The sequence below is a fragment of the Oncorhynchus kisutch genome, linkage group LG12 (genome assembly GCF_002021735.2).
Source record: "Oncorhynchus kisutch isolate 150728-3 linkage group LG12, Okis_V2, whole genome shotgun sequence".
NCBI lineage: Eukaryota > Metazoa > Chordata > Actinopteri > Salmoniformes > Salmonidae > Oncorhynchus > Oncorhynchus kisutch.
The window spans coordinates 13,925,461-14,063,306 of record NC_034185.2 but is presented as its reverse complement, the minus strand read 5'-3'; the positions used below and the strand labels follow the sequence as shown (position 1 = coordinate 14,063,306).

Genomic DNA, 137,846 nt, shown 5'->3' with positions numbered 1-137,846 from the left:
GCCAGTGGGCCCAGAGTTGTAAAACAGGGGAAGGCAGTCCACCCACTTGTCCCACACTGACCTGATTGCAGCTAGCTTGTCTCTCTGCCGCTGAGCTGGTCTGGTGTCTCGGTTAGAGAAGCAGATAATCCTGGAAATTATGTGGAAGTTTTCCTGAGATATTGTTGCACTGGAAAGTTTTCTGACAGTTTCTGCATCCCACAGGGATTTTGTAGATTTCCCATTGGATCTGAAAACCCCAGCAAGGATAAGAACCCCAAAGTATGCATGTAAATGCGTTTGGTCCATCTCCTTCCATCTCTCTCCAAACACACCAATGACTCTGAGGTATTATTTTAGTAAACATTGAAAATGGGTCCCACAGACCCGGACACCAAACAAGGGTTAAATAAAGGTTCAGTAAAGACACTGGGTAATAGCCTAACGCAGATAAATTAATCAGGGGGCACCCATTGAAAGTGTCAGCAAAAATGTTAATTGTCATGAGTCTAGCCCATTCTTTGACAATCAAAAACAGCCAATTTGCTTAGTAACAGGTGTTGGCCTAGAGCAACAGTGACGCACTCACTATGGTATTAATTATTTATTTAAAGTGCTGACATGTACACCACCCTCTTTACAACGTCAGGTCTCCAGCACACTGAGGTCTTGGGTACAACATTGTGACATGGATATTCTGACTAGCAACTGACCAACCTTGACGTCTTTTACTCTGTGCTGTAAAGGTGAGGATCCAAGCAATGTACATTTACTGGGTAGAGCTCAAGTTTAAGTCTGTTTTTTCTTTTTTCTCTGTGCTTTGTACAAGAGATAAGCTATTGAATTTGGTTGGCATGCAAAAACATGAGAGTGGTGAGTGTGCATCAAAGCTCTACAAACAGAGCGAAGCTCAAATATTAAAACAGGAGCTATGATTTCATGTGCTTGCCAAATTCATTTAATGCCTCTGGTCTGATTTTTGGATTTCCTCGATGGTTGATTTTGACTATGATATGTGATGGACTAAGTTTGAACCTGTGTTGTTTGCGTGCCAAAACATTTTGTTAGCCCTATGAGCTAAAGACAAGCCTCTTACTTTACTTGGTAAGTTGACTGAGAACACATTCTCATTTTCAGCAACAACCTGGGGAATAGTTACAGGGGAGATGAATGAGCCAATTGGAAGCTGGGGATGATATGAGGGCCAGATTGGGAATGTATCTAGGACATTAGGGTTAACCCCCTTACTCTTACAGTAAGTGCCGTGAGATCTTTAATGACTACACAGAGTCAGGGCACATGTTAACATCCCATCTGAAAGACGGCACCCTACACAGGGCAATGTCCCCAATCATTGCTCTGGGGCATCTGGATCTTTTTTTCAGACCAGAGCAAAGGGTGCCTCCTACTTGCCTACTTCCAGCAGCATCTGGTCTCCCATCCAGGACCAACATTGCTTAGCTTCAGAGGCAAGCCAGCAGTGGGATGCAGTGTGGTGTGCTGCTAGCTATTATGCCAGGGAGCTAACACTAGTCTCCAGGTCTTAGGCTAGGTCAGCCTATTCACGGTCACCATGGGAGCATGGTTCTCTGAACCATCTCTGTCTGTTACACTACAGCTCCTTATTGACCTCCTACTATTCTCCACAAAAACCCCTACATCTGATAATCATCAATGGGCAGAATTTCTCCACAATAACTCCTGCATCTGATAGACATCAATGGTCCGAATCCGGGTCAATTGGGTTTGTAACCAGGTTATCTGTGTGCAACAAGTTGTTTTAGCCTACTGAGCTAAAACCTAGGCATTAGTTCGGGATTTGATTTATTAGGATTCCCATTAGCGACAACTAGTCTTACTGGGGTCTGACACATAATGAAAAAGACATTACATACAAAAAACTTTACAACAATACACTGCCAGTCAAAGGTTTAAGACCACCTACTCATTCAAGGGTTATACTATTTTTGAAATTGATCACATAAGTTGACAGTGCATGTCAGAGCAAAAACCAAGGCATGAGGTCGAAGGAATTATCCGTAGAGCTCTGAGACAGGATTTAGTCAAGTTACAGATCTGGGGAAGGGTACCAAAAAAGTCAGAGTCTAAATACTTTCCAAATGCACTGTACATCAGATGAATTGCAAAGTCCCTCTGAACTGAATCCCCCAAAAACATTTCCACTGCATTTCAGCCCTGCCACAAAAGGACCAACTGACATCATGTCAGTGATTCTCTCGTTAACACAGGTGTGAGTGTTGACAAGGACAAGGCTGGAGATCACTCTGTCATGCTGATTGAGTTCGAATAACAGACTGGAAGCTTCAAAAGGAGGGTGGTGCTTGGAATCATTGTTCTTCCTCTGTCAACCATGGTTACCTGCAAGTTAACACATGCCGTCATCATTGCTTTGCACAAAAAGGGCTTCACAGGCAAGGATATTGCTGCCAGTAAGATTGCACCTAAATCAACCATTTATTGGATCATCAAGAACTTCAAGGAGAGTGGTTCAATTGTTGTGAAGAAGGCTTCAAGGCGCCCAAGAAAGTCAAGCAAGCGCCAGGACCTTCTCCTAAAGTTGATTCAGCTGCAGGATCGGGGCACCTCCAGTACAGAGCTTGCTCAGGAATGGCAGCAGGCAGGTGTGAGTGCATCTGCACGCACAGTGAGGCGAAGACTTTGAGGATGGCCTGGTGTCAAGAAGGGCAGCAAAGAAGCCACTTCTCTCCAAGAAAAACATCAGGAACAGACTGATATTCTGCAAAAGGTACAGGGATTGGACTGCTGAGGACTGGGGTAAAGTCATTTTCTCTGATGAATCCCCTTTCCGATTGTTTGGGGCATCTGGAAAAAAGCTTGTCCGGAGAAGACAAGGTGAGCGCTATCATCAGTCCTGTGTCATGCCAACAGTAAAGCATCCTGAGACAATTCATGTGTGGGGTTTCTTCTCAACTAAGGGAGTGGGCTCACTCACAATTTTGCCTAAGAACACAGCCATGAATAAAGAATGGTACCAACACAGCCTCCAAGAGCAACTTCTCCCAACCATCCAGGAACAGTTTGGTGACGAACAATGCCTTTTCCAGCATGATGGAGCACCTTGCCATAAGGCAAAAGTGATAACTAAGTGGCTCGGGGAACAAAACATAGATATGTTGGGTCCATGGCCAGGAAACTGAATCCCATTGAGAACTTGTGGTCAATTCTCAAGAGGCGGGTGGACAAACAAAAACACACAAATTCTGACAAACTTCAAGCATTGAATATGCAAGAATGGGCTGCCATCAGTCAGGATGTGGCACAGAAGTTAATTGACAGCATGCCAGGGCGGATTGCAGAGGTCTTGAAAAAGAAGGGTCAACACTGCAAATATTGATTCTTTGCATCAACTTCATGTAATTGTCAATAAAATACTTGAGTATTCCATAGTAACATCTGACAAAAATATCTAAAGACACTGAAGCAGCAAACTTTGTGGAAATTAATATTTGTGTCATTCTCAAAACTTTTGTCCACGACTGTATACCTTATTGAGCATTCTTAAAGTAAATTCTATAGGCCTAGGCCTTTTATATTCAACAAGGGTCGTTAACTGACTTCATAACAATGGAATTGACACATAGAATGCAATGTTCCTATGAATTTATATTAGTACAGTATTTACTATAGCAATGTAGTCCAAACTTCTTATGAAATAAATAATGAGTGTAATATGATACGGTTGCAAGACTAACACCAAACGTTTAAACAAATCCACAACGTGCGATTAAATACCCACACCGATCAGATATCCTTCAATTGGACCTGCAGATTGTATTAGGCCCAACAGTTACTGTTACGTTCCCGCTACTGTATCAGCAGAGCAAATCTTGTGGTAGCGAGTGTGGATTGTTCTATATCCAAGTAGGAGGGGCCTTTTGGCAGTAATATATTTGAGAATTTATTACCGAAGGCCTACATACATTCCATTGCGGGAAAGGGTTTTAAAAAATAAATAAAGTAGCCTATCAAATGCCACTAAGAGGCAGTATAAAAGTAAAACGACTGCTATTAGATAGAAAAGACATCCCCCACGAGAGAATTGGGCGAGTCCGGGTAAAGCGGAGCAGCCGTGTATGTGTCGTATATCATGCAAAATGAGGAACCAGCGTTGCATGAAGAAGTTGTTTATCCTGATCTCTGAATATATTTTAAAACAGAACTTCCTTCAAAAATACTTTTTAGTTGTGTAGTCCTTTCAATAGTTTCATGTTCAGACTGAATACGGTTGCTTATACCATCTCAAGGTAATTGTAATCTTAATTTACTTGAGTTGAGTTTTTCTGTTGAAGCGTTAGAAATAAAAGTTAACGGTATTGAGCCGCAACTTGGACACAACCGGACAGAATAGGCCTACCCATCTTCAGCCGACAGCACAACATCGTATGCCAGGACTAAGTATAAAACGTTGAGTTTGTTGACAGTTCTATATTTATTTTAATCATTTTACATGCTCGATGTTGGCTCAATATGGCGATGCATTTATGTGCCTAATCTTGCGTCCTTCAGACTGTAGTTTAAAATCGGCAACTTTCTTGCCATGGTTAGATATCTGATCATGCGTATGTACATCTTGTCACAGTGGTGTTTTCTGCAGCAGAGAGAAGCTCATATGGGGGTTATTGTGGACTAGGAAAATATAATGGCATATTATCTGCTTTATGTAAGGTGTGGCAATAGTCAAAGTCGATGTCATAGTTTTTTTGGGGGGGAAATATAAAATAATTTATAAAAACATTGAGAGGATTATGGTTGAAGACATTGAATCATTTTTTCCAGCAGATATTATCACATTGTGTCATATTCTACACAATAATATTTTTTTCTCAAGTCACTGTCATTTATTTGGAGATAATAACAGGATGTTCAGAATGTATCAGGTACAACTAGTACTAGAATGAACCCTCTTTTCTAACAAGTAGAATTCAGATATGTGTCTGTGGTTCTATGTGCTCCATTCATATCTGCAATGCTTTGAATGCTGTGCCCAGTTGGAGACGTGCCCCAGTCGTTAGTTACTGCCTCCTCCCTTGCATAAGTCAGCCTTAGCGCCATGGTGTTGCCGTGGAGACAGGTGTGTCAAGGGACTATATATGTCTGCTACAGTTCATGCTTTTCTGACACTGCCTCAGTAAACCTCACACACAGATGGAAGTGAGAATGGTTTGGAAATGTCTTTTCCCCTCCTCGATCAAATACTGGGTCATCTCCTGACCTAGCTTTTCTCAAAAGTCTCATCACAGCCAACTTTGACAGAGAGGTGTGAATGAGTGACTAACGGTAGTCTTCCATAAAGACGTTGAGTTCATATTTACATATTTATATATTTAATTGAAGCCCAGTCAGCTTCACAGCATGCTACGGTAATGAGATTTTCAATGCCAGTACGCTGTCTAACTGGGTTCTCTCTCCCCAAGCACATCACATGATGGATTGGCTATTTGCATTCCCAGCAAAACGCTATGATAAATACAGACGGACCAAATAGTATTTTCTCTGTCCAATCCATCTCTGGAGCAGTAGTTAGCAATGGGAAATGTGCATGTTGACGCCCCCTGACAGACATCATTAAACGGCGCGCCATTGCCAACAATGCTATTCTGGGGGGATACTGGGAATTCTCCAAATGGTTAACAGCCTGCTGTTTGTTTTGAGTGTGATCATCTGGTTCACTGCAGCCGGAGAGAGATGGTGCTTTGTGTTGGGGGGAATCTTTTGACACCAGTCAGGGTCTCCCCCGGCATGTGATGATGTCACTAAGCCTGCCTGTAGGGGATGGGGTCTCCCCCGGCATGTGATGATGTCACTAAGCCTGCCTGTAGGGGATGGGGTCTCCCCCCGGCATGTGATGATGTCACTAAGCCTGCCTGTAGGGGATGGGGTCTCCCCCGGCATGTGATGATGTCACTAAGCCTGCCTGTAGGGGATGGGGTCTCCCCCGGCATGTGATGATGTCACTAAGCCTGCCCGTAGGCCATGTGTAAGGTAACGAGCTCCAAGGCAACGGTCACCAACACTGGGGTTAAGGGTTACTAGAGTCATGTGTGATTTACTGGACCTGATGATTTGCTACATACCGTTAGAAATGGAAGAGAGTGGAACCTTCGGGGGTCAGAGGTGGGACAGGACTCCCCAGTCGTGGAAATGCATGCCGTGTGAGTGTGTGGAATCTGGAAGCTGTGCAAATATTTTCATTAGCCAGTGGAAAAAGTGGAGCAACGGCAGCCATGGTTATTGGGTAAAGGGTTGATCGGGATGGGGGGGGGGGGGGTGCTTCTACAGACTACAGTAAGTGGTAGAGCCAGAGCAACAAGAGAAAGACTGTTGCCGTGTTACTGAGAGGAAAGGCAGACATTGGTTGTGTCCAAAATGGCACCCTATTCCAATGTAGTGCGTTACTTTTGACCAGGTTCCATAGGGCTGTGCACTAGACCTAAATAAGGAATAGGGTGCCTTTTGGGACGCAAGCAATGAATGTGAAATAATAATCTCACGGGGCTGCTCATGGTGTGAACGTGCTGTGGAAGGAATCTAGGTTTAATAGGGGACAACCAGTTTCACAATCTCAGAACATAGGCCTAATGGATGTCACTGGAGTTCATATGTGAACTTAGTGAGGCCTGTTCTTTTCCCACAAACAAATCAAAAGTGTGGTTCTATCAGCATATGAAAAGACGCAAACTAAACCATTTTTTCTGGTTGGTAAAAAAAAGCATCATCTTACAACAGAGAGCACAATGAACCGTCTGCACTTCGCATAGGAGTGACGCCACCTGCTTGAATACCTGTTGGAACGCAATGGGAAAAAATAGCAAAGGGATAGTTCACCCAAATGACATATTGGTTTGCGTACCCTGTAAGCAGTCTATGGACAAGGTATGACAGCAATCCAAATAGCACCAGTCAGTAACATTTTCTACCATCTCCACCATGATAAAGTCTACAAGGAGGAAGGGAAAATTCATTATACTGCCACCTTCATGCCATAAAGACAAACTGCAACGTGCTGACGTGGTACCAGACTTTATACAATTTTTTTGTGGTAAAAGCTGTGAATGTTGGCTCAAACATTAATAATCTGTTAAGTGAACGTTGCAGTTTGTTTGAATCACAGGCAAATACTTTCTATACACAAGAAAACAGGGCTAGATTGCCATCCCAACTTCTGTTCATGGCACTGAATACATCATTTCAATTGGCAGTATTAGGCTACAGTTCTAGCTGTGAAAACACCTGTCAAATGTAATGCTGTGTAACCTGCCAAGCACCAGACTGGGTAGATATCTGCCACTGACACGGTATGTGCATGACTACCATTTTGTAGAACTTATTGTTCTAGGCTTGAGAGGAGATCCACATAGCTTACAGTTCTTCCCTATGTTGCTCCTTTTCAGTAAGACATCCGCAAAGGAAGACCGTGCTTTTAACAAACATATGCCCATCCTTTGTGGAAACCTGCATTGCTGTCCAGCAAAATCTTTAAAAATGACTACATGACATTGTTGCTATAGTGTTGTGCTATATAATGCATTATCATACACCAGTTTGATAAAGTGGATACTTCATGGGCATCTATTGGAGTGTAGGCTACTAAGCGTTTTTTTCAACTTTAAAATTAGAAGTTAAAAAAAATAACAGCCATTTCTATCTGGAATGGAATCTTTTCGGATGTCTTGTGTGCAAGTAGGGAATAAATAGCAACGCCTGTGTTTATGTCTGACCTAGCCCTGCCAAGCACAGTGAGCTGGCGTGGAAAACCGTCCATGTGACCATGTGACCCAGTCCAGGGGAGGCGCTGCCTGTTGCTTCCCGGGGGTGTTAAAACTCTGGGGCCAGAGGGTGCGGTTGGGCTCTGGATGGGTGTGTGTATTTCCAGCTTTGCACAGCTGTAAACCAAGCTAGGGCTAGTGGTGGTGTGACAGGGAGAGTTCAGGCTACTCCCAATCCACTCGCCCCCTTAGAGCTCCGTTTACATTGCGACTCAGATCGAGAAAACTGCAGGAATTTACATTAAGGACTGTGTACATTAAGGACTCTCGAGACAAGAGGCCTTTCGAGAAGCTTGTTAGAGCACAGTCACAAGCCCAATTAGTTTCTGTCCTCTGCTACCGTCTCTGGTATCATCTGTCCTGTGCCAATAACCTCAGAGGACAGAGAGAAAGAGAGGTAAACAGAGAAAGAGAGGTAATGAGAGAACAGGATCATATGACCTTTCCTCTCTCTGGCCAATAAAAGCTTTGTTGGTAAAGTGCAGGGAGAGGAAGTGTTATATAATGTGTCATTAAATGTGTGCCATGTGTGTGCAGTCACCGCGGCTCCCATGGTATAGCCTATGGTATAGCCTATGGTATAGCCTATGGTATAGCCAACCTAGAAATGAGGGTTTTCCTTTGATACATATTCCTTTTTCTATTGCAAGTTCTCTCTCTCTCACACACAAGGATACATGCACACCACATACGCGTGCACACACACACTTTTACAATGATGCCCTCAAAAAGGTCAAATAAGCCCCCTGCAGTGGCAAATTTCTTTCAATTTTCCCAGTAGGCTAATTAGATGCGTTCTCTTGTGAATCTGTGTTAAAAAACAACCAATATGCTGTGATGCCAGATACCCTGTTATTCCCCTCTTTTTCACACACTTTCTTTCTCTCCCTCACTCTCCCTTGCACATACATACACACACACACATACAACTGAAGACCCCTGGCTGTGTGTGTAACTGCCTCCCACATGGCCTAACCTAGTTACCTGGATTATGTAATGGTTGGCTGGCTTCTGAGGTAACAACAGCTTCTTGTGCCGTGCTGACCTTTTTGAGAGACAAGACTGACGTATTGAATCCTAGAATGCTCCCAGCTACTCTCCTTCCATCGCATGGCAAACGGTCGATAAATTCTCACCGCGTGAGGGCATTCAAATGGTTGCCTCGGAGACCAGGTCTCGCCCTCCCGAGTGGCACTCGGAGCATCTCAGTTGTCATCTTATCAGTATCACTCTGCCACTGCTCATAGGCTGTTCAAAGCCTCTTCAGTCAAACGTTATAATTAAGCAATAACACACAAGTGGGTGTGGTATATATACCACGGCTAAGGGTTGTTCTTAAGCACGACGCAACGCGGAGTGCCTGGATACAGCCCTTAAAAGTGGTATATTGGCCATATATCACAAACCCCCGAGGTGCCTTATTGCTATTATAAACTGGATACCAACGTAATTAGAGTAGTAAAAATAAATGTTTTGTCATACCCGTGGTATACAGTCTGATATACCACGGCTGTCATCCAATAAGCATTCAGGGCTCGAACCACCCAGTTTATAATAACCATCATTCAGTGAATCAACATTGGGCTGTTTGAGGTGGTTCTTCAACCTCAAGTTATTACACAACATCCAGACAAATTGGTTTAATCAAAACCGCACCATCACTGGTTTCACTTGATGTTCCTAATGAGAGTGTTCCATTTCCCGTAGGAACAGAGGAAGAGGACATTGATTGAGCAGCCAGCCAGCAGACAGACATCTTGAGGAGAGCAGAAGGGGACCTGCAGCCAGCCAGACAGCAGACAGACATCTTGAGGAGAGCAGAAGGGGACCTGCAGCCAGCCAGACAGACATCTTGAGGAGAGCAGAAGGGGACCTGCAGCCAAACAGCAGACAGACAGACATCTTGAGGAGAGCAGAAGGGGACCTGCAACCAGACAGCAGACAGACATCTTGAGGAGAGCAGAAGGGGACCTGCAGCCAGCCAGACAGACATCTTGAGGAGAGCAGAAGGGGACCTGCAACCAGCCAGACAGCAGACAGACATCTTGAGGAGAGCAGAAGGGGACCTGCAGCCAACCAGACAGACATCTTGAGGAGAGCAGAAGGGGACCTGCAACCAGCCAGACAGCAGACAGACATCTTGAGGAGAGCAGAAGGGGGACCTGCAGTCCTGCGTGGTGGAGATTAGGTCCCAAGACTAGCAGCCCAGTAGACTTTCACCGTAATTTAACCAGGAAAGACCCTTGAGGTTCTAAACTTTGTTGCAGAGAGCTAGTCATGGGGAAACAGAACAGCAAACTGCGTCCCGAAGTGCTGAATGACCTGCGCGAGAACACAGAGTTTTCTGACCACGAGCTTCAGGAATGGTACAGAGGCTTCCTCAAAGACTGCCCCACGGGCCACCTGACCGTCGAAGAGTTCAAGAAGATCTACGCCAACTTCTTCCCGTATGGCGACGCTTCCAAGTTCGCCGAGCACGTATTCCGGACATTCGACACCAACGGCGACGCCACCATTGACTTCCGGGAGTTCATCATTGCGCTGAGCGTTACATCGCGCGGCGGCCTGGAGCAGAAGCTGCGCTGGGCCTTCAGTATGTATGACCTGGACGGGAACGGTTACATCAGCCGGGCTGAGATGCTGGAGATTGTACAGGTGAGATGTAGTCTACCAATGAGGTGAGGTGGTTCTGATGGCTCAGTGAACCTTTTTCAATAAACCTCTGAGGGTTTTCCATTGAGTGTCCCAACAGAAATAGCCAAATAACTATTTTTTGTTCTAGGGAAGCACCTTTTATTCTAACAGTACATGGTGCTATCAGTACCAGGGTTGTGGGTGTGATTCCTGCATGTACCACATATTCTGAATATGTGTCATTGTCAATGTTGATAGTTCTGTCTGTTGCTTTGGATAACAATGACTGATAGATGGCCATATTAATGGTAGACATGTTGATATGTCGTTGCATGCACAAAGTAAGGACAATATCCGGTCAATTTCCGCAACAACTAATCACAAGGCTAAACTTCTTTGATGTTTTGATCCCATAGCTTGAAAAAGAAAAGGAAAGCCTCACTCTAGGAGCTCCGATGCAATAATTTAATTACCAAGGTTTTGATAGACAAGCTGTCTGGATCTGAGCGTCTTTTCTACTCTGCTAGCCAGCACTTCGCCTAAACAGGTGTGCGTTTCTTCTTCATAGCTACCACACTGTAGCGTGAAGCGCACCCGTGCAGATACTCTGTGTGACCATGTGAGAGCAAAGTCTTGCATCGCGCTCATCTCAATATCTGCGGTGCTGCTCGTTGCAACGTCATCTCGCTGAGTCTACCTTTAAATTGCCATACTTTTCACTGTGGACTCGGAAGACATTCGACGGGATCTCTCTCTCCTATTTACAACTTTTCTTTTACTGTATATATCTGAGTGGTATGTTCTTTATTACTCACATCCGTGATATCATAAACATATTTTCACCACAAGTCATGAACATTGGCTGCTACTTGTTCTCCTTTTATTATCCTTTATCAACATGGTGATATTTGCTCTCCCCACCGTCGTGGCCTGAGCAGCATGTCTCGTATCAGTGTTGGCTCAGGCGATTGTGTGTGGTGCTGATACAAACGAACCTGAATAAACAAAGTCCCTTGTTAAAGTGTCCTCAGACCATATGCTCCTGTCTCATTGATATTTTTTATAAAGCCAGAGACCCCGTGAGGATTTTTCCAGGTGGTAACCTGACTGCAGAATAGTTCCATTCTGACAGAGAACATTGAATATTTTTTTGCGATTTACCCTGTTGTTTAATGGTCAAACTGTAAACACATTGATTCTTGAAGAATGTAACTTTTTAATACCTTATGAGCTTAATGAAACTGTTTTGCCCAAGATACATTCTTCTTCCTTCCGCAGGCGATCTACAAGATGGTGTCCTCAGTGATGAAGATGCCAGAAGATGAGTCGACGCCAGAGAAACGGACAGATAAAATCTTCAGACAGATGGACGTAGACAAAGACGGTGAGTTTTTCTTTGCTTTTAAACATCTTGTTCTTTGACTTGTTCTAGTGACAATCATTTACAGTGCAAACTTGAGTCCACAAAACCCGAGCCTACAGTATGTCTTGAATGGGTATTTCATTTGAGCTCTTATGTGCTATGTCTGTGTATTGAAACAGTATGGATTTCTGGTGACCTCGTTCAGAGGTCCCCCCCCCCCCTGCTGTGCAAATAATGTGATTTTTGGTGTTTATAGTGTAGTGTGTGTTGCTAACCTGGGGTCTCTTCTGGACTACTAGGCAAACTCTCTCTGGAGGAGTTCATCAAAGGTGCCAAGAGTGACCCTTCCATCGTCCGGCTCCTGCAATCTGACCAGGGGACCTCTCGCCAGTTCTGAAGACAAACACACACATAGTTCTGAAGACAGAAAAGTGGAGATCACTGTATCATCCCCCATCCAACACACACACACACACATAGTTCTGAAGACAGAAAAGTGGAGATCACTGTATCATCCCCCATCCAACACACACACACACACACATAGTTCTGAAGACAGAAAAGTGGAGATCACTGTATCATCCCCCATCCAACACACACACACACATAGTTCTGAAGACAGAAAAGTGGAGATCACTGTATCATCCCCCATCCAACACACACACACGAGAAAGAGGTGGAAGAGGCACAGTTGTCATTACAACACCCATATCAGGCAGCCATTTTATATTCTTTCATTCCATGTCTTGTTGTTTACATCAGTAGTTCCCTAGCCTGATCCCAGATCTGTTTGTTCTCTCTATTGCATGGAGTTGGCTAGACAGAACAAACAGATCTGGGACCAGGATAGCAGTTTCCAATATCCCAATGCAGCGGTTTCATGCATTCTACAGCGATATATGTTTTGCATCATGAAACAAATTTTACACCCACAGTACCACTGAATAGACTCTTATGACATTTCCTTGCAAATGTTTGACTTAATGTTTTCTTTTTGCTTGCCGTACTTTAGTCAAGGTGAAGTGCCATATCTAAATATTTGTACTGAATGTATTATTACACTAAGTATTATGACTTTTTCCCCTGATGTGTCACGGTAAGAAGAAATCAACCAAAACCAATATTTTGTACGTCAACCTGGAGCGGCAGGTAGCCTAACAATTAAGAGCGTTGGGGACAGTAACTGAAGGGTTGCTGGTTTGAATCACCGAGCTGACTAGGTAAAAAAAAAAAAAATCTGTAGATGTGCCCTTGAGCAAGACACTTATCCCGAATTATCTGCTAAATTATTAACACGTAAAAACCATGGGTCGTCTCATTGCGACCTTTGCTCTAAATGTAATATTAGTTAGGCACATTCCAAAATGTTTTTCACTATATACCGTTTCTGCAGCACAGGAATTTTGAAAATGAATGTTTTAATACCCAGCTGTACAGAAAGTTCCAGTGATGTTGTATTAAAACCAGTATCTTGTAATGTTTTGCAGTCACTGGTTTGTTTAGCTCCACAGGGCCTGCCAACAGAGTGGATTATCCCAGGTCCCAATAAGCACACTTTGAGGACCCTGACCCCAAAAATGTGTTGTTTTTAGCCTGCTGCTCCAGAAGCACATCAGAAATAAAAAAACAAATGTAACTTTGTTGTTTACTTCAGACTTCTTTATGGTAACAAAAAGCTCTGCAACGCAAGTCTTGCTTCACTAATATGCTGCTTTTACAGTTTGTGTATCTGGGATGTCATGAGTACAGTGGGTTGGTTCCAATTGCGGGTGACCCAAAATACAGACACACGCTTGCAGTCTAGTGAAAGGGTTAGAGGTTCCCTACAGTCCAGTTAGAGGTTATAGCTGTGCCTGAGCTCTGCTTGTCATTCTCAGCAATTTACATGAATAATGAAACACTAACTTTTTATTCTCTTTATTTTTTAACAAAAAAGTCATTTTGTTTTCACACAATCAAAATAGTTGTGTAAGAAATCTACACAAGTCCCACATTCCCCTTTGTCCTGCACAGACAATGTAAAATCACTGGTGTTCTCACCGAGAAAAAAAATAAAAAGACTAAATCAGAAAATATAATGTTCAGTAGGTCTGTAAGGCGAAGTCATAGATTTAGAGGATTCTAGATGGATATAACCTGTTTTGGCATGGACATTGAGGGCTTCCACCATTTTAAAGTAGTCAACTGGGTGGGGATTCCTATGGGATAAGGAAGGATCACATGATTCCATCCTGGTCATCAGGAGGGATCAGCCAATGAATGACACACTCTTGAGCAAATGTTCCATAACTGCAGTTGCCAGTAATCGCCAACTTTGGCTTTATACCGGTTCAAACATAACACTAGGTTGCAGTGCACCTTTTCAGTTTGCTTGCCAACTTCTAGAAGAAAATGGACTACTTCAAAATGGAGTTTGCCTCAATGGCGCTGCCTGTGCACTCAGACGCCATAATGGGACTTATATAAAAAGATAATATCTCTATCATTCTCTACGGGCGAATCTCCTGCAGGCCACGCCTCTCCCCACTTGACGGAGATGATGTGAGAAGCTGCATGTCTCTCTGGCCCTGTTCAAATACTTCAGAAATGTACACTTATTTCCTTACCTTCTACCTTCCTTTAAATAATCACAGATCTGAATTGATTGGATTGGTCAAATTGGCTGGTAACTTTGCTTTCACCTCTCCTATCACTTATAGATCTGTGCTCTATCAAGGTAACAAAGGAAGGATACTTTTCTGAATTATTCAAACAGGGTTATACTCTTCATTTCTTTCCTCCTCGTGAGTACTTCAGTAACCGGGCGACCCAATCTACACATTGTTCCATGGGAGAGGAGAGACGGGTCGCGCCAAGTTAGACCAGACAGACAAGATGGCGCCCAACCGTATCCGTCTGGATCGGCCCGCCCGGAAAGCTGGGCTCTCACAACTCTTCCTTCCCAATGTCGTCGTCCAAGTCCACGTCACTCAGGTCGTATTCATCCACGGGAAGCTGGGGATAAAAGATGTAAGAACTGGCCAGACAATACAAAATATGGGTCATATTCATTAGTGTAAACAGTTGCAAACTACAGCAACAGAAAAAAGTTATTGAAAGAAAACAATTTCAGTCTGTTTGGTTTCTAGTCAATACTGCCCTGTGATGTGTTCAATGAGTCTGTCCTCCCTGACATATGTTCTACACTGTACATTTCTATCTGGACGTTTGGTAATGTTCTGTAACGTTACATCCTCCTGAACAGACTTGTCCAAAGCCATGCTTCACCATTTCAAAAGAAGCTCAAGTCACATCGTTCAGCCAAAACTGTATTATGGTAGGAATACATCCGCATCCCATCCACCCCGTGACCTTTGACCTTTCTCACTCACCTCTCCATCTTTGCCGTCCCAGGCATCAACTGAGTTGATCTTAGGCAAAGCCCCGCCTCCAACGGTAGCAGTGGAGCCACGGCCTACAGACAGATCCCTAGGAGAGACAGAGAAGATACACCTCAGAATGCTACTGTGGAAATACTGTATACTGATTGGCTGTTCACAAGGACTTTAAAATCAGCTTGGAGCAGAAGCATTCAGATCCAGTATCTCGCCAAGAGAGTTAGGCATGGGTAGGTCCCAAATGGGACCCTATTGCCTTTATAATGCACTACTTTTGACCAGGGGGGATAGGGTGCAATTGGGACACATCCATGAGCTACTCTATACTGTGTAAAGCACAAAATGAGCAGACAGTGCCCCCCTACCTGAGGAACTCGTGAATGCCGGTCTCGCTGAAAGAGCCCTTGAGGAGGGCGAACTTCATCTTGCGGGCGTTGATGGCCGTCATGGCGGGGTAGCCGAACCCTCCGATGCCCAGCGCTGCCTCCAGCTCCATCTGAGCACCAGCCTCAGTCCACAGCCAGCTAGAGAGAGATAATCAAATTACACTAAATCAATTCTATTGGGTTGAATTGATCCAACCACAGTCTGAGATCAAATTCATTCAGTCAGACAGTTTGAAATCGAATGCACTGAATAAATCCTATTGAGTACTTCTTTAGGATACAATCATTTGTAAAAATCTGTCATTCTGCTGAGTCGGTGATACGCTCAAACACAGCCTCTTTCTATATACTGACCCCCACATTTTCTTCTTGTACTTCTCTGCCATCTTCATCATCACCTCCAGGTAGCTGTTCCTGCCTGCTGCACCTGTAACAAGGCAAGAGGAAGGAAAGGGACAGGTCAGTCTTGTACAGATCCAAAATGATCAATGTACCGTCATGAGGTACAATGACTAACTGCCATATCAAATAGCCTGAGAATATAAGCATACATTTATATAATAGAAGTTAGCATAGTAAACCGGTCAGAACTGGTCCAAACTGGCATAGAGTAGTTCCATCTAACCTGTGTCCAGGATGTGGGGCAGCACAGCGATGACACAGAGCTGGTAGTCATCACAGGTCTTCTTCAGGACATCTGCGTTAAGGATCTGAGAGAGTCACACACACACACACACACACACACACAGTTAAGAATCGAACAGTCTGTCTTAAGAGAAACACTAAACTTCAAGAGGAAGATTATCTTCTAGTTAACCATAATAAAAACATATATTTTAACTTTGATGGAGAGCATAAAAACAATATCTTGGAACCTTTTAGGTTACAATCTTATTGTTTTAATGCTCTCAAACACACAGACACACCACCCCCAGACAGACACACCACCCCCAGACAGACACACCACCCCCAGACAGACTCCAGCACACCTACCTCGAGCAGTTCAGGAGGAGCGGCGTTGTCAGAGAACAGGTCCAGAGCGCGGGCAATGATGTCACCTCGGGTCCTCCCCCCCTGGTAGTCCTCAGGCTCCTCCCCCTTCTTGAAGATCTTAATTGTGGGGAATCCACGGACCTGCAGATACGGAAAGAGAAACGGGAAAAACCTCAGTCCTCGGCCACACTCGGTAGGCAAATGTTGTTTCTTGTATAAATGTCCTGAATAGAGCAGACACGATTCCTGTATTTCTATATAAATCAGTGTTAGAAATATATAAATGTAGAACAATCTGAACTTTCTGCTGTTGTGCGCAGACAGACATCAGTGGTGATGCTACACTGATAGTATCTGACTGGTGGGTGTTCCTGCTCACCCCGTAACGGCTGGCCAGACCCTGGTGCACAGTGGCGTCCACGGCTCCCAGGTGGACCTTGTCCTTGGTCTGCTCCTTGACGGCCGAGGCTGCAGCCGCCCACTCAGGCTCCAGGCTCTTGCAGTGGCCACACCAGGGGGCAAAGAACTCCACCAACCACACTTCACCACTGTCCAGAACCAGCCGGTCAAAGTTGTCATCAGTCAGCTCCACAACATTCTTCTTACTTCCACCACCACCACCACTCTGGAGAAAGAGTATGTTTACTTAGACGTACCGCTTACACTCTGCGCAAAATGTTTAAACAAGAAGACTTGACACGATTCTGAAAACCCTGTAATCCTATTCAATTCTTTCAACACGTTGCTAAATTTGGCTAAATTTATGTTGTAGGACACCGGACTCATGTTCAATAGGGTACAATGTAGCAAAACATTTTGTGACGGAAAAGAACTAGTGTTCTTGTTGGACAGCCAGTACCTCCACATTTCACTTTAAACGTTTTGTCCATTCTGAACATGACCCAGCCGAGGCGTCAGTAGTAGTTACCTGTCTGCTGTTGTCAGAACCACCTGACCTGCCACTCATCCGGTCCTTCACTAGAGTACGGAGAGTATTCAGGGCTCCGTCCACTATGGCCTGGCTACTACGCCCACCTGAGGGAGGGAGATTATTAACACCATTAGAGCCCAGCAATCCAAACACATTGATGTCTTGACCTTTTTATCCTTTGTGCCGTTGTCTGTGCCTAAATGTTTGTGCTCCTGCCATGTTGTGTTGCTACTATGCTGTGTTGTCATGTGTGGCTGCCATGCTGTGTTGCTGCCATGCTGTGTCGTCATGTGTGGCTGCCATGCTGTGTTGCTGCCATGCTGTGTTGCTGCCATGCTGTGTCGTCATGTGTGGCTGCCATGCTGTGTTGCTGCCATGCTGTGTTGTCATGTGTTGCTGCCATGTTGTGTTGCTGCCATGTTGTGTCGTCATGTGTTGCTGCCATGCTGTGTTGCTGCCATGCTGTGTCGTCATGTGTGGCTGCCATGCTGTGTTGCTGCCATGCTGTGTCGTCATGTGTGGCTGCCATGCTGTGTTGCTGCCATGCTGTGTCGTCATGTGTGGCTGCCATGCTGTGTTGCTGCCATGTTGTGTTGCTGGCATGTTGTGTCGTCATGTGTTGCTGCCATGTTGTGTCGTCATGTGTTGCTGCCATGTTGTGTCGTCATGTGTTGCTGCCATGTTGTGTTGCTGCCATGCTTTTCTGCCATGTTGTGTTGCTGCCATGCGTTGCTGCCATGTTGTGTTGCTGCCATGCGTTGCTGCCATGTTGTGTTGTCATGTGTTGCTGCCATGTTGTGTTGCTGCCATGCTGTGTTGTCATGTGATGCTGTCATGTGTTGCTGTCATGTGTTGCTGCCATGCTGTGTCGTCATGTGTTGCTGCCATGTTGTGTTGCTGCCATGCTGTATTGCTGCCATGCTGTGTTGCTGCCATGCTGTGTTGTCATGTGTTGCTGCCATGCTGTGTTGCTGCCATGCTGTGTTGCTGCCATGCTGTGTTGCTGCCATGCTGTGTTGCTGCCATGCTGTGTTGCTGCCATGCTGTGTTGCTGCCATGCTGTGTTGCTGCCATGCTGTGTTGCTGCCATGCTGTGTTGCTGCCATGCTGTGTTGCTGCCATGCTGTGTTGCTGCCATGCTGTGTTGCTGCCATGCTGTGTTGCTGCCATGCTGTGTTGCTGCCATGCTGTGTTGTCATGTGTTGCTGCCATGCTGTGTTGTCATGTGTTGCTGCCATGCTGTGTTGTGTTGTTGTCTTAGATCTCTATGTAGTGTTGTGATGTCTCTTGTCGTGATGGTTGATTTGTCCTACATCTTTCTTTTTTTTATCCCCGTCCCCACAGGAAGCCTTTTGCCTCTTGGTAGGCCATCATTGTAAATAAGAATCTGTTCTGAATTTATTTGCCTAGTTAGATAAAGGTTCAATAAATACAAAATATTGCCAGAAAGTCACATGGGTTGTATTCACTAAACACCAAACGGAAGAAAACGAACCAAAAAATAGAAAGGGTTAACCCGAATGTGTCAAATTAGAAACACTTGTTTTTGTTTTCCGTTGCAAATTTTTTTTGCTATGGGTGTGCACTAATGAATACAACACAGGGTTGTGTTTATTAGGCACCAAAGAGAAGAAAATGGACTGAAACAGGGAGGGACTACCTGATCCAATAAGAAACGCAGATTGTCCTTTTCAATCGAAAAGCATTAAAAAATGTTTCCCATTGCGTGCCTTAATGAACACAACCCTGGTCCATGTTAAAGGTAACGTCCATATGACATCATAATACTGTATATGCCATTTAGCGGCTCTACATGTGGTAGGAATTGAGCCTGAGGATGATGCTGTTTGCTTTATGATGTCATATCTGAGTCTACCTTTAAAGTTAGGGAAAGGCCCAGCTACTAGACGTACCTTGGTAATCATCAGGCTTGTTCTTATTGGCCCCAAAGATCTTGATGGAAGGGAAGCCTCTGACACCGTACTGACCGCCCAGGGACTTGTGCTGGTCGGCGTCCACCGCACCGACCTTAACGATGCCCTGAGGGGGGGGGGGGGGGACAGCGAGAGGTTACAGTCAATGTCACCACCATCATCATCATTACTGTTGCCAGAAATAGTCATTGCATCCCTCATTAGTATAGCTCATAGTGCGCTGGTGATCTTTATTTGTTTTGTACTAGAAAGATATACACCCAGGACATGACACGGACAAGCAGAAGCAGTAAACGATGCAGCTGCTTATTGTGAATGTGGTATAGTGATCAACTGCTTATAGTTATCAAATGGTCCTGCACAGATGTGACGGTTGCATGTGGAGCGTATTGTAGTAACGTGCACTTTATGTAGCTAGTGACATAACACGTTAATAAAACAACTTCAAGTTGAATTACAACATCTTAAGTTGAAATAATATTGGTGTAATATAGGTGACACTAATAACAGAGATAGAGTTTACCTTCAAGGCTGTGGCTGTCTTCTTCCAGTCAGCAGTCAGGCTCTGACAGTGTCCACACCTGTGGAGACAAACAGTCTTCTTGTTCCAGGCACCAGACTACACACAGCCTTATATCCATCTGCATTAGCAGAGTGGAGTCTACACAAATATGATCACTCCGAGTGATAATGAGCCAGTCTGGTTTTGCATAGACCTGCCACAGATGTTTTTCAGTCAGGATGCGTGCATTTGCTTCAAGTTTATGCCAAAGGGACGATGTGTTTACTAGCTACTATTTGAACTTCTATATCAATCTGTATTCAGTGATGAGAACGCTGTAGAAATGTTATTGACAATTCCCTATTCTTCTTAAAAGACAATGTTTTCTGTTCTTCAAAATACATCTCTATCCGAACTTTCTGTAACGCTACAACCTTCTGAATGCACCCCAGGTCTACAAACTATTGTGTCCCTCCTTGACAGGTTATTGGGATAAAGAGATTTCATACAACACTAGCTGCTTGGTGGCAATTTAACCCTTGTGGCTAAGTTCTCAGTATCTCATTGGGCCCCCATCAGATTCAACCACTCACCAAGGAGCGTAAAACTCAATGAGCCAGAGGCTGTCGCTCTGAAGAACCTCCCGGTTGAAGTTGGAGGGGTTGAGTTCAACGACATCATCAGCAGCAGAGTAGAATCCCTGGGCCATCAAGACCAGGGAACAACCCAAAACACCTGGTGGGAAAGAGGCAGAGGAAAGAAGAAGCTGAGTGTGAGGTGTATGTACATTTTGCTTAAGCAATATGCCACAAACACTGTCCAAGACCATGTTGGTAGCATGAAATGATTGCTAACACATACAAAACGTTCAATTATGTAGGTAATAGGCTACAGTTCAGCAGAATAAATATATATATTTTTTAAAGTTGGCATATCAAGCCAAACACTAGATAGCTAGCTAAGGTTAAAATTGTTAACTAGTCTACAATCCAGAACCCATTTCATCAGGTTTTAATTCAGCTTGTCGTCTTTTAGCCATCGTGTCATTGTCACTAGTTAACTAATATTGCCAGAGTGAATCAAAATACAATCTGATTCAGTAGCATTAACGTCAGATAGCTAGCAATCTTGGATACATCCTATGGCCACCATGACCGAACCTTAGCTAAATAGCTTTGTTCTTTTTTTACAATGGCATTAACTACAAACCAATATAATACTAATAAATCTGAACAAGCCGTTTAGACTTTCTTACCAAGTAAAAGCCCTCTCATGATTCCAGCGGATCTCTGTGCACCAGTCCAATGTAATTGTCCAGAGCAGTTCTGTTGCAGAAAACCAGCGCTACAAAAAGAGAGGGCGAAATGTTTTGCCGTGGCCCACGCTGATTGGCTCCCTGCCGGCTGTGCCGCGCCACGTCCAATCAGAACTCGACGTGTAGTTTTCCCAGCCAGTACAGGATGGCGTGTAAAAGAATCACAGGAAGATGTGTGGAGAGTTAAAGCCATGGTGGAGAGCCAAGATGCTTTCAGTCACGACCGGACCGCTCATTAGGCAGGATTAGGCGACCGCATATGGCGAAAGATTGACGAGGGCGGAATTTTCTGAGCTATAAACTGACCGAAACGCACCTCCAACCACAACACATAACACCTTACATAATTCTGCCCCAAAATAATGACAATTTCTGTCAACCAGCGCCATATGGACTTTTTAGGTGAGCGTTGATGCCGCCCTTTGATAAGCAGTGCCCACTTTGTCAAAGGCAGGGCACAAAATACATTGCTTGCCCATTCCGAGCGCACTTCTCCAGGGTTCTGTTGGAGAGATGCATCACTGCAGCACTCCACCAATGTTCCACCCCCCCAAAAAATATCTAATATAAATCATGTAGCAGATATAGGATATCAAATCAAATCAAATCAAATTTATTTATATAGCCCTTCGTACATCAGCTGATATCTCAAAGTGCTGTACAGAAACCCAGCCTAAAACCCCAAACAGCAAGCAATGCAGGTGTAGAAGCACGGTGGCTAGGAAAAACTCCCTAGAAAGGCCAATACCTAGGAAGAAACCTAGAGAGGAACCAGGCTATGTGGGGTGGCCAGTCCTCTTCTGGCTGTGCCGGGTGGAGATTATAACAGAACATGGCCAAGATGTTCAAATGTTCATAAATGACCAGCATGGTCGAATAATAATAAGGCAGAACGGTTGAAACTGGAGCAGCAGCACAGTCAGGTGGAAGTTGAAACTGGAGCAGCAGCATGGCCAGGTGGACTGGGGACAGCAAGGAGTCATCATGTCAGGTAGTCCTGGGGCATGGTCCTAGGGCTCAGGTCAGTTGAAACTGGAACAGCAGCATGGCCAGGTGGACTGGGGACAGCAAGGAGTCATCATGTCAGGTAGTCCTGGGGCATGGTCCTAGGGCTCAGGTCCTCCGAGAGAGAGAAAGAAAGAGAGAAGGAGAGAATTAGAGAACGCACACTTAGATTCACACAGGACACCGAATAGGACAGGAGAAGTACTCCAGATATAACAAACTGACCCCAGCCCCCCGACACATAAACTACTGCAGCATAAATACTGGAGGCTGAGACAGGAGGGGTCAGGAGACACTGTGGCCCCATCCGAGGACACCCCCGGACAGGGCCAAACAGGAAGGATATGGTAGAAAGAGTATGTGGTCTTTTCTGTAGCCTACAGGCTGGACATAAAATGTATGACAATGCAATGAGACAGACACTTTTTACATCATGCAAGTTTCTCCAATCAAGCCTAACCTAAATGGCGCTCAATTAAATAAAAAATGCAGCTGTCATGTTAACAAACAACATATCCTAAAAAACAGGACAGTTCAATGTAAAATGGACAATATGGAATGGACAATCACAACTGTTGTCCCATGAGTTTCATCCCATTGTCATGATCAGTGGTTTGAAGTTTGTATCTGTCAATTATTGACACGCTGATCATAGCAAAAATAAAATACTTCTGCATTTCCCACTGTGTGAACACGTTGCAAATAGGCCTCGCTTATAACTCCTGATAAAGTTGGGTAGCTGATATTCAGAGCTTAAATAGCCAAATTGATTAGTCACAGGAATCAGGACTAATAAAGCCAATGCAATGACATGTTTTACATAAGGTGGGTCTACCAGATGGATGGGCATTCATAAAATTCCATTGTGTCGGACATCGTAGGCTACACCCCAGTAAGCACTAGCCGACATCTTCTGGACATCTTTTTTTGGTCTTGTCCAGACGTCGTTTTTGGTGTTTTACAAACCGTAGTCTTGCCACATATATAGGCATTCATAAAATCCAATGTCAGGCAACACTGTAGGCTACACCTCAGTAAGCATGGACCGACGTCGTTTGGAGGTATTTTTTGGTGCAGTTCCGGACCGGCCTTGATTTCCACAGCCACGGACATTGATTTTTGGTCCAAACATAGACGTCTATAAATGACTTATGTTCAACTTTCATTGAGAACCAAAAATGAGCCTGATTTCAACACCCGGAAAACAGATATTTTCAGCATCTGTAAAATACGTATTTTCAGAGTCTGTAAAACATGTATTTTCAACATCTGGAAAATAAGTATTTTCAACTTTGGTTCAGAACCGAAAATTAACTTGATTTCAACATCCTGGGGGGGAGGCATTTTTTGGTTTTGTCTATGGCGGTAGAAGCCAAGGACCGGCCCTGCTTTCAGTACAAGGTTTTTTCTATGACCACAATGAAGCTCAGTAGTCTTAACACCATAGATTCAAATCTAAAAGTGTTTTTTTTTTCATGTGATTTCTTACAATGATTTTGCTTTGTTTGTTGCATATGCTTAAGGTTCCCATATTGCTAAAGTTATCCAATATTTGGATGTGTTCTTAGGAAACCCCCACTTGAGTTCTTATGATGTGGAATGATTGATTGCCTAAAATCTGTGGGTTTATGCTATTCAAGTTGAAATACCTACACATTTCTTAGTGTAAAAAAAAAACTGCACAGGGGGCATTTCTAGATGAGCCAAAGTTTTGCATTTAAGCCTACAGTAGGATGGACTTTGTTTGTTGCTTAAATCAATAAATTATACAGTGTTGGGGAAGCTACTCTGAAAATATAGTTTACCAAGCTACCAATTACCTCACACTGGAAGAAGTTAGGCTACACTAAGAAAAAGTACATCATTCACTACATACAAACTACTTAGTAAAAAATAGTCATATCTAAATCTGAAATATCATAGACTACAAATTGCAAGAACAGAACACTCTGGAGTCAGGTGTTAACAGAATGTGTAATTTAGCCTACACAAAAACAATGTTTTAAGTGATAATTAGGCAAGTCTGATACCGGAACAAATGACATTTTTGCCTACACCCGTTTTATTTTTGCAAAAACGTAGTTTGGAGTTCGAGTAGTTAGCTACATGCTACATGTCAAAAAAAAGTAAATAACGACTGAAAACACTACCAATATTTGAATTTAGTTCAACTACCACCAAGCTTCTGCAAAATCTAGTTTAGTTGAACTACGTGTAGTTGATTACTTCCCAACACTGAGAATATATAGGCTAATATTGATTCAACAAACCAATTTATGTGGTTCGTGATTGCAACGTGAACTCATTGTCGCTAGATGGAGATACTAGGCAAGAATGTTGCCTTATGCCTCTGCGCATTTACGCACACTTGGGTAACCTAACATCCTTCCATAATATGGCCATTAAAGATCTCCTTTTTCACTGCAACATATCTTGTTGAAATGTATTCCTTGACAACAGAGATTTACCTTTCTTGACAGGCAATATATTTGTGCACACAAGCCGAAACATTTTTCAAAAGCTAGTCTGAGACAGATTTGCTTGTTGTTTTACCCTTGGGGTAGGCTACCTCCATGAGGAAATAGACAAATGGTATTGGACTGGTAGTGGGGACAATATTTTCTGCCATGTGATATATGTCCGTTTCCTGGCTAATGTCGTCTCTTTACCATAAAACACAATTTATTACAGCTCTCCTCCCACTTCCCCCACACTTCCCTGTAGCTCTCTGCCTCCAGTTACTCCACTATTCATTAGCAGCCTCACGTATTTATATTTGTTGTGACGCGTATTCTGCAAGACTGCGCACTGATACACAGGAGTCCAACTTTTAACAGCAAGGCACAGAGGCGCTCTCTTATTTTCTGATGACGGACTAGTGGGAGAAGAGACGCCTGTTCATTCGGCATTGCTTGCTACAGCTCTACGCAAAAGATACATGTGGATTTTTTCCAGGTTCGAATGAAGCTTAGCCTATAGGCCTATACATTTGTGTCAAACATTTAAGGAGATCTGAAAACTTGTCGTTTTCCTTTGATGTTCTGCAGTCTTTTACGCACGCAGTTTCCTACGCAAGTATCCTAGCGTAGACTAGTTGCATTAATACAGGCCAACTATATTCATTCAGATTTTCTTGGAGTAAATCAACAATATAGGCTACACGGACAAGTATGTGGGGAATAACGAGGACGCGATATGCTGATTGCAATGGCTCGGAGGCCAGTGAGGAGAACGGGATTGTCCTGAACATCGGTGGAGTAATACAGGTGTTGTGTGGGGATGTGCTGAACCGTTTTCCGGAGACCCGACTAGCGGAACTGTGGAACACCTCCAAGGGGTGTTTGGAGGACTTATCCTCGCTTTGTGACGACTATGACTCAGGGAAATGTGAATTTTATTTTGACAGAGACCCGGACGCGTTTAAGTGTATAATTGAGCTGTATTACTACGGGGAGATACATATTAAACGGGGTATCTGTCCAATTTGTTTCGTAAAGGAGATGGAGTTCTGGAAAATCGACTTATATTTCCTGGACGATTGCTGTAAAGGCGACCTACAGGAGGCGGAGGACGAGCTTGCAGAGATTGCCGAGAAGGTTCAAACTATTCTGGTCGACCGGGAAGGGGACCCCTCTGCCAGGGGCTGGCAATGTTTCCAAATGTGCTTGTGGAAGCTTTTGGAGAAGCCGGAGTCGTCGCTGTCCGCGCGCGTCATCGCCATAGTGTCTTTCCTCTTCATCCTCATCTCCTCGGTGGTGATGTGCGTAGGCACCATCCCTGACCTGCAGGTGGAGGACGCTGAGGGCAATCACATGGAACACCCGATCTTGGAGGCCATCGAGACCACGTGTATCGGCTGGTTCACCGTTGAATACGTCCTGCGCTTGATATCGTCCCCGAATAAAGTGAAATTCGTCCTGTCCTTCATGAACATCATAGATTTCATGGCCATCATGCCCTTTTACGTGGTGCTGACTTTGACGTCTCTGGGCACGGCTATGATGGAGCTGGCTAATGTGCAGCAGGCGGTGCAGGCGCTGCGCATCATGCGCATTGCGCGCATTTTCAAGCTGGCGCGCCACTCCTCTGGGCTGCAGACTCTCACCTCGGCCCTGAAAAGCAGCTTCAGCGAGCTGGGGATGCTGCTCATGTACATGGGCGTGGGCGTCTTCTTGTTCTCGGCACTGGCCTACACCTTGGAGCAGAGCCACCCGGAGACCATGTTCACCAGCATCCCGCAGTCCTTTTGGTGGGCCGTCATCACCATGACCACCGTGGGCTATGGAGACATCTACCCCAAGACCACGCTGGGTCGGTGCAACGCGGCCGTCAGCTTCCTCTGCGGGGTGATTGCCATCGCCCTGCCCATACACCCTATCATCAACAACTTCGTCATATTCTACAATAAGCAGCAGGTGCTGGAGACCGCGGCCAAACACGAGATCGAACTGATGGCGCTGCGTTCCAGCGAGGCATATGCAGAGGAGAGCGGGCCCCACATACAGCGCAGATCAGTCGGTGTCGCGGCCGGAGTGTGGGACAATGCCATGCGCTCCTGTCACAGTGACACCTACATTCCCCTGCTGAAAGACCCCAGAGCAGGAGTACAAACCCCAAGCTTGGACAGGAGCTTTGACAGTTCATAGCTGAGTCAAATCACAAATCACTCTTCACAGCGCACAGCTTTAATGGACCTACAGTATATGCCCCAAAAACATCCATTGCGAGATCACAAATGAGAATAAAATCACGATAAAGAACTTGATGACCCATTGTAAAATGTCTCAAAATATAAGTTCATTAGTGTATTAATGTCACTTTTCCTAAATACATGAACACATAATTTGAAAAAAATATAGAAAGAAAAGACAATACAAGTATATGGGTGATGCAATAGTGTAAATAATAGAGTAGGAACTTGTGGTTATTGTAAATGTAGACCAAAGTGGTTGGTTCATGTTTACGCTGGAACATTGGTCACCAACCAGGAGTCTCCAACCAGGAGCCACCAACCAGGAGTCTCCAACCAGGAGTCTCCAACCAGGAGTCTCCAACCAGGAGCCACCAACCAGGAGTCTCCAACCAGGAGTCTCCAACCAGGAGCCACCAACCAGGAGTCTCCAACCAGGAGCCACCAACCAGGAGTCTCCAACCAGGAGTCTCCAACCAGGAGTCTCCAACCAGGAGCCACCAACCAGGAGTCTCCAACCAGGAGTCTCCAACCAGGAGCCACCAACCAGGAGTCTCCAACCAGGAGCCACCAACCAGGAGTCTCCAACCAGGAGCCACCAACCAGGAGTCTCCAACCAGGAGTCTCCAACCAGGAGTCTCCAACCAGGAGCCACCAACCAGGAGTCTCCAACCAGGAGCCACCAACCAGGAGTCTCCAACCAGGAGCCACCAACCAGGAGTCTCCAACCAGGAGTCTCCAACCTTTTCTAGCATGAGAGCTACTTTTAAAAAACGAAACATGTGGCTAGTTACAGTTTTTTTTCTAGCTTTCAAATAGGCACATTCTTCTCTTCTCCCCTCCCATGCACCTCTTCCTCAGGTCCTTGAAGAGAAAGTATTGCACTGTTTTCACTCTCAGTATACCTGGTAAAATATTTTTAATAAACAACTCTAAGGGGAGCCCTATAAAATATGTGATTTCTTCCCCAAATTCCTGGTTTTAGATATTATAATTTTTTGTTCACTCTCAAAATTACAATTGTTCATGGAGAAACAGCCCATGTCAATGCTTAAATCACATCAAAATATTGTATTTTTTACGTCTGGAAGAAAACGAACACATTTCGATTTTTGAGTGCATTTCCCCTTTAATTGAACATCTGACCCTTTAATTGCTCATCTGCAAGTGAGGAATGTGCTGTCTAATGTGCTGGTCTAGTGATGGTTCTGTACCACTACTGCTCATTTCATGGCAATTTTAGAAAATAACAAATAATAGATACAAATTATATACTTACTCATGATATACTTCTGCCAGGTACTTTAATTTGCAGTTAACATTTAATTGAGAAGGTTTTGGGGAAAGTATTTCTGTCAACCCACAAGTGGGATAATGTCAATGTTGCTTTGACTGCGTAGTAGCTGGGAGCTTACGGTGTCTGATAATTGTGAGATTTATAATTGTGTGTATGCCTATAGCCGAGGCTACATGACAGTCATCTCATCTGTGATTGTGTAAGGTCTAAGTGCTGCAAGAACAGTACTCTGTCACTCCTCCTCTTTATAACCTTGGACTGACAGTCAAATTGACCTAATCACCGGTGTATTGATAAGCGGGTAGACGTGGTGCTGAACAGCGCCACTGCATAAAGTTATACAGTGTATCTAATTTTCCTCTGTAAAAAAAGTATATTAAAAGTGAATTAACTATGAATGTCTATTCTCTATTGCATTTTTTTCTATAGGCACTAGATGCTCCTATATCTACAGATATACATGTATATATCCCACTGGGCACAGACATCAGTTCACCATCTAGTTTTGATTTACATTTGGTTGACATTTCATTGAACTCATCACATTACATTTTTTGGGGATGAAATGACTTGGAAACAATGTTGATTCAACACATTTTTGCTCAGTGGGATGTTATCATGTGTAGCCTAATAAAATGAGATACAGTATCAGCAGACTTGTCAGCTGTGACTCTGTACTCAACTAAAGTCATCATGTCTCAAAGAAAAGAGCATGCAGGATATCTCACCATTTCATCTGCATTGGTTTGCAAGCAGGCTTTGGTACAACTTTACCCATTCAGTTTAAGTTTTTTTGTTCATTAAATCTTCTCAAGTTCAGTTTTCCTGTAAATTCTTCATTCATTTCAGCCTGAGATACTTACAGGCAAACACCTTCTTTATACAGTATGTGTCTATTTAAAGTGGGGTGAAGTCAACCTTCCAATGTCAGATAGAGAACATTCCTTGGCTCTAGGACATTTCAGTAATGGGTTTAAATTTTGCAGCAGCCCCCGAAGCCTCCCCTGAGGGTGTAGGGCATATGTGGCATCAGGGGTGCAACTTTCACTGGGGACAGAGGGGACATGTCCCCCCCCCCCCCCCCCCCCCCCCCCCCCACGCATTTTGAAATGGCATTTTTGACCCCCCCCCAGTTTTATAATTGGAATGTGATACAAAATGAGGCAACGGTGTGCTGTAGGACCATGCGGACACCTCCGAGCGGTTGGGTAGGCTGTTTGGAGTGTTTATCCCCCCCAAATTATAATAATACAAATTTTAAAAATACATTATGTCCCCCCAACTTCTAAAACCATTGTTGCGCCCCTGTGTGGCATACTTGATCGCTGAGTAAAGGCGTCCACATGCTTCCCAGACGAAACCGTTCGGAATAGTTTGTGCACATATTATGACATATTTTGTTACGTTTTTGTTCGTTTGGGACTTCGGTGAGGGTTGTTAGGGCATGTTCAAATCTTTTCTTGAGGCAAGCCAGTGTTCAGAGCCAAAGTCTAAGCCCCTTCATCGGTGATCGGTCAACAGTAGGGATTCTTCAATAAAAATCTGTTGTCATTCAACGAGAGAGGACTCGTTTTTATACACATTTTTTCATTGAGATATACTGCACCAAACATCTCCAAGGCAAAAACGACAAAATGAATGACAGACTTCTTGAGTTTTCTAAGATGAATTCTGTATATTCTGAGGAAGTGTATACTGGCTAATGCATCTCAAAATTGACAAACGGTAGGCCTACTATGGCCACTTCTTTCTTGTTTTTCAAGTGAACGTTTTTTAAGGGAGTATGTGAGCACACTTGTTTGATTCGGCTAGCCGACTTTGGCTAGGTACTAGCCGAACTGAAGCATGCTGACGCTTTTAAACTGCTGTGGGTAGGGAGAGAATGGGAGGGAGGACAGGAGTGGATGCATGTTAGCAACAGCTCGTCAGGCTGTCCACCCACACACACACATACACTTCCGCTTAGGGGCCCCTATCTCCTCCTGCAGTGGCCAGCATGCACTCACACAATGTCAGGGCTAGTGGGAGAGGCCTTTAACTCCCTGACAGGTGGAGCTATAATGTCAAATAATGTCAAATGCTCTTATTGTGTAGCGGGACAATGTCTCTCTCTCCCTGCCCCTCATACATGCATGAGAGGGAGATCGTCTCACTGCACAATGAGAGGAATTGTTGCACACACGTATCCACCAGACTGATGCTTAAGGGCAGGGGTCTCCAACCTTTTCTAGCATGAGAGCTACTTTTTAAAAAATGTACATGTCACAAGCTGCATTTTTTTTCTAGCTTTCAAACAGGAACTCTTCTTTTTCTCCCCAGCATCTCTTCCTCGGGTCCTTAAAAAGAACGTATTGCACTGTTTTCTGTCAGTATACCTGGTAAAATAATGGTTAATAAACAACTCTAAGGGGGCCTGATAAAATCTTTAACTTCTTCGCCAAATTATATTTTATATTTTTCCCAAATTATGTTTTCTAGGTTTTATTTTTCTGGGTTTTAGTTTGTTTTTCACTCTCAAAATTACAATTGCTCAGAAAAAAACCGAAATTGGATGTACTGAGTCCATGTCAATGTTTAAATCACTTCTAAATATTTTATTTTTTAGGTCTGGAAGAAAACAAACACATTTTGATTTTTGAGTGTATTTCCCCTTTAATTGAACATCTGGCCTTTAATTGCGCATCTGCAAGTGAGGAATGTGCTGTCTAATGTGCTGGTCTAGTGATGGTTCTGTACTGCTACTGCTCATTTCATGGCAATGTTAGACAATAACAAATAATAGATGCAAATTATATACTTTCTAAGTGTATTTCCAAATACATTCCAATATTAAACTAAAAACACATCTAAGTATTTGAGCCCAGGTCTCGCACACACACACACACACACACACACACACACACACACACACACACACACACACACACACACACACACACACACACACACACACACACACACACACACACACACACACACACACACACACACACACACACACACACACACGTGTCACATGCAGCTGACTCACTGAGTCTGAATGTTTTCTTTTGAATCAATTACATGGATCAGTGTTGAGTTACACAGCAACAACCATTGTGATGATAAACAAATAGAGATATAATTCCTGTCCCAGCCCCCTCTCTTTCCCTCTGTCATTTTAGGATTTGGATTTCTGACTGATGTCCCTGTTTAAAAATAGAACTAAAGGATGAACGAGACCTAGACTGACCCACTTGTTCAGTGTCATCAATTCAGATGTGTAACTGATATTATATTTGACCTTGAACTGAATACTTCATTGCAAATCAATGTTGCTAAACAGATCCAATACTATTCAAGAATCTTAAAGGATTACTCAAAAACTAGTGGACTAAAGAAGGTACAAAACTACAAATTGTGGATGGGTGGCAAACCAGTTTTGGACCAGAACAGCCCAGTGAAAACTAACATTGTCCCATAAAACCACAAATCTAGCAGGCTCCTGATCTGTATCAGGGACAAGCATTGTGTAAATTGCATCCAGAAAAGTGAGCATATGGCCAGTGTTGTACGGACCCAGTGTGGCATTGTGATGGAGGACCCCGTTTTGAGTGATGGCAGCACACATAGTTATATTACCCACACGCTGTCCAGGTACATTGGTAATTGCCTTACTGTCCTATTACATTTCTTCCGTGGCGCCTAGTTTTGGTGAGGTTGAAGCCAACCTCATCCACATAAATCAATTCATGGCGAATTACAATACTCTCTGTAACAGACAAAATGATATACAGATGAGTAAATATGGTATGTCTGAAGTACTGGATGTAGTGTTGCATACATACCTCTACAAAGTCATGTCGCATATTCTTGACTCTGTCAGAGCTCCTCTCAAATGGCACCTTGTAAAGTTGTTTCATCGTCACTCGGTGCCGTTGGAGGATGCCTTGTATGGTCGACAGGCTTACAGCATTGATGTTGTTAAATATGGTGTCATTATTCAAGATATGCTCTCTTATCTCTCGAATCCTAATTGCATTGTTGGCCAAAACCATATTTATAATTGCAGTCTCTTGTACATCTTAAACAAGCGTCCTCGTCCTCCATGATGTCTTTGCCTTTCCACTCTGTACAGAATTCAAACACAGTACCGGTATGTGTTCAGCATAGGAACTGTAAACAATGTACAAAAATGTTTTGTACAGTATGATAACCAACCTCATTCATTCAATGCAGTGCAGTGAATGGATGGCTTAGAGCTACAAATGTTTATGCAGTACTATGCAGTCATACGTATTTTACAGTACATTACTGTAATGCTAAAATAGTCATTAGATAGTTGCATACCTGTTCTCATTTCTGAAGGTTCGAATAATGGACGCCCCTGTAAATCGACTCAAGTTGGGCTGGACTCTCAGTCCAGCCTCTCTCATGGTCAAACCGTGGTTGATCACATGATCAAGTGTTGCCCTAATCTCATCAGAGATGGCTCTCCTTCCTTCTCTCCTTCCTTCTCTTCTTTGCCCTCATCCTCTTGCTCTCTGTCCATTGTTGGCATCCATTGTTCAAAACAGGTAATCTGACCTTTGACCTATTTATAGGCCTATACTACAGTAAAGCAGTGATTGGTTAGTGATCAGTTAAGCTATTAGTGTTTGCACATGTGAGGAGTGTGTGTGTGACCTGGTGAATAAGTGTAGCATTTTGATTAGTTGTGTTTGGAAAACGAAAGCAAGTCACCTCCTGTTAGATTTTTGTGTTTTAGGTAGAGAATTGTGTGTAGTGTTTTGAAAAAAGTGTTTTATGCAATTGACAACTGAGTCAAAGGCTGAGAAATAGCTTATGGTTTTGGATATTTGGTGTGTAGTTTTGCACTTTGAGTGAGAGGTTCCAAAAATCATGTGACATGAAAAGATTTTGTGTGTAAGCAGTTGGAAAAAAACTGTAAGTAAAACAAATTTAAAATATCCAGTCAGATTAACACTCCAAACAGCCTACCCGACTGCTCGGCGGCATCCGCATGGTCCTAAACCACACTGTTGTCTCATGTTGTATCACATTCCAATTATAAAACTGGAGGGGCGCAACTTTCACAGGGGATGGGGACGGGGGACATGTTGTCCCCCCCCCCCCCCCCCCCAAAGTCCCCTCCAGTTTTATAATTGGAATGTGATACAACATGAGACAACGGTGTGCTTTAGGACCATGCGGATGCCACCGAGCAGTCGGGTAGGCTGTTTGGAGTGTTAATCTGACTGGATATTTTAAATAAAAATGATGTCGTCCCCCCACTTCTAAAACCAAAGTCGTGCCCCTGTATGTAAATGATGTCGAGGTATCGAATTCTACATGAAATAGACAGTAGTAGCATTAATTTGAAAAAGGATGCTGGAAGGTAAAGCCAAGGATCAAAGAGACATATTCCACACCCGGTGGGAGAGATATTTTCAGATGCGGGGAATGGGTAAGGTAATCTCCTAAATGATTGCAGATTTAGGAGGAATGGAAACCGTCTACAAAACCATTATAATTTTCAGAACATTGATATGTTTTTCCTGGACAGAAAAGTTTAAAAGCACGCATATGTGCACTCAGAAGGCAGCTTGACTTATAGAGATCCGTGAAAACGCAACAAAAAAAATCATCACAAAGATTCAATCGGACCTTTCTCCAAGCGAAACGATTCAAATGGATATGACTTCTGAAAAACAACTAGACACAATTTTGTACTTTTCTGAAATCTCTCCATCTGCCACACCCTCCCCCCCTCTCTCTCTATGTCTCTCTATGTTAATTTCTCTATAGTAAAGATACATTTCCCCCTCAAACGCTCTGTATGGGGCCCCAGGGCCCTGTTGGGCCAATGTTCAATATGACGCAGATGGAATGTAGCCTACAGAACGAGTACAATTCCATTTCACGAAGAATGATAAGGAATGACTCATTTACCCAGGCCTATAGCTTATATACTATAATTTCCAACAACATCAACAACTGATTAAACCCCAGGGGCCACAGAAATTAGACTAAATGCAAAATCGTCATCAGATATAAATCAATCAATATAATTAGGGCCCATAACAACTAAAACCTCTTTCTGTAATTAACACGGAGAGAGAATATAAAGAATATAAATATAAATCTCTTGATGTATTTTCTTATAGGGCTCGTTATAACTTTATGATTGCATGTCCACAATAACCTTTCAGCAGCATTGGAGATGATAGAGCTAATGGGAACATGGCATGATGCCACGTCGTTGCTCCCAGCCCCGAGGAAATGTGTTTCACAGGAGGAGAGAACAGTGGTTGGTGTGTTAAGGAGAATAGCAATAAATGCTAGCTGAAGGATGTTATAATATAATCGCATACCCTCCTGTTGAAGGTTAAACAGGCCAAGCCATATGGCAATGGCTTGGCTATGAGCAGGCCTAGGGTGAACTGCTTGGAGGGATGGTTCCCCAGACCCAGGTTAATCTTCTACCAATGATGCAAATGACATTCATTGCTGGTCAAATAATCTCTTGTGGACAGCCTACGAAAATGAGCGTCTGACCAAATTAAATTACTGGGCACATGACAAGACCGTGAATACCCACACACCCTCCCCTCATCTCTATGAGGCACTTTCCCCTCTCTAACAGTGGCTCAGTGCTTTGCTGACAGACAAGCCAGGCGCAAAAATGTTTTACAGAGGGCACACAGCGTCCGCCATGTTATTTTAGCGCTGTCTCAATTCAGTTGATAAATTTACAGGCTTATCATTAAGAAAATTGGTCACAAGAGACCGAGACCATAGATAGAAGTTACTTTACAAGAGTCTGAGACCATAGAGATAGAATCAAATCAAATTCTATTTGTCACATACACATGGTTAGCAGATGTTAATGCGAGTGTAGCGAAATGCTTGTGCTTCTAGTTCCGACAATGCAGTAATAACCAACGAGTAATATAACCTAACAATTACACAACAGCTACCTTATACACACACAAGTGTAAAGGGATTAAGAATATGTACATTAAAATATATGAATGAGTGATGGTACAGAGCGGCATAGGCAAGATGCAGTAGATGGTATAGAGTACAGTATATTCATATGAGATGAGTAATGTAGGGTATGTAAACATTATATTAAGTTGCATTGTTTAAAGTGGCTAGTGATACATTCATTACATCCATTGTTCCATTATTAAAGTGGCTGGAGTTGAGTCAGTATGTTGGCAGCAGCCACTCAATGTTAGTGGTGTTAGAAGCTGTTTTTCAGTCTCTCGGTCCCTGCTTTGATGCACCTGCCTTCTGGATGATAGCGGGGTGAACAGGCAGTGGCTCGGGTGGTTGTTGTCCTTGATGATCTTTATGGCCTTCCTGTGACGTCGGGTGGTGTGGGTGTCCTGGAGGGCAGGTAGTTTGCCCCCGGTGATGCGTTGTGCAGACCTCACTACCCTCTGGAGAGCCTTACGGTTGTGGGCGGAGCAGTTGAGGTACCAGGCGGTGATACAGCCCGAACAGGATGCTCTCGATTGTGCATCTGTAAAAGTTTGTGAGTGTGACCATAGAGATAGATAGAAGTGGTTTTACAAGAGGCTGAGACCATATAGATAGATAGAAGTGGTTTCACAAGAGGTTGAGACCATAGAGATAGATAGAAGTGGTTTTACAAGAGGCTGTGACCATAAAGATAGATAGAACTGCTTCAGGCAAGTTGCTGGTGATTCCCTCCACGACTGATTTTCTCATCGCGAGAGACAATTATATTTTATGAACCGGAATAACCTTCTCAAGTGGTCTCGTCCAATGATCGCAAATGATTTGGGGTTGAAGTAAAAAACAAAAAAACATTATTGAGTGACTGTTTCATTAAGCGTAGGCCCATGGCTCCTCTAGGGCTTAATATTAATTTCACACGTTAGATTTACTCAGATATGCATTTACCATGAATCATTATGTAACAGCAAAGTCTGCATAATGACAATGAATGCGCATAGACTAATAACTTGTAACACTCCCACTTGTGCGAATGTAACACTCCCACTTGTGCGATGTTGATGGAAATACTGTGCAAATAGCAATAAAACAAGCACAAATATACATGGACGGATGGACCTAAAGTTGCCAATTCAGATGGATGAAGTGCTTCAGTCTACAAGCATAGATGTAAATACTGTACATGAATCTGTACGATTAGTAAGCAAGTACTTACTATACAGCTCATGATAAATTCCCATTCCCGAATTCCTGTCTGAATTCCTGTCCATTGGGGGGCATCCCAGGAAAGTCCAAACCTCTCGGACACTCCAAGGCCATTTAGTAAGTTTCTAACAACCTTACCATCTGTGACACTTTGTTGTCATCATCTTGACCCTGTTCTGATGTCATCACCTTGACCCTGTTCTGATGTCATCACCTTGACCCTGTTCTGATGTCATCACCTTGACCCTGTTCTGATGTCATCACCTTGACCCTGTTCTGTTGTCATCACCTTGACCCTGTTCTGATGTCATCATCTTGACCCTGTTCTGATGTCATCACCTTGACCCTGTTCTGTTGTCATCACCTTGACCCTGTTCTGTTGTCATCACCTTGACCCTGTTCTGATGTCATCACCTTGACCCTGTTCTGTTGTCATCACCTTGACCCTGTTCTGTTGTCATCACCTTGACCCTGTTCTGATGTCCTCGCCTTGAGCCTGTTTTGATGTCATCCCCTTGAGCCTGTTTTGATGTCATCACCTTGAGCCTGTTTTGATGTCATCACCTTGACCCTGTTCTGTTGTCATCACCTTGACCCTGTTCTGATGTCATCACCTTGAGCCTGTTCTGATGTCCTCGCCTTGAGCCTGTTCTGATGTCATCACCGTGACCCTGTTCTGTTGTCATCACCTTGACCCTCTGTCTCCCGATTCTTTGAAGCTCAAGCTTCAAAACAAACAGGGTTGAAGAGCAGTAGACGCTTCGGTCAGGGGCCCAGAACCGGACCCCACTAAACCTGTATCAACAGCTGGATGCTCCGTAATAGACGACAGGTTAAATCCCACCAGGATAGACGGTGCCAGTCACACACACATCTCTTTAGAAGAGATTATAAATGCATTTTATATGTCCCCTCACATCTTATCTATGCGAGCTAATGAAGTTGAAATGTTATTTTCTTTGAACTTATAAGACTTAATTATAGTGTAAAAGAGGGCAGAGAAGGTGTTGCTGTGTTGTATATATTTAGATGGCAGCTTAGGCGAGAGGACAAAGATATCTTAACAAAAAGCCACAGCACGAAGGTGTGTGGTCTAATTGCATAGCGCAGGGTCAGGGAGGAGGTAAAGGTTAGCCAGTATTTACTCCATTGCAGGCAGACTTCAGCGTGCCAAAGGGTGAGAGTGAGACCTGCCAGTCTATAACTATAGCCACTCTGTAACGAGCTTCCACCTGTCCAAACCGCTCAGATCTACAGGAGGGACTAAAGAGGCTCGGGGCCAACAGCACTACTGTTTAGCCCTTCAACAGAAAGGTGAAACATGCCAGTTTCTCACTACTACTCTCTCTCATTAGCCAAAGCACGTCTCTGCCTAGTTGTGGCTGGTGTTAAATTCATAGTCTGTCATCTCTTGTCTCGTCAAGTGATTGTTTTGGCTGCGTTTAGTTCTGCAAGGTCAATGAGATGGATGCCTGGGCTGTACTGCTCTCTATCATGGCTCTAAGAGAAATGTAAAACAGCAGTGTGTTCAATTTAAGCTGTCCCAACATTCGCACTTAGACTTTGTTGTTTTGTGTGAGCAATAGAGTTGGATGATTGGCAAAGTTGGCTAGGGTCAATTCAAGTTTTCAATTGAGTCAATTCCAGGAAGTAAGTTGAAATAGAATTTAATGATCTGAAAATGGCCACAAAAAAAATCTGTTGTTTTCAATTAGGGGGGAATTTTGACCCGAGTTAAGAGTGTGTAAATGGAATGTAAATCCCCTTTTTCTCTCTATGCTTATTCTGACCTTGAACTTAAGCAGGAGAATAGCATGCTATTCACCCTCTATTCCCTTGTGGTTTCATTTTGAAATCAGTCTGGGTAAGTAGGAGAATAGCATGCTATTCACCCTCTATTCCCTTGTGGTTTCATTTTGAAATCAGTCCAGGTAAGCAGGAGAATAGCATGCTATTCACCCTCTATTCCCTTGGGGTGGAGCTCAAGTAAATTAAGTTGTTTCTACAGATACACCGTATTCCGACATGGACTTTATTCCCTAATAATTCCATCATGAATAACGTCTAGCGAAACTACCGGTTCCAAGTGGAAAAAGCTTATTTATTTTTGAAGACAGAAATAGCACCATTCTCCATGCACTTGTAATATACAACTTGATAAGAGCTATTGTTAACGGCTAAATGAGTCATCTGTTTGCAGAAGGGGATTGTAAATATAAATTACAATTGTTTTAGATCTAGTTTACCTTATAATCGCTGGAGACAAATGTGAAACCAGTCATATGGCAACAATCTGAATCATATCAGCTTATCAACTTTCCCACAGGAATGTTTATGAAATGCTTTGCCATTATGCTGAATTTTTAATGTACAGACTTTTAATTTTCAGGGACGGGCACTCTCGAATGTCTTAATTATAGGCTACCCCGACTTTCTCTGTTGCCCATTTCTATCATGTTAAAAATTAGTCACTATCACTATCGACCGTCAGTAGACCTAATAACCACACATATTATACTGTTAATTTACTGTTAGTTCCCTTCACTTGGTATAGTCTGCATTATCATTCCATCTATTTAAATCATTTTTCGTTTACTCCATATCCCACTAGGCACTGACGTCAATTCAATATCTATTTCACGTTGGTTCAACGTAATGTCATTGAAATGAAGTGGAAACAATGTTGATTCAACCAGTGTGTGCACAGTGGGTTGCTTCCTTTGTAAACTCCACTGCTGTGTGGCTTTTGCTGAGGATCATTAGTAACATTTGATTATATATATTTTGTAAAGACATGTGGGCTCATTAAATCGTTATGGAGCGGAGCGCAGACCAAGCCATAACAGCTTGAACCCGACGCATGGTGCAATACTTGGCCTCTTCATCACACAGTTCCATGGTTGGTGCAGGCAAAAGACAAAGGCTATTATACACTATTCTCCCTATTATAATTCTATGTAATTAACAGCTTCGCACCCCCCGCAGCTGCTTGCCCAAGCCTCCCCAGCTTTTCCTTCACCCAAATCCAGATAGCAGATGTTCTGAAAGAGCTGCAAAACCTGTACCCGTACAAATCAGCTGGACTAGACAATCTGGACCCTCTCTTTCTAAAATTATCCGCTGTCATTGTTGCAACCCCTATTACCAGTCTGTTCAACCTCTCTTTCGTATCGTCTGAGATCCCTAAAGATTGGAAAGCTGCCACGGTCATCCCCCTCTTCAAAGGGGGTGACACTCTAGACCCAAACTGTTATAGACCTATATCTAGAGATGCTCTGCCTTTCTAAAGTCTTCGAAAGCCAAGTTAATAAACAGATCACTGACCATTTCGAATCCCATCGTACCTTCTCCGCTGTGCAATCCGGTTTCCGAGTTGGTCACGGGTGCACCTCAGCCACGCTCAATGTATTAAACAATATCATAACCGCCATCGATAAAAGACAGTACTGTGCAGCCGTCTTCATCGACCTGGCCAAGGCTTTTGACTCTGTCAATCACCGTATTCTTATCGGCAGACTCAACAGTCTTGGTTTCTCAAATTCTCAGGCCAACTCTTTTCTCTGTATATATCAACGATGTCGCTATTGCTGCCGGGGATTCCTTGATCCACCTCTATGCAGACGACATCATTCTGTATACATCTGGCCCTTCTTTGGACACAGTGTTAACAAACCTCCAAATGAGCTTCAATGCCATACAACACTCCTTCCGTGGTCTCCAACTGCTCTTAAACGCTAGTAAAACTAAATGCATGCTTTTCAAACGATCGCTGCCCGCACCTGCCCGCCCAACTAGTATCACTACTCTGGACGGTTCTGACTTAGAATATGTGGACAACTACAAATACCTAGGTGTCTGGCTAGACTGCAAACTCTCCTTCCAGACTCATATTAAAAATCTCCAATCCAAAATTAAATCTAGAATTGGCGTCCTATTTCGCAACAAAGCCTACTTCACTCACGCCCCGCCGAACATACCCTCGTAAAACTGACTATCCTGCCGATCCTCGACTTTGACGATGTAATTTACAAAATAGCCTCCAACACTCTACTCAGCAAACTGGATGCAGTCTATCACAGTGCCATCAGTTTTGTCACCAAAGCCCCATATACCACCCACCACTGGGACCTGTATGCTCTCGTCGGCTGGCCTTCGCTACATGTTTGTCGCCAGACCCACTGGCTCCAGGTCATCTATAAGTCTTTGCTAGGGAAAGCTCCGCTGTATCTCAGCTCACTGGTCACCATAACAACACCCACCCGTAGTACGCATTCCAGCAGGTATATCTCTCTGGTCATCCCCAAAGCCAACACCTCCTTTGGCCACTTTTCCTTCCAGTTCTCTGCTGCCAATGACTGGAACGAACTGCAAAAATTACTGAAGTTGGAGACTTATATCTCCCTCACTAACTTTAAACATCAGCTATCTGAGCAGCTAACCGATTGCTGCAGCTGTACACAGCCCATCTGTAAATTGCCCATTCAATCTACCTACCTCATCCCCTTATTGTTTTTATTTACTGTTTTGCTCTTTTGCACACTAGTATTTCTGCTTGCACATCATCATCTGCACATCTATCATTCCAGTGTTAATTTGCTAAATTGTAATTACTTTGCCACTATGGCCTATTTATTGCCTTACCTTCTCACGCCATTTGCACATACTGTATATATATACTTTTTTTCTATTGTGTTATTGACTGTACGCTTGTTTATTCCATGTGTAACTCTGTTGTTGTTTGTGTTGTTTTGTTTTATCTTGGCCAGGTCGCAGTTGTAAATGAGAACTTGTTCTCAACTGACCAACCTGGTTAAATAAAGTTGAAATAAAAAATAAATTACTTTTTTTATTTACATGAATCCTTTTCACCGTTTTCTTTCTGTCATGCATAAAGACGCTCTGAAACTGTATTTTAAATGATTTGTAAATACTTTCCTAAACTTATATAATCTAGAATTGAAGCTGAACTGGAGACACATATGCATATATTTAGATGGCTCCCGACTGGTGCAGCGGTCTAAGGCACTATCACAACTGGCCATGATTGGGAGTCCCATAGGGTGGCGCACAATTGGCCCAGAGTCATCCGGGTTTGGCTGGGGTAGGCCATCATTGTAAATAAGAATTTGTTCTTAACAGACATGCCTAGTTAAATAAAGGTTAAATAAAAAAATACTATTAAAATATATCCCTAATATCTGAACCAGTTCTCTCAATATGTTCTCGTGAGTCTGTCGATAAAATTCTAACTGAAAGGTACACCATTTTTAATAAGGGATGGCTTAAGATACTGGACACGTACTGAAAACCCTATTGAATGAAAACTCAATGAGAAAATCTGTTGAAAGGGCAAGTGGGAGGGTTTCAACTGTTGAATGAAATGTATTCAGAGCGTGCAAAGTAGCCACACCTGCAGAGCTAGTGACCGAATAAGTTAAATCTGAACAGAAAATACTGAGAACTGTGTAGGAAAGGTGTATGAATCAGCCCCTTAATGAACTGAATTTTCATTCACTGCCTGAATTGAAAAGAGAATTGACCCCAACCCTGAGTCAGACAGCAATATCCATTAATTATAATCCACATAATAATTCACATTTCCGATTGCTACAGGACTATTTTCATGCTTTGGCAAATTAAGATCCTACACCTGTATGCTATCATTGAGGTATGATGAGTAGGTTCACCCTTAGTCAATTTATGCTTGATCTGAAAATGTAGTCAGACGCTACATATTGAGGGTGTGACGCAATTGCGTAGCCTCCAGAGGCCACATTTTGTAACAGTGAGGAGGTATAGCTCTACATTGACAACATTTGTTGACGGTAGGTGGGGTGGAAGGTCCTGTATAAACACAAACTCACTTCCTTGACAACTTCCTACACAACAACTCTGCGCTGTTCCGCAACTCTGCGCTGCTCTCTCTTTCTGTGTGTGCGCGTGTGTGGCTGCAGGTATTTAATGAGCATGTCTCTTCCTCCTCTCACCGAGCTGCAGGTAGGTATTTAATGAGCACGTCGCTACCTCCTCTCAGTTTTGATAGAGCTTTGAACATCTACAACAAATAAAATGACCATGAACTGTGGGATTTCAAGGGCGCTGACATAAGAAATCCAACATGTGGGGTCTATTGAAAATAAACGTTTAAATAATTTGAGGACAGAAGAAGTAAGTCTACTGTACATTGATAGGCCGTCATTGTAATAATAACTTGTTCTTACTAGTTAACTAAAAATGATAGTGGGAAACAATACTGTTTTCCTTTTCCAAATGGCACCCTATTCCCTTTATAGTGCACTACTTTTTACTAGGACCAATATGGCTCTGATCAAAAGTAGGGCACTATGTAGGGAATAGGATGCCATTTGGGAGGCTCACTCAGTAATTCCTGGCCTGTATTCAGAAAGAGTCTGAATGAATGCTGATCTACAGTAGGATCAGTTTGGCCCTTTAGATCAAACAATAGTATTTGTGTCTTACAGGATTGGGATAAATTCCATTTAAATTTAGTCAGTTCGGGAATTAAATTCCAATTCCAAAATGTCACATCACACATTTTTGGGGGGATTTTAAGTTTTTCTGAAATTTCTGAATTGAAATAGAATTGACCTTACACTGCTCTCGTAACAGCAGGGTTAAGGTCCTGTAACGGCTCTCGTTGGTAGAAGGAGACCATGGCGTACATTGTATTTTTATCGATGACACCAAAAAAATAAATGACTGAACGCGCACAGTTCTGTAAGGGTAAGACACTAAACAGAAAACAAGATCCCACAAAAACCCAAACGGAAAATGACAACTTATATATGCTCCCCAATCAGAGACAACGATAGACAGCTGCCTCTGATTGGGAACCACACTCGGCCAAAAACAAAGAAATAGAAAACATAGACTTTCCCACCCGAGTCACACCCTGACCTAACCAAACATAGAGAATAATAAGGATTTTTAAGGTCAGGGCGTGACAGGTTCATAGTTGTGAGCCATGATCCTTGCTTTACCACAATGGCACATGTATTCACAAAGGTGCCAGGAATCAGGCAAGACCTTAATGGAGAGAGTATTTATATAAGGCACTGTAGTTCAGAGATGGAAGATGACAACCTATTTATCAGGTGCTATGAATCATGATGGGGTGTATATCAATCAAACATTTAATGCGTCCCAAATGGCACCTTATTCCCTTTATAGTGCCCATAGGGCTCTGGTGAAAAGTAGTGCACTATATAGGGATAGAGTGCCATTTTGGATGAACACAATTTTCTATTCAATCAAACACTGTAAATCACAGCAATTCCATAAAGCATTTTTAGCCACAACTTGTTTTCAGTCTATTACTATAAAGCACTATAGCGTTCACAGCATTTTATTGAGATGCCATTCTCTACCCAAATGATTTTGACTGAAATATTTAGGTTGGCAAAAATACATTTCAGTTTTTCAAATGTAGAATATGAAGTTGTTATTAGTATTTATTTTACAAGGCAGAGTTATTGAGCACTTACTAGTCATACTCATATCACATCACCCTCATTTGGAAGATGAATTACATTTTAACTCTTCATCTTGTAATGAACCATGTTTGTTTGGCGTGAATGAAAAGCCCTGCCAATAACATTTTAAAAGACCTACCAATAACATTGTAAAAGCCATGCCAATAACCTATTAAAAGCCCTGTTAATAACCGTTTAAAAGACCTGCCAATAATATTTTAAAGGCCCTGTTAATAACATTGTAAAGCACTGCCAATAACATTTTAAAAACCCTGTCAATAACCTTTTAAAAGCCCTGTCAATAACTGTTTAAAAGCCCTGTTAATAACCTTTTAAAAGCCCTGTTAATAACCTTTTAAAAGCCCTGTCAATAACCTTGTAAAAAACCTTTTAATATCCGTTTAAAAGCCCTGTTAATAACCTTTTAAACTCCCTGTTAATAACCTTTTAAAAGCCCCGCCAATAACCTTTTTTTTTATCACTGTCAGTCAGTCATTACAGTGCGGCCCGATGCCAGAGCACACACTCCGTCTCGTCCATCCTGATCAGAGAGAAAGGTCACCTGTTCGTGGGCAGAACGAGCGTAGGACGCATAAAGATGCACTAGAGATCTCTTATCTTTGCAATCTTTGTCTTATGCCACCAGCTATTGAGGGCTTTTTCTCTTTTAAAGTGGTCAATTTCCTCTCCTATGATTGTCTTGGCAGTACATAGGTGCGTACCACCACCTAATGTGCCGGAGTGTGTGAAGTCAGAACACGTCAAAGTTGGTGATTTAATTATGAAATGTTTACTCGGGAGTGTAATTCATTGGCTGACACCTCCTGCTGACTTGGATGGAATTATTTAATCCTTCTTTAACCCATAGCAAGTCCCACCCAGTTGGCTACTTCAAAATGGTTAAAGCCCTCAATTGCGCTGTCCATGGTAAAACGGGCTTTGGCGCCCTCTATCCAACTCTATTGTACGATGCCGGGGGAAACCGCTCCGACGTCCGCTGACGTTTCAGGAAGCCATGTTTTCTTCCGCTCTTCAGCAAATATTTATGATCAGGGTTTAATTTTCATTAGTAACCACCTCTGGAGACGTGGGTGCTGCTTTACAAGAGTCATAAATTATTGGGTCTCTCACTTACTGTGATCAAGGCCTCCTGAGGACAGAGAGGCCTGTGCCACATCCGCAGAGGACAAACTCACTGATTCTCTCTCTCTCTCTCTCTCTTTCACTCCCTTACCTCTCTCTCTCGCTCCCTACCTCCATCTCTCTCTTCATCTCTCTCTCTCGCTCTCTCTCTCTCTCTTTCTCGCTCTCTCTCTCTCTCCATTGATTTCAATACCATTAAAAAACAGGAGAAGAAGAATGAAGTGCATATACAAGTGAGACAATGCAGAGGGGAAACCACAAAGTATTACCACCACCAGATCACTAGATCCACCAGGCTGATTGACCTGTAGAAAAGTAGCTGTCACAAAGACATCCTGTCACAAAGGTGTCCATTTTCTATTCATGTATAGTTGTTTTCAACCATGTATTATACATTAGAACAACTGTTCAGGACAGGTCACTCAATAGTCTACTAGGGAGTTTATCGTGCAAAAACATTGAATATGATGCCACCTAGTGCCAGTGGATCTTATAAGGGTATCCAAAAAATATACAGAAGCCTTTATTGAAATGCAAGAGGTGTTTGTCTCAAATGTGTGTGTGAGTATGTAAGTGAGTGTGTATATATATATATATATATATATATATATATACATACATACAGACAGAGAAAGACCTTTTAGCCAATCAAAACACAGAATCATTTGCAGTTGTTACCTGAAGAGTGGGCCTGTTTTATTTGTCCGTTTTGAGGCCTAGCTCTTTCTCTGTCAGAGACACAACCGCTGGTCCTTAACAACCAGGGCTGGCACATTTCACCTCCTCCAGAAAGAACACTCTCCCCGGGGTCATACTGAGACACCTCCCCCTCCTTCTTATTGTTTAAGTGAAAAATATAATCAGAGTCCCAGCTCACTGTCAGTTAGTGACATAACTGATCGTTCCTTCAGAGACTCAGGGCTGGCACACCTGATGTCATCGGCCAGGAAAGCTTTCTTCTGGTTCTTCTGCAGCCACTTCCACAGGTCCTCCACCTTCTTATCACACACCCAGGGGTTCTGGCTGAAAGCCACCCAAAGATGGTTGCTTGTCCATGGGGAGGAGAGCTGCTCCAGCAGGGTGTTGGAGATGTGACCAAGCCGGTTGAAGTTGAGAAACAGGAACTCGAGGCGATGGAGCCCCTGGAGGAGAGTCGGGGGAAGCCTCTCCAGTTGGTTCTCCTGGAGGAAGAGGTGCGTCAGGTTTGGGGTGTTCCTGAAGGCGGAAGGGTCCAGGGCGCTGAGTTGGTTCCCCTCCAGGTTGAGCCTCTCTAGGCTGCTCAGAGGATTCAGTGCTCCCGCCAGGAGCTTCTCCAGGCGGTTATGGGAGAGGTCAAGGTTCTTCAGGTGGCGTAGTTTCTGGAACAGGGCTGTGGGTACGGCCGTCAAGTGGTTCCCTGATAGGTCCAGCCAGGTGAGGTTACTGTTGTCAGGGAGCCAATCAGCATCCACACCGCTGATCAGGTTGATCTTCAGCACCAGGTTACGCAGCGGAGCGTGGCTGAAGACATATGGTGGCAGGAAGTGCAGGTGGTTCCCTGTGAGATCCAACGTGTGCAGGTGAGGGACAGCTCTGAGGAGATCTGAAGGAAGTGTGCTCAGGTTGTTGTAATATAGTTGGAGCTCTTTCAGAATGGGCGTGGCCTGTAAGTGGTTGGCAGTAATCGTGCTGAGGTTGGTGGATTGGATGGACAAGGTGGTGGTGTTGCCTGGGAGACCATCGGAGGGGAACTGGGAGAGGGAGTCGTCACTGCAGACCACCTTGGTGTCGCTGGAAGAGAAATGGCAGGTGCACATGTCTGGGCAAGAGAGGGCGCCATTGCTACGGCTGCAACAACAGGTCAGCACACACAGAGGAAGGAGGAACCAGGTGCTCATCTTTCTAAAACTGTGAAACAAAGAGATAGTTGGGCCTCAAAACATACATGATTTAATATTTGCAGAAGTGTATGTTAACGCAAAAGACATAGGTGACTCATAAATCATAAAGAATTCCATAATACTCTGTAACATCAAGTCCATTATACATGCGGTTGTTTTAATGGATGATAATATTCTGATCGGTATCTTTCAATGTTCGATATAATCATAAGTCGTAAATAATGCATAACAAATAACTTGAGTTATAGTTTTTTTCAGATACAGATAAAAGCATTGTTTGTCAAGAGGATTAAGACACAGTAATTCAATCAAAGTCCTTTAGTTCACCTTACCTGAAGTCTTGCTGTCATTCATGTTTTGTTGCCTTCATTGGCTTGCTTGTTTCATCTGCTCTTACGACTATTTCAATGCTCCTTATATAAAATGTGTGTGTGTGTGTTTTTGTGTGGGTCAGGCTATGCACCAGACAGAGTAAATAATGAGTGGGTTTAGATAAAGTCCACAACCTGTTTTTGTGGATTTATTGCAAAATGTAAACAAAGAAATAGAATCCTGGCCAACTGGGGAATTTCCATTCTTAGTCATTCATCATACGCTTATTATTTTGCTGTAACTATTTTTGGGGTAGTTGAAAACATGACACATGACATGGGCACTCTACACAACGACAAAATATCATGTAAATTAGCAGTTGAATTACAGCTATTGTCACGCCCTGGGGCCTGTTGCACAAAACTAGGATAAGGGATTAAGCCAGGATATCTTGGTGATCCTGGCTCAATTGATCCGTAATCCGGTTGCACTAAAGATGGATAGGGGGCAGGAGGATATGTTATGGTATAAATTACCATGGAGATTTATTCTGTGGAGCTAGCCTGCTCCAGACCAGGCTAAATTCCAGGATCTATTTAATCTCATCCCTAATGTCAGTCAGCAGTCACCACAAATGGAAACCAATAGTTATTTCACTGCTCACTATACATTGTTATCACATAACTAGACCCACTGTTATTATTTAAACGTTTGTGATCATTAATTTCAATGATTTTGGATAAAAAATGATTTTTAGATGTTGCTATCATTAGATAATTTACAGTTTCCCATAGACTATAAGGCTATATATAAAATGATAGAATATTAGGGCCACAGAGGGGAAAAAAAACACAAGTCATAATATTGTAACCAGTTGTTTTAAAGGAGGACAGTTGTTAAAATGACAGATGTGGGGCATTTCGTGAAATTGTACTTCAGTATGGTTTCATAAACAAAGATGGTGCCAGAATATTAAGTATCACATTGTCATAAGTATCAAAACTGTAAAAACAATATGTAGCTTTTCTGCAGAAAGAACCAGCCTCATAAATGTATGACTTTATCCTTTTTCTTCAGTGTGGCCCTAGTACTCTGTCATATAAACAAATACACATTCCATATGAATATAAAAACAATGTGTAACATTATGTTCCTTTATTGAATAAGGACAAAACAAAGCAGGTAAACCATCAGCTCCTTTCGAAACTGAAGTCACAGTGACTCTACAAGATGGAAAGCACAGAATCCAAGCATATTATACAAAATGATACATACACATTCAAAGGTCTGTATATAACACACCCTGCATGTCTGCACACTAAAATAAATGCAGGACAAATCCATACACATCAACTGAACAGACAAATGAATGGATGCAGTAGCCTCCCTGCAGCCTTGTATTACACACAGTATACCGCACAAACATCATAAGAGGCCAAATTCGTCAAAAAACGAACCCAAAAAAACCCAAATTCCTCTGCCACCGCAGGACATATTTAACCAAAATTGAAAGCACACATACTAACTAAAATAATTCAACACATATTGGTCCCTCAGCAGCCGACCACTGTCGTCATCAGGGAAGATTGCCGGATTGTCCCAGTCCATGGCTGGTGGCACTCTGGGGGCCCTCTCCTTCCTCAGGCAGGCCACATTGTGGAGGACAGCACAAGCCACAGTAATATCACATGCCCTAACAGGGCTGACCCTTAATTTGTGAAGGCAGTGAAAGCGTGCCTTCAGGAGGCCAAAGGTCATTTCAACTCTGGCCCTGGTCCTGGCATGGGCATGGTTGTAGGCCTGCTGTGCTTCCTGGGGGTCTGTGAAAGGTGTCAGGAGAAAAGGCTGGCAGCCATACCCCCTGTCTCCCAGCAACACACCAGAGAATTCACCTGTCAACACAAAATCTCATCATTACTACCTCATAAACACAGCGATATTCTTGACACAGCCATGATGGTTATAAATAGGGGTTGTGTGGCTTACCTTGTGATAGATTTCAGAGGCCCGAAAGATTCTGGAGTCATGGACTGAGCCAGGCCATTTTGCCACAACATTGCTGATCACACAGTCAGCATTGCAGACCATCTGAAATCATAAGATGAGGAATATTACACCAATCAATGCACATCACTGGCAATGCAGAGTGTTCGTCAATGGACAATATCAAAAAGTTATGTTCACCTGAACATTAATGCTGTGAAAGGATTTCCTATTCACAAAATCGGCCTCATGGGCACCTGAGGGGGCTTTTATCCTTATGTGTGTGCAGTCCACTGCACCAATGACATTGGGGAAACCTGTCACACAAAGTAATGAGTATCCTACTATGTGTTAACAGTTGTCCTGTAATTTGTAGATCCTCTTACCTGCAATCCTATAGAACTCCTCTTTGATGTCACAGAGTCATCTGTGGCCAGGGAAGGAGATGAAGACATCTGCTAATGCTTTGATAGCCAGACACACACACTCCTTATTGTGCGGCAAATTGTGGCCTTGTTCAGCTGTTCTGCATCCCCCACTGAGTACAGGAAGGCTCCACTAGCAAAAAAGCGCAAGGCCACACAAACCATTTGCTCCACACTCAGTGCATGGCTCCGTGCAGTGCGGTGCTTAATCCTGGGACCCAGTAGTCTGCATAGATACCTGATGCCATCTGCAGAAAACCTGTATCTTTCATATAGATGGTCATCAGGGAAGGCCAGTGCGTCCAACCGGTCCCTGAAGACCCTTTCTCGCCTGAAGGCTCTCCTCAGCACAAGTGCTTCTTCATCCACCACATCTCGCACGAATGGGCATGCCATTGTCAGAGCAGAAAGGAACACACAATTTTGGGCCTTCATATAGGCTAGTGGCCACACCTGGTGCTGGGGGGGTGGGCAAAAGAGGGCGATGCCTTATAACGATGACTTGGTTGTACTGATTGCTGGGAAAATTAAAAAAAACTTAGAAAGATGCCACCGTCCTGTGTGCTCACAATAAGAGCTCATATGTCATGGCTCACTTGACTTTACGAGAATATACCTAATTTTTATTTTGAGCTGTGTCATCTTCTTGGAGCTGGGGGAGGAAAGAAAAATAATGATTAATACATTTGTGTTACAGTTAGCATACAGTGTACATTGAAGGCATATCTCACCTCCCTCTCAAGTTTTTTTATTTCAAGGTCCAGTTTCCTAATTGTCCTCTTTTTTATTTCGAACTCCAGTGCAAGATTTTCCCTCTTTTTCTTCTTGTACTGAATGTCTATGTCTGCCAGTTCTATTTGGCGCCGGAGGTGGTTGCCATACAACTTTCTGATAGCTTGTGAGCTCTGTGAACACAATACAATTAGCGCAGCTGGAATTTGGCAGGATGTGGTGTCCTTTTATTAATACGCACTATGTTGCCAGGCTGGTTTTCCCACTGTATAGCATCTGGGTCCTGTAAAAGAAATTAGATTTTTTGATTTTGATGAGGACTCCTCACCATTGTAGAGTAAATAGTACTTTCACAGTCTTAACATGATACCTCATGCCTTCTGGAATCCAGAGAGATGGTCTCCTCCTCATCATCATGTGCTGTTGCTGCTGCACTGGGGCCTTCACCCTATCACATTTAATCGGATTCATATTGAAGCTAGTAGACAAGACATGCCAGGCCTACAGTATGCCTTTGATGGAGTACTCACTGGATCAGCATAGTCTGGTGCTTGTGCTGGTGGCTCTAACAGGAACACAGTGCTGCCAGACACTGCAAGGCAATAGGTAAACCAAAGTCAGACAGTCCAAATTGATTCAATATGAATGTGGTTGTATCCCATGTAGAGATGGAAGGACATACCTTGAATGAAGCGGGTGGCATCTTGGGAGGAACCTATGCTCGTCTCTTTCCCCCCAGGGATCCCCTCTAAGACGGGCCTGCCTTTATTTAGCTCCAAGGCCATGTCCTCTGCTGGGGTAAGGTCAGCCTTTGGTGACCCACCACCCGTGCCTTGTCTGTGGGTATTCTTTTTCACTGCTAAAACAGTACAGACAATGTGTGAGCAGGCACCTTCTGGGTACAATATATGCTTGTGCTTTGTTAAATATTAGTCAGGGACCATACCATTCTGCAGAATGTTCTTGTATTTGATTTTGACCTGCTGCCATGTCCGTTTTGGCCCGTTCATGTTTAATCTACACACACACACACACACACACACACACACACACACACATTTAATGGAGTCACACTGCAAAAAATTACTTGGTATTTTTGTCTTGTTTTCAGTAAAAATATCAAAAAATTTATCATAGCTTTATACAGTGTGATGGAGTTACTTTACACAATTTCACTCATATCTGCAGTGCATTTCAATAAAAAATGTAACCGTTTCATAATTACAGTACAACTGCATTTTTGGAGATGTGAATTAAATATTTGAATTGTAATTGTGATGTTTCAGCGGAGCGGTGAGTGTGTATTTGTGCACTACTTACGCATTCAGGCGGTCTGCAATACTTTGCCACGCTTTTTCTCTTTGCTTTATCACTGTGGCGGTGTTGCCTTTCTTCTTAATTATATCTTTTACCTCCTCGTATGCCTCCATGAGGATTTGTGCTTCCGACGGGGAAAAGTACGCGGCTCTAGTTGCCATGGTAAATCAGTTAATCTGTGATCTGTGGCGGGGTCTATTTGAGTGAGCCGTGAGCGCGCACCTATCCAGGATTGGTTTCACCTGGTTTAATGAATCCGTGTCTGCTCATCCTGGCTTGGTCTTTGTGCAACCAATTAAGCCTGGACGCACATGTTTTGGCTTCATTGAGCTCAGCTGAGTCATTTATCCCGGATGTCTTAATTCTACTTTTGTGCAACAGGCCCCTGGTCTTAGTATTTTGTGTTTTCTTTATTATTTTGGTCAGGCCAGGGTGTGACATGGGTTTATTGTGGTGTGTTTTGTCTTGGGGTTTTGTTAGGTATTGGTTTTGTGGCTTAGTGGGGGTATCTAGCATAGTCTATGGCTGTCTGGAGTAGTTCTCAATCAGAGGCAGGTGTTTATCGTTGTCTCTGATTGGGAACCATATTTAGGCAGCCATATTCTTTTGAGTGTTTCGTGGGTGATTGTTCCTGTCTTTGTTGTCACCAGATAGGCTGTTTAGGTTTTCGCACATGTATTGTTTTTGTTAGTTTATTCATGTATAGTTTTCTTCATTAAAAAACAATCACGCTGCATTTTGGTCCCCCTCTACTTCACCTAAAGAAAACCGTTATAGCTATTTTTGTTACGTTCGTTGTTGGAATGAGACCAAGGTGCAGCGTGGTAGGAGAACATCTTACTTTTATTTCAAATGAACACCAAAAATACAACCCGACCGTAAACTTATGCAGGCTATACAGGAACTAACCAAATCAAGATCCCGCAACTGAAGGTGGGAAAAAGGTCTGCCTAAGTATGATCCCTAATCAGAGTCAACGATAAACAGCTGCCTGTGATTGGGAACCATACTAGGCCAACAAAGAAATAGAAACATAGATTTGCCCATCCAAGTCACACCCTGACCTAACCAAATAGAGAATAGAAAAGGCTCTAAGGTCAGGGCATGACAATTTTGGTAATATTTAACAGGTCAAATATAAATTGTTGATGTGAACAAAGAGACTGCGGTGGCCTGTTGTTTGCATTTCCTTCAGTTATGTTCAGAGATTAATATCAGTACGTGTTTAATTAAGTCTTTAACATCTGACTACTTTTACAACAATTTGACTTAATACATCATTATTTAATAGGCATATTATTCAGTCAAGACGTGGGGCCAGTTGGTGGGGTATTTATACCCCTTTCTGACAGACTAAGGTGCTAGAGAGCAAGGATAGGACACCAAGATAAGTCATTTAAAACTGATAATTCATAATCTGAGTGAAAAAGGTTTGATGGATCAGAGTCCTAGCTCACTGTCAGTTAGTGACATAACTGATCGTTCCTTCAGAGACTCAGGTCTGGCACACCTGATGTCATCGGCCAGGAAAGCTTTCTTCTGGTTCTTCTGCAGCCACCTCCATAGGTACTCCACCTTGCCATCGCACACCCAAGGGTTCACCGTGAGGTCCAACCCCTGCTCATCAATGGAGTGAAGTTGGTCCAGCAGACCAGGAGGGATGTGGCTCAGCAGGTTATCATCCAGACTCAGGTGCGCCAGGTTTGGGAGGCCATGGAACAGGGTTGGTGGCAGTTGTCCAAGCCGGTTCTCCAGAAGAAACAGGTGTGTCAGGTTGAGGTTGTTACTGAAGGTAGACACGTCCAGGGTGCTGAGTTTGTTCCCCTCCAGCGTCAGCCTCTCCAGTTTGGTCAGAGGGTGTAACGAATTTGGCGGGAGCTTCTCCAGGTGGTTATGTGAGAGGTCAAGGTTCTTCAGGTGGCGTAGTTTCTGGAACAGGGCTGTGGGTACGGCCGTCAAACGGTTCCCTGACAGGTCCAGCCAGGTGAGGTTACTGTTGTCAGGGAGCCAATTAGCATCCGCACTGCTGATCAGGTTGTTCTTCAGCACCAGGTCACGCAGTGGAGCGTGGCTGAAGACATTGGCGGGAAGCTGATCCAATGCGTTACCCGAGAGAGCCACCGAGAACAGGTGAGGGACACCCCTGAAGAGATCTGAGGGAAGGGTGCTCAGGTTGTTGTTGTACAGGTAGAGCTCCTGTAGAAGGGGTGTAGCTCTCAGGTGCTGTTCTGAGATGGAGCTGATGTTGGTGAACTGGATGGTGAGGGAGGTTGTGTTGCTTGGAAGACCGTAGGAGGGGAACTGGGTGAGGGGGACTTCATTACAGACCACCTCTGTTTTTCTTGGGGATATGTAGCATTTGCAAAGGGCTGGGCAAGAGAAGGTGCCATGGCAACAACATGCCAGAAACAGGAGAGGAAGGAGAAACCAGATCTTCATCACTTAGGCACTGAGCAAGGGAAAAGAGAGAGGAATGCTCATAAATGTTAGTTATTCTCCTTTCGGGAAATTAAAATTGCTTAGCAATTAAAATGCAATTGCTAAAGTGCTGTGCCTATAATGTTATTACAAGTGTAAATAATTTATTTGATTACATTAAATGTGGATATTTCCAACTACAGTAGGTTACATTTCTCAGTGCTTAGATCACTAGTATAGGCTAAAGACATGTCCTTAGGCTTCTGTCCAAAACTATGAGAATATTGATCAATAAAAAGATCTTTGAAGTTTCACTTACCCTGGTTTTATAATAGTCTAAGATGATGCTGTAAATTATACCAGCTCCTGTTTTGTATCGTCCAGTCAGAATGGTTTCAACATTGTAGACGGGAATTAGGAAGGTGGATAGCCTGTCCTACAATCATTAATCATTGAGTAAATAATGAGCGATCAGCACTTGGCGGGAACAAACAGTTCCAAAAGTGAATCACAAACCTTTGGAGAAATAGGCCTACATTCATCTGTGTCATATTTCTTTCACGTTTTTCAAACTCACTGACCATCATATAGGCAGGCACACCTATAACTAAACATACAGTATATAGGCTACTGTTGTAACTGTATAGTTTGTCATCCATGTAATGTAATATAACGCTTCTTTGAAATACAAGCCATACAAATTCGGGGGCGCACTTCAACGCTCACTATGTGATGGCCAAAAGGTTATTGCTTGAAGTAATATACTGGAAAAATGCTCAGCCACCTGTCCAATTCTCTCTGGTAGACTTACTACACGCTGTCAAGTCAATCCGGCAACTAACAGGAGTGATTGGAGACTACAAGTATCATTATTTTTTACCCAATACCAAGACAATATGCTAACGTCACCCGTAGACGACTCGAACATTTTGTTACACTTGTTAAATTATAGTACATTCTGCTTGTGTTTAGTGTCTAAAATCCCGTCGATTGTTCTCGTAGCAAGAGCGAAGTCTTCCAAGGGATTCAGCCTGAAGGGCTTGCTGTTGGAGTTGACTGGGTAAGTTAAGGGACATCTCCACACGTCTGTACTCACATAGCTGTGTTTCAGACTAGCCTATTGGTACATGTATGTAAAACTTAAGCATACATAGTCTAATTTGCACGGATAAATTGAGACATAAAAACAAAGGGTTTTATTTTTGTTTGGGGGGGGGGGGGGCTCTAGTACATTTCGATGTTTTTGTAATAACTAGTGATGGCTGTTTTGCTATTAACCAACTAGAAAACAGGTTACACCATCAACTACTAAATTAATGTCAAGTGGTTTGAAACATCTCATCTCCTCTGAGTAGGAACAGCATATGACATTCAATGTATTTCTTCTAAAGCATACTTCATGAGATATAGGACTATAACTCATCAAAGATGCATTTCCGATAACGTTTCCAGATGCTATACCTACCTTCTGAAATAACTTTGATCCCCCCTGAACTCTTCCTCAGCTTTCATTAACTTTGAAGCGACATGTAGGGGAAGAGGGGCTTAAACTAGGCATTCTATACTGTACTGGTCTCAGTATAGCTCGGCTGCAGCTGTGGTGCCCCATTACACTGTCACTCGACCCACTGGTAAATGTCAACTGGAAATGGATGGGGTACAGACTGATGGGGAGCATCTGACTTTGGGAGAAAGGAGCGAGGGGAACCAGGGTGTCAGTTGGCAGCATGGTAAAGGCAAGGGCGACTCCTAACCCAACACCTAGCTACCTTGTCAAGAGATTCGGATTCAGATGTAATAGCTAAGGTGTTGGGTTGACAGTCTAAATGTCCCGGGTTCAAGGCCAGGTCGGGACAACCTCATGACTTCACTACAGTACAACATACTACAGAAATCAGACTCCCCTAATCCTAATTCCCTGCAGTACAGTTTTGTGATTTAGTGTGTTGGCATACATGCAGCCTGTGTGTCTGGTCACTCTGCTGGTACTGGCATCTAAATGAATCCACTGTCTGTCTGCCTGCCTCTCTCTCTGTCTGTCTGTCCCTCTGTGTCCGTCTGCCTGTCTGTCTGCATGTCCTTCCATTCCAGATATGTCGTGTTTGTCACCTACCAGATTCACCATGCTGCACCATCTTCCACGTTCCTGGAGTACCCGATACTCATTGCCCAAGGTGATGTTGCACAAGATCATGCTATCATGTGCAATGATTCGTGCCTAGCCCCCATCATGGCACGAGTCATGAAAGGGTGTTCTTCCTGTGTGTGTGTGTGTTCTGAGTGAAATATATATAAATAGAGCATTGTGTGTGTGACAGAGAAGAAGATCCTTAAAGGTGAACTTCAGTATTTTACAACTTGATGTTAATGTTTTTTCATCTTGAAAGTATATGGACCAGGAGAAACTGTAATCCGGGGTTAGTTTTTCTTAAAAAATAGCTAATGTGCGCTAATGTGATTAGCATGAGGCTGTAAGTAACAACAACATTTCCCAGGACATAGACATATCTGATATGGGCAGAAGCTTACATTCTCATTAATCGAACTGCACTGTCCAATTTACACTATCTATTACAGTGAAATAATACCATGCTATTGTTTGAGGAGAGTGCACAGTTATGAACTTCAAAATATATTAATAAACCAATTAGGCACATTTGGGTAGACTTGAAACAACATTTTGAACAGCAATGCAATGGTTCATTGGATCAGTCTAAAACTTTGCACATACACTGCTGACATCTAGTTGCCAAAATCTAACTGCACCTAAACTGGAATAATACACTGTGGCCTTTCTCTTGCATTTCAAAGAAGATTTAAAAAATATTTTAAAAAGCATGTTTTTTTCTTTGTATTATCTTTTACCAGATCTAATGTGTTATATTATCCTACATTCATTTCACATTTCCACAAACAACAAAGTGTTTCCTTTCAAATGGTATCAAGAATATGCATATCCTTGCTTCAGGTCCTGAGCTACAGGCAGTTAGATTTGGTTATATCATTTTAGTCAAAAACCGATCCTTAACAGCCTATACAAACTAACTTAAGCTAACTTTAGCCACAGCTAGCTAAAACTCTATGGGAGTAATACGGGCAACTGTGCAATGTTACAAATGTCGTCTTTAATGTCAAATAATTCAGTTGGTTTGGCCATGATATTTAGAAAATTGTCACGGTTGACACTATACCATTGATAGCCAGCTAGAAGTGGCTAAAGTTAGCAGACGTTTGTAGAGGCAGTTTAATGAAATCTGAACCATGGATGACTTTTTATCCTTCCCATAGACTAGTTACAGGGTGAAGAATCATCTAACATTAACTACTGAAATCCCCCTTTAACAAGTCTGTTGTATTAACTAAGAGGTGTAAATTGAAGCACAGTGTATTTTTGTTTTAGACACCGTCCTGCTTCTGCTCATCCTCTATTACAATGGGAAAGCCAAGCACAGCTTGATCTACATTGCACTGTATCCTCCACCCAATCAGAATGCAGATGCTCAGGTAGATTTGACCGATTACAATCTTTCACAGACACAATTATACATTAAAGACCACTGAAAGGGGTGAGCGATGTGAGAGCGTGTATGCTATGCGTGTTTTTCTGAGGGCGATTGCGTTTTAATTGAAGGGGAGGGAGTCAGTACAAGCCTTTGACTCTCATGGCAACCGTAACCAATCACTGAGTACAAGCGTCTGACTCTCATGACAACCGTAACCAATCACTGAGTACAAGCGTCTGACTCGCATGACAACCCTAACCAATCACTGAGTATAAGCGGCTGACTCATGACAACCTTAACCAATCACTGAGTACAAGCGGCTGACTTTGACAATCCTAACCAATCACTGAGAAATGACAAACATTGCTCACTGTCAGCTGTTGTAGTCTTTAATGTTCCACTCTAGATTTGTAGGGGGATGGAAACTTGTCACACTACAAGATTGGATCATTGATCTGGCTATGGTAAGTATAGCATGTTTAAAGAAACTACAACTTGTAAGGCTTAGTGAAGGATTCATAAACTGTTTATAAGGCCTATATAGATGCTCCAGAAATCATCCAGCTGTTAGGTGACTTGTGTATAGGCCTTAATCCTGTTTCTGAGGGCCCACAGTGGGTGTGCAGGCTTTTGTTCCAGACCAACACAATCATCCAATCATCAAGCCCTTAGTTGAATCAGGTGCGTTAGGACAGATCTTCCCTCCGTTCTTACCCAGTGGGGCTTAAATCAGGCTGTCATTGTAAATACAAATGTGTTCTTAATTGACCTGCCTGGTAAAATAAAGGTAAAAATAAAATAATAATCTTCATGTCTGTTCTTGGTCCTGTTTCTACCCCTTCAGAGCCTCTGTACCTTAATCAGTGCCAGCAGTAAGTTTGCCTCTGCCCAGTGCCTGTACCAGTCCAAGGACTCCTCCGGGGTCAGTGCCCTCGCCTGGAGCATATCCTGCTACACCTGCTTGGGTGAGTACCAAGCCAAGGGAGGGGAAGAGACTGTGGTCCAATTCCTCTACCATTCAAAGTGTGCACTTGTTCACACCCCTTCATGTATTTACAAAGAATGGATTGGTGTAAGGAAATGATGGAAACTCCCAATACTTACATCCAATCCACTGCTTTTAAATCCATGAGGAGTGAACAGGTGGACACTTCAGGTTGAAGAGTAGAGAATCTGACCGCCAGTTTGGTACTAGAACAGTAGGCCTCTTCCATTGGTCATTTTGTATTGTGGGGGTCTGAATGTTTAAAGGGATATTTCACCCTTTTGTAATTTGGGTGAACTGTCCCTTTAATACAGTAATGGAGATATCATTGACTGTTTCGAGGGTTTGTTTGTGCGTCTATGTTTTTACACTCAAATCCTCTGTGTTTCAGCGAGGATGTTCACTACAATTATGACAACAGCAGACATACAAGGTCAGTATCTACTGCCTGCCTCACCATGTGATCTTAGTCCATAGAGATGTACTAGAGCTCATTTCATACTTTTGCTGAAAAAGGGTTTTAGGCCAAGTGGGTCCTCTACCCAACTCTATGGCTTCGATGAAATAGATCACTTTTCTGAAAGTTCAACAGAAGTTATAAACATTAGGAAGTGAGCTCACAGTGATCAGTTTGTGGCCTTTGGTTCTTTGATTCTTCCAGTTCTCACCCGGTTCGCGGTCTTGTCATCGCTCAATGGATTTGTGCTGGCCATGATATTCCACTACAGAAGAGATGTCAAAAAGGTGGAATGAGCTTTGGAGATGAGTCTGTCAGTCATCTGAGTCATATTCTTCAGGCAGCAAACAGAAGAACACATGAAGGGACTAACTGGACTTAAAACTGGACTGTCCTATAAAGAAAACTAGCATTTTCACTTGCACAATGTCTGACTTGTGAAACCACAAACAAGGTCTTATCCACTGGTCTTTTGGTCCCAGAACATGGTATTGAAGTAACCCTTAGGAAGAAAAAGTCTTAAATTCTCCAAAATTATGTGCAATACAAGTAAAACACATAATAAAGAATATTCACTGTCTTATCGAGTACAGTATTTATTCAGATTTTTTCTAACAAGCCATGTAGTAGACGGGCAGTGATATAGAACATAAATTGAATATATTGTTCCAGTTCTGTCTGATGGTCAGCATTGTTTACTGAAGCCTGAAAACTGATGACGAGAAACTCCGGGGGTGAAGTCTTCTCTAGGTACAGATCTAGGAATAGCTTCCCCTCCCCCAATCCTAATCGTAACCATTAGTGGGTTAAATTAAAAACTGACCCAGGATCAGCGTCCATTGGGGCGACTGTGGAAGAATATTCCCATATTGTACTTCATGGTTCACCTTATTCGGTCATAAAGACAAACACTTTAGCTTGTTTCCAGATCCATTTGTGCCGTTTTGCCCCTTTGGTTGGTGTTGTTGACAAGACAGCACAAACAGAACTGGGACTAGGCTACAAACACTTTACTCTGATAATGTAACATGATTTGAATGAAGTAATACACTCATCTAAGTATCAATTGTAGACTAAACTCAGATTTCACACTTTAAATTATATTTTTTATACATAGCCTATCTTGTAACATTACAGGGAGAAATATGTGCAGTGAAATATTTAGTTTTCGTAAAAATAAAACTATCACATACGGTACCAGTCAAAAGTTTGGACACACCTACTAATTCAAGGGTTTTTATTCATTAAAACTTTTTTCATACATTGTAGTATAATAGTGAAGACATCAAAACTATGAAATAACACATGGAATCATGTAGTAACCAAGAAAGTGTTAAACATTTGAAAATATATTTTATATTTGAGATTCTTCAAAGTAGCCACCCTTTGCCTTGATGACAGCTTTGCACACTTGGCATTCTCTCAACCAGCTTCATGAGGTAGTCACCTGGAATGCATTTCAATTAACAGGTGTGCCTTGTTAAAAGTTAATTTGTGGAATTTCTTTCCTTCTGAGCCAATCAGTTGTGCTGTGACAAGGTATACAAAAGATAGCCCTATTTAGTAAAAGACCAAGTCTATATTATGGCAAGAACAGCTCAAATAAGCAAAGAGAAACAGCAGTCCATCATTACTTTAAGACATGAAGGTCAGTCAATGCAGAACATTTCAAGAACTTTGAAAGTATCTTCAAGTGCAGTCTTAAAAACCATCAAGCACTATGATGAAACTGGCTCTCATGAGAACCGCCACAGGAAAGGAAGACCCAGAGTTACCTCTGCTGCAGAGGATAAGTTCCTTAGAGTTACCAGCCTCAGATATTGCAGCCCCAAAAAATGCTTCAGAGTTCAAGTAACAGACATCTCAACATCAACTGTTCAGAGACTAGTGAATCAGGCCTTCATGGTTGAATTGTTGCAAATTAACCACTACTAAAGGACACCAATAAGAAAAATAAACTTCCTTGGGCCAAGAAACACGAGCAATGGACATTAGACCGGTGGAAATCGGTCCTTTGGTCTGATAAGTCCAAATTTTGCGATCTCCGCATGTGTGGTTCCCACCATGAAGCATGGAGGAGGTTGTGTGGTGGTGCTTTGCTGGTGACACTGTCAGTGACTTATTTAGAATTCAAGGCACACTTAACCAGCATGGCTACCACAGCATTCTGCAGTGATACGCCATCCCATCCGGTTTGCACTTAGTGGGATTATCATTTTTACATTATCATTCTTACACCTCCAGGTTGTGTAAGTTCTATTTGACCAAGAAGGAGAGTGATGGAGTGCTGCGTCAGATGACCTGGGTTCCACAATCACCTGACCTCAACCCAATTGAGATGGTTTGGGATGAGTTGGACCGTAAAAATGCCCAGCATATGTGGGAACTCCTTCAAGACTGTTGGAAAAGCATTCCAGGTGAAACTGGTTGAGAGAATGCCCAAGAGTGTGCAAAGCTGTCATCAAGGCAAAGGGTGGCTACTTTAAAGAGTCTTAAATATAAAATATATTTAGATTTTTTTGACACTTTTTTGGTTACTACATGATTCCATGTTTTATTTGATAGTTTTGATGTCTTTACTATTATTCTACAATGTAGAAAATAGTACAAATTAAAACCCTTGAATAAGTAGGTGTCCAAACTTTTGACCTGTACTGTATCTTTGTGGCAATAATACACTGACAGAACACGTATTCCTAAATATATACACACACCTAATACAGACCCATCTAATTATATAGCTTATGAGGATCACCCAGGCATGTAAAGACACAGGCAAATCTATGGCTAGGTCTGTATGTATTTCATCATGACATTTATAAAATAAGGCAGTTTTAGAGCGACCTGCAAAGTATTTCATTTTCTCGATCCATGAAATCATGGAATTGTACAAATTTGCCATGACATGCATAGTGTATGAAGCCTGGTGCCAGATCCGTTTGTGCCGTCTTGCCATTGGCATGACAACAGCACAGCAATGGAGTTGGCAAGACGGCACAAATGGATCTAGGACCAGGCTATACTGTAGAAGGCAGAAGGTGAAACCATTTGGTTAACTGAGACATATGCAAGTCCGACTGCAGTCCTTACATGAATGCAACGTTAACCTGACCCTCTTTCCCTAAAATATCTGGCGTTTTGCAGTCTTTGGTTGAATCCAAAATGGCACCTTACTCCCTATATAGTGCAACTACTTCTGACCAGAACCATATGGGCCCTGGTCAAAAGTTGTGCACTTATATAGGGAATAGGGCCCCATTTGAGACACTGCCTTTGTCTCTGAAAAGGCAAAGTAGATGTATAGGTTCCACTGTGTTCAGGCTCCAGTCCACATGATGTGAGAGGATTCAGCACATCTTTGTATCATAGAGGTAAACTGTGAAGAGAGAAAATAAATGAATTCATATGGCATTTTGCTAGATGAAGTCGGATTACGCACACAAAGAGTGCGTGCAAAAACCCATACAGACAACAAACAGCTAACAAAACACCAGCCATCACCACCACAAACTAGCAGCACACAGCATGCAACGAAACAAAGATTTGTTGACAACTTCTCTGACAACTCAAACGCACATTAACACTGACTGTGGTGGGTTCTTCAGCAGAACACTGACTGTGGTGGGTTCTTCAGCAGAACACTGACTGTGGTGGGTTCTTCAGCAGAACACTGACTGTGGTGGGTTCTTCAGCAGATATTATCATCATATTGTAGTGAATGTCCAACTCAGTGACTCCCATCAGAAAGCTCTACACAACCCAACCATTACTGGCAATCAATTCTGTTAAATGCCCCTATTGAAATCACACAAAACATGCATAATAGTGATAATACCGGTATGCTATTTAGTAGACACTTGTATCCAAAGCGACCTACAGTACAGTGAGTGCATACATTTTTTGTCTGTTATCCCTCTCAGAATTGAACCTACGACTGAGGTGCCATGCTCTTACCAATGGAGCCACACATGCATCAGGCCTCAACAAAAACTCAATTTCCCAGCAGCCACTGCTGAAGTTACCCCTCACTTCCTCAGAAGCCGAACATATCATCATCATCATCATCATCATCATCATCATCGACATCCTCCAACGACCAACTCCAGTCCTTCAGGCTTTCAAAATCAACAAGCAATCTGAAACGGTAGAGGGAGTCCCCCTGGTGTCAGTCCATGGCCTGCAGTCCATGTTTTAGTCAGACACTACAGTGAGCAATTCCTGATTCTCTACCCTTCTGCCCTAACTGTACACTTTCATGGATTGAAAAAGACTGGTGTAAGAAATATGGTGCAAACTCCCTAGTTCAGCCCATATACACACCAATCCAGTTCACTCCTAGATAGAGAACGGTAGAGAATTGGGACATGGGGTCAGCCCTGTACAGTTACTTGAAATGCATGATATGAGGCAGAGGGTGGAGGAGCGGCTGAGAGAGGGAGTGGTTAGTAGAGATGACATGGATGAGCGGCTGAGAGAGGGAGTGGTTAGTAGAGATGACATGGATGAGCGGCTGAGAGAGGGAGTGGTTAGTAGAGATGACATGGATGAGCGGCTGAGAGAGGGAGTGGTTAGTAGAAATGACATGGATGAGCGGCTGAGAGAGGGAGTGGTTAGTAGAGATGACATGGATGAGCGGCTGAGAGAGGGAGTGGTTAGTAGAAATGACATGGATGAGCGGCTGAGAGAGGGAGTGGTTAGTAGAGATGACATGGATGAGCGGCTGAGAGAGGGAGTGGTTAGTAGAGATGACATGGATGAGCGGCTGAGAGAGGGAGTGGTTAGTAGAGATGACATGGATGAGCGGCTGAGAGAGGGAGTGGCTAGTGGAGATGACATGGCAGGCAGTGCAGCAGACTGACAGTCACACACAATACTGACTGGGGTCTGCTACTTACAGTCTAGCAGAGTGATTAGCACTAGTATGATGGGGGGGTTCAAAGGTGAGGAGTCAAGTGTCAGTGGAGGATGATTCTGAGCATGGGGCCAGCACTAAAGGGAAGTGGCCAGTGGAAGAGAGTGAGTTAGGAGCTAGCTGAGCATGTGAGTAAATGAGTTTTCCAGCATTCTGAGGCTTTCTACACCCTTCGTATTCATTGCTAAGGTGAATGATGGACCTCACACTGATGACACCGACTTGGCTTTGGTTATTTGTGAAGGTATAGTGTTGAAAGTGTGTGTAAGTCCAGGACTAGGCATAATCTTTGTCTGGGAAACCGGCACATAGAGTTGTGACAGTTTGGAATAAGTATTGTCCATAAAAGACTCAAGCAACAGCAAGAACATTATGCCATGATTGCAGATTTGTTTATAAGATAAGTTACTTATTAGCTCATAAACTGGCATGAAGCTAAGCAAGATGACTCTGGTCTAAAAGATAAGTAACATAAACCATTATGTGATTACTGTGGAAAGTTCCTAGAATGAATAGTCTGACAAGTACACTCCTACACTACACAACATTTGAAAGATTTCCAGTTCCTAGTCAAACCCCACCCATAGTCTCACCTGGGCTTCCCTTCGAGCTGAGTCTTCTGGCGGCTGGGCTGGACCTTGATGGCTCCGCGGTAGGAAAGGCTAGGGGAGTTGCGGGGGGGGGAGCGTTGTGGGGTGTTGCGGGGGGAGGCTTGTGGGGAGGTTTCTGGGGAGGAGCGAGAGGGTGGCTCGGGGGCTTGGGCAGCAGAGGCTGCATTGGGGGCGGGGCTAGGGGTGGGGTGTTTCCGGGGGATGCGTTTGATTAGCTGGCTGACCCATCTCTTCTGCTCTGTCTGAGAGCCGGCCAATAGGAGCAGGTCTTTGGCCGTGGACATGTCATAGTTTACTGAGGAGAGACGAGGGTTAAGGTTAGTCAATACACTCTAAAACAGGTAGAAAAACCATTATGAACTGTGCTGTACATTGGTTAACAATACTAGTGGAGTATTTGAACCACGGCCCAACAAGATGTGACCTTTGCCCTCTACTGACCCCTGCAGGGGGCGATGACCTCCTCCTTCCGGTCTAGGTGGTCCTTGTGGCACTTGGTGTGGCAGCGGCGGCACTCCAGCGCGGGCGGCGGCTTGAACACGTTCCACAGAGGTCGCGTGCATGCCTCGCAGCTCGACGGCAGGTGGTAGAACGTGGGGATGAACTCGTGACCCTTGTGCCTGGCGAAGGACGAGCGCTCGCCTGTCAGCGTTAGGGGCTCCGCCGCAAACTCTTGCTCCCGCTTGCTCTCGCCCTCGTTGGCGTACAGAATCTGTGAGGGGGAAGAAAGGGAAGACAGAAAAGAGAGGGATGAGAGAAGTGAAATTCACCATTAACAGTTTTTCTACTGCTCAAAACAGAGGAATGTAAAACTAGTCCAGGACAGCTTGGCTCAACTTTGTGTCGGAGTTATGTTACCTGGAATATCCGGGGGATTTCTTTGACGTCAGCGCGGTACACGTCTGTCTGAGTGACCGGTCGGATGTGGAACAGCTTACTGCAAGGAGGAAAGAACAAGGTTATGAACAAGGTTATGATAGGCATTGCAATACAAGCAATTGGTCTCTATCAGCAGAGGCCATAGGAATTCATGAGACGAAAACAGAGGCTTCGTCTCAAATAGCACCCTATTAGCTACATAGGTCTCTAGTTAAAACCAGTGCACTATGGGCCCTAGTTGAAAGTAGTTCAATATATAGGGAACAGGGTGCCATTTGGGAGCAGACAGAGCCACATAAGAATGTGGATGTCTTCACTCACTTGATGTCTAGGATCATGAAGGGGTTGGACTGCTCTCGGTCCATCTCACTGTTGTAGAACAGAATCTTCTTACTGCTCACTACCACATACTGTCAGAGAGAGAGAGAGAACAGTCACACTTTATCATCTCAAATGCTGGGGAAATATCAACATCTGTAGACATGGGTTCAAATAGTGTTTGTTTTCTTTTGAATACTTTAGAGTGTTTGATTGAGCCTGCCCGGAGTGTTAAATGGACATCGTTTACACTTTTGGGACTATTCCACTTGTTCCCATTGAGCCAGGATAGCTCAATCGATCGCAGATAAAGCATTTCAAATACTATTAGTACCCAGGACTGTATTAGCAGAAGGATAGGCGGAGCCAGAGGGAGCAGCATACCTTTCTATCCCATCCAAACCTCTTGGTATTCTTGGCAGGAAGTGACAGCCAGCCCTCCAGCCTGGTATCTGTTTTGCATAAGGGAAAAGGGAATTACATTAGCAAATAAGAGCAATACACTATTCCAGTATATTCCATACTGCAGAGAAGTAGCGGAGGTTAGGAGCCAATCCACACGGCACACTTTGTCTCAACAAGTTAAACCCCTGTTGTCAAAACAAACATGTTGCGTGCATCATATTATGCCCTTTAGCCAATTCATTTATCTCTATAAACATTTTTTACATGACTTCCTTGCAATTGTATTTTGGTATCATCTACTAATTGTGCTTGAAACAAAGCAGGGCTGCACTCATTATGGGTCAAAGAAGTGCATTATATAAGGAATAGGGAGCCATTTCAGATACAGCTCAGGAACCCTACACTGGATCCATTCCAAAAGACAAACAATGTCTGGACAGTCCACATAGTATTGTTTGAGTCAACTCAAGGTTAACAGGGGCCACAAAATGTTAGGCTGCGACTTTCCGCACACAGCTGCAAAACACCAGGCAGTATTAGTAGCACTGTAAAGCCACTGTCAGTAGTGTTAGACACACAGCTGAGTAAAGCCACTGTCAGTAGTGTTAGACAGACAGCCGAGGCGGGAGAGAGAAGGTGCGTATTTTTGGCAACTAGCTGCATTGTGTTTGAACTTTGAACCAGCATGCGGGTTCACCTGCACCACTGCGGTCAGGCTCTGGGGGCGGCTGCTCATAGGTGAGGGCCAAAGGTTGGCGGCCATGTTCTAACCGCCCGTCATTTCCTTCATACTCCTCCTCCTCCTCCTCATCCTCAAAGAGAGGGTGAGATACTCTGAAGGAGGGCCGGGTGGCAACGCTGACAGATTTCTGCGTGCGCTGGTAGTGGAAGGACATGGACTCAGAGGTCTGGGAGTGAGTGATGTGCACTACGCAGCCACAACAGAGAGAGAGATAGAGAAAAAGGATGAAGGGAAAACAGGCAGGAATAAGGAATGACAGGTGTATCTTAAAGCAGAGGTTTAGGAATAGTGAAACAAGGGGTGGGAAAGGCCATAGTGACAGGGGGAATAAACGTGTGAGGGACATTGTGCTGAGACAGAGAGATAGGGGAGGATAAAGGAGAAGAAATACTGTGGAAAGAGACAGCACAGAGATGGGGGAGGATTGACTCACAATTAGTGTTAAATTACTACGTGCTCGGCGTTTTGACTCGGGTGCTAAAGTGAGGGGTGTTGAAAGTGTTGTTACCTGGGTAACCGCTGTCGTCCATGTCCAGGTCATTACCACTGCTGAAACTAGTGGAGTCCATGGAGGTGATGCTCAGAGAGGTCAGCTGACAGCGCAGCTGCTCGATGTCACTGTCCTTACTGTCCAAGGCCATCTGCAGCTCAATGTGCACCTGGCTCTCGTCTGATATCACCTGGAGGTGGAAATACACACACACTTTTGAATTTAGACATTTAGAATGTCAGTTAGGTTAGATTTACTGGTGTCTTCATATCGATGTAATTGTGGGAGGTCATTACAGCCAACTGGCCTCATTCCCCACAGCACTACCTAGTAATAATAACAACAACAACAACAACAACAACAACATGTGAGATGCTCTCACAGTGAAATGTTCACAGCAGCAAGTGGTTGTGTGATGCTGAGTTTAACATTGTGATTGTGTTTTGGTCGGACTAGTGCTGAGCGATAAGTGCTTTTTGAGGTAGTTTCCGTTATTAAAAAAGTATCACGGTTTTCGATTTCAATATTTATTTTTTAACATTAAATGCATTTAAAATAATGACATGACAATGATTTTAGAGCTTTGTAATGGAAATTCCAAAGCCACAAATAGTGAACATTCAATTTCCAAAACATTGAAAGGTCCACATTGAGTAGACATCAGTAGAAAAATAGGAAATGACTATGAAATAATAAAAACTGTTCAGTTGTGTATATTACTATATTAACTTGATTCTTTTTCATTCCTCAGTCATCATCTCATCGCTGCTCAGACAGTAGCAGTCAACCAGCCAGTTATCTCTGTGTTCCCCATACTGTACTGCCTTCAGTCATCCTATTTAGATTGCCTGCCTAAGCATGCTGCAGAGCAGTCTGACAAAATCATTTGACTAGTTTTTCCAAAGTAGATAAGACATACTTTCACAAACGGTCTCTGTCCTTCTCGTTGTTGTGTTGTGTACATTCCTCCCTCATTTGTGTGCATCTAACCTAATGTTGCAGGCGTAAAAGTGCATCCGTCCAGAGATCTGTGCCATCACAGCAGCAAGATTTGTGACCTGTTGCCACGAGAAAAGGGCAACCAGTGAAGAACAAACACCATTGTAAATACAACCCATATTTATGCTTATTTATTTTATATTGTGTCCTTTAACCATTTGTACATTGTTAAAACACTGTGTATATATATATATATATAACATTTGTAATGTCTTTATTGTTTTGAAACTTCTGTGTGTGTAATGTTTACTGTTCATTTTTATTGTTTATTTCACTTTATATATTCACTTTATATATTATCTACCTCACTTGCTTTGGCAATGTTAACACATGTTTCCCATGCCAATAAAGCCCTTGAATTGATCTGTATATAATGACTAGATGCTCATGTTTCCAGCTTAACAATGGGAGTCGTTGTACCAAAGGCGGGAAGGCAGGCGACAAGCTTAAGTTCAAAGTTCACCCATTGGATTTATTTTGGACATTTGTCTCTTGTCCGAGACGGAAAAATTAGGCAGATTATGTTCATTGTAGTTAATTGCCATGTAGATTGAATATTTGGCTTACTGAAAACTACAATTGCCTTCAGCTCAGCGTCCCCCATAAAGTTCTTGACTTGAATTCTCTTTCGACAAATGCTGCGTTGGACTCACAAAACAAACAAAAAAACATTGGTCAAATTACGAAACGTTGGTTAAATCGCTCAGCACTAGGTTGGACTGACTGACTGCCTGTTAGTGGTTGGGTTATGGTTAGTATAAGGTTGTGCTTTGGTTAGTACACGGTTGTGGTTGTGTGATGGCTAGTATAAGGCTGTGGTTTGGTTGTACTGACTGACTGCCTGTTAAAGTGGTTGTGTGATGGTTAGTATAAGGTTGTGGTTTGGTTGTACTGACTGACTGCCTGTTAAAGTGGTTGTGTGATGGTTAGTATAAGGTTGTGTTTTAGACTGACCGCCTGCATGTCGTTGATCTCTTTCTGGTACTTGATGATGGTGGAGTTGAGTTTCTCCTTCTCTGACCTCAGCTCCAGCTGCAGCTTCCTGTTCTCCTTCTCCTTCCTGCGCACGTCCAGCGTGTCGTCGCGGTTGTGACCCGTTCGCAACGTCTCCCTGCGGTTCATGATCTCGGCCAGCTTGTTGATCGCCTGGTGGGCATGTACATATACAGTCCACAATATATTATGGTAATTAACAGCACACTGCAATATATATTCTCAATGAAAAACACGTTATGGGCTGGTTTCTCAGCCTAGTCCTGGAACAAAACACACACATGTAATGGAGATTCTCTATTGAGTATGCCTTTTAGTCCGGGACTAGGCATCTGACCCTATATATTAAATCAACAAATAGATGCATACCATGTAACATTGGAGTTCTGTCGCTGTCCTGCTGAACCCAGGACATGAACAAAACCATAATTTGTATTCCAGGTGCTAGCGTTTTATGCTAACCATTACCCTACCAATAACATGGGCAGTGTTCAAATACCTATACTTGCTGTCTAAATAGTAAGCATTTGGGGTATGTGAAAATATAACATTTTATAGAAAGTGACATTTTGGGAAAGACGATGCTTTAAATGCCAGGATGTCATATACTCATTTCCATCAAGTAGAATTCACTGCACACTATTGAGGAAGAACAGCTGATAATCAGATATGACGAGCTGTACCCAAATTAACTATTGATTCCCACCAATGTAATTGTGCATTCTCAGTATGGATGAGCCTAGTATGTTGATATTTGTTGTGTACCTCATCTGTTTTTACTAAACAGTACATTCTAAATAGTATGTAGTACTATTAGTACACAGTATTTAACTTACTACTGTAACACATTCTGGATAAGATCGTCTGCTAAATGACTAAAATGTAAAGATGTCGTTTTAGTAAGTAGTAGACAAGATAGACTTCAGACACAGACATCGTCTTAGTAGGGTTAGGGTGACGCTACTACAGGTCTCAGGGCAGGTGATGTCACCGCAAGATGGCTGCTAGCGCTCACTAGCCAGCTATTTCACACGTGACACACATCTGTCCAGTCTCATCCGCCCAGTCTCATCCGCCCAGTCTCATCCGCCCAGTCTCATCCGTCCAGTCTCATCCGTCCAGTCTCATCCGTCCAGTCTCATCCGTCCAGTCTCATCCGTCCAGTCTCATCCGTCCAGTCTCATCCGTCCAGTCTCATCCGTCCAGTCTCATCCGTCCAGTCTCATCTGTCCAGTCTCATCCGTCCAGTCTCATCCGCCCAGTCTCATCCGCCCAGTCTGTCACCTGAATCTTGAGCGTTCTCTCCGTCTGCAGCTGCTTCTCAAAGGACATCTTCACACAGTTCATCTGTCTCTCGTCCTCTCTGGCCTTCTGCAGCTCTGTGGACCAAACCAATACCAAACATTCTCACAACACCCCTGGAATGTTTTGGACAACACACAGCATCACCAAACCAATACTAAACATTCTCATAACATCTCTGTTACATTCTGGCCACTGTGAACCGGGGCTCAGAGCACAAGGGGTCTAGACAATGAGAGGGGTGACTCACGTTGCTGCATCTCCTTCAGTTGGTTATTGAGCTCCTCCTTCTCATTGGCCAGGTTGGCCACGTCCACTGTCAGGGTGCGGTTGGACTCCTCCAGCTGTAGGAGACACCAGAGGACAGATCGGCGTTACAGACACTCCAAGTACTGTGTGTGTGTGTGGTCTTGTCATGCGAGTACAGTACATAAAAAAAAAATGGCACAACAAGCCTGATGGAAAAAGCACATTTTCCAGTAAACTTTCCAAATGTCAGCAAAATCAAAATACGCAAGAGAAATTGGGATCTTTTTGTGTCTGTAAAATGAGTAATGCGAGAATTGGCGGTGGAAAAGCCTTTATGTTCAAATTTTGATGTAACAACATATCAAAGTGAACTAACGCGATGACGTGGTGTCTGGTCCTCCCACTATGACTCGTCAGGAAACCATGCAGTTTATTAGGCTACAGATGAAGCAAGTTATGATGAACTTCACAGGGTGGTGAAAGTGCAAGCTTGATGCTCCTTTCCAATAAATATTGAGGGTCTGATTCTGGTGACATGATGATCGATGCTTGGCTGCTGTTTGACAAATAAAAATAATCTTGCTGTTCTGTCTATAATAGTCTCATCATGTAGGCTATACCAGCACTGTATCTGTGAGCTGCATGTGCCAAGACCAGAGCGGGCACATTCGCTATATAACGCAAAATCTTTTGTGACAAAACCATCAGTAGAATTGAAAATGCGATGGATACAGATTGAAATTCTATTTGGTACATGGAAGTTATTTTTATGTGCACTACATCATCAAGCACAGCCTTTTATCGATAACAAGTCAATTTGATGGAAACATCTCTGGAAGGAAAATTAACATTTTTATGCGGATTTTAGAATATTTGCATGAAAAACAGTTGGCTTTTGGATGGAAACCTAGCTTCAGAAACCTAGCTAGTGAAACCTAGCTTCAGAAACCTAGCTAGTGAAACCTAGCTAGTGAAACCTAGCTTCAGAAACCTAGCTAGTGAAAACGAGCAAGTGAAACCTAGCTAGAGAAACCTAGCTAGAGAAACCTAGCTAGTGAAACCTGGCTAGTGAAACCTAGCTAGAGAAACCTAGCTAGTGAAACCTAGCTAGAGAAACCTAGCTAGAGAAACCTAGCAAGTGAAACCTAGCTAGAGAAACCTAGCAAGTGAAACCTAGCTAGAGAAACCTAGCTAGTGAAACCTAGCTAGTGAAACCTAGAGCTAGTAAAACCTAGCTAGTGAAACCTAGCTAGTGAAACCTAGCTTCAGAAACCTAGCTAGTGAAACCTAGAGCCAGTGAAACCTAGCCAGTGAAACCTAGCTTCAGAAACCTAGCCAGTGAAACCTAGCTTCAGAATCCTAGCTAGTGAAACCTAGCCAGTGAAACCTAGCTTCAGAATCCTAGCTAGTGAAACCTAGCTTCAGAAACCTAGCTAGTGAAACCTAGCTTCAGAAACCTAGCTAGTGAAACCTAGCTTCAGAAACCTAGCTAGTGAAACCTAGCTTCAGAAACCTAGCTAGTGAAACCTAGCTAGTGAAACCTAGCTTCAGAAACCTAGCTAGTGAAAACGAGCAAGTGAAACCTAGCTAGAGAAACCTAGCTAGAGAAACCTAGCTAGAGAAACCTAGCTAGTGAAACCTGGCTAGTGAAACCTAGCTAGAGAAACCTAGCTAGAGAAACCTAGCTAGAGAAACCTAGCTAGTGAAACCTAGAGCTAGTGAAACCTAGCTAGTGAAACCTAGCTAGTGAAACCTAGAGCTAGTAAAACCTAGCTAGTGAAACCTAGCTAGAGAAACCTAGCTAGAGAAACCTAGCTAGAGAAACCTAGCTAGTGAAACCTAGCTTCAGAAACCTAGCTAGTGAAACCTAGAGCTAGTGAAACCTAGCTAGTGAAACCTAGCTTCAGAAACCTAGCTAGTGAAACCTAGCTTCTGAAACCTAGCTTCAGAATCCTAGCTAGTGAAACCTAGCTTCAGAAACCTAGCTAGTGAAACCTAGCTTCAGAAACCTAGCTAGTGAAACCTAGCTTCAGAAACCTAGCTAGTGAAACCTAGCTTCAGAAACCTAGCTAGTGAAACCTAGCTTCAGAAACCTAGCTAGTGAAACCTAGCTAGTGAAACCTAGCTTCAGAAACCTAGCTAGTGAAACCTAGGTAGTGAAACCTAGAGCTAGTGAAACCTAGAGCTAGTGAAACCTAGAGCTAGTGAAACCTAGAGCTAGTGAAACCTAGAGCTAGTGAAACCTAGCTAGTGAAACCTAGCTAGTGAAACCTAGCTAGTAAAACCTAGCTAGTAAAACCTAGCTAGTGAAACCTAGAGCTAGTGAAACCTAGAGCTAGTGAAACCGAGCTAGTGAAACCTAGCTAGTGAAAGTTAGCTTCAGAAACCTAGCTAAGGAAAGTTAGCTTCAGAAACCTAGCTAGTGAAAGTTAGCTTCAGAAACCTAGCTAGTGAAAGTTAGCTTCAGAAACCTAGCTAGTGAAAGTTAGCTTCAGAAACCTAGCTAGTGAAAGTTAGCTTCAGAAACCTAGCTAGTGAAAGTTAGCTTCAGAAACCTAGCTAGTGAAAGTTAGCTTCAGAAACCTAGCTAGTGAAAGTTAGCTTCAGAAACCTAGCTAGTGAAAGTTAGCTTCAGAAACCTAGCTAGTGAAACCTAGCTTCAGAAACCTAGCCAGTGAAACCTTGCTTCTTTGACAATATTCTTAACTGATTGATTGATTTCAGGTCTCAGTTTCACTCTCGGTATCTCTCTCTTCCTCCCTCTGTCAGTCCCCCCCCCCCCCTCTGTGTCAGTCTCTCTTCTTACCTCTGTCAGTCTCCCCCCTCTCTGTGTCAGTCTCTCTTCCTTCCCCTCTCACTCTCACATGTCAGTCTCTCTTCCTTCCACTATCACTCTCCCACGTCAGTCTCTCTTCCTTCCACTCTCACTCTCCCACGTCAGTCTCTCTTCCTTCCACTCTCTGTCAGTCTCTCTTCCTCACTCCCTCTCTGTCAATCTCTCTTCCTCCCCCTGTCTCTCTCTATCCCCTCCCTCCCTGTTGTCTACTAGCTCCTGCCATCATTTCTCCTCTCCCTCCCTCTCTCCCACTCCTTCCCTCTCTCCATCTCCCCCTCTCACCGAGCCGATGGTAGCCTCCTTGTCTCCTAGCTCCTGCCTGTGTCTGGCCATCATATCCTTCACCTCCAGTTCCTTCATGATCTTCTCCTTCTCTAGGTCAGAGTACTGCTCTTCGGCGATGGAGCGCGCCAGCTGCTCCGAGTCCGCCTTGGTCAGGCTCACCTCCAGCTGGGCCGCCAGGGAATCCCTGAGGGAAAGACAATCCGGAATATCAGGGAATGTGGGAACATTGGGGAATTGGACACTATAACCTGGGAAATGTTAATGAGACCTAATCTGTGCCCAGTACTGTTATGGCTGCCAGAGACCCCTGGAAATTAGGAATGTGGGGAAATTCTCACACTACTGTATGGGAAAATAAAGTTAATGAAACCTAATCTAGTCCAGTACTGTATGTCAAAGCAGTCACTGGAAGCCCGGAAAGGAAATCCCATAATACCAGGAAAATCAGTGTTTGTGGGATTTTTTAGACTACAATATGGGAAAGAGGAACAGATGACATTAGTGTCATGTTTGTCAGGGCATTCACACGACCAAGGCCTACATTAATCTCTCAAAGTCAGTAAACGTTATGTTCAGGCCAATCAATGAGCTCCATAGCCATTTCTATGAAGCACTTACCCACAGTCCTACGGGCTTGCTGCTACAGGAGTCTACACGTTAAAAGTCTGTCTGTGTGACTTTACAGTGAGTGTTAATCTCGGTTAACTCAGAACTAAAATCTTGCGTAATTTTGTCAGATGCTCAAAGCTTATGGTGTTGGTGATATGGTGATTGATGGCACGTCACCTGTAGACTGGAGGTTAGGTAACACGCTGATCATATTACCTGCAGTATTGTCAGGCTATCATCTCGCAATTGACTGAGTGATAAGGGTGGAATGCATGTTGACATTAGGCTACAGATCATCTTTCAGGGACAGACTACAGTCCTAGAGAGACTAAGTGTGTGCTCATGACTCTAATCTTCAACAGTTTGCTAGAGGTGCTCAGAGGGTCAAGATGATATTTTCCTTTCAAAATGGTCCAGTCCAGCACCTACAGTAGATACGTAACCAGGCCAGTGCCGTACAGCTCGGCTCAGTTTGGTTTGGCTCGGTATTGTGAACAAATAGTGTCAGGTAGGGTTACAAAATTCTGTTAACTTTCCCCAAAGTTTCCAGAAATCCTGGTTGTAAGATTCCTGTAAGATTTCTGGAAAACATGGGAATTTGGGGAAAAGTTACCAGAATGTTGCAACCTTAATGTCAAGGATCAGTTTCTGGTTGGATCCTAATGTTCCAGTACCTTTCTTCCTGGTACTCCTCCAGTCTCTGCTGAATGTCTTTATACAGCTTGTTCCTCTCATCACACTCCTCCTTCAGCTCCCGGTTCTGGGTCTTGTACAGGGTCTGGTACAGAGGAAACGGTTAACACACAACAACTATGGGATGTCCCAAATGGCACCATATTCCATATGTAGTGCACTACTTTTTGACCAGGGTCCATAGGGATCTGGGATCTGAGCTTCAATGCCATACAACTCTCCTTCCGTGGCCTCCAACTGTTCTTAAACGCAAGTAAAACTAAATGCATGCTATTCAATCGATCACTGCCCGCACCTGCTCGCCCGTCCAGCATCACTACTCTGGACGGCTCCGACTTAGAATACGTGGACAACTACAAATACCTGGGTGTCTGGTTAGACTGTAAACTCTCCTTCCAGACTCACATTAAGCATCTCCAATCCAAAATTAAATCTAGAATCGGCTTCCTATATCGCAACAAAGCATCCTTCACTCATGCTGCCAAACATACCCTCGTAAAACTGACCATCCTACCGATCCTCGACTTCGGTGATGTCATCTATAAAATAGCCTCCAACACTCTACTCAACAAGCTGGATGCAGTCTATCACAGTGCCATCCGTTTTGTCACCAAAGCCCCATACACTACACTACCCACCATTGCGACCTGTACGCTCTCGTTGGTTGGCCCTCGCTTCATACTCGTCGCCAAACCCACTGGCTACAGGTTATCTTCAAGTCTCTGCTAGGTAAAGCCCCGCTTTATCTCAGCTCACTGATCACCATAGCAGCACCCACTCGTAGCACGCGCTCCAGCAGGTATATCTCACTGGTCACCCCCAAAGCCAATTCCTCCTTTGGTCATCTTTCCTTCCAGTCCTCTGCTGCCAATGACTGGAACGAATTGCAAAAATCTCTGAAGCTGGAGACTCACATCTCCCTCACTAGCTTTAAGCACCAGCTGTCAGAGCAGCTTACAGATCACTGCAGCTGTACATAGCCCATCTGTAAACAGCCCATCTATCTACCTACCTCATCCCCATACTGGTATTTATTTATTTTGCTCGTTTGCACCCCAGTATCTCTACCTGCACATTCACCTTCTGCCGATCTACTATTCCAGTGTTTAATTTGCTATATTGTAATTACTTCGCCACCATGGCCTATTTATTTCCTTAACTTACCTCATTTGCACTCACTGTATATAGACTTTTTGTTTTCTTTTGTTTTACTGTATGTTTTGTTTATTCCATGTGTAACTCTGTTGTTGTATGTGTCGAATTGCTACGCTTTATCTTGGCCAGGTCGCAGTTGCAAATGAGAACTTGTTCTCAACTAGCCTTCCCTGGTTAAATAAAGGTGAAATAAAAAAATGAAAATAAAAAGTAGTGCACTACATAGGGGATAGCGTGCCATTTGGGACAAAACACTACACTGGTAAGCAGAATGAATAGACAGAAAAGAGATAGTCTTTCTTAGGGGTGCAAAATTAACTTTCCCAAAATACCCAGGAGTATACCAACCAGGATTTCTGGAAAACCTGGGAATTTTGGGAAAATTTCCCGAATTTTGCAACCCAGTCTTTCCACACATTGGAAATCAACAGTACCGTGAAATACTGCTCTGCCTCCAGCTGGTCCTTAAACTCCTTCAGCTGTCCTTCAGCCTCCTGTCTCTCCCTGTGATTGGGCAAAATCACTGTCAATCACTACCATGTCAAATCACATGTCAATCTGAAACAACTGACATACACAACTCCCACGACTTAGGGCATGGGAAAGACAGACATGATATCTAACATCCATTGGTCATCACATCCTTTTCTCTCACGTCTCATGTCCAAGCCAGCTGCCCGTGTGTGTGTGTGTGTGTGTGTGTGTGTGTATCCCACTCTACCTGCGTAGCTCATGGTTCTGTTTCTCCAGGCTCTGCTTCATGTCTAACAGGTGGTTGAGCTCCTGCTTCAGCTGCTTCTCTGAGGAGCGCAGGGCGGTCACCTGCTGGGTCTGGGCCTTCAGGTCGTTCTGGCTCAGCCTGCGCTTCTGCTCCTCCTGCTCCATGCCCAGGCTCAGGTTCTTCACCTAGAGGTGGAAGGAGGGAGGGCGAGGTGAGAGAGAAAAATAAAGAGGGAGAGAAAGAGGGAAAGAGAGCAAGATGGTGAGGTTAGTCAGGGTAAAGACAGCACCAAGACTTACAGCTAACTGCCAAAATAAGTAAATGAGGGATACAAAGTATACTGAAAGCCGGTGCTTCCACACAGGTGAGGTTCCCGAGTTCATTAAGCAATTAACATGCCATCATGCTTAGGGTCATGTATAAAAATGCTGGGCAGGCCATTATTTTGGTTGCTATGGCTATGTCCCCATAGGATGACAATGCCCCCATCCACAGGGCACGAGTGGTCACGGAATGCTTTGATGAGCACGAAAACGATGTAAACCATATGCCATGATCTCAACCCAATAGAACACATAGCCCACCTATAATTTAGCCCAAACAACTACCTCTTTCTCTACTGTATTTATTTTGCTCCTTTGCACCCCATTATTTGTATTTCTACTTTGCACATTCTTCCACTACCATTCCAGTGTTTTACTTGCTATATTGTATTTACTTTGCCACCATGGCCTTTTTTTGCCTTTACCTCCCTTATCTCACCTCATTTTCTCACATCGTATATAAACTTGTTTCTACTGTATTATTGACTGTATGTTTGTTTTACTCCATGTGTAACTCTGTGTCGTTGTATGTGTCGAACTGCTTTGCTTTATCTTGGCCAGGTCGCAATTGTAAATGAGAACTTGTTCTCAACTTGCCTACCTGGTTAAATAAAGGTGTTCTCAACTTGCCTACCTGGTTAAATAAAGGTGTTCTCAACTTGCCTACCTGGTTAAATAAAGGTGTTCTCAACTTGCCTACCTGGTTAAATAAAGGTGTTCTCAACTTGCCTACCTGGTTAAATAAAGGTGTTCTCAACTTGCCTACCTGGTTAAATAAAGGTGGGGAAAAAAACTTATGGGGGAATCTGGAGTGGCGACAGACAGCGTTTTCCGCCACCAACAACAAAACACCAAATGGTGGAATTTCTTGTGGAAGAATGGAGCATTCCTCCAATAGAGTTCTAGACACTTGTAGAATCTATGCCAAGGTGCATTGAAGATGTTCTGGCTCATAGTGGTCCAAAACCCTATTAAAACACTGTTGGTTTTCCCTTTATGTTTGCAGCTGATGAAACAGAGAGAAGTCTTCACGAAACACAAATCTTTACACACTCTCTCACACATTCAACTCCTTACACACACACACAAACACAAGGTATGTGTTTGTGACCCCAGCCCCCCTCCTGTCTCAGCCTCCAGTATTTATGCTGCAGTAGTTTATGTGTCGGGGGGCTGGGGTCAGTTTGTTATATCTGGAGTACTTCTACTGTCCTATTCGGTGTCCTGTGTGAATCTAAGTGTGCGTTCTCTAATTCTCTCCTTCTCTCTCTCTCTCGGAGGACCTGAGCCCTAGGACCATGCCCCAGGACTACCTGACATGATGACTCCTTGCTGTCCCAAGTCCACCTGGCCATGCTGCTGCTCCAGTTTCAACTTCCACCTGACTGTGCTGCTGCTCTAGTTTCAACTGTTCTGCCTTATTATTATTCGACCATGCTGGTCATTTATGAACATTTGAACATCTTGGCCATGTTCTGTTATAATCTCCACCCGGCACAGCCAGAAGAGGACTGGCCACCCCACATAGCCTGGTTCCTCTCTAGGTTTCTTCCTAGGTATTGGCCTTTCTAGGGAGTTTTTCCTAGCCACCGTGCTTCTACACCTGCATTGCTTGCTGTTTGGGGTTTTAGGCTGGGTTTCTGTACAGCACTTTGAGATATCAGCTGATGTACGAAGGGCTATATAAATAAATTTGATTTGATTTGATTTGTATGTACACACACACACACACAGGGCATGTACAGACACACACACACAGAAACACACACCTCCTCGGCGAGTTTGTCCTTGTGCGTGTTCAGCTCATCCACTTTGTGCTGGGCCTGCTTGTAGTCACAGTCCAGCATGGAGTGTTCCTTCTCCAGCTGCAGCAGTCTGGACTCCAACTGCAGCTTGGAGCTCCGCTCCTCCTGCAGCGTCCGCTCCATCCCTGACAAACACAAGGAGACAATGCTACCATAAATATTAGAATAATAGACAATTGTATAATGTGGTCCATTAGCCAACACCTTTATCCAAACGGTCATTCCCCACATACATTTTTCTCTAATATGCTGCATTTCTATCCACCCCAGGTTGCTGGATCGAATCCTCGAGCTGACAAGGTAAAAATCTGTCGTTCTGCCCCTGAGCAAGGCAGTTAATCCACTGTTCCCCGGGCGCCGAAAGACACGGATGTCGATTAAGGCAGCCCCTCGCACCTCTCTGATTCAGAGGGGTTGGGTTAATTGCTGAAGACACATTTCAGTTAAAGGCATTCTGTTGTACAACTGACTAGGCATCCCATTTCCCCTAATCACCTCTCCTTTTTCTTCCTCTCTCTCACCTTTCAGGGCCTCAGACTTGGCCTCCTCAATGGACTTATAGACCTGGTTCTTGTCAGCAAGGCGTGTCTTGGTGGCCTTGTGCTCGGCCTCCTCTATGTCAAAACTCTGTTGCAACGACTTGAGCTTGAACGTCAGGTCAATCTCCTGGTTGCTCTTCTCCTAATGGGCCCAACCAGAGGTCAAAGGTCAGCTGTGTGTTTGTTTATTTGTGGCTGTAATCTGTGTACATCCACAGGACAAAGCGAGGACATCCGCCCCTGTGAGACCTGAGAGGACTTGAGATGATTAAAGAAATAGAAGATAGAAGTAAATAGAAGACATTTTTATCACATTGCTCACATCTATCCAATCCTCTCAGATCTCCACAAGAAAGGGGGAGGGGCTAGAGGTCGATTTGAGCTTGGGAAATTCCCATGGAGCCCGAGTGCCATCTACATTAAGTTTTACCAGTGGGGTGGAGGTTTGTGTTCATCATGGAACATAATTTTTTTTTAAAAAGTCAATTTTCTTCCATTTGGTGTCTAATGAACACCACCCAGGCCTCTTACCTTCTCCATGTCAGTGAGTCTCTGCTGAAGCTGCCTCTTCTTGGTCTGTGTTCCAGAGAGAGAACCCTTCACCTGCTTCACCTCCTCTTCCAGACCCTGGATATGTCCTGACAGAGAGAAAATAAGATGGAGAATGAGAGAGTGTGTGGAAAACAGAAAGGGAAAAAGAAGTAGAGACACATTAGTGTAGAGGTAGAGGCATTAGTGTAGACACATTAGTATAGAGGCATTAGTATAGAGGTAGAGGCATTAGTAGAGGTAGAGACATTAGTATAGAGGTAGAGACATTAGTATAGAGGTAGAGACATTAGTATAGAGGTAGAGACATTAGTATAGAGGTAGAGACATTAGTATAGAGGTAGAGACATTAGTATAGAGGTAGAGACATTAGTATAGAGGTAGAGACATTAGTATAGAGGTAGAGACATTAGTATAGAGGTAGAGACATTAGTATAGAGGTAGAGACATTAGTATAGAGGCTGAGATATCTATGAGGGCATCAAGCTAAGGAGAACACACACGGGTTCAGTCAAGGCTTCACACAGAGTACTAGGAGACATTACATGATCTACCTGTATTCACTCATTCCCTTCTTTAATGTGTAAAAATAACATCTGTCAATGTTTATTTTCCTTGTTGCTCCTGACTCCACCCAAATGGAGACTTTGAAAGAGGGAAAACTATGAGACATCACAGCAAACAACATGACTTGCCTGTTCCACACTGTCCCGTCTGAACTGAATGGACGCAATGACCAATGTCCCAAAGTTTCCAAAACACAGGGTCTCTGTAAGAGTGACGTACTCTCAGGCAGCCCTGGGTCCTAGCTGTGCTTGTTTGAGATTGCCTGCCACAATATAACTAATGAAATGGTTCCTAAAGTGCAAACCCTGCCCCTCTGGCACTCATGTCAATATGGAACCAATGGAAAGGTTACAAATGTGCAAACTCACCCTGCAGGTCAACTATAATTTCTGTCCCCAGACAGCGGTCCCTCCTCTCAGCCTCCAGGTCGGCCTGAAGGCCCATCAGCTGCTGCTCTAGGCCCATCTTGGCGTTCTCCAGCTGGGTGCACTTGTCCACCAGCTCCCTGAGGCTGAGCTCCAGGGCCTGGGCCTGCTTCTGGGCCTCCACCTGGCTCCTCCGCAGACGCCCCGCCGCCTCCTGCTCCTCTGCCAGCACGGCTGTCGCCTCATCCAGCTGAGAAGGAAGAGATGTGGTGGTGGGGTGGTTGGAGTTTTATTTTTATTAGTCAATTCAGGAGTGCAGAATTGGTGTGGAGTGAGCGAGAGCGAGACAGAGAAGGTAGGTAGAGAGATGGACTGTTCTGCCTCACCTGTCTCTGCAGGTGGATGTTCTTGTCACTGGACATCTGAGAGGTCTGGTTCCTCCTCTTCAGCTCTTCCAGCTGGTCCCGCAGGCTGTTCACTAGACAAGGACAATCAGGTGGACAGATCAATCAGTGTATCTGTGTTTAGGAGAGTGTGAACGTGTACAGGTGACATAATAGATGGCCAGGAGGATTTATTATGGAACCCCGAGGCAGCCGCTACTCTTCCTGTAAAGGTAAAGGTAACTGGAGTGTGTGTAGGGACAAAATCCTAACATAATTGCTGAATTCCAAATCAACCCCCCTAGCCCTTACACCCTAGGCACTATAGATCTGAGAGGATTGGACATATCTAAGCATTATGGTAAATCAATTCACATTGCCTTCTGATTGGCTGGGTGGAGAATGATGTCACGGTGTTGCGGTGTTGCTTCCACCTAGCCAATCCTCTCAGATGTAAAGGAGTGGCTGGGCAATAGGGTCTGGGCAGTAGGGGCCGGGCAGTAGGGGCCGGGGATCGATTTGGGATTCAGCAACTGTTTCATTGACATAATGTTGAGATAATTAGATAATGTTCCATACATAGACGTAGCATCCATTGAAAGGGCTTGGTACCTCTAACCCAGGTTTCCCAAACTCTGTCCTTGGGACCTCAGAGGGTGCAGACTTATTTTTTTGCACTAGCACAACACAGCTGATTAAAATAATCAAGTAATCATCAAGCTTTGATCATTTGAATTAGCTGTGTAGCGTTAGGGAAGAAAAAAAAAAAACGTGCCCCCCGTCGGGTCCCGGGGACATAGTTTGGGAAACCCTGCTAACCCTTGAATGGGGAGATCTGTTCAATGGATTCTACTTCTATGGTTCCATGTGTATGTGTCACACAGCCTGGGCTTACGGTCGTTCTCCAGGCAGCGTTTCCTGTCCGCCTCCAGCTCCACTTTGCGGAGGTTCTCTGCACTCTGGTACTGCAGCAGGGCCCTCTCTCTCTCCAGCTGCCTCAGAGAAGACTCCACTCTCTGCCTGCTGCTCATCTACAGGGACAGGGAAGGGTTCATGTGTGATGTGCCAAAACATTACTGACCAACTCTACATACTGCACATCACCCAGTCTCACCTCTTCCTCCAGTTCTTTAACCAGCTTCTCTAGATGACTAGTGGTAGTCCTGGGGAGAGAGGAACATGTGGGAGTAAGTAAGTGTGTGTGTGTGTGTGTGTGTGTGTGTGTGTGTGTGTGTGTGTGTGTGTGTGTGTGTTCTGAGGTGAGCCCTACTTGTATTTGTTTTCCAGGTGGTCTTTGGCCTGCATCTCATGGTTGAGCTGCTCCTCAAGACAATGGAGCTTCTTCTGCAGCTGATCTGACTGAAGAAGAGAGGGAAGGAGAGTTAACAGGTACGCACACTAACATGGAGCTCACCAGATGGAGCTCATACACTCAGGTATAGGTCTGTCAGTTCTGTCTGGTAATCACACAGAGCTGAGTTCAGTCTGATAATCACGCAGAGCTGAGTTCTGTCAGTCTGACAGTTCTGTCTGGTAATCACACAGAGCTGAGTTCTGTCTGGTAATCACACAGCGCTGGGTTCTGTCTGGTAATCACACAGCGCTGGGTTCTGTCAGTTCTGTCTGGTATTCACACAGCGCTGAGTTCTGTCAGTTCTGTCTGGTAATCACACAGCGCTGAGTTCTGTCAGTTCTGTCTGGTAATCACACAGCGCTGAGGTCTGTCAGTTCTGTCTGGTAATCACACAGCGCTGGGTTCTGTCAGTTCTGTCTGGTAATCACACAGCGCTGGGTTCTGTCAGTTCTGTCTGGTAATCACACAGAGCGGAGTTCTGTCAGTTCTGTCTGGTAATCACACAGCGCTGGGTTCTGTCAGTTCTGTCTGGTAATCACACAGCGCTGAGTTCTGTCAGTTCTGTCTGGTAATCACACAGAGCGGAGTTCTGTCAGTTCTGTCTGGTAATCACACAGCACTGAGTTCTGTCAGTTCTGTCTGGTAATCACACAGCGCTGAGTTCTGTCAGTTGTTGTATGTCTGTCAGATAGAATTATATTGCGTCTGTCTGATAATTGAGGGTGCGTTCGTAAATTCACTCTGGCTATTTCAGAGCACTCTCGTCTGAGTGTGCCAGAGCGTTGAGAGTAACGCTCGGAGTAACTTACGAATTGACAAACACTCAACACCTGTTGAATATGGCCGGTATCGGTAAACGTCAGCAAAGAAGCGTAATTCAATTGTTGCCAGCAGCACAGTTACAGTCACCAACACTCTGGATAACATGAAAACTGCCTAACCAGCTCTGCTAGGGGGAGTAAAATGGTCAGAGTGAGGCGTTCTTTCATTTGTGTCTGGATGTAGCTAGCAAGCTAGCCAACTTTAGCCAGTTAGCTTGGGTGTTTGACTGCTGTTGTGAGGCCAGAACGCTGGGATCAACCCTACTCCTCAGCCAGAGTGTCCAGTGTGCGCTCTGAATGCTCAGAGAATGAAACGCTCGGAATTTACGAACGGACAATCTGACAACCCTCTAAGTTTAAGAACGCCCAGAGGGCACTCTGGCACTCCAGATTCAATTTACAAACACATGCTGAGTATGTCTGAGTGTTCTATTCAATCAGTCTAAGAATTATGTCTGTCTACGTGAGTGTTCTATTTTACTGGTTAGTCTTCATAGCTACTACATTGCATCGAACATTTCAATTTGACATTTGGGCTCAAATGTCATCTCAGGCCACCTGAGTACACATCTTCCCCTCTGCTCCCAGCTGTGCTTTAAAAACAAGCAAACAAACCCAAACACATGTATGTATGCAACGATTCAACAACCTACCTCTCCTTTGATGCTGTCCTGTTTTTCCTCACAGTTATCCACACAGTCCTTAGATTCCTCCACAGAGATCACTTTATTCACACTGCTTAGCAATCTGGTAGAGGAGGAGGGTAAAAGCAAGGGAGAGGGAGGAGAGAGGACATGGGTCTTTAAACTGGCTTTACCTGAGGTGCCCTACCACACCATGCCAACCTCCATGCCAGTGTCCCGCCCCATAACACATCCCGGCCCAACCCAGAACCCACCCACTTCAGACTCCAGCGCTACAATCCCCATTCACTGATCGTGATCATAAGATCAGACTTTTATCCGCGTGGATTTTCTAGAAGGGCTATTGGAACAAGGAGGCAGTGTAAAGCAGGAACAGACGCACAGTGTACGACTGGCTTAAAACGGTTTTACAGTTCTACACGTATGAAACAATCTCTCCCTCCATCCCTCTCCCTCCCTCCATCCCTCTCTAGTTACAGGCAGAGCTGACTAAGCACATTTCCTGCAGAGCACAGAGAACCTTAAAAAACCAAATACCCTAGTGAATAAAGACAGACCGTTAACAAAAAAACTCCCTTAAAACATACAGTACATAGATTCAAATTCATTCCAATTTAAATGTAGTAAACCAAACCCGATTCCTGGATAATTGGCTAGCTTGCTGAAGCTAAATATAACAATAATATAACTATATACAGACACTGTATAGATGCCAAACTTCACTCTTAGTATAGATAGAAAACAATTGGCCTTACTGGTCTTCCTTGAAGTAGGTGAAACCCACAAATGGCAGCTGGTTGCCCACAAAGGCCTTTGGTGTGGGAAAGGTCTCCACGTCGCCTTTTTCATCCTCAATCTCGTCAAAGTTACTGGTGTCTATGTCACTGCTCAACTCCGGCACTACTGGGGCCACGGCTGAACGAGGGACAGGCAGAGAGTGAGAGAGGAATGCAGAGCGGGAGAGGCAGAGGAGGTAGAGAGGTGACAGAGAGGGAGGAGAGAGGCAAAGTGAGAGAGAGATTCAGTCAGAAAGAAGCAAAGAGTGTGAGAGAGCGAGCGAGAGAACAGGAAGGGGTAGAAATAGTGTGGGTTTGGGCAGAGGAAGGAGACAGATGGTTAAAATGTCTAAAATCAATCAAATCAGTGCTAAAATTGGTCTCAATCAAGAGACACTAACACAGAGATAACCGTTGGCTCCTCCGATTCTCAATAATATATCATTTTTAGACTATACTGTGATGTTCTAGGTGTGTGTAGTCTATAGTACACCGAACCGCCCTGGGCACAGGCGGTAGGAGCGAGCTGGTGTGGGGCGGACTCCAAACCCACCACTCCTCTCTCTCCCCCTACAGTGCCCTCTTTGTGCCCCAACACACACTGTTGCCTTTCACACACCTAAACACACTCTAGGAGAGAGAGAACTAACTCCCCTCCATCTGTACAGTAAGCGGACAGAAATGTGTCAAGGGGCCAGGAGGCGAAAGCTGAGACGAGCCAAGTTGCTCGACAACCTATAAAGATGTCACTACTGGCTAGGAAACTAAGTGGCCATGTTGGATCTTATTTCTTCAACAGGATCCATTCTGGCTCCAGGCAAAGAGAACCAAGTCAAGACAGAACCCTCAGTAGGGAGAGATCAATAGATGGTGGACAAATGGGAGAGAGAGAAAAATGAGAAAGCGAGCAATAAAAGAGGGAATGAAAGAAAAAGAAAAAGCGAAAATCAAGAGCTGTGTGGTGAGACTGGAGAGAGACAGACACGGTCCCAGCTCCCGGGGAGCCAATTGCGGCATGGCTTTCCCAGCATGCTCCTGATAGCGGGTAGGCTAATGACAGGCAGCTGTGGCCACAGTAAGAGTGGAGAGATGAGGGAGCGACCGCCCTCAAATCTGATCTGGGGCTGGTGCAGTGGTTCTGGGGTGCCCCTCTTATTACTCCTGCAAGCACATAGGGGGCTACCTCTGTCCCCTCCCTTGCTCCATCTTTGGACAGGATGCTTACTAGCACACACAGGCTGTGTCCCAAATGTCACTCCATTCCCTATACAGGGCACTACCTTTGACCAGGGCCAATAAGGAATCCCATAGTGCTCTGGTCAAAAGTAGTGCACTTTGTAGGGAATAGAGTGCCATTTGATAAGCAGACCCAGTCTCCCACATCCGAGAGTTTTACAGCTTTATTTCAGGCAACAGTCAGAAATGGGGCTTCAGCATGCTAGCTAATGAGCAGACTAGAGAGTGAAGCTGCCTTCACATTCTCCACCCTTATCCACCTGCAAACTTTCTCCCATTGATTTGGCAATGGTGGAAACTTTCCCCAGCCAATGCTTACACAAATCCTGCACTTTTAAATCCATGATGGGGAGTGTGTAAGTGCACACCTATAGTAACGGGAGACAATGGGCTGAATATAGTGTGGGGGAACCCATTAGAACACTGATAATATAGTGTGGGGGAACCCATTAGAACACTGATAATATAGTGTGGGGGAACCCATTAGAACACTGATAATATAGTGTGGGGGAACCCAACAGAAGAACACTGATACTATAGCATGGGAGAACCCATTAGAACACTGAAACTATAGCGTGGGGGAACCCAATAGAACACTGATACTATAATGTGGGGGAACCCAATAGAACCTAGATACTATAGCGTGGGGGAACCCAAAAGAAGAACACTGATACTATAGCGCGGGGGAACCCAACAGAACACTGATACTATAGCGCGAGGGAACCCAATAGAAGAACACTGATACTATAGCGTGGGGGAACCCAACAGAACACTGATACTATAGTGTGGGGGAACCCAACAGAACACTGATACTATAGTGTGGGGGAACCCAACAGAACACTGATACTATAGTGTGGGGGAACCCAACAGAACACTGATACTATAGTGTGGGGGAACCCAACAGAACACTGATACTATAGCGTGGGGGAACCCAACAGAACACTGATACTATAGCGTTAGGGAACCCAATAGAAGAACACTGATACTATAGTGTGAGGGAACCCAATAGAAGAACACTGATACTATAGTATGAGGGAACCCAATAGAAGAACACTGATACTATAGCGTGGGGGAACCCATTAGAACACTGATACTATAGCGTGAGGGAACCCATTAGAACACTGATAGTATAGCGTGGGGGAACCCATTAGAACACTGATACTATAGCGTGAGGGAACCCATTAGAACACTGATTCTATAGCGTGGGGGAACCCATTAGAACACTGATACTATAGTGTGAGGGAACCCAACAGAACACTGATACTATAGCGTGGGGGAACCCAACAGAACACTGATACTATAGCGTGGGGGAACCCAACAGAACACTGATACTATAGTGTGGGGGAACCCAACAGAACACTGATACTATAGTGTGGGGGAACCCAACAGAACACTGATTCTATAGCGTGGGGGAACCCAATAGAAGAACACTGATACTATAGCGTGAGGGAACCCAATAGAACACTGATCCTATAGCGTGGGGGAACCCAATAGAACACTGATACCATAGCGTGGGGGAACCCATTAGAAGAACACTGATAATATAGCGTGGGGGAACCCAATAGAAGAACACTGATACTATAGCGTGAGGGAACCCAACAGAACACTGATACTATAGCGTGGGGGAACCCAATAGAAGAACACTGATACTATAGCGTGAGGGAACCCAATAGAACACTGATACTATAGCGTGAGGGAACCCAATAGAACACTGATACTATAGCGTGAGGGAACCCAATAGAAGAACACTGATACTATAGCATGGGGGAACCCAACAGAACACTGATACTATAGTGTGGGGGAACCCAACAGAACACTGATACTATAGCGTGGGGGAACCCAACAGAACACTGATACTATAGCGTTAGGGAACCCAATAGAATAACACTGATACTATAGTGTGAGGGAACCCAATAGAAGAACACTGATACTATAGCGTGGGGGAACCCATTACAACACTGATACTATAGCGTGGGGGAACCCAACAGAACACTGATACTATAGCATGGGGGAACCCAACAGAACACTGATACTATAGCGTGGGGGAACCCAACAGAACACTGACACTATAGCGTGGGGGAACCCAACAGAACACTGATACTATAGCGTGGGGGAACCCAACAGAACACTGATACTATAGCGTGGGGGAACCCAACAGAACACTGATACTATAGCGTGAGGGAACCCAACAGAACACTGATACTATAGCGTGGGGGAACCCAACAGAACACTGATACTATAGCGTGGGGGAACCCAACAGAACACTGGTACTATAGCGTGGGGGAACCCAATAGAAGAACACTGATACTATAGCGTGGGGGAACCCAATAGAACACTGATACTATAGCGTGAGGAAACCCAATAGAAGAACACTGATCCTATAGCGTGGGGGAACCCAACAGAACACTGATACTATAGCGTGGGGGAACCCAACAGAACACTGATACTATAGCGTGGGGGAACCCATTACAACACTGATACTATAGCGTGGGGGAACCCAACAGAACACTGATACTATAGCGTGGGGGAACCCATTACAACACTGATACTATAGCGTGGGGGAACCCAACAGAACACTGATACTAAAGCGTGGGGGAACCCAACAGAACACTGATACTATAGCGTGGGGGAACCCATTAGAACACTGATACTATAGCGTGAGGGAACCCAACAGAACACTGATACTATAGCGTGGGGGAACCCAACAGAACACTGATACTATAGCGTGGGGGAACCCAATAGAAGAACACTGATACTATAGCGTGGGGGAACCCAATAGAACACTGATACTATAGCGTGAGGGAACCCAATAGAACACTGATACTATAGCGTGAGGGAACCCAATAGAAGAACACTGATCCTATAGCGTGGGGGAACCCAACAGAACACTGATACTATAGCGTGGGGGAACCCAACAGAACACTGATACTATAGCGTGGGGGAACCCAACAGAACACTGATACTATAGCGTGGGGGAACCCAACAGAACACTGATACTATAGCGTGGGGGAACCCAACAGAACACTGATACTATAGCGTGGGGGAACCCAACAGAACACTGATACTATAGCGTGGGGGAACCCAATAGAAGAACACTGATACTATAGCGTGGGGGAACCCAACAGAACACTGATACTATAGCGTGGGGGAACCCAACAGAACACTGATACTATAGCGTGGGGGAACCCAACAGAACACTGATACTATAGCGTGGGGGAACCCAACAGAACACTGATACTATAGCGTGGGGGAACCCAACAGAACACTGATACTATAGCGTGGGGGAACCCATTAGAACACTGATACTATAGCGTGGGGGAACCCATTAGAACACTGATACTATAGCGTGGGGGAACCCATTAGAACACTGATACTATAGCGTGGGGGAACCCAACAGAACACTGATACTATAGCGTGGGGGAACCCATTAGAACACTGATACTATAGCGTGGGGGAACCCATTAGAACACTGATACTATAGCGTGGGGGAACCCAACAGAACACTGATACTATAGCGTGGGGGAACCCAACAGAACACTGATACTATAGCGTGGGGGAACCCAACAGAACACTGATACTATAGCGTGGGGGAACCCAACAGAACACTGATACTATAGCGTGGGGGAACCCAACAGAACACTGATACTATAGCGTGGGGGAACCCAACAGAACACTGATACTATAGCGTGGGGGAACCCATTAGAACACTGATACTATAGCGTGAGGGAACCCAACAGAACACTGATACTATAGCGTGGGGGAACCCAACAGAACACTGATACTATAGCGTGGGGGAACCCATTACAACACTGATACTATAGCGTGGGGGAACCCAACAGAACACTGATACTATAGCGTGGGGGAACCCAACAGAACACTGATACTATAGCGTGGGGGAACCCATTAGAACACTGATACTATAGCGTGAGGGAACCCAACAGAACACTGATACTATAGCGTGGGGGAACCCAACAGAACACTGATACTATAGCGTGGGGGAACCCAATAGAAGAACACTGATACTATAGCGTGGGGGAACCCAATAGAACACTGATACTATAGCGTGAGGGAACCCAATAGAACACTGATCCTATAGCGTGGGGGAACCCAATAGAAGAAGACTGATACTATAGCGTGGGGGAACCCAACAGAACACTGATACTATGGCGTGGGGGAACCCAATAGAACACTGATACTATAGCGTGAGGGAACCCAACAGAACAATGATACTATAGCGTGAGGGAACCCAATAGAAGAAGACTGATACTATAGCGTGGGGGAACCCAACAGAACACTGATACTATGGCGTGGGGGAACCCAATAGAACACTGATACTATAGCGTGAGGGAACCCAATAGAAGAAGACTGATACTATAGCGTGGGGGAACCCAACAGAACACTGATACTATAGCGTGGGGGAACCCAACAGAACACTGATACTATAGCGTTAGGGAACCCAATAGAAGAACACTGATACTATAGTGTGAGGGAACCCAATAGAAGAACACTGATACTATAGCGTGGGGGAACCCATTACAACACTGATACTATAGCGTGGGGGAACCCAACAGAACACTGATACTATAGCGTGGGGGAACCCAACAGAACACTGATACTATAGCGTGGGGGAACCCAACAGAACACTGATACTATAGCGTGGGGGAACCCAACAGAACACTGATACTATAGCGTGGGGGAACCCAACAGAACACTGATACTATAGCGTGGGGGAACCCATTAGAACACTGATACTATAGCGTGAGGGAACCCAACAGAACACTGATACTATAGCGTGGGGGAACCCAATAGAAGAACACTGATACTATAGCGTGGGGGAACCCAATAGAACACTGATACTATAGCGTGAGGGAACCCAATAGAACACTGATACTATAGCGTGAGGGAACCCAATAGAAGAACACTGATCCTATAGCGTGGGGGAACCCAACAGAACACTGATACTATAGCGTGGGGGAACCCAACAGAACACTGATACTATAGCGTGGAGGAACCCAACAGAACACTGATACTATAGCGTGGGGGAACCCAACAGAACACTGATACTATAGCGTGGGGGAACCCAACAGAACACTGATACTATAGTGTGGGGGAACCCAACAGAACACTGATACTATAGCGTGGGGGAACCCATTAGAACACTTATATTATAGCATGAGGGAACACATTAGAAGAACACTGATACTATAGCGTGGGGGAACCAATAGAAGAACACTGATACTATAGCGTGGGGGAACCCAACAGAACACTGATACTATAGCGTGGGAGAACCCAATAGAAGAACACTGATACTATAGCGTGAGGGAACCCATTAGAACACTGATACTATAGCGTGGGGGAACCCAATAGAAGAACACTGATACTATAGCATGAGGGAACCCATTAGAACACTGATACTATAGCATGGGGGAACCCATTAGAACACTGATACTATAGCATGAGGGAACCCATTAGAACACTGATACTATAGCGTGGGGGAACCCAACAGAACACTGATACTATAGCGTGGGGGAACCCAACAGAACACTGATATTATAGTGTGGGGGAACCCAACAGAACACTGATACTATAGCGTGGGGGAACCCAACAGAACACTGATACTATAGCGTTAGGGAACCCAATAGAAGAACACTGATACTATAGTGTGAGGGAACCCAATAGAAGAACACTGATACTATAGCGTGGGGGAACCCATTACAACACTGATACTATAGCGTGGGGGAACCCAACAGAACATTGATACTATAGCGTGGGGGAACCCAACAGAACACTGATACTATAGCGTGGGGGAACCCAACAGAACACTGATACTATAGCGTGGGGGAACCCAATAGAAGAACACTGATACTATAGCATGAGGGAACCCATTAGAACACTGATACTATAGCGTGGGGGAACCCATTAGAACACTGATACTATAGCGTGAGGGAACCCAACAGAACACTGATACTATAGCGTGGGGGAACCCAACAGAACACTGATACTATAGCGTGGGGGAACCCATTACAACACTGATACTATAGCGTGGGGGAACCCAACAGAACACTGATACTATAGCGTGGGGGAACCCATTACAACACTGATACTATAGCGTGGGGGAACCCAACAGAACACTGATACTATAGCGTGGGGGAACCCAACGGAACACTGATACTATAGCGTGGGGGAACCCATTAGAACACTGATACTATAGCGTGAGGGAACCCAACAGAACACTGATACTATAGCGTGGGGGAACCCAACAGAACACTGATACTATAGCGTGGGGGAACCCATTACAACACTGATACTATAGCGTGGGGGAACCCAACAGAACACTGATACTATGGCGTGGGGGAACCCAATAGAACACTGATACTATAGCGTGAGGGAACCCAACAGAACAATGATACTATAGCGTGAGGGAACCCAATAGAAGAAGACTGATACTATAGCGTGGGGGAACCCAACAGAACACTGATACTATGGCGTGGGGGAACCCAATAGAACACTGATACTATAGCGTGAGGGAACCCAATAGAAGAAGACTGATACTATAGCGTGGGGGAACCCAACAGAACACTGATACTATAGCGTGGGGGAACCCAACAGAACACTGATACTATAGCGTTAGGGAACCCAATAGAAGAACACTGATACTATAGTGTGAGGGAACCCAATAGAAGAACACTGATACTATAGCGTGGGGGAACCCATTACAACACTGATACTATAGCGTGGGGGAACCCAACAGAACACTGATACTATAGCGTGGGGGAACCCAACAGAACACTGATACTATAGCGTGGGGGAACCCAACAGAACACTGATACTATAGCGTGGGGGAACCCAACAGAACACTGATACTATAGCGTGGGGGAACCCAACAGAACACTGATACTATAGCGTGGGGGAACCCATTAGAACACTGATACTATAGCGTGAGGGAACCCAACAGAACACTGATACTATAGCGTGGGGGAACCCAATAGAAGAACACTGATACTATAGCGTGGGGGAACCCAATAGAACACTGATACTATAGCGTGAGGGAACCCAATAGAACACTGATACTATAGCGTGAGGGAACCCAATAGAAGAACACTGATCCTATAGCGTGGGGGAACCCAACAGAACACTGATACTATAGCGTGGGGGAACCCAACAGAACACTGATACTATAGCGTGGAGGAACCCAACAGAACACTGATACTATAGCGTGGGGGAACCCAACAGAACACTGATACTATAGCGTGGGGGAACCCAACAGAACACTGATACTATAGCGTGGGGGAACCCAACAGAACACTGATACTATAGCGTGGGGGAACCCATTAGAACACTTATATTATAGCATGAGGGAACACATTAGAAGAACACTGATACTATAGCGTGGGGGAACCAATAGAAGAACACTGATACTATAGCGTGGGGGAACCCAACAGAACACTGATACTATAGCGTGGGAGAACCCAATAGAAGAACACTGATACTATAGCGTGAGGGAACCCATTAGAACACTGATACTATAGCGTGGGGGAACCCAATAGAAGAACACTGATACTATAGCATGAGGGAACCCATTAGAACACTGATACTATAGCATGGGGGAACCCAATAGAACACTGATACTATAGCGTGAGGGAACCCAACAGAACAATGATACTATAGCGTGAGGGAACCCAATAGAAGAAGACTGATACTATAGCATGAGGGAACCCATTAGAACACTGATACTATAGCATGAGGGAACCCATTAGAACACTGATACTATAGCGTGGGGGAACCCAACAGAACACTGATACTATAGCGTGGGGGAACCCAACAGAACACTGATATTATAGTGTGGGGGAACCCAACAGAACACTGATACTATAGCGTGGGGGAACCCAACAGAACACTGATACTATAGCGTTAGGGAACCCAATAGAAGAACACTGATACTATAGTGTGAGGGAACCCAATAGAAGAACACTGATACTATAGCGTGGGGGAACCCATTACAACACTGATACTATAGCGTGGGGGAACCCAACAGAACATTGATACTATAGCGTGGGGGAACCCAACAGAACACTGATACTATAGCGTGGGGGAACCCAACAGAACACTGATACTATAGCGTGGGGGAACCCAATAGAAGAACACTGATACTATAGCATGAGGGAACCCATTAGAACACTGATACTATAGCATGGGGGAACCCATTAGAACACTGATACTATAGCATGAGGGAACCCATTAGAACACTGATACTATAGCGTGGGGGAACCCATTAGAACACTGATACTATAGCGTGAGGGAACCCAACAGAACACTGATACTATAGCGTGGGGGAACCCAACAGAACACTGATACTATAGCGTGGGGGAACCCATTACAACACTGATACTATAGCGTGGGGGAACCCAACAGAACACTGATACTATAGCGTGGGGGAACCCATTACAACACTGATACTATAGCGTGGGGGAACCCAACAGAACACTGATACTATAGCGTGGGGGAACCCAACGGAACACTGATACTATAGCGTGGGGGAACCCATTAGAACACTGATACTATAGCGTGAGGGAACCCAACAGAACACTGATACTATAGCGTGGGGGAACCCAACAGAACACTGATACTATAGCGTGGGGGAACCCATTACAACACTGATACTATAGCGTGGGGGAACCCAACAGAACACTGATACTATAGCGTGGGGGAACCCAACAGAACACTGATACTATAGCGTGGGGGAACCCATTAGAACACTGATACTATAGCGTGAGGGAACCCAACAGAACACTGATACTATAGCGTGGGGGAACCCAACAGAACACTGATACTATAGCGTGGGGGAACCCAATAGAAGAACACTGATACTATAGCGTGGGGGAACCCAATAGAACACTGATACTATAGCGTGAGGGAACCCAATAGAACACTGATCCTATAGCGTGGGGGAACCCAATAGAAGAAGACTGATACTATAGCGTGGGGGAACCCAACAGAACACTGATACTATGGCGTGGGGGAACCCAATAGAACACTGATACTATAGCGTGAGGGAACCCAACAGAACAATGATACTATAGCGTGAGGGAACCCAATAGAAGAAGACTGATACTATAGCGTGGGGGAACCCAACAGAACACTGATACTATGGCGTGGGGGAACCCAATAGAACACTGATACTATAGCGTGAGGGAACCCAATAGAAGAAGACTGATACTATAGCGTGGGGGAACCCAACAGAACACTGATACTATAGCGTGGGGGAACCCAACAGAACACTGATACTATAGCGTTAGGGAACCCAATAGAAGAACACTGATACTATAGTGTGAGGGAACCCAATAGAAGAACACTGATACTATAGCGTGGGGGAACCCATTACAACACTGATACTATAGCGTGGGGGAACCCAACAGAACACTGATACTATAGCGTGGGGGAACCCAACAGAACACTGATACTATAGCGTGGGGGAACCCAACAGAACACTGATACTATAGCGTGGGGGAACCCAACAGAACACTGATACTATAGCGTGGGGGAACCCATTAGAACACTGATACTATAGCGTGAGGGAACCCAACAGAACACTGATACTATAGCGTGGGGGAACCCAATAGAAGAACACTGATACTATAGCGTGGGGGAACCCAATAGAACACTGATACTATAGCGTGAGGGAACCCAATAGAACACTGATACTATAGCGTGAGGGAACCCAATAGAAGAACACTGATCCTATAGCGTGGGGGAACCCAACAGAACACTGATACTATAGCGTGGGGGAACCCAACAGAACACTGATACTATAGCGTGGAGGAACCCAACAGAACACTGATACTATAGCGTGGGGGAACCCAACAGAACACTGATACTATAGCGTGGGGGAACCCAACAGAACACTGATACTATAGCGTGGGGGAACCCATTAGAACACTGAAACTATAGCGTGGGGGAACCCAACAGAACACTGATACTATAGCGTGGGGGAACCCATTAGAACACTTATATTATAGCATGAGGGAACACATTAGAAGAACACTGATACTATAGCGTGGGGGAACCAATAGAAGAACACTGATACTATAGCGTGGGGGAACCCAAAAGAACACTGATACTATAGCGTGGGGGAACCCAACAGAACACTGATACTATAGCGTGGGGGAACCCAACAGAACACTGATACTAGTGTGGGGGAACCCATTAGAACACTGATACTATAGCGTGGGGGAACCCAACAGAACACTGATACTATAGCGTGGGGGAACCCATTAGAACACTTATATTATAGCATGAGGGAACACATTAGAAGAACACTGATACTATAGCGTGGGGGAACCAATAGAAGAACACTGATACTATAGCGTGGGGGAACCCAACAGAACACTGATACTATAGCGTGGGAGAACCCAATAGAAGAACACTGATACTATAGCGTGAGGGAACCCATTAGAACACTGATACTATAGCGTGGGGGAACCCAATAGAAGAACACTGATACTATAGCATGAGGGAACCCATTAGAACACTGATACTATAGCATGGGGGAACCCATTAGAACACTGATACTATAGCATGAGGGAACCCATTAGAACACTGATACTATAGCGTGGGGGAACCCAACAGAACACTGATACTATAGCGTGGGGGAACCCAACAGAACACTGATATTATAGTGTGGGGGAACCCAACAGAACACTGATACTATAGCGTGGGGGAACCCAACAGAACACTGATACTATAGCGTTAGGGAACCCAATAGAAGAACACTGATACTATAGTGTGAGGGAACCCAATAGAAGAACACTGATACTATAGCGTGGGGGAACCCATTACAACACTGATACTATAGCGTGGGGGAACCCAACAGAACATTGATACTATAGCGTGGGGGAACCCAACAGAACACTGATACTATAGCGTGGGGGAACCCAACAGAACACTGATACTATAGCGTGGGGGAACCCAATAGAAGAACACTGATACTATAGCATGAGGGAACCCATTAGAACACTGATACTATAGCATGGGGGAACCCATTAGAACACTGATACTATAGCATGAGGGAACCCATTAGAACACTGATACTATAGCGTGGGGGAACCCATTAGAACACTGATACTATAGCGTGAGGGAACCCAACAGAACACTGATACTATTGCGTGGGGGAACCCAACAGAACACTGATACTATAGCGTGGGGGAACCCATTACAACACTGATACTATAGCGTGGGGGAACCCAACAGAACACTGATACTATAGCGTGGGGGAACCCATTACAACACTGATACTATAGCGTGGGGGAACCCAACAGAACACTGATACTATAGCGTGGGGGAACCCAACGGAACACTGATACTATAGCGTGGGGGAACCCATTAGAACACTGATACTATAGCGTGAGGGAACCCAACAGAACACTGATACTATAGCGTGGGGGAACCCAACAGAACACTGATACTATAGCGTGGGGGAACCCAATAGAAGAACACTGATACTATAGCGTGGGGGAACCCAATAGAAGAACACTGATACTATAGCGTGGGGGAACCCAATAGAACACTGATACTATAGCGTGAGGGAACCCAATAGAACACTGATACTATAGCGTGAGGGAACCCAATAGAACACTGATACTATAGCGTGAGGGAACCCAATAGAAGAACACTGATCCTATAGCGTGGGGGAACCCAATAGAACACTGATACTATAGCGTGGGGGAACCCAACAGAACACTGATACTATAGCGTGGGGGAACCCAAAAGAACACTGATACTATAGCGTGGGGGAACCCAACAGAACACTGATACTATAGCGTGGGGGAACCCAACAGAACACTGATACTAGTGTGGGGGAACCCATTAGAACACTGATACTATAGCGTGGGGGAACCCAACAGAACACTGATACTATAGCGTGGGGGAACCCATTAGAACACTTATATTATAGCATGAGGGAACACATTAGAAGAACACTGATACTATAGCGTGGGGGAACCAATAGAAGAACACTGATACTATAGCGTGGGGGAACCCAACAGAACACTGATACTATAGCGTGGGGGAACCCAATAGAAGAACACTGATACTATATCGTGAGGGAACCCATTAGAACACTGATACTATAGCGTGGGAGAACCCAATAGAAGAACACTGATACTATAGCGTGAGGGAACCCATTAGAACACTGATACTATAGCGTGGGGGAACCCATTAGAACACTGATACTATAGCATGAGGGAACCCATTAGAACACTGATACTATAGCGTGGGGGAACCCAACAGAACACTGATACTATAGCGTGGGGGAACCCAACAGAACACTGATAATATAGTGTGGGGGAACCCAACAGAACACTGATACTATAGCGTGGGGGAACCCAACAGAACACTGATACTATAGCGTTAGGGAACCCAATAGAAGAACACTGATACTATAGTGTGAGGGAACCCAATAGAAGAACACTGATACTATAGCGTGGGGGAACCCATTACAACACTGATACTATAGCGTGGGGGAACCCAACAGAACATTGATACTATAGCGTGGGGGAACCCAACAGAACACTGATACTATAGCGTGGGGGAACCCAACAGAACACTGATACTATAGCGTGGGGGAACCCAACAGAACACTGATACTATAGCGTGGGGGAACCCATTAGAACACTGATACTATAGCGTGAGGGAACCCAACAGAACACTGATACTATAGCGTGGGGGAACCCAACAGAACACTGATACTATAGCGTGGGGGAACCCAATAGAAGAACACTGATACTATAGCGTGGGGGAACCCAATAGAACACTGATACTATAGCGTGAGGGAACCCAATAGAACACTGATACTATAGCGTGAGGGAACCCAATAGAAGAACACTGATCCTATAGCGTGGGGGAACCCAACAGAACACTGATACTATAGCGTGGGGGAACCCAACAGAACACTGATACTATAGCGTGGGGGAACCCATTAGAACACTGATACTATAGCGTGGGGGAACCCAACAGAACACTGATACTATAGCGTGGGGGAACCCATTAGAACACTTATATTATAGCATGAGGAAACACATTAGAAGAACACTGATACTATAGCGTGGGGGAACCAATAGAAGAACACTGATACTATAACGTGGGGGAACCCAACAGAACACTGATACTATAGCGTGGGGGAACCCAATAGAAGAACACTGATAATATAGCATGAGGGAACCCATTAGAACACTGATACTATAGCGTGGGGGAACCCATTAGAACACTGATACTATAGCATGAGGGAACCCATTAGAACACTGATACTATAGCGTGGGGGAACCCAACAGAACACTGATACTATAGCGTGGGGGAACCCAATAGAAGAACACTGATACTATAGCGTGGGGGAACCCAAAAGAAGAACACTGATACTATAGCGTGAGGGAACCCATTAGAAGAACACTGATACTATAGCGTGAGGGAACCCAACAGAACACTGATACTATAGCGTGGGGGAACCCATTAGAACACTGATACTATAGCATGAGGGAACCCATTAGAACACTGATACTATAGCGTGGGGGAACCCAACAGAACACTGATACTATAGCGTGGGGGAACCCATTAGAACACTGATACTATAGCATGAGGGAACCCATTAGAACACTGATACTATAGCGTGGGGGAACCCAACAGAAGAACACTGATACTATAGCGTGGGGGAACCCAACAGAACACTGATACTATAGTGTGGGGGAACCCAACAGAACACTGATACTATAGCGTGGGGGAACCCAACAGAACACTGATACTATAGCGTTAGGGAACCCAATAGAAGAACACTGATACTATAGTGTGAGGGAACCCAATAGAAGAACACTGATACTATAGCGTGGGGGAACCCATTACAACACTGATACTATAGCGTGGGGGAACCCAACAGAACATTGATACTATAGCGTGGGGGAACCCAACAGAACACTGATACTATAGCGTGGGGGAACCCAACAGAACACTGATACTATAGCGTGGGGGAACCCAATAGAAGAACACTGATACTATAGCGTGGGGGAACCCAATAGAACACTGATACTATAGCGTGAGGGAACCCAATAGAACACTGATACTATAGCGTGAGGGAACCCAATAGAAGAACACTGATACTATAGCGTGGGGGAACCCAACAGAACACTGATACTATAGCGTGGGGGAACCCATTAGAACACTGATACTATAGCGTGGGGGAACCCAACAGAACACTGATACTATAGCGTGGGGGAACCCATTAGAACACTTATATTATAGCATGAGGGAACACATTAGAAGAACACTGATACTATAGCGTGGGGGAACCAATAGAAGAACACTGATACTATAACGTGGGGGAACCCAACAGAACACTGATACTATAGCGTGGGGGAACCCAATAGAAGAACACTGATACTATAGCATGAGGGAACCCATTAGAACACTGATACTATAGCGTGGGGGAACCCATTAGAACACTGATACTATAGCATGAGGGAACCCATTAGAACACTGATACTATAGCGTGGGGGAACCCAACAGAACACTGATACTATAGCGTGGGGGAACCCAATAGAAGAACACTGATACTATAGCGTGGGGGAACCCAAAAGAAGAACACTGATACTATAGCGTGAGGGAACCCATTAGAAGAACACTGATACTATAGCGTGAGGGAACCCAACAGAACACTGATACTATAGCGTGGGGGAACCCAATAGAACACTGATACTATAGTGTGGGGGAACCCAATAGAAGAACACTGATACTATAGCGTGGGGGAACCCAATAGAACACTGATACTATAGTGTGGGGGAACCCAATAGAAGAACACTGATACTATAGCATGAGGGAACCCATTAGAACACTGATACTATAGCGTGGGGGAACCCATTAGAACACTGATACTATAGCATGAGGGAACCCATTAGAACACTGATACTATAGCGTGGGGGAACCCAACAGAACACTGATACTATAGCGTGGGGGAACCCAATAGAAGAACACTGATACTATAGCGTGGGGGAACCCAATAGAAGAACACTGATACTATAGCGTGAGGGAACCCATTAGAAGAACACTGATACTATAGCGTGGGGGAACCCAATAGAACACTGATACTATAGCGTGGGGGAACCCAATAGAACACTGATACTATAGCGTGAGGGAACGCAACAGAACACTGATACTATAGCGTGAGGGAACCCAACAGAACACTGATATTATAGCGTGGGGGAACCCTAGAGCTCACTGATACTATAGCGTGAGGGAACCCAATAGAAGAACACTGATACTATAGCGTGGGGAACCCAATAGAACACTGATACTATAGCGTGGGGGAACCCAACAGAACACTGATACTATAGCGTGGGGGAACCCAACAGAACACTGATACTATAGCGTGGGGGAACCCATTAGAACACTGATACTATAGCGTGAGGGAACCCAACAGAACACTGATACTATAGCGTGGGGGAACCCAACAGAACACTGATACTATAGCGTGGGGGAACCCAATAGAAGAACACTGATACTATAGCGTGGGGGAACCCAATAGAACACTGATACTATAGCGTGAGGGAACCCAATAGAACACTGATACTATAGCGTGAGGGAACCCAATAGAACACTGATACTATAGCGTGGGGGAACCCATTAGAACACTGATACTATAGCGTGGGGGAACCCAACAGAACACTGATACTATAGCGTGGGGGAACCCATTAGAACACTTATATTATAGCATGAGGGAACACATTAGAAGAACACTGATACTATAGCGTGGGGGAACCCAATAGAAGAACACTGATACTATATCGTGAGGGAACCCATTAGAACACTGATACTATAGCGTGGGAGAACCCAATAGAAGAACACTGATACTATAGCGTGAGGGAACCCATTAGAACACTGATACTATAGCGTGGGGGAACCCAATAGAAGAACACTGATACTATAGCATGAGGGAACCCATTAGAACACTGATACTATAGCGTGGGGGAACCCATTAGAACACTGATACTATAGCATGAGGGAACCCATTAGAACACTGATACTATAGCGTGGGGGAACCCAACAGAACACTGATACTATAGCGTGGGGGAACCCAATAGAAGAACACTGATACTATAGCGTGGGGGAACCCAATAGAAGAACACTGATACTATAGCGTGAGGGAACCCATTAGAAGAACACTGATACTATAGCGTGAGGGAACCCAACAGAACACTGATACTATAGCGTGGGGGAACCCAATAGAACACTGATACTATAGCGTGGGGGAACCCAATAGAACACTGATACTATAGTGTGGGGGAACCCAATAGAAGAACACTGATACTATAGCATGAGGGAACCCATTAGAACACTGATACTATAGCGTGGGGGAACCCATTAGAACACTGATACTATAGCATGAGGGAACCCATTAGAACACTGATACTATAGCGTGGGGGAACCCAACAGAACACTGATACTATAGCGTGGGGGAACCCAATAGAAGAACACTGATACTATAGCGTGGGGGAACCCAATAGAAGAACACTGATACTATAGCGTGAGGGAACCCATTAGAAGAACACTGATACTATAGCGTGGGGGAACCCAATAGAACACTGATACTATAGCGTGGGGGAACCCAATAGAACACTGATACTATAGCGTGAGGGAACCCAACAGAACACTGATACTATAGCGTGAGGGAACCCAACAGAACACTGATACTATAGCGTGGGGGAACCCTAGAGCTCACTGATACTATAGCGTGAGGGAACCCAATAGAAGAACACTGATACTATAGCGTGGGGGAACCCAATAGAACACTGATACTATAGCGTGGGGGAACCCAATAGAAGAACACTGATACTATAGCGTGAGGGAACCCATTAGAACACTGATACTATAGCGTGGGGGAACCCAACAGAAGAACACTGATACTAGGAGAACACTGCGTGCTCAGTCCCCTCCTTTACTCCCCATTCACTCCTCAGATCCTCAAAAGGTTCTACAGCTGCACCATCGAGAGCATGACTGGTTGCAATCACTGCTTGGTATGGCAACTGCTCGGCCTTCCGACCGCAAGGCACTACAGAGGGTAGTGCGTACGGCCCAGTACATCACTGGGGCCAAGCTTCCTGCCATACAGGACCTCTATACCATGCGGTGTCAGAGGAAGGCCCTAAAAATTGTCAAAGACTCCAGCCACCCTAGTCATAGACTGGTCTCTTTGCTATCGCACGGCAAGCGGTACCGGAGCGCCAAATCTAGGTCCAAGATGCTTCTAAACAGCTTTTACCCCCAAGCCATACAACTCCTGAACATCTAGTCAAATGGCTACCCAGTCTAGTTGCATTGCCCCCCCTTTCCAACGTTTCTCTGTGTGTGTGTGTGTGTGTGTGTGTGCGTGATCCCACCGTAGTACTTTCAATTGATTTGTCACATGATATCAAAATCAGTGAGGATGGAAGGATTGAGCAGCCCAAGTACATACTCCTCACCAAGCATGAATCTGTGTAGCATTGCACAGTGTACTATGCTGTAATGAGCGATTAGTAATAGTTCAGTATACATCAAGAGTAGGAGTGCTGATCCAGGATCTGTTTGGACTTTTAGATCACAATGAATAAGATCACATGGACAGCAGGAAAGAGCTGATCCTAGATCAGCATTCCTACTCTGAGACGAGTGATAGTGAACACACGGCCTCTGGCCATGCAGTGCTGCAGTGCTGATGATAGACACGTGACTGTTCTGTTCAGTCTCTGCTGATAGAGTAGAGATTCAGGCTCCCTACATGGGAATGAACTGTAGTGTCAAGTCATGACAATAACAAGTTGGGTGATGGAGAGACAGATTGGGAAGGAGACAGAGAGACAGAGAGAGAGAGGGGCAGACAGGCACACACACACACACACACACACACACACACACAAATAACCACACACACACAGTATGACTGAAGACATACACACACAAATACACACGGTTTGACTGAACACACACACTTACTCTCTCGGATGGTGTCGAAGGTCCACTGGTCATTCGTGAAGAAGGGGTGTCTCTTGATCTCCTCCACGCCGTTCCTCCCCAGACGCACCTCCCTGTACATAGCCAATGGGACGGAGCGGTCAGAGAGCGGTCACTCACTCAAACGTGCAAATTGACCGCAACATAAACACAAAGCAAAGCGCCACTTTGCTCCACACAGCTGGAGTGACCACTAACCCACTAGGCACTGACCACAGTCCACTGATTGGCCAGGCTGGACCGCCTCACGACCACTGCAGCGGTCAGTAACGGCCAGTAGAACAAGAGTCTTAGCGCAGCCAGTAAGAGTAGTGATACGAGAGAATGTAGATCCAGGAAGTTACACAGGAGCAAAGTAGGGACCAGACTAGTCAACAACACTACTGACACCCCACTACTATATCTACTGCTGCAATTCCCTCCCTCCTCTTCCCATCTGGCCTCCCTCCCTCCTCTGCCACAGGGTGCAGGGCCGGAGGGGTGCGGCAGTTTGGACTGCCACGTGTGGGACATTCCAGACTCAGCCAAAAGGAACAGAGCAAGGGAGGGGTGTGCCCCACTAGAAAACATGATGGGAGAGACCATGGCAGACACACAGAGCATGTCCCAAAGCTCAGAATACTGAGGTGAGAGTGAATATGAAAGAGCTATAGGGTAATACAGAAAGAGAAATATGGAGAGAAGAGAAAGAAAGGAGAGAGAGAGCGAGCATACCAAAACAACAAGGAGGGCCGATTGCCAAAGAGAGAAAAACAGAAATGTGGGGAAAAAAGAGAGATGGGGAGGGACAGGATTAAGAGAGAGAGTTGACTGACTGAGCTGGTGGGTAGAGAGAGAGTTGACTGACTGAGCTGGTGAGTAGAGAGAGAGTTGGTGGGACTGGTCCTTACTGACTGATGGAGTGAGCTGGTGAGGAGAGAGAGAGAGTAGATGGGACTGGCCCTTACTGACTGACTGACTGAGATGGTGTGTAGAGAGAGAAAGAGATTTGGTGGGACTGGTCCTTACTGACTGATGGAGTGAGCTGGGGAGGGAGTCAGTGAACCACAGTGTTTAATGGTCCTGCTACACTATAGCTATCGGGTGTCCGGCATTGCCATCAGTGATCAGATGTTGAGGAAATTATTCCTTTTGGTTGCATATGGCCTCAACTATACACCACTGGTTATTTAACTAACATTTACGAAGTCAAGAAGCTACAAGTACTAGCTAGCTTGCTAGCTACATTGACTAGCTAGGTTCACAATGTAAACAAAAGCAACTTGTGTAGTTAGAGGATAATTTAGTACAACCATCAGCAACAATTGAATGAACACAAAGCTATTATACTTACACATAATGGATGAAAATGGTACAGTACAGTAGGGCAAAAGGACCCAAATGTCATACTGTAGTAAAAGTAGAGATACCTTAATAGAAAATGACTCAAGTAAAAGTGAATGTCACCCAGTAAAATACTACTTGAGTAAGTCTAAAAGTATTCAAATATACTTAAGTATTAAAAGTATAAATCATTGCAAATTCCTTATATTAAGCAAATCAGACAGCAGGATTGTTTTTTATATTTTATATATGGATATCCAGGGGCTTTCCTGTCCTGCTAAGCATTCAAAATGTCACGAGTACTTTTGGGTGTCAGGGAAAATGTATGGAGAAGAAAGTACATTATTTTCTTTAAGAATGTAGTGGAGTAAAAGTAAAGTCACATTGAGGCGACACTGATGGCAAAATCTATGGTGGAGCTGAGCAGTTAGCATAAGTATGAGTCAGTGTGTAGCAACGTTATTATAGTTGGGGTATAATATTCATTTTTATTTCTATTAATAAAAAAAAAATATTCAGTTGTTTCAGTTAGGTTTCAGACTTGATTTACCATTTTTTATTTAGTTTGTTTGATTGAAAACATATCTATTTCATTTTTATATGATTTATTTTCAGTGTTGTATGCCTATATGTGTTGTAGGCCTATAGTTTGTTTTTGTGATGCCACTTCTTGCCATTGAGGGGCAGTAATACACAAGGTGATGGGCCAGGACCCTAGACTTGGATAGACATAACATCTCTATATATCTCTCATGATGGCGTCGTCTGTGAGAGTACAGGCAGTGCCATCAAGGCCATCTCCATCTTGGAAATAACTATCTGTCAAGAAAATATACTAAATTGGCTGATCCCTCCCGATGACCCAGCTGTCATGACTCCAACCAGTTCATCAGGAGGCATCAGCCAATGCAGTTGGAAGTTCCGCCCAGTTGACTAAATCAAAATGGCGAAGGGTCTCAATGGCGCTGCCCATGCCAACACAGTCTTTAGGCCACTAGAGGACTCTGTACAACTCCATGGCCAGGATGTAGGTTTGGTTAGGTTTAAATGCTAAAACAATCCTAATACGACTTGGATTGAAAGGATGAGCGCCTAGACTGGTGGAAGAAACGAGGTGTAAGGAAACTCTTAACCATGTTTACATCAATCCAATGCTGTTTTATTTTCATTAGTAGTAGATGTAAGAACAACGTTTATCTGACAGAGAGGAAAACAACAACAAATGAAGTCATAGCACACGTGACCTGTTATGTAATATTAAACATGCATCACTGACTACCCTGTTCAAATTGGGTTCATAAAAACATCAACAGCAGTAAAAACACAATACAACACTTCTTCAGAAATCTATCCGTTCACAGCCAGACAGCGTGAGTGTGTGAGTGTGTGTGTGTGTGTGTGTGTATGTGTGTTTCTGTTCAACCAAACAAGATTGTCTGCTGTATCTTTAAGAAGACCCTGCATTCCAGAGAAGGTGATCTTTCTGAAGCCTGATGACAGGCTGAATATTCTCTCCACGAGCGCTTGGGATGCAGGGGCAGAAACCAGACCCAGTGCCACAGGGCACAGCTTTGGATAAACAGCCATCCTTGCCTGCCAGAACTGGAGAGGTGACTATAAACATGCCCACCTTCACAGCAGACTGTGACCACAGACACAATGGTCAATGGAAGGAAGCTATATTTCTGATGAAATGTGGTCAAGATGGTTTCAATATGCTGGCATCTTTCAGGGATCCTGCTGCTCCACAGCTGCACTCTGATTTGCTGAAGTACAAGACTCTGCTTCCCTCATCATCTCTGTTGAACAAAGTGCCAGAGACCCACTTGGGTCATCAGGCAAGCTGCTGCAGGGGTTGGCTTGAAGTTGGCTGCCAGAGGATTCAGTATGCATGCGAAGCGCTCCCACAGTGACTTCAGGAGGACCCGTGACAACTGCTTGGCAACAGTAGTTGACTGAAAGTCCGCCTCGAGGTTGAGAAGACATGGCACCACATCAGGCAGCGACTGGCTGTCAGTTTAAAGCTGGTCAGCATGGATTGCGAACGGCTCCAGCAACTTAACAAGCTGTTCTACCTTGGCCCAGTCCAGTCTGTGCTCACCCTGTTAGTTACTGATACTGATGCACAAACTAGGCCTATTTGAAACGTTGCCATCTACTGGCAGCCTTTGCCCAACAGAGTCAGAAGCTTAAAAACCCATTTGAAATAAAACCCTTCAAAACTCCAATTGATTTTTAGAAGAAAAAAACTAAAAATAATTTATGGTTTTTATTTTACGTGGTTTTGCAGTCAAATATAATAGTTTCAGTATAGTTTATTTCAGTTTACTAAGTAGTTTCTATTTTAGTTTCAGTTTACTATAATAACCTTAGTTTGTGTAGGGCGTGTGTGTGTATGGGTGTGTGTGCATCTCTGTGTGTATGTGTATGTGAGTGTGTGTGTGTGGTGAGAGAGAGACTGCAGAGTGAGTGAGAGAAAGTAAACAGAGGGGAAGGAGAGTATAAGACAGGCATTGTGTGGCAGCAGAAAGGGTGTTTGACGTCTACTATACCACTAATGTCCCAGCCTCTCATTAACCTCTACTCCTATCAACTACTACTACTATACCACTAATGTCCCAGCCTCTCATTAACCTCTACTCCTATCAACTACTACTACTACTACTATACCACTAATGTCCCAGCCTCTCATTAACCTCTACTCCTATCAACTACTACTACTATGATGCTAAGTATAATCCTTCACCTCTACTCCTATCAACTACTACTACTACTATGATGCCAAGTATCATCATTAACCTCTACTCCTATCAACTACTACTACTATGATGCTAAGTATAATCCTTCACCTCTACTCCTATCAACTACTACTATAATGCTAAGTATCATCATTAACCTCTACTCCGCTCAACTACTACTACTACTACTATGATGCTAAGTATAATCCTTCACCTCTACTCCTATCAACTACTACTACTACGCTGCTAAGTATAATCCTTCACCTCTACTCCTATCAACTACTACTACTATGATGCTAAGTATAATCCTACTACTACTATGATGCTAAGTATAATCCTTCACCTCTACTCCTATCAACTACTACTACTATGATGCTAAGTATAATCCTTCACCTCTACTCCTATCAACTACTACTACTATGATGCTAAGTATAATCCTACTACTACTATGATGCTAAGTATAATCCTTAACCTCTACTCCTATCAACTACTAGGATCCTAAGTATCTAATAGCCATTAATAAAGAATCTCACTCAGGTGTTCCCATCTTTTCTGGTCCCAGTTTAAACTAAGAACAACTTTGTTAGTTGTTCAAGGCTTAATAACAATATTTATAGTGTTCATAAGCACTACATTGATACTTCACAAATCATTTAAGCAAATTTATAATACGGTTGAAGTCAGAAGTTTACATACACTTAGGTTGGAGTCATTAAAACTTGTTTTTCAACCACTCCACAAATTTACTGTTAACAAACTATAGGTTTTGGCAAGTCGGTTAGGACATCTACTTTGTGCATGACACAAGTCATTTTTCCAACAATTGGTTCACTTAATATTCACTGTATCACAATTCCAGTGTGTCAGAAGTTTACATACACTAAGTTGACTGTGCCTTTAAATAACTTGGAAAATTACCGAAAATTATGTCATGGCTTTAGAAGCATCTGATAGGCTAATTGACATAATTTGAGTCAATTGGGCGTGTACCTGTGGATGTATTTCAAGGCCTACCTTCAAACTCTGTGCCTCTTTGCTTGTCATCATGGGAAAATCAAAAGAAATCAGCCAAGATCTCAGAAAAAAAAATGGTAGACCACAAGTCTGGTTCATCCTTGGGAGCAATTTCAAAATGCCTGAAGGTACCACATTCATCTGTACAAACAATAGTACACAAGTATAAGTAAACACCATGGGACCACGCAGCCGTCATACCGCTCAGGAAGGAGACGCGTTCTGTCTCCTAGAGATGAACGTACTTTGGTGCGAAAAGTGCAAATCAATTCCAGAACAACAGCAAAGGACCTTGTGAAGATGCTGGAGGAAACCGGTACAAAAGTATCTATATCCACAGTAAAACGAGTCCTACTAGGCTAAATAACCTTATGTCTGGTGCTCTGCAAAATGTGGCATGACCAGTTTGTCGCCCTTTATGTGGCGTAGCACGACATTAGCTCAAGCTAAAGAATGCTGAAGCATATAGGTCTTATTAAGGGATTATGAAGGTTTCGTTAAGACACTTTCATTTAGTGGGACAGCTTTTCTCCCACATAACTCTCCTCTCCCTCCTCACGCTCCTCTCATTTAAAAAGGCAGTAACAGCCTTCACAGGAAAGTGTGAAAAAAAGAGAGATCACACTTTGAAGGAGCCGAGAGGTCAGACCGGTCACAGGGGGCTTTGTTACGTAGGTCAAACATACTGTACCTGTCAGACAGGAAGGCACAGATGAGGTCCTTGGTATCATTGGACATCTGCACATTATCAGGGAAGTTGAGGTTATTCTTGTGATCCATGATCTTCCCGTATGTTCCTACTAGTGACTCAGCATAAAATGGGGTGTCGCCTAAAAAGAGAGGTGAAATTTAAAATATGTTTTGGGGCTTTTGTTAGGCTTTACAGGGGAGGTTAAACTAGCTTCAATAAACACAAATAGCCTAGTAGTGTGACCACTGGGTTTAAACCTAGGTGTACGGCATGCCACAAGACTGTTAGCCCGCTGAGCTAAATCCAAGACATTAGCTCAGGGAGCTAACACAAGTCTTGAGGTCTCAGGCAAGGTTACATATCACCCGAGCGGGGTTAATCAAACCATCTTTAGTCGCTAAGCCCCAATCCAAATGACAAAACTAAGAGAATTAACATTAGCAGGTCAACGGTCCAATTGAGATCCTGAAAACCATTCTGATTCAGGATCAGAGAAACTCACTCACCGACCAGCATCTCAAAGATGAACACCCCCACGGACCACCAGTCACACTCGCGGCCGTAGTAGCCGTCCCCCCCCTGGGACTTGAGCACCTCAGGGGAGATGTAGTCCGGAGTCCCCACCGCTGTGTCACAGTGGACCATGCCCGTCTGGAATGAGAGAGACGTGCAGACGGAGAGGCAGGCGGGGAGACAGGCAGACAGAGACATCGTTAAAGTAGGTAAACTAAACAGTGAAACATATTGGGCCAGTGTGCCAGACACAGATTAAGCCTAGTCCTTGAGTAAGAAGCACTTTTAATGGTGACACTGATTTTTAGTCCAGGACTAAGCCTAGTCTGTGTTTTATTTATTTAACGAGGTAGGCCAGTTGAGAACACCTTTATTTAACGAGGTAGGCCAGTTGAGAACAAGTTCTCATTTACAACTGCGACCTGACCAAGATAAAGCAAAGCAGTGCAACAAAAACAACACAAAGTTACACATTAACAAACGTACAGTCAATAACACAAAATGAAAAATAGACAAATCTATGTTCAGTGTGAGCAAATGTAGAAGAGTAGAGAGAAAAGGCAATAAATAGGCCGTAGAGGCAAAAAATAATTACAATTTAGCATTAACACTGGAATGGCAGATGTGCAGATGATGATGCAAGTAGAGATACTTGGGTGCAAAAGAGCAAGAGGATAAGTAATGATATGGGGATGAGGTAGTCGGGTGTGCTATTTACAGATTGGCTGAGTACAGATACAGTGATCAGTAAGCTGCTCAGACAGCTGATGCTTAAAGTTAGAGGGGGAGATAAGACTCCAGCTTCAAAGATTTTTGCAATTTGTTCCAGTCATTGGCAGCAGAGAACTGGAAGGAAAGGCGGCCATAGGAAGTGCTGGCTTTGGGGGTAACCAATGAGATATACCTGCTGGAGCGTGTGGCTGTTGCTATGGTTACCAGTGAGCGGGGATAAGGCGGGGCTTTACCTAGCAAAGACTTAGATGACCTGGAGCCAGTGGGTTTGGCGACGAATATGAAGCGAGGGCCAGCCAACGAGAGTGTACAGGTCGCAGTGGTGGGTAGTATATGGGGCTTTGGTGACAAAACGGATGGCACTGTGATAGACTGCGTCCAATTTGTTGAGTAGAGTGTTGGGGGCTATTTTGTAAATGACATTGCCGAAGTCCAGGATCCGCAGGATAGTCAGTTTTACGAGGGTATATTTGGAGGCATAAGTGAAGGAGGCTTTGTTGCGAAATAGGAAGCAGATTCTAGATTTAATTTTGTATTGGAAATGCTTAGTGTGAGTCTGGAAGGAGAGTTTACAGTCTAACCAGACACTTAGGTATTTGTAGTTGTCCACATATTCTAGGTCAGAACTGTCCAGAGTAGTGATGCTAGTCGGCCGGGAGGGTGCAGGCAGCAATCGGTTGAAGAGCTAGTTTTACTAGCATTTAAAATCAGGTGGAGGCCACGGAGGGAGTGTTGTATGGCGTTGAAGCTCGTTTGGAGGTTAGTTAACACAGCATCCAAAGAAGGGCCAGATGTATACAGAATGATGTCGTTTGCGTAGAGGTGGATCAGAGAATCACCAGCAGCGAGAGCGACATCATTGATATATACAGAGAAGAGAGTCGGCCCAAGAATTGAACCCTGTGGCACCCCCATAGAGACTGCCAGAGGTCTGGACAACAGGCCCTCCGATTTGACACACTGAACTCTATGAGAAGTGGTTGGTGAACCAGGCGAGGCAGTCATTTGAGAAACCAAGGCTGTTGAGTCTGCCGATAAGAATGTGGTGATTGACAGAGTCGAAAGCCTTGGCCAGGTCGATGAAGGCGGCTGCACAGTACTGTCTTCTATCGATGGTGGTTATGATATCGTAGTGGAGAAGGTAAGGTGGGATTCGAAATGGTTGGTGATCTGTTTATTATCTTGGCTTTCGAAGATTTTAGAAAGGCAGGGTAGGATAGATATAAGTCTGTAACAGTTTGGGTCTAGAGTGTCTCCCCCTTTGAAGAGAAGGATGACCGCAGCAGCTTTCCAATCTTTGGGGATCTCAGACGACACGAAAGAGGTTGAATAGGCTAGTAATAGGGGTTGAAACAATTTTGGCGGATCATTTTAGAGAGGGTCCAGATTGTCTAGCCCATCTGATTTGTAGGATCCAGATTTTGCAGCTCTTTCAGAACATCAGCTATCTGGATTTGGGTGAAGGAGAAGCGGGGGGGGGGGGGGGGGGGGGGGGGTTGGGCAAGTTGCTACAGGGGGTGCTGAGATGTTGGCCAGGGTAGGGGTAGCCAGGGGGAAAGCTGGCCATGGAAAAATGCTTATTGAAATGATCGATTATTGTAGATTTATCAGTGGTGACCGTGTTTCCTAGCCTCAGTGCAGTGGGCAGCTGGGAGGAGGTGCTCTCATTCTACATGGACTTTAGTGTCCCAAAACTTTTTGGAATTAGTGCTGCAGGATGCACATTTCTGTTTGAAAAAGCTAGCCTTAGCTTTCCTAACTGACTGAGTATATTGGTTCCTGACTTCCCTGAAAAGTTGCATATCGCGGGGGCTATTTCATGCTAATGCAGAACAGGATGTTTTTGTGCCGGTCAAGGGCAGTCAAGTCTGGGGTGAACCAAGGGCTATATTTGTTCTTAGTTCTACATTTTTTGAAAGGGGTATGCTTATTTAAGATGGTGAGGAAAGCACTTTTAAAGAATAACCAGGCATCCTCTACTGACGGGATGAGGTCAATATCCTTCCAGGATACCCCGGCCAGGTCGATTAGAAAGGCCTGCTCGCTGAAGTGTTTTAGGGAGCGTTTGATAGTGATGAGGGGTGGTCATTTGACTGCAGACCCAGTACGCACGCAGGCAATGAGGAAGTGATCGCTGAGATCCTAGTTGAAGACAGCAGATGTATATTTAGAAGGCAGGTTGTTCAGGATGTGTCTGGGAAACCGGAGCTTTTTGGCACAGCTTACCTGTCCTGTAAGTCATGATTCAGCAACTTAACCTGATGGACTTTCTATGTGGAACTTGACACTAAACAATTCATAATCTGACCACATGGTGGTGCACTGGAGCAGTGAAATTTCCCCAAACCCAGATTTTAGCAGTAGACAGTTCATCGCCTTGGAAATGGTCTAAAATTAGCTCATGTTAGAATTAAAAGATACAGAAAAAAGCAGAAACAAAAAGTAAGGTCTAGGGCTTGAGTTTGGTGTTTCAGACAAAATTACCATAACAAGACCATTTCGGGTTAGGATGGCATCTCACTCAGAAAACCCCCACAGCCCAGTCTAGGCCCTGGACCAGTGCTTCCCAGTCCTGGGGACCCGAAGGGGTGCACATTTAGGTTTTTTCCTTAGAACTAACACACCTGATTCAAGTGAAGGCTTGATGACGAGTTGATTCTTGAATCAGCAGTGTTAGTGCTAAGGCAAAAAAACTAAATGCGAACCCCTTTGGCTCCCCAGGACCAGGTAGCACTGCCCTAGACCCTCAGCCAATTCTCCAACTCCCCTGCAAACTCACAGAGTCCATCTTCATGCAGGTGCCAAAGTCAGCCAGCTTGAGGTGGCCATTTTGGTCCAGTAGTATGTTGTCTGGTTTCACATCGCGGTGGATGAAACCCATAGAGTGGATGGCATCTAGAGCCAGCACCACCTCAGCAGTGTAGAAACGGACCCACTTCTCTGGCATGTCGTAGTTCATGGTCAGGGTGACCAGATCTCCACCAGGCATATACTCCATCACCATGTAGAGGTGGAGGTCATCTTGGAAAGCACAGCACAGCTGGAAAACACATATCACAACAATAACAGCTTGACTGACATTTGGAGTATGTGAGAGGTGTGTGTACTGTACGTGTATGAGTGTACATCTCACCTGGACGACCCAGGGGCTGTTGGAGAAGGCCATGATGTCTCTCTCCTCCCAGAAGAAGGCGGAGTCAGAGCGTTTGATCATCTCAAACTTGCTCAGCTGTTTCATGGCGTACACCTTCTGAGACGCCTTGTGACGGACCTGGAGGAGGGGAGGTACATTTTTTATTTCACCTTTATTTAACTACACAAGTCAGTTAAGAACCAATTCTTATTTACAATGACGGCCTACCAAAAGGCCTCCTGCGGGGACGGGGGCCTGGGATTAAAAGGACAAAACACACATCATGACGACACAACACTACATAGAGAGACATAAGACAACAACATAGCAAGGCAGCAACACAACATGGCAGCAACACATAACACAGCATGGTAGCAACACAACATGACAACAACATGGTAGCAGCACAAAACATGGTTCAAACATTATGGGTCACAGACAACAGCACAAAGGGCAAGAAGGTAGAGACAACAATACATCACGCAAAGCAGCCACAACTGTCAGTAAGTGTGTCCATGATTGAGTCTTTAAATTAAGAGATTGAGATGACGAGGCATAAGATTACACACACACACACACACACTTTATTTATACAAGTAGTAGACGCTACTGAGATTCATGATTTATTTTACGAGGGAAACCGCCAAAAGAAAGCAGTATAAACACACATTCATAACATACAAGTAGACAAGATACAATGTCACTTTGACTGTGACAAAGTTGCAGAGAATGCCTTTGAAGGCCCTTGATAACAAAGTCCTGCAAACAACATGACAACACACAAAAAAAACACAACACACCCACAGGACAACATGTTCACACAGATTCGACAAGGCCCCCCCTCTTCACACAAGACTTCAGACACAAAATGAATCCTTCCAACACACACACGACCTGTCTAAACATGCCTTTATTACAAGGTACACAGAACCTGAAAAATACACAAAGAAAAACATGCAGACAGACAGGCACCTGGAAGGGGGAGACACGAACACAAGAGCTCACACAGGCAGTGAGGAATGGAAATGTTCTTCATCTGTTTGTGTATCATTGTATCTTTGTGCCACAAACACACGGAGGGAGTTTCTCACCAGTTGCACCTCTCCATAGGCTCCTCTGCCGATCATCTTGACCTTGTCAAAGTCCTCCAGTTTGATCTGCAGGTCCCGCATCTTAACCATGGCCTTCTCATCTACAGGATAGACAGAGGTCAGAGGTCAAATAGGTTACCTTGCAAACAGAGGCCCACGCAAATGGTTGCGTTCAAAGGAGAGGTCAGCAAGGGCCTCACAGAGGTCAAATACCTTTGCAGTTGTACCAGTGGTGAGTTACATTAACTTGCCCGTCTACCTGTGTTGTGTCACAAATTGCTACAGTAAAGGTGATACATGTTTAGCGTCGGGTTTCATACAGGTTATTATATAGTCTTCTGATATGAAATATTGCAAGGCAGGGTTGATACAGAAACTGTAGTTAATTGTTATAAACCTGGAACTAAGGGAGAGGTTGTACATTCACACTGGCAAAACAATCCAATCCAAACAATCTTGTTCGACAGTGCACCCGAGTGCAGAATAATTGATCAATTTACGAATGCACTTAATTCTGTTATGACAGGTGTCAGTAAACAGCGGCTAAAAACGGAATTAAATTGTTGCCAGTAGCATGGTTACAGTCACTAGGTGAGTAAAATTATCAGAATATATTCAGAATATGTTCTTCTCTCATTACAAGAGCTTGGAACTACACTGAGTGTACAAAACATTAAGGACACAGGCTCTTTCCATGACAGACTGACCAGGTGAATCTGGATGAAAGCTATGACCCCTTATTGATGTCACTTGTCACTTTAAAATCAGTGTAGATGAAGGGAAGGAGACAGGTTAAATAAGGATTTTTAAACTTTGAGACAATTGAGACATGGATTGTATGTGTGCCATTCAGAAGGCTAATGGGCACGACAAAAGATCCTTTGAACAGGGTATGATAGTAAGTGTCTGGCGCACCAGTTTGTGTCAAGAACTGCAACGCTTCTGGGGTTTTCCACACTCAACCGTTTCCAGTGTGTATCAAGAATTGTCAACCACCCAAAGGACATCCAGCCAACTTGACACATTATTGGAGTAAACATGGGCCAGCATCCCTGTGGAACGCTTCAGACACCTTGTACAGTCCATTCCCCCAGTCAGCATTTTTGATCTTGCATTCTTTTGAGTACTATATAGCTTGAGAACATTAAAACAGAACAAAGCTATGTCAATAACTAAATTGACAAAAATGCAGATCACCATTTTAGTCTCAAGCTTTTGATTGGCACAAATTCCAGACACAAATCTGTTTGCTAGCACAGACTGGAATATGTTCCGGGATTCTTCCGATGGCATTGGGTAGTAAAACCACATCAGTCACTGGCTTCATCAATAGGTCGTCCCCCACAGTGACCCTACGTACATACCCCAACCAGTAGCCATGGATTACAGGCAACATCCGCACTGAGCTAAATGGGTAGAGCTGCCGCTTTCAAGCTTATAGGAAATCCCGCTATGTCCTCTGACGAACAATCAATCAAACATGCAAAGAGTCAATACAGGACTAAGATTGAATCGTACTATACCGGCTCCGATGCTCGTTGGATGTGGCAGGGCTTGCAAACTAATACAGACTACAAAGGGAAGCACAGCCGCGAGCTGCCCAGTGACACGAGCCTACCAGATGAGCTAAATTACTTCTATGCTCGCTTCGAAGCAAGTAACACTGAAACATGCATGCGAGCACCAGCTGTTCTGGACAACTGTGTGATCACGCTCTCCTTAGCCGATGTGACCTAAACAGGTCAACATTCACAAGGTCTCTAGGCCAGACGGATTACCAGGATGTCTACTCCAAGCATGCGCTGACCAACTGGCAAGTGTCTTCAATGACATTTTCAACCTCTCCCAGACAGAGTCTGTAATACCTACATGTTTCAAGCAGAACACCATAGTCCCTGTGCCCAAGAACACTAAGGTAACCTGCCTAAATGACTACCGACCCATAGCACTCACATCTGTAGCCATGAAGTGCTTTGAAAGGCTGGTCATGGCTCACATCAACACGCTTATCCCAGAAACCCTAGACCCACTCCAATTTGCATACCGCCCAAACAGATCCACAGATGACGCAGGTTCTATTGCACTCCACACTGCCCTTTCCCACCTGGACAAAAGGAACACTTATGTGAGAATGCTATTCATTGACTACAGCTCAGCGTTCAACACCATAGTGCCCTCAAAGCTCATCACTAAGCTAAGGACCCTGGGACTAAACAAGATCCTGGACTTCCTGATGGGCCACACCCAGGTGGTAATGGTAGGTAACAACACATCCGCCACGCTGATCCTCAACACGGGGGCCCCTCAGGGGTGCGTGCTCAGTCCCCTCCTGTACCCCGTTCACTCATGTCTGCATGGCCAGGCACAACTCCATCATTAAGTTTACGGGATTACACAACAGTGGTAGGCCTGATCACCGACAATGATGAGACAGCATACAGGGAGGAGGTCAGAGACCTGGCCGTGTGGTGCCAGGATAACAACCTCTCCCTCAACGTGATCAAGACAAACAAGATGATTGTGGACTACAGGAAAAGTAGGACCGAGCCCTCCACCATTCTCATCGACGGGACTGTAGTGGAGCAGGATCGAGAGTTTCAAGTTCCTTGGTGGACACGACAAAGCCTATTCACCCTCAGGAGACTGATAAGATTGGCATGAGCCCTCAGATCCTCAAAAAGTTCTACAGCTGCCCCATCGAGAGCATCTTGACTGGTTGCGTCACTGCCTGGTATGGCAACTTCTCGGCTTCCGACTGCAAGGTACTACAGAGGGTAGTGCGTACAGCCCAGTACATCACTGGGGCCAAGCTTCCTGCCATCCAGGACCTCTATACCAAGCAGTGTCAGAGGCCCTAAAAATTGTCAAAGACACCAGCCACCCAAGTCATAGACTGTTTTCTCTGCTACCGCACGACAAGCGGTACCAGAGCGCCAAGTCTGGGTCAAAAAGGCTTCTTAACAGCTTCTACCCCCAACCCATAAGACTCCTGAACAGCTAATCAAATGGCTACCCAGACTATTTGCATTGCCCCCCTCTTTTATGCTGTTGCTACTCTGTTTATTATCCATGCATAGTCACTTTAACTCTACCTACATATTACCTCAATTACATTGACTAACCGGTGCCCCCGCACATTGACTCTGTACCGGTACCCCCTGTATAATGCCTCGCTACTGTTATTTTACTGCTGCTCTTTTAAATATGTTACTTTTGATTGCTTTTAAATATTTGTTTTTACAATTTCTTAAAACTGCATTGTTGTTTAAGGGCTTGTAAGTAAGCATTTCACTGTAAGGTCTACATCAACACGACATGTTGTATGTGACAAATACCATTTGATTTGCTTGATTTGATTTGCTTGAAGTTAAGCAACTTTAGCCAGTTAGCTTGGGTACTTGACTGCTGCTGTGAGGTCAGAAAGCTCGGATAAACCCTACTCCTCCGCCTGAGCGTCCAATGTTTTGCTTTGAACACACAAGGACTATCTGACAACGCACTGAATTATGTACGGCCCAGAGCGCACTGACACACCCGAGTGAATTTACAAATGCACACTAAAGATGAAGAAGATTACGATGTTGAAAGTAGCCAGGAAGATATGGAGGAGATATGAAATCGAGCAATATTAAATATAGAGCAATATTTACGTGCTCTGGATATCTCCATGTTTCAGCTGCGTTTAGATTAGATGGTACGAGATAGAGCATGAAGGTAAATGCCGTTGAACCTGGCAGTGAATGCCATCAGCCGCCATGGTAGATGGAACTTGGCGCCGGAGTTTAAATATTTGTACTTTTTCTACTGGATGTTGATTTGCACTGTTTCTGAATCACCATAGCAACGCATACAACACACTTGCTTGCTTTTGCCATCTCCTTCTTCCTTGCTACCTCAGATAATGCAAAGCATCTTATTACCAAGGTCTGCCTCAAAGCAATGATATATCTTACATCTGTTTAAGAAGGCGTCTATGTTTTTGTTTTTCCGTAGCGCCGGGTAGTCCAAATCCAGGGCCAAGGCATTCATGGAATCCTGCGGAAAAAGTCAAATAAATCCAATCAATTGAATGTGTTTGAAATGGTTTTCGTGCGTTATTATAGAATCAAATTAAGCCAAGAATTCAGTTCACCTGCTAAATACAAGCTTAAAGGAAAAGTTCAGTGATGATATGTTTTGACATGTGTTTACTTACCTTGAAAGCTCATGATCAAAATATGTCAAATTGATGAAATATCGCTATCAGTTTTAAATCTTTCTAACCAAAACGGTCTGTGTTCCGATATCCAAACAGTCATACTACTTAGACTGAAGCAATGTATTGGGCTGGAGATGCATTCTAAGTCGTACACTAGCATGGACAAGTCGTACGCTAGCATGGGCAAGTCGTACGCTAGCATGGACAAGTCGTACACTAGCATGGACAATGGAACATAGCCTCTGTCTTCTTTCTGATCTCCAGCAAACAACTCAATGATTTATACCATCAAATGAATTAATAAAAAGGGAAAGGTCAAAATGACTAGGCTAATGAAATCAATATCTCTTATTGCCCTTCATAGCAGCGTTCTCCCAAATGCAACACCGCTGGGAGAGAAGATGAGTCTGCTAATAGACAGAATAACAAGCAAATGACACAATGACTAGTGGAGTTCTGCCTTTGATGTAGGGGGTAACAGGGATGGCCTTCTGGGCATTTCAACAACCTCCTAGAGGGATGGCCATCTGGGCATTTCAACAACCTCCTAGAGGGATGGCCTTCTGGGCATTTCAACAACCTCCTAGAGGGATGGCCATCTGGGCATTTCAACAACCTCCTAGAGGGATGGCCTTCTGGGCATTTCAACAACCTCCCAGAGGATGGGATGGCCATCTGGGCATTTCAACAACCTCCCAGAGGATGGGATGGCCATCTGGGCATTTCAACAACCTCCTAGAGGGATCGCCATCTGGGCATTTCAACAACCTCCTAGAGGGATGGCCTTCTGGACATTTCAACAACCTCCCAGAGGATGGGATGGCCATCTGGGCATTTCAACAACCTCCTAGAGGGATGGCCATCTGGGCATTTCAACAACCTCCTAGAGGGATGGCCATCTGGGCATTTCAACAACCTCCTAGAGGGATGGCCATCTGGGCATTTCAACAACCTCCCAGAGGATGGGATGGCCATCTGGGCATTTCAACAACCTCCTAGAGGGATGGCCATCTGGGCATTTCAACAACCTCCTAGAGGGATGGCCTTCTGGGCATTTCAACAACCTCCTAGAGGGATGGCCTTCTGAGCATTTCAACAACCTCCTAGAGGGATGGCCATCTGGGCATTTCAACAACCTCCTAGAGGGATGGCCATCTGGGCATTTCAACAACCTCCTAGAGGGATGGCCATCTGGGCATGGGCATTTCAACATCTCCTTCCAAAACAAGTCACAGTGAGATACTCCACCACAGCCGGCTGGTAGTATATAGAGTGAGGGTAGTTTATAAATACCACACCCACGGGGGATGTGTGGGTGGTGAGGGACTCCATGCTACTTAAGACCATGGGTTTAATAGGAAGAAAAAGTTTTGAAACATTTCAAGTTATTACCTCCAGGAATGTGGAGGGAGGGTCAAGTGGAGTCAACTAGGGGGAAGGGAGGATGTTCTCACAGCATCAAATGTCACCCCTTAACTCTAGCCATGTGAGTGGCCAGGTCTAGGATGGCTCTCCCTGGCATGTGGAACAATTCCTAGCCTTTTGTTTGTGTGTGAGGGAGAGCTAAAGAGAGAGTGAGAGAGCCAAAGAGAGAGTGAGAGAGAGAGAGCCAAAGAAAGAGAGAGAGAGAGAGCCAAAGAAAGAGAGAGAGAGCCAAAGAGAGAGCCAAAGAGAGAGCGAGAGAGCCACAGAGAGAGAGAGCGAGAGTAAGCAAGCTGGTCCTGGGGCTCTGTTCACAAACACACCCTACAGAGTCCCAGGACAGCAGCACAATTAGACCCAACCAAATCATGAGAAAACAAAAAGAGAATTACTTGACACATTGGAAAGAATTAACAAAAAAAACTGAGCAAACTAGAATGCTATTTGGCCCTACACAGAGAGTACACAGCGGCAGAATACCTGACCACTGTGACTGACCCAAAATTAAGGAAAGCTTTGACTATGTACAGACTCAGCGAGCATAGCCTTGCTATTGAGAAAGGCCGCCATAGGCAGACATGGCTCTCAAGAGAAGACAGGCTATGTGCTCACTGCCCACAAAATGAGGTGGAAACTGAGCTACACTTCCTAACCTCCTGCCCAATGTATGACCATATTAGAGAGACATATTTCCCTCAGATTACACAGATCCACAAAGAATTCGAAAACAAATCCAATTTTGAAAAACTCCCATATCTACTGGGTGAAATTCCACAGTGTGCCATCACAGCAGCAAGATTTGTGACCTGTTGCCACGAGAAAAGGGCAACCAGTGAAGAACACGCACCATTGTAAATACAACCCATATCTATGCTTATTTATTTTATCTTGTGTCCTTTACCATTTGTACATTGTTAAAACACTGTATATATATATATATAATATGACATTTGTAATGTCTTTATTGTTTTGAAACTTCTGTATGTGTGATGTCTACTGTCAATTTTTATTGTTTATTTCACTTTATATATTATCTACCTCACTTGCTTTGGCAATGTTAACACATGTTTCCCATGCCAATAAAGCCCTTGAATTGAATTGAGAGAGAGCTAAAGAGAGAGCTAGAGAGAGTGAGAACTAAAGAGAGAGAGCTATAGAGAAAGAGAGAGAGCTAAAGAGAGAGCTATAGAGAGAGCTAAGAGAGAGCTAAAGAGAGAGAGAGAGAGAGAGAGCTAAGAGAGAGCTATAGAGAGCTAAAGAGAGAGCGCTATAGAGAGAGCTAAAGAGAGAGAGCTAAAGAGAGAGAGAGAGCTAAAGAGAGAGAGCTAAAGAGAGAGCGCTATAGAGAGAGAGAGCTATAGAGAGAGAGAGCTATAGAGAGAGAGCTAGAGAGCGAGAGAGAGAGCGAGAGAGAGAGCTATAGAGAGAGCTATAGAGAGAGAGCTATAGAGAGAGCTAAAGAGCGAGAGTGAGAGAGCTAAAGAGCGAGAGTGAGAGAGCTAAAGAGCGAGAGTGAGAGAGCTAAAGAGCGAGAGTGAGAGAGCTAAAGAGCGAGAGTGAGAGAGCTAAAGAGCGAGAGTGAGAGAGCTAAAGAGTGAGAGTGAGAGAGCTAAAGAGTGAGAGTGAGAGAGCTAAAGTCAGAGAGCTAGAGAGAGAGCTAAAGAGAGAGAGAGAGAGAGCTAAAGAGAGAGAGAGCTAAGAGAGAGCTATAGAGAGAGAGCTATAGAGAAAGAGGGCTATAGAGAGCTATAGAGAGAGAGAGCTAGAGAGAGAGAGAGCTATAGAGAGAGAGCTATAGAGAGAGAGCTATAGAGAGAGAGCTATAGAGAGAGCTATAGAGAGAGCTAAAGAGCAAGAGTGAGAGAGCTAAAGAGCGAGAGTGAGAGAGCTAAAGAGCGAGAGTGAGAGAGCTAAAGAGCGAGAGTGAGAGAGCTAAAGAGCGAGAGTGAGAGAGCTAAAGAGCGAGAGTGAGAGAGCTAAAGAGTGAGAGTGAGAGAGCTAAAGAGCGAGAGTGAGAGAGCTAAAGAGCGAGAGAGCTAAAGTCAGAGAGCTAAAGATAGAGTGAGAGAAAGAAAAAGGGAGCGAGAGAGATGTCCCCTGGTGCAGACCGGGTGTGTGGAAATAGACCTGGGGCTCAGAGGCTATAATGGTTTATTGAACAGTTCTCTGACTTGACCCAGCATTTCTAGGAGCTCAGGGTCCATTTAATTTTAGCAGCTGTGTGGGTCTGTGACGGAATACATTTTGTCATTGACTGCATGTATTCTATTTGTAATAGTGACGAATCCTAAATCTACATCCAGAGTACTCATCAAATGGCTCAGACACACCAGTAGGACTGTCAAACGGGTGGCTACTTAGCAACTCTGAACAGTTTCGGTAGCCAATCTCGTGTTCACACAGCAATGACCTTGAAGTCGTCAGCCACTCAGTTAAAATACTCCAGACCAGAAGGTGGCAGTAGTGTTTGACAATGCATGTCTGTCTGTTGCTTGGTGGTCGGAGAGGCTGTTCCTGGAGAGCTACCCTCCTGTAGGCTGTGATTCTCCTTTTTTACACACTCTGTTAATACAACAAAAACTTGACTACGGTACCTCCTCCAATGCGATAAACTAGACCCCATCATTCCCTCTCTACATGCAGAGGATGCTGACCAATCACAAATGGTTTCTCTCACTCTCTGCATGGCATGCTGTCCCATTACAAGTGTCCCCGCTAAGAGTGAGCAGTTCGATGCTGGTGAGGAGAGAACGGCTATACCACAGAGTGCTTGTCAGAAACATGAGTGCTGCTGGTGCTAACAAGACCGTTGATATAGTGCCAAAGAAGGGTGCATCTTCAGTGGTATGGCCAGTGGCATGTATTCATGGATGCTAAAGTGAGCCAGGCTTCCCCCAAAAATGTACCAAGGAAAAAAACATACAAAATGATTTACCTTTTATCTCTCTAGGTTTCATAAATGTCCCTCAAATCGCAAGACTGAATGTATCTCACCGGAGAAAGCATCCTAGCGAACGAAAGAGCGCCCCTCTGTCTCAGTATGTGTAGCCCATTATCTGATGCTGTCTGGTCAAAAAGAGTATGACATTGTTACCGCCCGTAGCGTGCCTAAACTGAGTGAACGCTGCTATGAACGGTCCTGGCACAAGGGAAGGGAAGCCCGTTTGGATTTAGCTTCACACAAATCACATCAGAAGACAAATGTCATTGAATCATTGCGTTGTTGTCCTCCGGTGGCTAGCCATCTAGCTAAAATCATCTCTTTCCTAAAGTAGTTATGGATGGAGATAGGGATTTTGACTTGTGGTTTTACTTCATTCTCTGTACTGGCCAATGATTATAACAGCAATTCTGATCCAAACATAAATTCATACATTGTGCCCCTGGCCTGAAAGGATGGAAGTTTAAAATGTAGCTAGAGGTATTATTCAACATCATATTCGGCTTACTTTGATTGGACTAAATCATTTCTTATCTTTTAGTTGTTACTGTATTAGACTAAGCATAATTGACTAGATGATGTTGAAGTTGAAATGGTGTTGGATAATGTAGTCAGTGCTTGTTTTCTTTATGACTTGTGGTAACTTAATAGTTGTTTTGTGGTCCAAAAATATCAGAAACATTAACTTGCTTGGCCATGCTGTAGGTCATGTAATTGTTTGCTGTAACATATGATTGAACTAACAGGTTATAGAGCAAACAACGCAATTATCACAACACATAGGTTGTAATATGTATTTTTTCCACCTGGCTTGGCTTCCCTGGTGATTTTACCCACACACTGTTACTGAGTATGGCAGTATTTTGGCTATAGGCAAAGCGACCAAATGCAGGTGTTGTGCAAAAAGTGCCTCAGAGTTGTGGCGATGACACTACAAATGTGTTCAATCATTTGAATATAAAACATGCCACAGACACATAGAAAATCAGAGGCTATCCCTATAACATGACCAAAGACATGGCTCCTATCTACACAGTCAGCAAAGACAGCTTCAAGAAGATGATAAACAAGCTGACAGGAGATACACGATTCCATCTTGCAGATATTTCTCCCAAGTCGCCATCCCAACACTATAACAAAATGAAGGGAGAAGTTGAAACATTGAATGTAGAGTTGAATGAGTGGACCAGACTACAATGTTTTGGACACTGGCTGCACCTTGCAACTGGTAGGTTAAGGCACTTTGACTTATAATTCAATTATAATAATGATTGAACTTACTTCTACACAATCATAAGCTTCCTACTCCATCTGTAGCCTATGGCTGCCTGAATTAAAAATGAACTTAATTTAAGAAATCATATGCCTAATGATAAAATAAACTCAATGTTATGAATTAATTCATAAGTACTGTGCTTATAGCACACTATATTTTGATAATCATGTTAAACATTTGTTTGTTAATATATTAATATGTAGGTGTAATAATGCTATCATATGTAGCCTATAACAATGTTATGCCTTTACCCTCTGCACAGGCACCAGATGTTTTTTAGCCTGGATAATACCTGCCAGCATCGGACTGTTTTCTCCACTACAACGCCGTATTCCTGCCGTAAACCCTGGACCATTACTCCTGATCATCATCACAGCTCGCTAGCTGCCACCGAGTGACCCAGCCCCGAAGCTAGCCCTGAGCCAGGCGCATCTCCCAGCTAGCAAACTAAATTCCTACAACTACAATACCTCTTCCTCCATCTGGCCCGGTCCCTTTGTCGTCACGGCGCCCCGCCGTACCACCACGACTGGTCCGCAGACGTAATTCCATCCACAGTGCCCAGCGTCGGCGCAGACGCTTCTACTTACCCCGGCGTGCTAACTTTAGACGCCGTGTCTCCCTCGTGCTAGCGTAGCAACGACTACCCCGTGGCTTCCCTGTTTCATCTATTGCTGTTCACTGGACCCTATGATCACTTGGCTACATAGCTGATGCCTGCTGGACTGTTCATATCACGGTACTCCACGTTGTTTATCTGTCGGCCCCGAACTCAGGCCTTGTGTGTAGTTAACCAATCCTCTGCCCATTTATCGCCATTTTACCTGTTGTTTTCTTAGCTGATTAGCTGCTTTTGTCTTACCCGTTGTTGTCTTAGCTAGCTCTCCCAATCAACACCTGTGATTTCTTTATGCCTCGCTTTATGTCTCTTTCAAATGTCAATATGCCTTCTATACTGTTGTTTATGATAGTTATCATTGTTTAAGTTTACAGTAGAGCCCCTAGTCCCACTCTACATGCCTCAGATTCCTCCTTTGTTCCACCTCCCACACATGCGGTGACCTCACCCAGTATAACCAGCACGTCCAGAGATGCAACCTCTCTTATCATCACTCAGTGCCTGGGCTTACCTCCACTGTACCCGCACCCCACCATACCCCTGTCTGCATATTATGCCCTGAATCTATTCTACCACACCCAGATATCGGCTCCTTTTATTCTCTGTCCCCAACACACTAGACGACCAGTCTTGATAGGCTTTAGCCGTATCCTCATCCTACTCCTCCTCTGTTCCTCGGGAGATGTGGGGGTTAACCCAGGCCCTGCGTGTCCCCAGGCACTCTCATTTGTTGACTTCTGTAAATGAAAACGTCTTGGTTTCATGCATGTTAACATCAGAAGCCTCCTCCCTAAGTTTGTTTTACTCACTGCTTTAGCACACAGTCGAGGATGCCTGGTCATTCTTTAAAAGTAATTTCCTCACCATCTTAAATAAGCATGCCCCTTTCAAAAAATGTAGAACTGAGAACAAATATAGCCCTTGGTTCACTCCAGACCTGACTTCCCTTGACCAGCACAAAAACATCCTGTGGCAGACTGCAATAGATCTCCCTCACTAGCTTTAAGATCCAGCTGTCAGAGCAGCTCACAGATCACTGCATCTGTTCATAGCCCATCTGTATACAGCCCACCTATCTACCTCAAGTCAGGAATCAATACACGCAGTCAGTCAGGAAAGCAAAGGCTAGCTTTTTCAAACTGAAATTTGCATCCTGTAGCTCTAACTCCAAAAAGTTTTGGGACACAGTAAAGTCCATGGACAACAAGAGCACCTCCTCCCAGCTGCCCACTGCACTGAGGCTAGGTAACACAGTCCCCACCGATAAATCCATGATAATCAAAGATTTCAATAAGCATTTCTCTATGGCTGGCCATGGTTTCCTCCTGGCTACCCCGGCCAACAGCTACGCACCCCCCGCAGCTACTTGCCCGAGCCCCCCCAGCTTCTGCTTCACCCAAATCCAGATAGCAGATGTTCTGAAAGAGCTGCAAAACCTGGACCCGTACAAATCAGCTGGGCTAGACAATCTGGACCCGCTCTTTCTAAAATTATCCGCCGCCATTGTTGCAACCCCTATTACCAGTCTGTTCAACCTCTCTTTCGTAACGTCCGAGATCCCTAAAGATTGGAAAGCTGCTGCGGTCATCCCCCTTTTCAAAAAGGGGTGACACTCTGAACCCAAACTGTAATACACCTATATCCATCCTGCCCTGCCTCTCAAGTCTTCGAAAGCCAAGTTAATAAACAGAGCACTGAGCATCTCGAATCCCACTGTACCTTCTCCGCTGTGCAATCCGGTTTCCGAGCTGGTCATGGGTGCACCTCAGCCACGCTCAAGGTACTAAACGATATCATAGCCGCCATCGATAAAAGACAGTACTGTGCAGCCGTCTTCATCGACCTGGCCAAGGCTTTTTTTTGTTTTTAATTTACTTTTCTGCACACCAGTATCACTACTTGTACATCCTCTGCTCATCTATCACTCCAGAGTTAATCTGATACATTGTAATTACTTTGGCCTATTTATTGCCTTACCACCTCACGCCATTTGCACACACTGTGTGTGTGTGTGTGTATTATATATATATATATATATATATATATATATATATATATAAACACACACACACATACACACACACACACGTTATGGTCGTCGTAAGTTGGAGACCAAGGCGCAGGTTTTCATCAAGGATCTCTCTGTACATTGCTCCGTTCATCTTTGCCCCGATCCTGACTAGTCTCCCAGTCCCTGCCGCTGAAAAACATCCCCACAGCATGATGCTGCCACCACCATGCGTCACCGTAGGGATGATGCCAGGTTTCCTACAGACGTGATGCTTGGCATTTATGCCAAAGAGTTTAATCTTGGTTTCATCAGACCAGAGAATCTTGTTTCTCATTGTCAGAGTCCTTTAGGTGCCTTTTGGCAAACTCCAAGCGGGCTGTCATGTGCCTTTTACTGAGGAGTGGCTTCTGTCTGGCCACTCTACCATAAAAGCCTGATTGGTGGAGTGCTGCAGAGATGGTTGTCCTTCTGGAAGGTTCTCCTATCTCCACAGAGGGATTCTAGAGCTCTGTCAGAGTGATCGTCGAGTTCTTGGTCACCTCCCTAGCCAAGGCTCTTCTCCGCCGATTGCGCAGTTTGGCCAGCTCTAAGAAGACTCTTGGTGATTCCAAAATTCTTCCATTAAGAATGATGGAGGCCACTGTGTTCTTGGGGACCTTCAATGCAGCAGAAATGCTTTGAAGCAATGCTCCCCAGATCTGTGCCTCGACACAATCCGGTCTCTGAGCTCTGCGGACAAATCCTTTCATCTCATAGCTTGTTTTTTGCTCTGACATGCACTGTCAACTGTGGGAACTTATATAGACACCTGTATGCCTTTCCAAATCATGTCCAATCAATTGAATTTACCACAGGTGGACTGCACTCAAGTTGTAGAAACATCAAGGATGATCAATGGAAACAGGATGCACCTGAGCTCAATTCCCAGTCTCTTAGCAAAGGGTTTGAATACTTATGTAAATACGTTATTTCTGTTTTTTGCTTTTAATGTTTTCGCTTGTCATTATGGGGTATTGTGTGTAGACGGATGAGGAAATTGTTTTATTTAATGAATTTTAGAATAAGGCACGTATCAAAATGTGGGAAAAGTGAAGGGGTCTGAATACTTTTCCGAAGGCACTGTAACTAGCTAGCAAGATGACCAACAATTTCACCTTCCATCATCGCATACAACCCATAGATACATTTTTAGCTAGCAGGCTAACATTAGCTAAATGGTTAGCATGATTTACTAGCTAGCTAGCTGCTGTGCTAGCTAGGTAAAGTAAAATACGCTGCATTTTTTATTTTACCTTTATTTAACTAGGCAAGCCCGTTAAGAACAAATTCTTACTTACAATAACGGCCTAGAAACAGTGGGTTAACTGCCTTGTTCAGGGGAAGAATGCCGATTTTTACCTTGTCAGCTCTGGGATTCGATCTAGCAACCTTTCGGTTACTGGCCCAACGCTAGAACCACTAGGCTACCTGCCGCCCCGCATTGACTCTCGGCAGCCAGCTACGGGCATGCTTCATGGAAATCCATTGCGATCTAATCATAAGATTACTACAGTGGCCAGATAGCTAGCTTGGTAAAGCATTTAGTATTGTGTGCGCAATGTGCTGCACTTACCACCCCATTTGTTTCATATAAAGTCTGTGTGACTGCCTGTTAACAAGCTAGCGTTAGCTAGCTAACTAATAAGCTAGGGCACATTGTCAAAGCTAACAAACAGAAAAATATTTGAGCACAAAACTCCTTAGCTATATGTAAAAGATGTAAAGACTTGTTCTAGAAAAATAAATGTATTATGCAGCTTTATAGTTTTATAATTCTGATGAAAAGGTGGGTGGTTTAGACCGGAAAAAGTGCCATCTTCCTTGTCACTTGTCAGCTCCCCCACGTGGAGGTTGAAGTGCTCTCTGATTGGCTCAAAGTCAGGTTATCGGCCACTGCCGAGCATTGCGATTCTAAAAGTAGAAAGGTCAGGTTCGTCGGTACGCAGCAGGTACGTCTTTTGTTCTAGCAAGAGAAGGAAAGGTCTCTGTGGTAGTACCTATCGGCAGTCAGATTCTCTGTGCGTTTCATGCTTTAGGATTTGACCCTTAAAGTTTTATCGCTAGTTTTATCACATTTCCCTCTCAAACCTCCTTCCAGGCCTGTCTGTACATTTTGACTGAATGTAAGATGAATATATAAAACAAATACAGGGACAAGCGGACTGGTAAACTTACTCAGGAGAAACTTGTCTCATTGAAACGTGTATTCCTGCTTGTTTTCCTCACAAACGATGAGTGCCAGCGACTACACCAAAACAAGCGTAAACAAACAGGAAATAGTACTGTGTGGTCAGGGTGGGTTATCTCCATGCTCAATGCCAGGATGTGCTTTCAGCTTCCTGAGGTGTGGTGCTCTGCAGCGGGGGCCAGCATGACTCACTTTTAGGCCTTCTACAGAGACTTGTTCAGTAAGGCACAGGATAGCAAAACATTAGCAAAACATTTTGCGGTCTTATTGGACAAGTTTGGATAGCAGTACATCCCAGTTTCACTTTTCAACAAAACGTTGTCAGCCAACTAATGTAGACACTAGCCTGTTTTGGTATCATCCAGTGCCCTCATATCACTAAATTGAATCAGCTGATAGCCTACCGCTCTTGTGATTTAAAGGGATAGTTTGAGATTTTGGCAGTCAGATGAACTCATGGATACAATGTATAGGTCTCTGCGTGCTGTTAGAAGGAAGTTGAAGGAAGGTAGTTTCTGGGGCGATTTCTAAATATCTTTTTAAAATCACAAGAGCGGTAAGCTATCAGTTGGGTAACGTTAGTGATATGAGGGCACTGGATGAAACAAAAACAGGTTAGTGTTTAGGCTAGTTGGGTGAAAATGTTTTGATAAAGAATGAAACGGATGTACTGCTATCTGAACTTGTCCAATAAGAACAAAGATTTTAGTGTTGCGTTGTGAAATATTTTGCTATGCTGTGCCTTACTGAACAGGACCCAGTTCTGTAGGGCTAACAATGAGGCATGCTGGTCCCCAAACAATGACAAAGTCTAAGGGATCAGCAAGCAATGGCTTAATTGCCAAAATCCCAAACTATTCCTTTAACTAAGTCAGGTGGATTGAGGGATAATTGATTAATTGATCACAATAAAGATGTATTATCATTGTAAAAAAAATTTTTTTAGGAATGGTTGTATAAGAGAGGCTTAGCATAGCTGGAATAGCAACTAGCCGATAGTGTAAAATACAATGCCCATATTTGGATCCATGACAGTCCTAGATTACGATCTAGTGAGCTCACACTATTGGTCTATTGTGAGGGTTTCAATGGGCCTTCCTCTCACAGTGACTCATGACAACCCAAAATAACAACACAATTATTCCCTTAAGCAGGTACTTTTGGATGTGTCGTCATTTTCACAAAAGACCATTAGGTTGCGTCACTCTCAAATAGCCTAATGTGGTTTCTTCTCCACATCTCCATCATCAGCAGATACACAATGATTGAAACCTATGGTGGATACCTAGCATGCTACCACTTAGCACCTCATTGATTCAGAGGGGTTGGGTTAAATACGGAAGAAAAGTTGAATACATTCAGTTGGACAACTGACTAGGTATCCCCCTTTCCCTTAAGCATGCTAGCTGTTACCATCGACTTCCAGTCATTACTCTAATGCTAGTTAGCAACTTCCTTCAAACTGCACACAGAAACATAAAAATTGTATCCAGGAGTTCATCTGACTCTGGGCAAGTAGATAAAATGGCTTCATTGCCAAAATCCTGACGTGTCCCTTTAAAAATAGAAGAAGATTTAGGCATATCCATTCAATAGCTTCCTCTGATATACTGTCTAGTAGCTTCCATTATTGTGTAGCTACTAAGGTCATAGTCTATATCATCATATGTGCTGGGTGTACCACAACAACCTGCCAATCCCTTTACTTGCAGTATGCTGATGTAGATAAAGTATGGGTTTGTTATCAATGTCTGTGGAGCACATGACACTTTTTCTTACAACCAAACACTCAAGAGTAGATCCTCTGGGGACTCTATGTAGAAGTGCTGATCTAGGATCAGGTCTTATTCATTGTGATTGAAAAGGCAAAACTGATCCTAAATCAGTCCTCCTACTCAGACACATACAGGCCCAGATTTGAGACAGTCGGACTATGGAGTTAGCTAACTAATCGGTTTCTTCCATAATCTCATAATGACCTCATATGCCTACACATAATCTGTTTATTCCAAACCTGTTAAATCCGCTCATGGGAGTTATGGGGGAGGGATTGAAAGAGATTATAAGAGTGTGTAGGTCTACTGATTTGACTTGTTGAATCCAAAACTGAGGTGTAATCCTAAACCATTTCCTCAAGTTAAAGCATCACATCTGTGAACTGAAATAGACATGGAATGAGGGGAATGGACAGTGAGTACATGTTCATCTAGAAAAGCATGTTCATCCAGTCTAGACATTTTTCTGTTAATTATTTTAAAGCGCTTCATTGGTTAGCAAATTAAGTGTGCCACCAAAAAATTAAAATGCCTGACTGTATTATAAGTAAATTATAGTTGAGATGTTATAGACACCTACTAAGCATGTTTTTATGATCCAAAACCCTGGAAATACCATAGATTCAGGGCATTAGGCCACTGCCTGAGGCTAAGGGGTGTGTGCTGAGGTTAAGTCAAATGAATGCACTGATAACAAGCTAGAACAAAAACCTAGTGACTCCCCCTCCCCTGACATCAGCTAACAATGAGCTGCATCCACACAAGGTTGCTTTCTGAGAGATCTGCGGTTCATTCCTTGATAGGTCAAGTTCTAAAATGGCCGCCAGCCAGGTGGTCACAAGGGGCTTGTCCAAGCAGAGGAGGTTGCTAGCTCTCAGGGAGACAAACATGGGTGGTTGCTCACCTCTTGTACTTCTTTAACACTTGAGCCTACTACAGGTTGACTTAGCAAATAAGCCAACTCTTGGAGCCAGATTTTCAGATCTGTGTCCCATACACCTGATGCAACGAAGTGCAACCTTCCCTCTAGTATGAGGGGAGAGCAAGATGATGGGAACCTTATTGCTTCAGGCTCTGTTCAATCTAAATCACTATAGTTGTATAGGATGATAGCAAAACATTTGTCCTTCCATGTGACGGTAGTGTACTGTATTGGACTCAATTATTGACATGTGCTTTACACACCCACAAGATGTTATAAGAGTGAATTAACCCTGGGGGCAAAATCCCTGAATAGCCAAGATAAAGAGGAAAAATGACTAATATCATCTAATAGATTAGTTGGACGTTTGACTGATCAGCTACTCATAGATTGATGATATGCTACTGTAAATCCATGCTCCTCTCTCTTGACAGTTGTGTTGTCCTGTTAGAAACTTACCAGTAAACTCTCCAAGTTTAACGCCGACTTCGGGTCTCTGATCAGCGATTCCAACTTTTTCAGCCGGGTGTCCAGCCTCTTCTCCGCTCCGGACGACATGATGGCAATTTAGTCAATCCAGGTCCGACAATGGCATGTGATGGTAACCTTAAATGTCACGACAACAACTTGGTCAATACCTGCGGTGTCCCTTTAACACCGTAGGGCAGCGCTCGCTATTTTGCTGCTGGTTGGCTGAACGATAAACTGATAACGCCGCTGAACAAGCGTTGTTTTGACGGTATAAATTGGTTAATAATTTATTGCCAGTTTTCGCTGCATATTATTCGACATTAAAGAATTGCCGACAGAATCTCCCACTTAAAACGGACTCATCCAGATCGTGTCTGTCTCAAGCTCCTGAACTCCGCAAGCATGACTCGTGTATTTTGTCGCTGTAAATGTCAAGTTTCTTCATTGAAACGGGTTCACCGAGAACTTATATTCGGTGTCTTCACCAGTCACATACATTCAGTCCTCTGAACAACCCAGAACATCCTTACCCACAAGCACTCACTGAAACAGGAATTCCTCTCCTCTTATCTCATTGATCTCTTTTACAGTCACAGCCCGAGCTCGCCACAACTTCCAGTATTTTTGGAATGCTGATGTCGCCATGTAACTCGCATGTGAGTCTTCTCTGACTAACCTATACATAGCCGATGACACATTTGCGGTGCAAGCTAGTTATTATAGTCACTATCTTATTGGTGACTATAATAATAGTCTTTAGTAGCTATTGGCTTTAGACTACTGGATCAGCTCGTTCTCATAAAGACCGAGGTAAAATTGGTTTTATATTCACACATTCGGACATTCAACAGACATTCGCCAAAAACCATTTACAAATGTAGAAATCAATAACTAATTCACCATTGGTCATAGAATCATCAAACTAGATAGGATTTATTATATAAATGTACAGCATACTTTTCCAACATTTTGTTTTGAATACAAATTACAGTTTTGATTTGATAGAAATACATACAATCTATCAAATGCCATTTAAAGCAGTATAAATCAATAACTAATTCACCGTTTGTCACAGAAACATCAAACTAGGTATTATTTATTCTATGAATGTCTAGCATACTTTTACAACCTTTGTTTTGAATACAAATTCCAGTTTTGATTGGACAGAAATACATAACCTTTATGGACTTGGTATACAGTTGAAGTCGGAAGTTTACATACACTTAAGTTGGAGTCATTAAACTCGTTTTTCAACCCCTCCGCAAATTTCTTGTTAACAAACTATAGTTTTGGTCGGTTAGGACATCTACTTTGTGCATGACACAAGTAAGTTTTCCAACAATTGTTTACAGACATATTATTTCACTTCTTATTCACTGTATCACAATTCCAGCGGGTCAGAAGATTACATACACTTTTTTATTTTATTTATTTTATTTCACCTTTATTTAAAAAGGTAGGCTAGTTGAGAACAAGTTCTCATTTACAACTGCGACCTGGCCAAGATAAAGCAAAGCAGTGCAACACAAACAACAACACAGAGTTACACCTGGAATAAACAAACATGCAGTCAATAATACAATATAAAAAGTCTATATACAGTGAGTGTAAATTAGGTAGGAGGTAAGGCAATAAATAGGCCATGGTGGCAAAGTAATTACAATATAGCAATTAAACACTGGAATGGTAGATGTGCAGAAGATGAATGTGCAAGTAGAGATACTGGGGTGCAAAGGAGCACGATAAATAAATAAATACAGTATGGGGATGAGGTAGTTGGATGGGCTATTTACAGATGGGCTATGTACAGGTGCAGTGATCTGTGAGCTGCTCTGACAGCTGGTGCTTAAAGCTAGTGAGGGAGATATGAGTCTCCAGCTTAAGTGAATTTTGCAGTTTGTTCCAGTCATTGGCAGTAGAGAACTGGAAGGAAAGGCGGCAAAAGGAAGAATTGGCTTTGGGGGTGACCAGTGACATATACCCGCTGGAGCGCGTGCTACAAGTGGGTGCTGCTATGGTGACCAGTGAGCTGAGATAAGGCGGGGCTTTACCAAGCAGAGACTTGTAAATGGCCTGGAACCAGTGGGTTTGGCGACGAGTATGAAGCAATCGCCAGCCAACAAGAGATTACAGGTCGCAGTGGTGGGTAGTATATGGGGCTTTGGTGACAAAACGGATGGCACTGTGATAGACTGCATCCAATTTGTTGAGTAGAGTGTTGGAGGCTATTTTGTAAATGACATCGCAAAAGTCAAGGATCGGTAGGATGGTCAGTTTTACGAGGGTTTGTTTGGCAGCATTAGTGAAGGATGCTTTGTTGCGAAATAGGACTCTGATTCTAGATTTAATTTGGGATTGGAGATGCTTAATGTGAGTCTGGAAGGAGAGTTTACAGTCTAACCAGACACCTAAGTATTTGTAGTTGTCCACATATTCTAGGTCAGAACTTTCCAGAGTAGTGATGCTAGTCGGGCGGGCTGGTGTGGGCAGCAATCGGTTGAAGAGCATGCACTTAGTCTTACTAGCATTTAAAAGCAGGTGGAGGTCACAGAAGGAGTGTTGTATGGCGTTGAAGCTCGTTTCTTAACACAGTGTCCAAAGAAGGGCCAGATGTATACAGAATGGTATCGTCTGCGTAGAGGTGGATCAGAGAATCACCAGCAGCTAGAGCGACATCATTAATATATACAGAGAAAAGTGTCGGCCCGAGATTTGAACCCTGTGGCATCCCCATAGAGACTGCCAGAGGTCCAGACAATAGGCCCTCAGATTTGACACACTGAACTCTATCAGAGGGGTAGTTGGTGAACCAGGCGAGAAAATCATTTGAGAAACCAAGGCAGTTGAGTCTGCCGATAAGAATGTGGTGATTGACAGAGTCGAAAGCCTTGGCCAGGTCGATGAAGACGGCTGCACAGCAATGTCTCTTATCGATGGCGGTTATGATATCGTTTAGGACCTTGAGCGTGGCTGAGGTGCACCCATGACAAGCTCTGAAACCAGATTGCATAGCGAAGAAGGTACGGTGGGATTTGAAATGGTCGGTAACCTGTTTGTTAATTTGGTTTTCAAAGACCTTAGAAAGGCAGGGTAGGATAGATACAGGTCTGTAGCAGTTTGGGTCTAGAGTGTCTCCACCTTTGAAGAGGGGGATGACCACAGTCAGCACTAAGTTGACTGTGCCTTTAAACAGCTTGGAAAATTCCATAAAATTATGTCATAGCTTTAGAAGATTCTGATAGGCTAATCGACATAATTTGAGCAAAGGACCTTGTGAAAATTCTGGAGGAAACAGGTATAAAAGTATGTATATCCACAGTAAAACGAGTCCTATATCGACATAACCTTAAAGGCTGCTCAGCAAGGAAGAAGCCACTGCTCCAAAACCGCCATAAAAAAGCCAGACTACGGTTTGCAACTGCACATGGGTAAAAAGATCGTACTTTTTGGAGAAATGTCCTCTGGTCTGATGAAACAAAATATAACTGTTTGGCCATAATGACCATCGTTATGTTTGGAGGAAAAAGGGGGAGACTTGCAAGGAGAAGAACACCATCCCAACCGTGAAGCATGGGGGTGGCAGCATTATGATGTGGGGGTGCTTTGCTGCAGGAGGGACTGGTGCACTTCACTAAATCATTTTCCATCCTAATGATGCCATCTATGTGGATATATTTAAGAAACATCTCAAGACATCAGTCAGGAAGTTAAAGCTTGATCGCAAATGGATCTTCCAAATAGACAATGACCCCAAGCATACTTCCAAAGTTGTGGCAAAATGGCTTGAGGACAACAAAGTCAAGGTATTGGAGTGGCCATCACAAAGCCATGACCTCAATCCTATAGAAAATTTGTGGACAGAACTGAAAAAGCGTGTGTGAGCAAGGAGGCCTTCAAACCTGACTCCGTTACACCAGCTCTGTCAGGAGGAATGGGCCAAAATTCACCCAACTTATTGTGGGAAGCTTGTGGAAGGCTACCTGAAACGTTTTACCAAAGTAAAAAAATGTAAAGGCAATGCTGCCAAATACTAATTGAGTGTATGTAAACTTCTGACCCACTGGGAATGTGATAAAATTTGAAATAAATCATTCTCTCTACTATTATTCTGACATTTTACTTTC

The 137,846-nt window shown here is 44.1% G+C and overlaps 7 protein-coding genes across 17 annotated transcripts; 3 read left to right on the top strand and 4 right to left on the bottom strand.

The window, feature by feature from the left end:
* The first annotated feature begins 4,052 nt into the window (after positions 1 to 4,052).
* On the top strand, positions 4,053 to 13,420 carry LOC109900546 (hippocalcin-like protein 1). 5 transcript variants are annotated; one of them, XM_031836932.1, is made up of 5 exons: positions 4,053 to 4,265; positions 9,495 to 10,442; positions 11,700 to 11,805; positions 12,084 to 12,195; positions 12,328 to 13,420. In XM_031836932.1, exons 2-4 carry the CDS (start codon positions 10,065 to 10,067, stop codon positions 12,179 to 12,181), a joined length of 582 nt encoding a protein of 193 aa, XP_031692792.1. In that variant the 5' UTR covers positions 4,053 to 4,265; positions 9,495 to 10,064; the 3' UTR covers positions 12,182 to 12,195; positions 12,328 to 13,420. The 5 variants fall into 5 exon arrangements, with proteins under 5 accessions (XP_031692792.1, XP_020351794.1, XP_020351793.1 ...); XM_020496205.2 differs by having other exon boundaries at positions 12,261 to 13,420; XM_020496204.2 differs by having other exon boundaries at positions 4,055 to 4,265; positions 9,501 to 10,442; positions 12,084 to 13,420.
* Positions 13,421 to 13,685: 265 nt separating this feature from the next.
* LOC109900545 (protein disulfide-isomerase A6) lies at positions 13,686 to 21,286 on the bottom strand. 2 transcript variants are annotated; one of them, XM_031836931.1, is made up of 13 exons: positions 21,163 to 21,286; positions 20,501 to 20,642; positions 19,929 to 19,986; positions 19,385 to 19,511; positions 17,469 to 17,575; positions 17,204 to 17,206; positions 16,920 to 17,165; positions 16,541 to 16,681; positions 16,173 to 16,257; positions 15,902 to 15,974; positions 15,527 to 15,685; positions 15,156 to 15,252; positions 13,686 to 14,778 (listed from the first exon to the last, which is right to left on the bottom strand). In XM_031836931.1, the coding sequence occupies exons 1-13, from the start codon at positions 21,179 to 21,181 to the stop codon at positions 14,710 to 14,712; spliced, it is 1,326 nt and encodes a 441-aa protein (XP_031692791.1). In that variant the 5' UTR covers positions 21,182 to 21,286; the 3' UTR covers positions 13,686 to 14,709. The 2 variants fall into 2 exon arrangements, with proteins under 2 accessions (XP_031692791.1, XP_020351790.2); XM_020496201.2 differs by lacking the exon at positions 17,204 to 17,206.
* A 3,754-nt stretch (positions 21,287 to 25,040) lies between these two features.
* LOC109900385 (potassium voltage-gated channel subfamily F member 1-like) lies at positions 25,041 to 28,686 on the top strand. The gene has a single exon (XM_020496079.2). It carries the CDS (start codon positions 25,398 to 25,400, stop codon positions 26,871 to 26,873), a length of 1,476 nt encoding a protein of 491 aa, XP_020351668.1. The 5' UTR covers positions 25,041 to 25,397; the 3' UTR covers positions 26,874 to 28,686.
* Positions 28,687 to 43,736: 15,050 nt separating this feature from the next.
* LOC109900544 (leucine-rich alpha-2-glycoprotein-like) lies at positions 43,737 to 47,386 on the bottom strand. Its single transcript, XM_020496200.2, has 2 exons — positions 47,235 to 47,386; positions 43,737 to 46,909 (listed from the first exon to the last, which is right to left on the bottom strand). The coding sequence occupies exon 2, from the start codon at positions 46,897 to 46,899 to the stop codon at positions 45,883 to 45,885; it is 1,017 nt and encodes a 338-aa protein (XP_020351789.1). The 5' UTR covers positions 46,900 to 46,909; positions 47,235 to 47,386; the 3' UTR covers positions 43,737 to 45,882.
* Positions 47,387 to 52,496: 5,110 nt separating this feature from the next.
* LOC109900542 (leucine-rich alpha-2-glycoprotein) lies at positions 52,497 to 54,546 on the bottom strand. The gene is made up of 2 exons (XM_020496198.2): positions 54,409 to 54,546; positions 52,497 to 54,120 (listed from the first exon to the last, which is right to left on the bottom strand). Exon 2 carries the CDS (start codon positions 54,108 to 54,110, stop codon positions 53,112 to 53,114), a length of 999 nt encoding a protein of 332 aa, XP_020351787.1. The 5' UTR covers positions 54,111 to 54,120; positions 54,409 to 54,546; the 3' UTR covers positions 52,497 to 53,111.
* A 277-nt stretch (positions 54,547 to 54,823) lies between these two features.
* On the top strand, positions 54,824 to 59,846 carry LOC109900543 (solute carrier family 66 member 3). Its single transcript, XM_020496199.2, has 7 exons — positions 54,824 to 55,149; positions 56,181 to 56,263; positions 57,490 to 57,559; positions 57,999 to 58,056; positions 58,437 to 58,557; positions 58,969 to 59,010; positions 59,239 to 59,846. The coding sequence occupies exons 1-7, from the start codon at positions 54,986 to 54,988 to the stop codon at positions 59,328 to 59,330; spliced, it is 630 nt and encodes a 209-aa protein (XP_020351788.1). The 5' UTR covers positions 54,824 to 54,985; the 3' UTR covers positions 59,331 to 59,846.
* Positions 59,847 to 61,609: 1,763 nt separating this feature from the next.
* LOC109901330 (rho-associated protein kinase 2) lies at positions 61,610 to 134,456 on the bottom strand. 6 transcript variants are annotated; one of them, XR_004211865.1, is made up of 34 exons: positions 133,711 to 133,857; positions 119,814 to 119,895; positions 115,861 to 115,961; positions 114,770 to 114,907; positions 114,416 to 114,676; positions 110,898 to 111,042; positions 110,392 to 110,530; positions 104,608 to 104,699; positions 85,339 to 85,498; positions 84,593 to 84,686; positions 83,035 to 83,123; positions 82,879 to 82,927; positions 82,660 to 82,795; positions 81,768 to 81,859; positions 81,385 to 81,631; positions 80,432 to 80,538; positions 79,883 to 80,042; positions 79,326 to 79,486; positions 77,234 to 77,418; positions 76,947 to 77,016; positions 75,339 to 75,442; positions 74,053 to 74,239; positions 70,936 to 71,029; positions 70,668 to 70,762; positions 69,345 to 69,536; positions 67,410 to 67,581; positions 66,857 to 67,087; positions 66,139 to 66,206; positions 65,758 to 65,846; positions 65,416 to 65,494; positions 64,999 to 65,269; positions 64,540 to 64,852; positions 63,930 to 64,023; positions 61,610 to 62,410 (listed from the first exon to the last, which is right to left on the bottom strand). XR_004211865.1 is itself a non-coding variant. In XM_031836926.1 (34 exons), the coding sequence occupies exons 1-33, from the start codon at positions 133,807 to 133,809 to the stop codon at positions 63,068 to 63,070; spliced, it is 4,605 nt and encodes a 1,534-aa protein (XP_031692786.1). In that variant the 5' UTR covers positions 133,810 to 134,456; the 3' UTR covers positions 61,610 to 62,410; positions 63,064 to 63,067. The 6 variants fall into 6 exon arrangements, 5 of the variants coding, with proteins under 5 accessions (XP_031692786.1, XP_031692785.1, XP_031692789.1 ...); XM_031836926.1 differs by lacking the exon at positions 63,930 to 64,023 and adding an exon at positions 63,064 to 63,170 and having other exon boundaries at positions 133,711 to 134,456; XM_031836925.1 differs by lacking the exon at positions 63,930 to 64,023 and adding an exon at positions 63,057 to 63,170.
* Between the last annotated feature and the right edge of the window lie 3,390 nt (positions 134,457 to 137,846).

Excerpts from the sequence above, each read along its gene's own strand:
- LOC109900546 (XM_031836932.1), top strand. The coding sequence starts at position 10,065 with ATGGGGAAACAGAACAGCAAACTGCGTCCCGAAGTGCTGAATGACCTG. Across the intron at positions 10,443-11,699 it reads AGATGCTGGAGATTGTACAG|GCGATCTACAAGATGGTGTC; the intron begins GTGAGATGTAGT and ends TTCCTTCCGCAG. Across the intron at positions 11,806-12,083 it reads GATGGACGTAGACAAAGACG|GCAAACTCTCTCTGGAGGAG; the intron begins GTGAGTTTTTCT and ends CTGGACTACTAG.
- LOC109900545 (XM_031836931.1), bottom strand. Across the intron at positions 15,686-15,901 it reads TACAAGAAGAAAATGTGGGG|CTGGCTGTGGACTGAGGCTG; the intron begins GTCAGTATATAG and ends ATCTCTCTCTAG. Across the intron at positions 15,253-15,526 it reads GGCATTCACGAGTTCCTCAG|GGATCTGTCTGTAGGCCGTG; the intron begins GTAGGGGGGCAC and ends TGTCTCTCCTAG.
- LOC109900385 (XM_020496079.2), top strand. The coding sequence starts at position 25,398 with ATGTGGGGAATAACGAGGACGCGATATGCTGATTGCAATGGCTCGGAG.
- LOC109900544 (XM_020496200.2), bottom strand. The coding sequence starts at position 46,899 with ATGAGCACCTGGTTCCTCCTTCCTCTGTGTGTGCTGACCTGTTGTTGC.
- LOC109900542 (XM_020496198.2), bottom strand. The coding sequence starts at position 54,110 with ATGAAGATCTGGTTTCTCCTTCCTCTCCTGTTTCTGGCATGTTGTTGC.
- LOC109900543 (XM_020496199.2), top strand. The coding sequence starts at position 54,986 with ATGCTAACGTCACCCGTAGACGACTCGAACATTTTGTTACACTTGTTA. Across the intron at positions 58,057-58,436 it reads GGATCATTGATCTGGCTATG|AGCCTCTGTACCTTAATCAG; the intron begins GTAAGTATAGCA and ends CTACCCCTTCAG. Across the intron at positions 58,558-58,968 it reads ATCCTGCTACACCTGCTTGG|CGAGGATGTTCACTACAATT; the intron begins GTGAGTACCAAG and ends TCTGTGTTTCAG.
- LOC109901330 (XM_031836926.1), bottom strand. The coding sequence starts at position 133,809 with ATGTCGTCCGGAGCGGAGAAGAGGCTGGACACCCGGCTGAAAAAGTTG. Across the intron at positions 111,043-114,415 it reads CCTGCATGAAGATGGACTCT|ACGGGCATGGTCCACTGTGA; the intron begins GTGAGTTTGCAG and ends CTCTCATTCCAG. Across the intron at positions 82,928-83,034 it reads CACCTGGAAAACAAATACAA|GACTACCACTAGTCATCTAG; the intron begins GTAGGGCTCACC and ends CTCTCTCCCCAG.